This window comes from Pseudonaja textilis, chromosome 1 (assembly GCF_049901715.1).
Source record: "Pseudonaja textilis isolate UNSWEBS1 chromosome 1, rPseTex1.2, whole genome shotgun sequence".
Taxonomy (NCBI): Eukaryota; Metazoa; Chordata; class Lepidosauria; order Squamata; family Elapidae; genus Pseudonaja; species Pseudonaja textilis.
The window spans coordinates 24,656,810-24,800,988 of NC_141990.1; the positions used below are offsets into that span (position 1 = coordinate 24,656,810).

The 144,179-nt window shown below is 40.2% G+C and overlaps 4 protein-coding genes across 9 annotated transcripts in view; 3 read left to right on the forward strand and 1 right to left on the reverse strand.

The window, feature by feature from the left end:
* Positions 1-1,705: 1,705 nt before the first annotated feature.
* CLU (clusterin) lies at positions 1,706-25,342 on the forward strand. Of its 4 annotated transcripts, none has more exons than XM_087929355.1 (10): positions 1,816-1,844; positions 5,289-5,366; positions 12,114-12,228; positions 16,407-16,555; positions 17,913-18,080; positions 19,873-20,326; positions 21,054-21,167; positions 22,351-22,574; positions 23,395-23,570; positions 25,098-25,342. In XM_087929355.1, the coding sequence occupies exons 3-10, from the start codon at positions 12,141-12,143 to the stop codon at positions 25,102-25,104; spliced, it is 1,380 nt and encodes a 459-aa protein (XP_087785481.1). In that variant the 5' UTR covers positions 1,816-1,844; positions 5,289-5,366; positions 12,114-12,140; the 3' UTR covers positions 25,105-25,342. The 4 variants fall into 4 exon arrangements, with proteins under 4 accessions (XP_026564351.1, XP_026564352.1, XP_087785481.1 ...); XM_087929364.1 differs by having other exon boundaries at positions 1,820-1,844; positions 5,289-5,400; XM_026708566.2 differs by lacking the exon at positions 5,289-5,366 and having other exon boundaries at positions 1,706-1,860.
* A 5,269-nt stretch (positions 25,343-30,611) lies between these two features.
* Positions 30,612-47,371, reverse strand: SLC35F6 (solute carrier family 35 member F6). Its single transcript, XM_026708580.2, has 6 exons — positions 47,220-47,371; positions 37,621-37,693; positions 36,001-36,172; positions 34,788-35,000; positions 33,709-33,819; positions 30,612-32,953 (listed from the first exon to the last, which is right to left on the reverse strand). The coding sequence occupies exons 1-6, from the start codon at positions 47,294-47,296 to the stop codon at positions 32,472-32,474; spliced, it is 1,128 nt and encodes a 375-aa protein (XP_026564365.1). The 5' UTR covers positions 47,297-47,371; the 3' UTR covers positions 30,612-32,471.
* A 23,108-nt stretch (positions 47,372-70,479) lies between these two features.
* Positions 70,480-86,142, forward strand: STMN4 (stathmin 4). Of its 2 annotated transcripts, none has more exons than XM_087929327.1 (6): positions 70,480-70,586; positions 76,737-76,834; positions 79,537-79,632; positions 80,129-80,337; positions 84,363-84,554; positions 85,393-86,142. In XM_087929327.1, the coding sequence occupies exons 2-6, from the start codon at positions 76,822-76,824 to the stop codon at positions 85,450-85,452; spliced, it is 570 nt and encodes a 189-aa protein (XP_087785453.1). In that variant the 5' UTR covers positions 70,480-70,586; positions 76,737-76,821; the 3' UTR covers positions 85,453-86,142. The 2 variants fall into 2 exon arrangements, with proteins under 2 accessions (XP_087785453.1, XP_026564340.1); XM_026708555.2 differs by having other exon boundaries at positions 80,132-80,337.
* Positions 86,143-138,816: 52,674 nt separating this feature from the next.
* POMC (proopiomelanocortin) overlaps positions 138,817-144,179 on the forward strand; it is a 7,790-nt gene continuing 2,427 nt past the window's right edge. The window contains exons 1-2 of one of the 2 annotated variants that reach the window (XM_087929387.1): positions 138,817-138,958; positions 142,859-143,003. In XM_087929387.1, coding sequence (XP_087785513.1) covers positions 142,884-143,003 — 120 coding nt within the window. In that variant the 5' untranslated portion in view covers positions 138,817-138,958; positions 142,859-142,883. The remainder of the gene's footprint in view (positions 138,959-142,858; positions 143,004-144,179) is intronic. The other variant, XM_087929379.1, reaches the window with a different exon arrangement.

The window sequence follows — 144,179 nt, forward strand, 5'->3', positions numbered from 1 at the left end:
ATGAACAGACGAGTACCTAACATGAAGAAGGACACTGGACCCACACCCATGAGAGCCACACAAGATGCCACCACCACACTTCCATGTAGAAAACAGACTCCCACCCATTCAGAAAATGAGAAGCGACCATGGACCAGAAGCTGCACTGCAGCTGCATCACTACCCACTTCAAACCCCTCTGAGCCATACATGAAGCAAACCAACACCCACTATGAAGATGCAGCAGGACCACGAACTAGAAGCCAAACAGCAAGATCACAACTCTCCAGCTCAAATCCCCAGCAACTAAAACTAACCTGAACACAACCAAGCCCCCTCCTGAACAGAACACGCCTCCAACCAATCAGAACACGGCTAACCCCCAACCAATCAGAACACAGCCAAACCCCCTACCAATGAGAACACCCCCACCCAATCAGAACACAGCCAAGCCCCCACCCAATCAAGTTCCACCCCACTGGCAGTTAAAAGGAGGAAGCAGCTGCAATCTCCATTACTCTGAGAAGCACAGAGCTGGAGACAGAAGCCTGAAGATGATGAATGAGACTTCATCGAAACGTTGCCTAGATACTTCAAATCTTACGCGGAGAAAACCCGAACAACCAAAGATCTACATATATATATATATATATATATATATATATATATATATATATGATTCAGTCAATCCCAACTGCCCACTCATATGGACTGTATACCATGCAGCTTTTTCACCACATCAGCATACTTTGATGCCATCCAAAGGTTCCATTTTTAAAGAGACAAAGGTGAAATGATTTACTATGGCAGCAAGCAAACCTTTCTCAAGATTGCAAATAAGTGCCTGCGGGTATCCAAGGTGGAAGTGGTAAGCAGGATAGGTGTTTTGTCCTCCCTAGTCACTGCTTTCCCTCTGCACAATCCCCAACTACAGCAATTCCTTTTCTTTTTAAAATAATTTTTATTAAACATATTTTATCATTTTGTTTCACATTTACAATCTTTGCAGCGCTCCAGCATCGCTGATATTCATACACACACATATCAGTTACATTCCTATTTCTTTCTTTAACTATATACATTATCATTCCGTTTAGTATACCTCCTAAATTACCTTTATATTTATTCTTTATTTCTATTTTCTATCCATTTATACCATCTGTTTCAGACCAAATAATATTCCGTTTCCCCTTTTTCTTTTAATTCCAATGTTAGCCTGTCCATCTCTGCACAATCTAACACCTTTAAAAAAAAATCACCATCCCTTTTCTTACATGCCTGGGAAACCAGACTTCGGTTGGGGAAAGGACTGAGCTGCACTATTGCGGTCGTGGCGTTTGCACGTGTTTCTCCACGGCTGATATCATTAAGACCACCATTAAATTACAGCTGCAAAGTCGATCATTTCGGCTTCAACGTTCTGATCCCAGAGCCTCAGCGGATCAGGAGGCAGTTTTGCCAGGGACCGAGTCGCCGGTCCGGGGCTAAATTCTTCGCAGCAAGAAACAGCGTGCCAAAACCTCCTTCTCCGGCAGCGCAGACCGCTTCCTTCCCGCTCGGCCTCTCGCAGGACCCGGGCTGCCCTGCAATCGGAGGAAAAAGCGCGGCGCTTCTTTTTCCGCAGCGGTGGAGCGCGGGCGTCGCTTGGCGGCGGCTGTGCGAGATTGCACTTTGGCGGCGGGTTTCTCAGTCCGGTCGTGGGGAGGGGACGCGGAGGGCGGCGGGGCTGGGGGGGGGTGGGGGTGAAGCGGGCTAGTGTCTGCCGGTGATGAGCTCAGGACCGGTGGGAGGGGCCGGTGGCCTATATAAGACCTCGGCGGCCACCGCGCCATAGCCTGTCCGGAGCGAACTGCGGCAGAATCAAGGTGGGGGAAGTTGGAGGTAATCTGAACGCCGGGCTCGTGGGTGGGGGAACTGGTCCAGGCTGAGTAGGTACCATCGCACACGGGCTGCAGGACCGGTAGGACCTTGCGTCCCATCGCTTAGGGAAACTGAAGCCCAGCGCCTGCTTGAAATCTCTCAATGCCAAGATGGGCGAGCGGATCCAGTTTGGGAAAGGAAATCCTCCTTCCGTTCGATATCGAGAGGTTTTCAAGGCGAGCTGCTCCCGGGGCGCAAAAGGGAAAAAAGGGCCAAACGGCCGGCGGGAGGGAAGCGAAGAGTGACGCAGCTCTCCTACTCTCTGCTTTCAGGCTGGTACAGTCTCGAAGGTGGGGACCGGAGACCTACTTCGCCTGGAGGAAGGATGACTTGAGGGCGATGCGGGTTTCTCCTCCCCTCCTTTTGGAGGATGGAGAAAAGCAGTCGCCCTCTTTCTTGGCGGATGCAAATGTCACTTGGGAACGATAGAAACGCCAAGGGCAGAAACGGGCATCTCTTGGCCGTGCTGGGGAGAGAGCTACGGGAGGAACGATAGCGGACTGGGAGAAGTAGCCGGTTTGTACTGCACGTGCCTGAAAAACGGGAGGCGGGCAGGTTGTGTGAGGGGCACCGGTTGGGGAGGGTCTGATGCTCTGGGCTTGGGAGAAACTTAGAACAGGAGGGCCTGGCTCCTAGTATAGTGTGCACCTGCTGTGTGCACACACAATTCATGCCCAGCATTTCCGCATAAAAGTGAAAAAGAACTGAGCTTGGCAACAAGCTCAACTTGGCAAACCATATACTAAATGCTTTGCCAAGACTTTCCTCCCCGTTTTTTTTTTTAAAAAGAACCTCTTCCATCTTGAAGTCCTGAGATTTCCTGGGAATGTCCCCATTTGAGCGCTTAGTGAGTCTCACCCAGCTGAGTTTTGTGGTGATCGGCCCAGGTTAGCTTGGGGGTGCCACTTAGCTGTAGGACAGAGTGGGAATTTAGGCTTGGCAGTAGGGGCTGCAGCTCTTTGTTCTTATTGATATTTTATTCAGTTTACATGTGGGGGTGTTTCTTGGTAAGTTGTAGGGCATTTGGTGTTTTAACCTCAATGAGCAGGGCAAACTTTTTATTGTATTTATTTGAAATATTTTTCTGGCCACCCAACTCAACCAATGGGACTCTAGGCAGCATACAAGATCAGGGGATGGAAAATATTGCTTAATAGTGAAAGCCCGGCTCTGTGTTGGGTCTTAGCACCTTCCAATTCATGTTGCTTTACACAATGGGTGTGTCCCATTGCACAAGACTCAAAGTGTGGTATTAAGGAAGAGCAACCAAGCAAAGACTCCAACTTTCGGAACTGCAGCCTAGATGAGGAAAAGAACGTGTCCAGGGTCTGCATTTTTAAATGGAGGCATTGTGTTCCTGGATATTGCAAAGAATTTAGCTTCAAGAAGGAGACCCAAAGGTGCTTTTTCAAGAGGCAACTGGACTTTCAGAAGATCCAGTTGCCTCTTGAAAAAACACCTTTGGGACAACCATGACCTGGATGACTAAGAATCTCCACAGACATTGAAGAAGGAGAGTTCTTCTGTCATGCCCCACTCACTGTTAATGTAAGCCCTAACAGCGGCTTTGTAGTCCTTCTGCTACTGTATTGATTTATTGCCACTTGTGGTGCTCATCAGAGTACAAAGTGAAATGCTTCTGCCTCTAGCTTGAAGTCTAACATTGGATGCTGGAGAAATGGAGCCACGATAAAATGTGCCTGGTCATGTTCAGTCCCAGCCAAGGTTAAAGAGTGAATCACTGTCCATTTGCTTTTTGCTCTACTGAGCTGTTCCTGAACTATTGTCATTTTCTTTTTCCCCATGTGCCATCTTGGCCAGTTTTTCTACTGAAGCAGCATCTAGGTCAACAGAACTGACAGCTTTATTTCTTCCACCCCACCCTTGCCCCCCTTTTGCTTATAGTAGTGCATGCCAGTGTTTTGTTTTTTAAAAAATAAATATTAGACCTGAAAAAAAATGGGGATTAACACTAACCAGAAACAATTTCCTAGGATCCTAAAGGATCAAACTTCTTCTGCCACTTGGGGACTGGGAAGCATAGAGTTTTGAAAACCTGGCAGATCTCCAACATCATCTGATTTGCTGGATTTGGCAGGCGCATAAGCCTTGCAGGCTCTTCCCCACCTCCCCTTTTTCTGCCCCAGTTATTCATGGGCAGCTTTTGAAGTTTATCCCTCAGATGCTGGAAAAAGTCTTCCAGGTTTTTAGCTACTGGGGCAAGTTGTTCCTTAAATGTAAATGATGGGACTGGAACTGCCCGTTCTCTGATAATTATCTTTGTGTTTGTTCTAAAATAGGATGAAATCAGATAAGTGTGCTGGAATATTAAAAAAAAAAACAAGAGGCAAATCATGTTGAACATTATCCTGGGAACATGACAGAATGTGAGATGATTGCTGTATTTACTAACTTAAACAAATATACACCTGGAAAGAGGTGTTTCTAGATGGCTGCCATTGAACCTGAGACAAATGGTCTCATCTTTGAGTTTGCTACTGTAGTTATTTTATGTTTGCAGAAACTGTCACATTCATTATTATCTTTCTATTCATGAGATTAGGCTCTGTCATCTTTTCTACGTGTTCAGAATACTGGCATGTTATAAGCATATAATGTAAAATAATTGCATGTTTGCTTGTTGCCCTCAGCTTTATTGGGCATTGACAGATTTCTGTGATGCCTGGTTACCACTCAGCTCTAAGATTTGGTGCCCAATTATGTTTTTATTTTTTAAAAAGCAGCCTGTAGGAACACTTTGGTGTCATTGTACTTTTCTTGCCATCTCAGCTGGCACCACAGCAGAAGTTACATAGGAACAGAGTTTTGAAATGTAGAGAAAGTAGGTCTTGAGTCAGGAATCAGCTCTGCAAAATATAAAGAATGCCTCTGAGTATATGCAGAGAGCATTTTGTTTCATCCTGAAATAGCTGTAGCTTAGCTCGACATCTCAACTTGTCTAAAAGGCCTTTCAGTTTAAAGCAGGGGTGTCAAACTCAAGGCCTGGGGACCAGATCTGGCCTGCGGGATACGTAGATCTGGCCCACGGGGCCACCCTGGAAACAGCAAAGGACCTTCCCATAGTGCTTCTGCCATCGAAAATGGAGCTCGGGAAGGCCTCATGCAGCCCTCTGGAGCTCCTTTTCAATGGCAAAGAGTTTTAGGAGGCATGGCAGCCAAAAATAGAGTTCAGGAGTCCATTTTTGCTGGCAGAGTGCTTGGCTCTCCATAGGCGCCCCCGACACAAGTACTGTCAAACTGGCCACATCCCCCCTGGTCCCCCCCGGAGGTCAAACACAACCCTGATGTGGCCCTCAATGAAATTGAGTTTCATTGGATTAAAGGGTAGTTTTTCAAGGTCCAACTGTTCTTTTTTTTAAAATTTAGAGGAGGTCCACATATGTCTTGGTTAAAAAACAGAGATCCAGAACTAAAACCTGATTTGGATCTCTCCAGTCAAAACCCTGGTGAGTCAAGAAATACCGGAGTCAGGCAATCCAGGTACATAGACATCCCTGGGGAGACAACATCAATGACACTCTTGCATAAATTTGTGTCCTGGTGTAAAATATGTAATTTTCATCAGGTGGGTGGATGTGGCTGGGTTGTTTGTTTTGAACTTTATTCCCATAATACTGTCACATAAGCCGTGGTTTCCTGTTCACAATGGCTGTATTTACATGCCAAATCAGACAATCCACATTAAGAACTGGCTCCAATGTGTAATCTGGCCAAGATGGACTTTGGAAGAATACAGTGTGTATGAAGGGGGAGGATGTGAGCATTTCTCAAAGCAGGAATTATAGATGCTTTTCACACCCATGGGCTCATTTCAGCCTCCCCTGTCTGGCATCTTATCTCTAGAGAAGCTTATCTTGTGCCAGAATTTCCCTGCATGTTTGTTTTCTTGTCTAGGCAGAACCGACATGTCCAGCTTTATTGGTTTCTACAATCTCCTTTCTGTGCTTTTAGTTTCTGTTTAGTCAGATGATGGCTTAAGTGATGAGGAAGGAAAAGGCAGGGAAAAGGATGACAACCAAGGCCTCTGTGGTCAGGAAGGTATTTTCTGAAAGGACCAAAAACATCTATCCTTATAACTTCCCTGTTAGGCATCCCATTTTTGATGTGTAGTGGTTCTGGCTTTACTCATACAACTAGTATTTATCTTTCAATGTTGTTGTTCTGCTGATAAAGATTCCCATGGTCAAGGACAGCTATAGGGAAGGGAATCAAACAACGATCTTGCCCAGGATCTAGCAAGTCTGGCCTGCATTCTTTGCAGGATCCGGAAGAAAAATATTCTCTTTTACATAAAAGGTGATATTTAAATAAAGTAACAACCAGTTTTCCTTCTCCTTTCCTTGTTTGACAAGTATCTCAGTATTACCTAAGTATGTGTGTACTCACTCCCATGTACACATCTCTTTAAATTATTCTTTTTGACTTATCCACCCCTGCCTGGAGAGCATCCTTGAGGCCAGGAAAATAGCAACTATTTTAAGGAGTTGCCATAGGCACACTTTGAAGCATGGCTTTACCTTGAAATCTAACTGCTGCAACAGCAGCACTCTTCACACATTCTGTTGATTTCTATTAATTCTCCACTTAGACCCCCCCCCCAACTATCTGTAGTCAAGCCCCAAATCTCTCTAAAGGCCATTCAGACTCTTTGTGCAAATAAGTACTAGAATCATGAGAAAAGGCTCATCTAATGCAAAATTCTTAGCGGGGAGAGACGTGCCTGCAAAGCTAACCAACTAGGTCAGTTCCTTGGTTCATGTCAACCAGCATTGTCTATGCTGACCGTTCATAGTGCTCTAGAGTCTAGAATGTCAGGCAGAGAAATCTTAACTGATCCTTTTAGATTAAATTCAGTGATTGAATTTGGGGCCTTCTGTATGCACAACAGATGCCTTGACCCTGCTACTTGAGAGCCTTTAACCACGGATCTCGATCTCCTTCTGTAGACAAAGCCAGTGTGCTGTTTTTCACTGAGTGGTGGCTGTTCCCCTTGGCAATGAGATCAGGGTCCTGTTTGCTGCTGCTCATTTCCCACGCCACTAAGCTCTGCGGAGCCAAGGGCTTCGTCAGATCCTTTCTCCTTTATGCAACAGGAACTAATTTATTGAAAGGATTAAAGCACACTCTTTCCCCCTTAAGTAGCAGCCTTGAAGGGGGCAAATACTGTAGGAAATCTGTCTAGGAAAATTGATTCATACTCCCTACAGGGCTCTTTTTTCAAGACTTCTATTGGAAGGGACCCCATAGCTTTTAAGAAGTCCCTCTTCATAAGCAACGCACTGCACTCTTTTAAAAAATAGCTATTTTATTTGATTTAAAAAAGTTCTTGTGACCTATTGTATTAAGGGGAGTTGAACACTAGCAAGGTCAAACTCTCCTCCAATTCCCTGTCACTGGGGGCGGGGAGGGCAATGTAAAGATTTATATTTTCTAATGTACAACTTTGTCAGTACAATATCAACTCAGAACTAAGTCTTCAAAGTTTTGTGTGGCTTACTGTGTCAGGAGACTGTTACAGACTGTTATCCTTAGGGAGAAAACAGGGATATAGATGCAAAAATAAAAACAGATGTTAGGAATAATGGCCTTCATAAATTATTTTTAAAAGAGGCTTTTATTTGAACTGCCAAAGAGGCATTTGTAGAGAAGGTACATGCGGCTGTGGTTTGTTAGGGTGCTACCAGTTTGAAAATGCATGGATGTTATCTAAAAACCAAGCCTGCAGTTAATCTTTGTGGGACAAAGCTAGGTTAATGATCAAAAGAACTCTAGTAAGGATCAAAACAAAGACTACAGGTAGTTCTTGACTTACAACTATTCATTTAGTGACTGTTTGAAGTTACAAGGGCACTGGAAGCAGTGACTTATGACTGTTTTTCACATTTCCAACCCTTGCTGCATCCCTGTGATCACATGATCAAAACCTGGATGTTTGCAACTGGCATGTATTGATGACAGTTGCAGTACCCCAGGGTCATGTGATCACCTTCTGTGACCTTCTGACAAGCAAAGCCAATGTGGAAGCCAAATTAACTTAATAACCATATTACTAAATTAACAGTGGAAATTATTCCCTTAACAACTATGGCAAGAAAGGTTGTGAAATGGAGCAAAACTCACCTAACGGCTCTCTTGCTTAGCAACAGAATTTTTTGAGCTCAGTTGTGGTTGTAATTCGAGGACTACCTGTACCTCATACCCATTGAAAAAGGCCCACTGCATTCTATATGTTGGGGTTCTGCTACTCAGAAATTCATGGAAAGCCTTTACCAATACCATTTTAATTTTATATAACAGCAGAATATGCTATATCTCCTGAAACAAGGCAGTCCCCTCCCTCTCTTTAATCAGAGGTGGTATTCAGCAGGTTCTGACCATTTCTGGAGAACCGGTAGTGGAAATTGTGAGTAGTTTGGACAGCCAACAAATACCACCTCTGACTGGAGATTTTATACTGTAGTATCCTTCCCCTGCCACGGCCACCAGGCCATGCCCACAGAACCGGTAGTAAATTTTTTTGAATCCCACCACTGTCTTCAACCCATGCAAATTATCACTAATATTGGGTGAGTTGTTACCATATCTGTCCAATTAACATTATTGGGTTTGGTTTTTTTAAAAAAAAAGTTCTGAGGAAAAGAAACCACTCTCTGTTATTTCTGTTCTGCTGAGGTTTGTCTGCTTGCTTTGCTTGGAGACGGCATCATAAAATGGTAGGTGCTTTACTGGGGCCTCCTCTTCCTTCACTCCTCCATGACAAAGTGAGGCCACAGAGCCTGCTTTGGTAATCTCCCGGCCATCAACACGGCCCGCCTTTTGTAGTTCTCCATGAGAACCATCTGTCCTCTAGCTAGCCTTGAATACAAGTGAGATGGCTCTTATGCAACTTTTCTTTAATTGGGCACAATAGAGGAGTTATCTGGAAAGCAGATATATTGGGACAATTTGCTCCTCTCGTCTGGAGAATCTAGCTGGCTATTGAAGTTGGGAAGGCTGGCCAGGTTTCCTATCCTTTGTTATGTCATGTGTCCATCTGGGAGAACTGACATTGGGATGAGTCAAAGTGTGCATTGTTCTGTGTCTTTGTGAATCTTGGCAATTTGGTAGTTGTTTGGCTTTTTGTGGGCTCTCTCATTGGCCTTGGGCAATGCGATAATGTAATCTGCTTAGCAATTTCCCTGATAGTTTTTTTTCCCCCATCTGCAAATGTGGCTTTTTTTGTTTTTCTGCCTTGGTGCTCTCTGATTTTGGTTGTTTGCTTGTAGATGTTTTGCCTGGATGGGTAACAAATGTCTGCAAGCGAACAACCAATGTCAGAGAGTTCCAAAAACTCCACAGTTCAGCCTTGAGCTATAGATAATTTCTACTGATACTTGAGAATCTCTCTTGATTTTTTTCCCTCAGTGATCTCTGACCTACCTCTTGTTCAGGGTGGCAGAGAATGCTCCTCTGGGTGCAACTGTTTTCTCTTACAAATTTTCCCAACACTCTGTAGCCTCCCTGTTTGCCTGAAATCTGAAAACTGTGTGTGGGAGGAATTCCCTTGTTATGTATTCCTCGAGATTTAATGGTAGCTGTGGAAAATCCAAGAAGATGCAGACCAGTAGAAATGGCACAGTGAAAGACAGAACATTCACACATACATCTTTTACTCTGCTCTAGCTAATAGCACTAGCTATAGCACTTAGACTTATATACTGCTTCACAGTGCTTTACAGCCCTCTTTAAGCAGTTTACAGAGTTAGCATGTTGCCCCCAACAATCTGGGTCCTCATTTTACCCACCTCAGAAGGATGGAAGGCTGAGTCAACCTAACCAAGACAAGACTTTAAGATTTTATCCAGACAGATTGCATTACTTGAGCAATTAAATGAGAATGTAGGAAAAATACAGTTATATGTTTTGGCAAATAAGGTGCATATTTTAACACAGTGTTTTTCAAACTTTGTAATTTTTAGATGTCCAAACGTCCCCAGTCACCATGCTGGGGAATTCTGGCAGTTGAAACCCAAGATTGCTAAGTTTGAAAAACACTGTGTTCTAATTTGTACTTCTTTTTTGTTTAGTGTAAAATGCTGTTTACCCTCATTGAAATATAATCTCTGTTTTTGGTGAAATTTGCTTCTTGACTATTGGAGCACTGCATTTTTTAAAAGCCTGACCTATTTCCATTTTATGTTAATTGAAGTCAGAGGTATGGAGATAATTATAGGTGGATTTGAGTTTCAGTTGCTCAAAGAGTTTCAGTTGTTCAAAGAGAAATCTTCAGCTTTCACTACTATTGAATCTCTTCTTTTTAATAAATGGGTGAGGGGGTGAGGTGGGGAGTAGAGAAAAGAGAAAAAAGGAAGAAAATGAATACTCATATTTTGGGCAATAATATTTTCCTCCTCTATATACATTAAAAACTGAATGGCTGTGTCATATACCCCTTTTAGCCAAGGTACAGATGTACAGCAGTGGCTGAATGCATATCATCACTTCAAAGTTTGATTAAATTTAACTTTTTTTTTTCTGCATTGCATAACATGTTGGGTGAACTCAACCCATGTGGTTAGGCAATGATTCAGCATATAGAATAAGCCCAGAAAATTCATTAATTTAATACCTTGGCTAAGCAGGCTGTGAAGTCAGTCATGGGATAGGAAACCACATTGGATTATAGAGTCCAGGTGGTTGCAAAGAAGAGCTCAAATGAATTCCGTATTGTGCTTCCTCAAACACTTCTCAGCAGCATCTTCATGCCATATCATGGAATTACAAATATTGTATAATTTCATCAGGTTTCAGGACATATTTAAACTAAGAAATCATGACAATCATTCTTGGTAATGCAGGCAATGCTCATGGGATAAGAGATGCATCACTTTGCTTTCCCCTTTTCCAAGTGAACTTCTGGATGTTTTGCTAAGGCACATCACCATGGCTCCGACTGTGTTTGTAACAGGCAGTCTAAGAGCACCAATTTCCTACTGTGAGGTGTCTTCTTCAAATAACAGAAAAATCACAGTGTTTGGACTTCCTGGAGCAGAACACAGACTCTGTGCTAGGATGAAAACACGACGGATCTCCAAGAAGCACTTTGGAAGAGATAGAATATGACACTTTCCAAGAATGCCTTGATCTGGGTTGAGCCAGTTGTGTGGTTCTTGGGAGAAATTTGCAGTCATTGGATAGAGAGTAAGGACTCTTAGAAGGGAGCATGGTGTTTGGATCCTGTGCCCAGGCTGGCCAAGCAGAGGGAGAAAGTTTGGCCTCCCTCAAATTTATTTGTGAATCTCCCAGGAGATTACAACCCACAGTCTAAGAAACCTTTGATTTATTGGATCATGTCTATGCTGACATTGACCTGCTGCTCTGAAGATATTCTTGTCCAAAATGGTCACTATTGCCAGTTGGCTTGCCTGAGCTGCCTGTTGGTTCATTTTAGGGACTGTCTTGTCAACTGGAAGCCTGGGGAACAGAAATATGTTAAATTGGCTTTGTTGCTGGAAACTAAAGAATTACTAAAGTAATTTTGTATGGACCAAGTCTTCCTGTTTTGGCCTTCATTCTTACCCACGAAGTAGTAAAGAACAGCATTGTATCAGTCAGTACACCATGCATGTATTGATTTCTGCTCCATTATTTGCTAAGAACTCAAAGCATAAAATAAAACTCTTAATAAAAAAACTGCTAATCCTGCTCAATACATTGGACAGCATTTCCAGAGAGCAAAGTGAACATTCAAACAAGCTTTCTGGCAGAGTTTCAAACGGAAACCACCAGATTCCATTCAATTAAAAACACTTCTCTAAAAGGGGTATGGACTCTGTGGTCCAAAAACTCTGCTCAGTTTTTGATAGCTTAATCCAGTGTGGCTAATAGTCAGGAATGAAACTTTGGGAAGATCTAAGGTTCTGCATGCTGTTCTAGCCAATCATTGGAATGAGAAGTTGCCAGCACTTGTTTGATGACGATTAACAAAAAGCTGTGTTGGCAAGGAGCTCCAGAGTCTCTGCATTGCAAATAAAACATTCTGTATCTATTACATACGCTACATAGCTTTTAATTTTAATTTCTCCAGAGGAAACAAAGGATTTTCAATTTCGTTTCTAATATTTAAAGAAAAATCAATGAGATATATTGTCTGGTCGCAGTTATTTAGTACACTAATATGGCTCTTCTATTTTCCTTTCTTTTTCTGTTTGCAGGAATCTGGATTTCCTTCTATTGAGAAAATGATTCCCACTCTGTTGCTCTCATTGTTGGGAATCTTGGTTTCTTCACAAGGGGGCCATTGTCTTGTTCCTCCTAATGAGCTTCAGAGTGAGTACATGCCTGTTAATTAGAAATGATGGCTTTTTTCCCTGGTTGGGAAAGAATTTGTGGATTTGAACTGCAGCCAGTTATGAGCTTTTGAGAAACCCCAGGTGGGCTGGAGTGAATTAGTGGATGTGCTGGACCAGGTTCTTGTCCACTGGGCATGATTTCTGCAACTGCAAAAGATGCTAAAACATTGCCTTGTGAACCACAGGAGCCCACACTGGCAAAAAGAGAAAAATTGCTGGCAGTGCTTATAAAAGACACTATTACAGAACTAGCCATTTGGGTCATGAAGTCACTTCCCAGAAGTGTGACTCACATCAGTTTGAAGCTAGTTTGGGCAAAATTAAAGCTGCCTTGTCATTTGTTTTGACTTTGTTGCCAAATTTATGCAAGAGGCTTGCAATCAAGTCTATTTCCCCGAGCGAAGGCAAGGAAATGTTTATAATACCTTTTGAAAAGGTCAAAGGATTGTTTAGGAGAAGCAGATGGAAGAAGCGGAGGTGGCTTTGACTTAATGAACTTGAATGGTTTATTTTATTTAAGTAACATGCATTACCATGAATTATAAGGGGGAAAAAAATTATAAGGGCTGCAGTCAAGGCAGTAGCAATTTTATATCTATATCTAAGGCCACACTCTCAGAAATTGGGAGCTATTTGGCTACATTTGGATAATATTAATTATTACATTTATATGCTGCCAACTTCTTGCAACTCGGAAGGGAGATATGTGTAATGGGGAGGAGATATAAACTTAACTTGAATGGAAAGGCCTAATCTCTATCTAACTTACTCTGTTAAATGTTCTGATATTCTCTTCTGTGGACTCTTCATAACCACACACTCCCCTCCCCCTGGCCCAGTCCCTTAAAACAATTTTGTAAAATAGCTGGTGATGGAAGAGACGGAGACAGATCTTTGACTTCAACTCTTTATTTGAACAAATACAACCCAGCAAACTCTCCATCCGACAGCTCCCCTTTACAACTATTTTCCCGCCTAAACTGCGAGTCAAAGTGAAGCCTATTTCTTTGGCTTCACTCCTTCCTTGAATATTCAACAAATTTGATGATGATCTGCTGTGGGATTCACTTTGGCCAACCTTGCAATGCGAAAACAGGAATACCAGTCATAATCCTGCCCTGTGTTGTGTATCCCAGAAGAACACACATGTTCTCATTTCTGCTCCATGAAAAATAAAGGGGAAGGGAAAAGAAATGACTTGCATGCTTCTGGCTCAGGTCCACTTCCTTATTGTAGAGCATGCCAGTGTCTGTTGTGGGCGAAAAAAAAAAAGTTAAAATAAAAATCCCAGCACTTTGAATGGGAGGTGCTAAATGAAATATAAAGCCATTTTTCAAGCCAGGCACTGGGTGGGGTTGATGAATTTTGGACAAACTATATTTTTCTACATTTTTAAATATACAGGTAGTCCTCAACTTACACAGTTCATTTAGTGACCATTCAAAGTTACGATGACACTGAAAAAAGTGACTTGTGACCATTTCTCACATGACTTTTGCATGGTCACGTGGCAACTGACTTGTACTTATGACGATTGCAGTGTCCCAGGATCACATGATCACCTTTTGCGGCCTTTTGACGAACAAAATCAATGGGGAAGCCAGATTCACTAAAGAACCGTGTTACTAGCAACTGCAATGATTCACTTAACAACTGTGGCAAGAAAAAGGCCATAAAATGGGGCAAAATTCACTTAACAAATGTCTCACTTAGCAACAGAAATGTTGAGCTCAATTGTAGTCGTAAGTCGAGGATTATCTATACCTGTGTCCTAGTGGAGAATAATTGTGCTTAGCCTTTAAATGCTGCTATCTTATGGGAAGTAGAAATCCAGAATTGTTTTTAAAAAAATATCATGGATTTCTTATGTAACAGTCCATCATCCATAGCTGTTGCTGGGATGACGGAAGCTATAGTCTGATGTATCTGGAAGGTACAGTACCAGGTTGAGGAAGGCTGATGTGGATTATCAACCTTTTAGAAAATCCATAAACAAATCCCTGCTTAAATATTTGGCATTTGTGGGCCTCTCTCTTTATAAGCTGATCAGTATAAAACAGTTGAAACAATTTAAGTAATGCTGGTGTTTGTAAAAAGTTATGCTTGTTTCTCATTTTACAGCATTTAATGTTCCCATTTATTCAAACTTATTTATTATGTATATTCTTATACCTGTTTATACTTACATGTTTATATATTATGTTCATACTTATACTTGTTTTCTCATACATGCTTGACAAACTAAACTTTAAAAAAAAGTATTTAATGAATTTCTAAGCCACCCCTCTCACTGATACAACAACTTCTATATTCCTTGAAGTGTGGATCAAGAAAGTAGGCACAGAAATAATGCATTTATTGAAACTCACAGAATCCTGTAAGAATGAGAAAAAGGGAAGAAGAAACATGCATCAACACAGTCTAATCATTTTCCAGATGAGCAACTGGAAATTCATGTCACACTTTTCTATGTTTCTTACACTTCTACTTTCTCCTCTTGTTACATTTGTTTTGAGGCCTGCTTAATGCTGCTGCTAGAAAGCTGTCCCATGCCACTTGTAACCTGGTGGTTAGCCAGGGTTGTCCAAGAATTGGATGGTCCTCTAGTCCTACTCTGATGGGTCTCTCAAAACCTCACCCATTTCTCTGTAAACTCTTCATTTGAAATGTTCTCCTTTTTTCTCATTTTCTTGCTGCATCATCTGTCAGGATTGCCTAGGGAAGATCTGGGCTTCATTTGGTATTCTTGGATGAACAGAAGATTGTTCACTTGTCTTTTATTTCTTATTGTTGGGCAATTTAAAAAAAAAACAGAAGCAATACATTTTCCAATAATAATGCTGCATGATTTAATTCCTAAGTGCTGTTGTGATGGGAAGTCTGCTCAGTGCAGGAATCTGTTCTCAAACAACAAGTGAAAGAGATCCACCACATCCTGAAGCTGACATTTCCATGGTTGAACATATCTACCATTAGGTTTCTTTTTTCCTGATGTGCATGCAAAGTTTGTTTCCATATTTTTAAATTCATTGTTCTTGCCACGTTTTTCTGGAAAATATCTGAAAGATTCTTCCCTGTCTTCTTTGTGATAAAAGTTGCTGCAGATCATTGTTTCTCAACCGTGGCAACTTTTAAGATTAGCTGGCTGGGGAATTCTGGAAGTTCAAGTTCATCTTAAAGTTGCACAAAGCTATGCTTGTTTCTTATCTTAAAATGACCAAGGTTGAAAAACAATGCTGCAGGAACTGTACTTTATGGAAACCTATCTTAACTCATACAGTCTTTGCTTAATTATATCCAGTACCTTCAACCATACTTCCATACATTTAAGCTTCCAGGACTGTTTATTAATTAGATTGTTGTTGTCCTTTGGCTGCACTCCAGTTTGTCAGAGCCCCTCCTAAAATGAGTTGCCTGGAACTAGACCCGGTATTCCAAGTGCAGTCTGACCAATGCAGAATAGAAAGGAACAATGACTTCTCTTGATCTTGGCACTGTAACAAGTGTTTGTCTGATCGATGCAGAGTTGAAGGGAGAGAAGCAAAGAAGAACAATAGCTCTTGATCCTACTTGCTGCTGATTCCTGGACTTGCCATGCTAGTGGATCTGAAGGGCACTGCTTTGGGGAGGGCTAGCTCCAGCTATATAGTATTTATGGAATGAGTTTTTAATATAGTTTCCCAAAGCAATATTTGATTTGCAAAAACTCAAAATATGACAGATCCCTATCGATGGCTTTCAGTAACGTGTATCCGAACAATGTATTGGCCTCCCTCATCTGTCTCTATAGTAGAAATACCGCAGAACTTACCTCTGACTCTTTGCATATATGGATGGCTCTGGCTTGTGTCATTACATTTTAATATGGAGTATGCTAATACTACATGAATCATATCAGTGTAATACAAAATATCACAGGTTGCATATGTAAATTGTTGAGTAATATATATTAAACCTTACAGGTCAGTTTGAAAGTCCAATCACCCAGGAACTAAGTGCTGTAAAGTAATCGCTTCTCTTGTTATGTTCTTGCTTTCTATTTTATTTTATAGTACCTGAAAAATTCCATCTGTCTGTTAGTTAATATTGTGCACTGGGAAATAGCGTATCAGAATTACGCTGATGTGGCCTTTCCCCCCCATTTTCCTCTCACAGGAATGTCTGAAAAAGGAAGTCGGTACATTGACGGAGAGCTGGAAAACGCTATCAATGGTGTCCGCCAGATGAAGTTATTGATGGAACAGACAAGCAGTGACCACCAGGAGATCTTGAGTAGCTTGGAAGACACAAAGAAGAAGAAGGAGGTCTGTTGGCATCAGACTTTCTGAGATGTTGTGATTGTTTCCCTCAGCTAGTTCGAAAGTCTTATTTCTTTGCCATTCAAAAAAGGGGCAAGGGAGTTCTGTCCCCAGCCTAACCTAGATCCTCAAGTTCTTCTCCATGACCTACCAGTTTGCAACTCTCACAGGCTTTAGATACATTTTCAGTGGGGAGTAGAACTATTGCTATGAAATGACTAGCTCAGCTTTCTTCAGGAGATGATTGCAATTTAAGTTGCAACTGCAGTTGCTGTCATTATCTGGTGGGCACCAAGCTGCGAAAGACTCGACAACTATCTTGTGGCATGTTTATAAGGAAAAATAGTCAGAGGGAGGCTATGCAGCTAGTCCCGCTCTCTGACATGGTGTGCACCAAGTAGTTTCTTTCCCTTTATTTGGGCATTAAGTATGCATGTCAGCAGGAAGAGGTTGTTTTTTAATTTTATTAACTTGCATTGGCTGTTCTATCCTTATCATGACACATTTAACTTGAATTAACCCATTTCCTGGGTTTGCATATTAAAATGAAAAGTCAACTAACAACATGAGCTAGGTTCACATGGCATGCTAATCCATTAAAAAGGTAACCAAGTGTAGCATGTTACCTTAAAATAATTGAAAAGTCTTTCAACAACCTTGTTAAGCACATTGATGAACCCAGGCTCTGTATGGACGTCAGGGCTACCTTATTCCATGGTTTTCTTTTACTGGTCGTGGCTTGCTTCTGTCAAGACAGCCTCTTCTCCCAGCTGTTTGTCCTGGAATCTCATCACTTCACTGCAGATGTTCCCCAATCCTTTTCCTGGCTCATTGCTCATTGATCCTCTTCGTCTGCTGCTGATCCAGTTGCTACTTTCACCATCATAATCTCCTTTGGATGTGAGACACCCCCCCCCCCTCCCTGCTGCCTATTGGCTCTTATATCGTGTGTTTCCAAAAAGCAGGGTGCAAATGCTCCAAGGAATTAGGATTTTTTTTTCCTAATCCCCTTGAGTCTTGCGCCTAATTGTTGAAACTGAATGTCTGAGATTCTCAGTCATCCAGGTCATGGTTGTCTCAAAGGTGCTTTTTCAAGAGGCAACTGGACTTTCTACTTTTTCTTTGAAGAAGCTCCTTGGATGAGAAGCGAAACATCTTCAAAGAAAAACCAGAAAGTCCAGTTGCCTCTTGAAAAAGCATCTTTGAGACACGTTGAAACTGAAGGAAACTCACCTACTCCTTCCATTTGCTCTTAATGTCTTGGTCTTTCTTCCTTTTCCACTGCCTTCCGTTCCAGTTCTAGTTCCTCTCATTTTATTGCTGGCCCTTTAGGAAAGTCCTAATTCCTCTGTTTCTTCTGCAGGAGGCTATCCTCCTTGCAAAGGATATGGAGAAGGAACTGAATGAACAGGAAGTGTGCAATGACACTATGCTGGCCCTCTGGGAAGAATGCAAGCCATGCCTGAAGCACACCTGCATGAAGTTCTATACTCGGACATGCCATAGCGGTGCTGGCCTGGTTGGCAGGCAGGTGAGTGAGCCATGTGATGTTGCTTGTTTGGCCCTGGACTTTTGGATAACCACAGTTTTGGGGATTCAGGGGACTCTTGAAACCCTCAAGGTATCATCTGGGCTGAGCCTTATGGCTGAGTGTCACGGGATACAAAATTAAAATCTGGATAAGCCTCACTGAAATGTGTGCACCTTCTCTTGACTGAAGGATCCACATTCAAGAGCACACTCCAAATTAGGCAAAGATTAAATATGTTTGAAAAGTTGGGAGCTCAGGATTTTTAATGAAACACCTGCCTTAAATGATCTCAGATCACCCAAACTTTGGCACCACCTGCTCAATCATACAAGCAGGTCTACAGGCAGCTGTATAGGAAAGTGAAACCCTGTACATCAAATAAATTGTTTCCCTTCTCAAATAATGGCATAAGCTCAATTTCTTGGCTCTTCAAATTCTCCTAAATGAACTTAATCACATTCTGAAGTAGCTGGAAACCCTTTATTCTTCATTCTCCTTTGTTGGAAGTGGGTTACAGATCAGATCATCGGGTGTTGAGCTGAATGCTCAGGATGGAAGAGAGATCTCTTAAAAGTATTTGAGTTAAGCTTTTTCCAACCTGATCCTGTTTGAGGTCTGCATCACAACTCCCACTAACTCTACTGCTTGGGGATAATAGAACTTGTCCAGTACATCTGGCCACCAATTTAAGGAAAGTTGATCTAGAATTTAAAAACTTAAATTGATTCTTCAAATGAATGGATAGGGTGAAATTATGGATGACTCTGGGCTTTTTAAATGTGCAGATGATACAACAGTGGTGGGACTCATCTCCGGGGGGGGGATGAGTCTGCCTATGGAGATGAGGTGGACCGGTTGCTTTCGTGGTGTGGAGACAGTAACTTGGTCCTCAACACCAATAAGACCAAGGAGCTTATAGTGGACTATAGAAGGAACAGTTCAGACACCCAGCCCTTGCTTATCAGTGGAGACTGAGTAGACCAAGTGGCCAGTTTTAAGTTTCTGGGTGTTACCATAAAAGAGGACCTGACCTGGGGTGCTCACATTGCAGCACTGGTCAAAAGGGCCAAGCAGAGATTATACTATCTGAGACTTCTCAGAAAACAACTGAATGAAAAACTGTTGGTGACCTACCGCTGCACCATAGAGAGTATCTTAACTTACTGCACCTTGGCATGGTTTGCCAAATGCACAGTGGAAGATAGGAAAGCACTCCAGAGGGTTAACGTCATTGCCCAGAAGATCATTGGTTGCCCTCTCCCCTCTTTGGAAGAGCTTTATAGGTCCCGGTGCCTTAAGAAAGTTCAAAACATCCTCAAAGATCCATCTCATCTGGGCACCCTTTTTTTGAACTATTACCATCTGGCAGATGGTACAGAATAACAAAAACAAGGACAAATAGGCTGAAAAACAGCTTCTATGCCAGGGCAGTAGCTCTTTTGAATTCTGCTGTATAGTGCAGCGTTGGTGTGGTCGCGGGTTTCCGTTTCAATGTGCGGAGCATGAAGGATGTGTGTTTGTGTTTATTTTCATGGTCATGATGTGCACTGAAGATGGTGTTTGATTTTGTTGTACGAGGTGCAATGACAATAAAGTAAACTAAACTAAACTTAAGGGCATGTCGTTATGACCTATGGAAGTTTTACAGACAGTTCTGATAGTGCCTCTCTTGGTTAGCTTGCGAATTCTTACCATATTCCTTTTTGGGGCAGTTAATTGTTTATTTTCTAATTACAATAGCCAGCAGGCTTCCAATGGGAGGGATCTCAAGTTTTCATATTTTTTCCTTCAGCTGGAAGAGTTCCTGAACCGCTCTTCTCCCTTCTCCATTTGGGTGAATGGGGAACGCATTGACTCCTTGATGGATGTAGATGAAGAACAGGGCCGGAAGTTGGATGATCTTGAGGAGCGCTACGGTCTAGTGGAAGATGGCGTGGATGACCTCTTCCAAGAGAGCAGTCAGGTCTATGGGCAATTCTCCCCCTTCTTGCAGTGGCCATTCGGTGGTTTCCAGGATAGCTTCCACAGCATCCGTATCCCATTCACCCATTCCCGTGTAGCCAGGAATACGCGCCCTTTCTCTCAGTTCTTCAGCAATTACCGCCCCCATCAAGGTTTCTACCAGATTTTCCAGCCCTTCTATGAGATGAGCCAGCATTTCTTTGAAGATGCTCAGAAAGCCATGGAGTGGGACCAGCCGGGTCTAGGAGGAATCCCTGGGTTTTCTTTTGATCAAATCCCAACAGGTAAGGTGAAATCCTGGGCTGCAGAGTGAGCCTGGCCACCGGAGCTCTTTCAAACACTTATATTTGCCTGCCTACTCCCTCCAGTTATACCAGCCCGCCCCCCGCCCCCCAAACGTGGCAACTTTAAGACTTGTGGACTTCAACTCCCAGAATTCTTCAGCCAGCATAGAGATTTCTGGGAGTTGAAGTCCACAAGTCTTAAAGTTGCCAAGTTTGGAGACCTCTGAGTTATACAAACAAGCTTTACTGGGCGTAAAAGGGAGATCTAGTTTTTGGTACCTAGCGTATTCCTAAGGATTGGGGAAATACTTGCTTGGTTCATATTCACAGTAAGCCCCTTGTTCACCTCCAAACTTAGGTTTAGTTTTTTTGACTTGTCATAGGACAAACTCATTTGGCAATTTGATGGTAATGATTAGCAAGGAGCTCGGTTCCCCCCCACCCCCCACATTCCTCCCTCCCCAATTTCCAACATGGAAAGGTAAGCCTCTCTAATGTTGCCACTGTGCTTTGCTGCTCAGGCTGTCAAGAACAGTTTGATTGTCTTCATTATGTCAACTCCAAATCGTGTCCAAAGGGTATATTTTAGAAGGTGAATGTTGTGATGCAGCTTCCAGATTTCTGGTCTCAAGTAATTCTTGGCTTTATTAACAATGCTGGCTTGTGACTTAATACCGCTTGCAGAACTGGGATCTGTTGTGATGTCTGCTATCATTCTTTTTGTTAGCCACTCCAGGTCACAATGACAACCGGATGGTGTGCCGTGAGATCCGTCGCAATTCTGCTGGCTGCCTGAAAATGAAGGAAAAGTGTGACAAATGCCAGGCAATCCTGGCTGTAGGTAAGTGGAAGATGGTGAAATGGAAGATGGAAACCTTTATTTGCAGCATGGTTTGATGGGATCATTTATTAAAATGATTTATTAAAAGATCCGTGGTGGCACAGTAGTTAGAATGCAGTAATGCAGGCTGACTCAGCCCACAGTCTGAGTTTGATCCCGACCGGTTCAAGGTTGACTTGGCCTTCCATCTTTCCAAGCTTGGTAAAAGGACTCAGATTGTTGAAGACAATATGCTGACTCTGTAAAGCTCTTGGAGAGGGCTATAAAAGCACTATAAAACAGTATATAAGTCTAAATGCTATTGCTATTAAAGGCAATATGTTGTGCATTTAGTGCTTAACACCCATTCGTTTAGTGATCATTTGAAGTAACACTGGCCATTGAAAAAACTGACTTATGACTGATCCTCATACTTACAACTTTCATAACATTCCCACAATCCCAAGATCAAAACTTGGGTGCTTGGCAACCAGCATGTACAGATAGTCCTCAATTTAGATTGTGTGTAACTCCTTTTGCCAACATGACTTTTGGGTTGTGTTCATGGAACTCTCTTGTTCTAATTACTGAATTAATTCATACCCTACATTAATTATAAATCAATCTAATGGAGCTGGATTCACATAATGCCCTAAATGTCCTAAACACTTAAAATGAACAAAATTTAATATGCTGCATGAATGCAGCTACCTGTAACTGTAGCTGATTTAGTTAAACATAGAATGTGAATAGAACTGTTGTGTTATGATGATGCTATTTTTAACATATATCCAACTTTTCAAATCATTGACTGAGATGGGTCGCTGTAGAAATTGAATGCATGAATGAAATAGATTTCTAGTTGTAGTTGAAAATACAATTACGGTGACTTCAATTACGGTATTTTGCAAGTGTCACAGTATTTGCAAGTGTCACAGCAGGAGAAGCTCATAACCAACCAGCCTTGACCAACCTGAAGAAGCTAGGCCAGATCAGGCCTTCTTTGTCCTTGAATGGTAGATCACCTGAAGATCCCAGAACTGAGAAGTCAACAAAACATCCTGGAAGAAGGCAGTGGCAAAACCAATCCTGTACCATTTCTGAGACCACCTGTATGGCCTGTCCCTACAGTCACATTAGGAAGTCTTCACTTTTTTCTTTTCTGGATCTCTTTTCTCTCTCTATCTTCTTCAAATCCATACAGATTGCTCCCAGACAGATCGAGATCAGAGAAAAATTAAGGAACGCTTTGAAGATGCTCTGCGATTGGCTGAACGATTTAGCCGGAGATATGATGAAATCCTCAAGGCTTTCCAGGAAGAAATGCTCAACACCACAGCCATCCTGGATCAGCTGAACCAACAATTTGGTTGGGTATCCCAGCTAGCCAATCGCACTCGGAATGACAAGCTTCTGAAGGTTATCACGGTAGGCTATCAACTGCATTTCTCTCACTTGCTTAATTTGATTGCTGACTTAGCCCCTTCACTGGTTTTGTGAAGTCCATTAAGTTATAAAGTAGGCAAATGGCTGGGTGCACACAAACTAAGCTACAAACATTTTAACTAACATTAACGTGTGAATCTAGCCATCAAGTCTTCAATTTGCATCTTTAAGCATATTTGTTTACATACATTAGTATGTAATTTGTTTATTTGCCAATTCTAGTTAGCTTCCAATTGCATTGTAAAAACATCAGTAAGTTAGTATCATACAGCATCCCAACTCTTTTCCTTCTGATAAGTTGCCTCCTATTAGATGATAGCTTCTTCTACTTGGAAGGTTTGCTGGAAGAGAGTACAGCACCAAAATGGCAGCAGGAAGGAGGTGGCCATCCTAATATCAGAGATGGAAGACAGGGTATTCCAGAATGGGAACTACTACTGAGAAAGCTTGCTCCTGAGCATCCTTCCTTTTAACTCTTGGGGGTATTTTCAGTATATACCCTTGCACAAGGTGTAGCAATTGGGCAGCTTATACCTGCTTGGATATATTATTTCATTGGTGTAGAGAGGTACATCTTGGATTGCAAGACTGTTTTTAAGAACTGATTTATCCAAAGAAGCTTAGGAATTCTGCTTGAATAAAAAGAGAGGAACTGGATTTATATCTCTCTCTACTTGTTCTGTTTCATGCTCATAGGCTGGTGTGGGTGAGTGGTGGACAACAAAACTTTTTCTCTCCATTAGAAACAACTATCTTTTTGATAGGTTCAGACACTGGTAATGTTTAGTCCTCCTCTTTTAAGGTGAAATCTTCCAGTCCAGAAGACACATCCCAAACTACTGACACTCAAGTGACTGTCCAGGTCTTTGATTCTGAGCCCTTCTCCTTGACCGTGCCAGGAAGTGTTCCTTTGGATGATGACACATTCATGGATATAGTGGCCAGGGACGCCCTACGTGATTTCAAGGACAATAAAGTGTAAGTGTGGAGCTGGGGAGATGCAGTCAGAGTTGGGGTAGTCTCTTGAGCTCAGCTATATGGAAAATGATCACATCCATTTAAGATCATTGATCTAGTATAATTTCCTCTATGGCTGGCCTTATATAAAGTGGGCTGTACCACTTCAGACTGCAGGAGATGATCTCAGTGGCTTATTTTCTTGAGAGAACTATGTTGGGATAGTTAGTAGAAATACTTGGAAATATGACTGAAAAGAAGTGCCACCAGTTGCTCCAAAAAACATTCTTCTAATGCTTTATCATATCTTTATCTCTAAGAAGTAATTAAAGGCCAGACACATTTTCTGTGAGGGACAAATGGAAGCAAGAAAATTGAAATCTCCCATAGTTGCTTTTGTCCATAAAGGACGTTAAAATTTTATTTAAATATCTATGGAGAACCTCAGTCATCCAGGTCATGGTTGTCCCCAAGGTACTTTTTCAAGAGGCAACTGGACTTTCTGGTTTTTCTTCGATGATGTTTCGCTTCTCATCTGAGAAGCTTCTTGGATGAGAATTGAAATGTCTTTTGAAAAAAGTCCAGTTGCCTCTTGAAAAAGCACCTTTGGGACATTTTATTTAAATACCTGCCATCAGTGGCCAATTTAGAATTGGAGCCCTGATAGATCTTGAGGTCTTAAGGACACGAAAATCTATAGTATCCTAAAATATCATTAATTTGAAGGAAATCCATAGGAAGCGCATGGGAACCTTTTTGGATAAGGATGTTTTTAAGAAAACAAAATTAGAATCTATAAGAACAAAAGATCAGTCCTAGCCTCCTCTTTTTCAATGTTCAACTTGCAGACTTCATGTTCAATGAGATATATACGCTTACTTTTTATCCAGGAAGACTAAATACGTGTGCATTTGGGATGAGACAAAGTAATAATATTTCTAGATCTCCAAATTGATGATTGTTTGGGACGGAGACTCTGGATGTGTACAAAATGGCAGCTATTCTCCTGTGCTATACAGATAGTCCTCAGTTAACAACTACAATTGGGATGGATATTTCATGGCACACAATTTTTAAATGAATCATGTGATTGCACTGGACTTACAACGTCAGTTCTTCTGTGGTTGTTAAACAAATTACCTGCGATCATTAAGCATAACATCCTGGTGACTGCAGCTTGCACTTTGCTACTGGTTTCTCCATCGACTTGTTGGAAGTCGTCTATGAAGCTCATAAATATTGATCTGCAGGGATGTTACAACAACCGCAACCTTGAAGACAAATGGTATAATTATTGTTTCGGTGCCATCATAAGTTTGAATAATCACTAGACAGGGCAGCCATTAACTGAGGACTACTTGTATAGGATAAGTGTTGAACCTATCAGTAACTGTGGGGGTGCCATTTTACACACATTTTACACAAACACATTTAATTCTTACAAGTCTCCATACTTTGTCTCACGTTGTTACTCGATGGTCTGTCCTAGCATTAGGAAATTCCTTTTGGTTCTGGAATCATACACTCTTTCTTTCTTTTATCCAACAGAGAATAACCCTGCCTGCATTCTGGATCTCAGGCCATGACAAGGGAGAGCAAGAGGAGCCATAGCCCTTTTGGCCTCCACGCCTTTCCGCCTCAGTTCTCTCACAGCGCCACAAGGGAGCTTCGCCCACCAAGCCCAACCTATCCGCCTTTGTAGTTTACACTGTATTCCCTGCCCTATTTTTGCTGCTGGGTCATTACAGATGCACAAAATGAAATAAAAGGTTCTAGGCCCAATGCTTGAAAAAGTGCTCTGTGGATTGAGTGAGAGAAGAAATGAGATTTGGAGTTGGGGAGAAGGGCTGGATGATGGCATAAAGAAGTTTCATGCACCTGGGGCAATGGGTTCCAGGCGTGAACTGTATAAATGGTTGGTCAGGATATCTGAGACAAAAGCCCATTGTCTGCTAATCCCCTACCCCATCTTGTCCATTTGAGAGAAAAACACCGTGACACAATGCAGAGCTTTGTATTCCTTCTTTCTCCTTGCTAATTATCCTAGTACTGCCTTCAAAACACACAGGCTAGCTTAATCATGGCCATACAGTTCAAACCTCTGCAGCATTACAAGGTCTTTGAGGAATTTTCTAGCACAAATTCACGATTGCAAGAATGCCTCAAATAATTTCGGGGGAGCCTTGGGGAACTCCGGTTTCATCTGTTCCTGGAACACGAATGATGCTCATCGTATATCCCTAAGAATGGTTGGATGATTAGGGGTCAACAGCAATAATGTCAACATGATATAGATATTGTGACTTCACACAAAAGTCACAATTATGAAATGACAATGGAACTTCTGCAAGCACACAAGTTGCATCATGTGTGTCATGACACATGTGTCTTTTTTCCTGGATGTTCATGCAGCCAGTGTTCAGTGATTAGATGTAGGCGGATCTGTAAATAGGTTCTAGAAAAAGCTGTTTACGTTGAGTGGTTTGTACTAAGGATTTTTGTGAAAAACAAATTGTCAAAAAGTATTTACCACTGAGCTACAGTTAATGAGGTTTGGATGAGTCAGATTTTTTTTTCTTTTGTTCCAACTTGGAAGTGGTAATTGTCTCACCCAGAATGTTTATTGTCCACAGGCGTGGACATTGCAAGCAACTTAAAATGCTACTGTCCTGTACTTTCTGTATTTATTATTCCTCACATCCTTCCCTTCAATCACGTAGGAAGCTCTGTGCTCATGTACTCTGTACATCTCACCCAATAGATGAAATAGGATATAGTTTGCTGAAGTATAAATCTAATGGGTTTAAAGAATTGTGTACTGGAGAGAATTGCTCCAGGTTCTCTATAATTGGATTAAAACTCATTCGCAAGTCAAGTGTTCATAAATCCCCAAAAAGATGTTATATTGCCTGCTATGCAATAGAAAAGGATGGTGATGAGCTCTTTAAAGCCAAAGGGCAGCTTGAATTCATACCGTTCTCTTGCTGCAAATACTCTGGTTTAGTTCAGGGCCGCTTCATGTGTTAACTCCTTATGTGAACTATAGTCTATGAAGGGCAACCAGTTTGGTGTAGTGGATAAGGCACCAGCTAGAAACTGGAGGGCATGAGTTCTAGTCCCTTATTAAGCATAAGGGCAATTGGCGACTCTAGGCCAGCCACTCTCTCTCAGCCCTAGTGAGGGGGCAACAGCAAACCACTTCCAAAGAAAACGGCTGGGACTAATCCAAGCAGCTGGCAGAAATCTGACTGACTTGAAGGCAGATACACACAGGGAGAAGGAGAGGGAGAAGGGGAGTGAGTGAGTGAGTGAGTAAGAGAGAAATATTACTTACAATGCTACAGTGCAGAAAAGGTTCACAAAATACTATAATTGCCCTTGTCCCTGTCTTTCAAGGCCACTTATTTTGGGGTGCAAAATTTCTCCTTGATTTCCAAAAGTTGACTTTGGGGCAGAAGAAGGATGACGGCCCTCAGAAGTGGGACACAAATGTCAGCTAAGAAAAATACTAAGCCCATCATACTTAAGGTATTTCAGCTGTCAAGGGGTCAGGAAAATCCCTGTAACAAAAGTCGCTGTTAGGTTGACTGTAGATGAGAGCTAGAGCTGTGCTGCAACACATCCTGATGAAAGGGAAAGTGACCTTACCTGTTGAAGCACCCCACTCCCAAATACTCTCAGGGGGAACTGGGGCATTTGTGTCCAATTCTCAGTGTTTTAAACTCCCACAAAGTCACACTTTTTGACATTTTGCTTAGGAAAAATCCTTTTTCCATACATGTTTAAAAGATCAAAAAGAAAACGAGCGCACTCTCTTAATTCAAAAATCTTTGTGACGCTTCAAAAGGCACATTCCAGTCTTGTTTTCATTGCTCGGATATGGGGAGCAACATTAAAGAGAGATTTCTGAGAAGTCAAGTCAAAGCTTCTTTGAATTGCACTCAACTTCTGGGTTGTCTTAGCTACAACACAGAAATGATTTTTCTTGCATGATTCTTTTTGAATTACCAGTGGAGGTGATAGCATTGGGATTTTCTGCTAGTCTCCTATCCAAATATTAACCAGGTCTAGCACTGCATAGGTTTGGAGCCCAAACACAACTTTGCCACTACAGAAATCAGGAAAACTTCCCTTTTTGGAGCAGGAAAAACTGCAGGATAAGCCTTAGGAGACAGTATGATTAAATAACAGTATACAATCTTTGTAGAGGATCTTCCCAAAGAAACATTAGTATATATTTTCTTCTATATCTTTTGCCCTATATGGATGGCTGGGCAACAATTCTCCAGAAATAACATGATTTTTGCGTGCAGTCACTGCAGAAATATTTCTAAAATATGTTTACTTTTAAAGAAAAGAAGTCTTTTGGCAAATAAGCCCAAATCACCGATTTATAAAAAGAAAGAATAACAGGAAATAGAAACATAAATGCCACTTCTTTTTAAGAATCTCTCCCACGTATCTGGAAATTACCCTGTTTTCCTTGCTCCATTGTAAAAGGTCAGAAATGATTCTTTCTTCCAAAATAAATTAGAGATACTGGCTGGCTAAGGCAATTAAGGTTTCTAAGCCTTCTTTTTCTGCCTCCGGCACCACAATCTGACTATGATTACTGAATTCTGCTATCAATTTGAATTGAAAAGCTTCTCCAGGCTGTAGTATAGGTAGTCCTTGACTTACAACCACATCTGAGCTTTAAATTTCTGTTACGTGAGTTTTGCCCCATTTTATGACCTTTCTTGCCACAGTTGTTAAGTGAATCATTGTTCATAAATTAGTAACACAATTGTTAAGTGAATCTAAATTTCCCCATTGATTTTGCTTGTTAAAATGTTGCAAAAGATGATCACATGATCTTGGGACATAGCAACAGTTAGAAGTCTGAACCATTAATTTTGATCACATGATAATGGAGATGCTACAAGGGTCATGTGAAAAATGATCAGAAATCATTTTTAAGGCCATTGTAAACTTTGAAAGGTTGCCAAATGAACCATTGTAAGTCGAGGACTATCTATCTATATATCTTAAAACTCAGGAAAAAAGAAGCAATAGTCATTTCAGTTGCCTTCTATATAAAAATCCTGAATCCTGGTTCATGCAACCCTCAGAAATATAGAAGGTTGCAAAAAATTAATTAGTTATGTCCAGGCTGACACAAAAGCTTTACAATTTCAGACCGTTATAGTCAGGGATTTGCTCCTGCAGAAAATAACCAGGACAATGATTCTGCCATCTCAGCAGGTTGACAACAGTCTTGCAAAGATTTAGTGATTTACAAATAGCAATAGCACTTAGCTATATACCGTTTCATAGTGCTTTACAGCCCTCTCTAAGCGGTTTAAAGAGTCAGCATATTTCCCACAACAATCTGGGTCCTTATTTTACCCACCTTGGAAGGATGAAAGGCTGAGTCAACCTTGAGCTGGTGAGACCCGAACTGCCAAATTGCGGGCAGCCAGTGATCAGCAGAAGTAGCCTGCAGTACTGCATTCTAACCACTGTGCCACCGCAGCTCTTTCCAAATACATTGGAATATGCCCCATAGATGATTGGAGAAAGGAGTTTCCTTGTTTGGTTGTTTAGGCCAATCTTCCTTTGACTCAGATTGTAGCTACAATCACTACCTTCTCCAACCATATTCGGAGAGTAATTAATGGCCAAGAGCCATGAAGAATGTAATTCATCCTGTTTGAAAGGCATCAAATCAGGGAAGGTGAACTTGTATATTACAACCCTCCTGCCAAATGAAAACTTCAATAAATGAAAGTAATATAACCATCTGTTGGCTTGCTTAATGGGAGACACTGCACTTCATAAACAGAGTCCCTTGTCAATGAGATGGGTAGCATACAAATTTAATAAATAAAATAAATTTGTCAAACAGGCCAATCGTAAGAGTATGTTTTTTCTTGAATGCTCTTCTAAGTTTAGTGGTTGGCTACCAGGTTAACAGGTTCTGGAATAACACATAAAGTAAGTATGCATATATTTGAATAAAGCATTAGTTGTAGTCACCCGATTTTCCTAGAATGCTCTTTGTGAAATAGAGAAATTATGGTAAATTAGAATTATACTGTCATTGGTGTTTTGCTTTGCAGTATAGTATCTTCCTTTGTAAGTATCTTTAACATATCAGACAGGTACCAACATCAATATTTCCCTCTAGAATCATTGGCCCACTTCATCTTTGCAGCTTGGCTAAATAGTTCATTGTATCTCTGCGCCTAATTTATGGTTATATTATTTTCCATTTATTGAAATTTTCATTTGGAGGATAGTTGTAATACACACATTCAGTCTTCCCTGATCTGATGCTTCTTACATCGCCAGGAACTCAAGCAAGCCGCAGTTCTGCACTTTCCCAGGATTAAGTTATCTAGTGCTCATCAGAAGGAGGTCTACACCCTCAGAATTAAATGTTTAGCAACAGACTTACCTAAAGGCCAGATTATGAAAATATGTATGTGCAAAGCTACAGATCTATCAGTCTGAATTTTAAAGAGGAAGTAAGACATAAATAAGACTGTCAGTAAGTCTAACCCATGAAAAATCAAATATATTTTTTAAACATGGACTTAAATCTTTTTTTTTTAAACTAAACAATCCATCAAGAACCATAAAGGTGCTTTTTTCAAGAGGCAACTGGACTTTCTGATTTTTCTTTGAAGATGTTCGCTTCTCATCCCAGAAGCTTCTTCAGCTGAGCTGAAGATGCTTCTGGGATGAGAAGCAAAACGTCATTGAAGAAAAACCAGAAAGTCCAGTTGCCTCTTGAAAAAAAGCACCTTTGGGACAACCCATCAGGAACTTGTGTACCAACACTTTATGCTGGCTTACATCCAAACCCTATTGCATGTGAACATGTCCATGTATTGCCATTTGATTATTGCTGTCTGATGCCTAGTTACCTTTTCATATCACAGTTTTCTTTATTTAGGTACCGCTCTGAGACCCATCCCCAGCCATTCCTGGAGAGACTTCAGGACAGCTGTGCTGATAAAACATTATTTTAAAACCCCACGTAAAAATAAATTTCAACTTAAACAGACATAAAAGCACTTCTGATCAGAAAGTATTTTATTGGTTACAAAACTGCATTCTTGTTTAGTATCTCCCAACCAGGAGAAATCCAACTGTTATCTCCATTCCATGTCCCAATCGCTTAACAGTGTCATCGAGGGCACATGGGCAAGATCTGCTAAGCACTTAGGGAAGCTGTCAAGCAGAGAGGGGTTGCTGATACCTGGACAATTGATCTCAAGTACCTAGGGTGTCCTTTAAAAGAAGGCACTTTCTGTGCACTCCTAAAATCCATCAACAGGCCACAGTTGATCAGGATGCATGGGCTTTCTTTCAGATGGCAGGCCAGTAGCATCTCTGGAAATAGCAATAGTCTGGAAATGAGTCACTGTTTTTCTAAAAGTCCCTATTTCCTTATTGTTGCTCAGACATGTGTGGATAAGTATACAGATATTAAAGAGTACACCAACTGTGCCAACTGCTGGCCCGTTTCACAAAAAAACAAAAACAAAACAAAACTCGGCACTTGGTCTTTAAACTCTAGGCCTTTTCAGTACAAATAGCAAAAAATGGCACATATAAGTAACTCAACTGGTGCTCCCTTTTTCCAAACTCTGTAACTGCATGATCTAGGACCAGCTATTCTCTTTAGCAGCCAGAACAGCTTTACTAAATCCCAGATCCTGGGTATCATACGGCAAAATATGCTGGACTGTAATCCCAGATTATAAACTGTTGCACACCATGTCCTTGATCTGAGGCTGCTCAATAAAGCAGCTCCCATCTTACTACTCAACAGCCAGCTTTGACCCAGGTCAGCAGTAAACTTCTCACATGACGAAAGGGAAACAGAAAGCACTTCATTAGACCTCACTAGAGCAGCTCTTTCTTAAAAGGTCAAGAAAGAGGCAAGGTATACAGTATACAGGCAGATGAGGGCAACCTTTTCTAGTTTGCTGTTCCCTTTTGCATGTGTTGAATTGCCCCTCTTGCCCATCATCTGGTTGGGGAAGGCCACTTTGGAGAAAGGAGCCGGAGGCAAATATTCGTGTCCCAGGATCCAATCTGAGTTGGTCACCTGGACCACAGGTTTCGTCTTCCAAGCTTTCGGACTCAAAGGGAGACTCACAGGGAGGAACTCAGAAGTTTCCTGAGGATGGAGTCCATCTTCAGGGAACTTCTCTCTTTCCAGAATGGGCTCCAGGAGGAGTCCAAAAGTTTGGAAGACGAAGCCTCTGGTGACCAACTGAGATTGGATCCTGCAGAGGAATGAGAATGAGAAATGATGAAAATGGCTTATCAGGGAAAGATGGTCACTTGCACTTGTCTTTTTAAAATGGAGTAGACAAGATCCTATTTGGCAGAAGCATGAGAGTATCCTTTATGCAGGCTGGACTACTGGGGATAAGCAAAGGTCCTCCTCCAATTGCTTTGTGATGTTATTTTAACAGAAGATAAACAATAAAGAGACAGGTACCCACAAGGCAGATGGTACAGCCGAAGAACTATAAGGTTCCCAGAAAATCTTTCCAATTACGTCCACTGTCCCCATCCCAAAATGCTGATGAAGCAAGATGGAGCAAGGCTTTAGATGGCTTCCAAGCAACCCCAGGAGAGAGCCCATAACCACTTCAGGGCTGCTTAGCAGCAGCAGATCTCCACTCTGTGGTTGCTAGAGAAAGGGTAACACCCCGCCACCGCACTTCCTTCAGTAAAAGGCAGAAGAATGAAATAATGAAGAGCCATCCAGATGTTTAAAGTTAAGCAAAGCATCCCCAAAGCTACAAAGCAGATCTTGAAACCAGTTGAGTGTTTTTAGCCCGATCTCCCAGCAATACAGGCCAATTCATTCAATAAAAGGTCCTAAGTGGTGGTGCAGAAGTAAAAGTTCCATTGCCATCAACTGTCTCCATTAATGGAAAGCTCGTCTGTGGCCAGCAGACCTTCTCTATCAGCATCTCTCGCTGCAACCCCTGCTGGTGGCCTCCTCCAGGGCAGGCGAGCAAGGAGGGGCTGGTGCAGTTCATTATAAAGGGCAGCTCCAACGAGAAGGATGAGGAAACCCAGGATCTGCAGTCCATGAAAGACCTCCCAGCCAATGGCCAGGCTGACAACCCAGATGACAATGGTGCGCAGGCTATCAAGTACCATCCGGGTGGTGGCGCTGATCTCTTTTGTGACACTGATGCCAGCAAAGTTGAAGAAGGCAATGCTGCTCATATTGCCCAGCAGGGCTACAGCAATAAGTGGCAGATGGCCAATCTGGCAGAAGGCATCTATAGCATCTTCCAGTACCTGCCGTGGGCTACCGCTGAAACTGCCCCCAGGTATGAAGTACATGGGCACCAGGATGATGGAGAGTATGACGAACCCAAAGAAACCTGTTAAAAAGGAAGAAGAAATGAATATGATTGAAACCCAGGAGGATCATAAGTCTATCTCATCCAACTGGTTCTGTCAAAAAGGCAAAAGACAGCTTTGAGTTGTGCTCAAGACCTAGTGATCACATTGACGTAGTCTTGGCAAGAGTAAAAACACTGCTTGCCATTGCCTTCTTCAGGCTGTTTTGCTAATGTCCCAATCTGGATTTACCTCTGGACGTTCCCTCTAGTCTCCCACCAGTACCTTACTTGACTTCCAAGCCCAGGCAAGATTAGTCAGATACTGCTATCTGCTGAATTTCCAGGAGACATTCTATGTAAAATTCTTCCCATAGTTACAAAGCTGCCTTCTCCAACCTGCCAGTTTGTAGATATGTTGAGTCTATTACCCTCGGTATTCTCAGCTTTGCTGTCTGCTTATTCTGGAAGCTGTAGCCCTTATGCAGCTGTTATAAAACCTCAAAAAAAGTGACTGCTAAAAGAAGGGGATATTTTCCCCAAGTAAGAAAGGAAGAAAATTGGTCACTTTAGGAACTGTAGAATTATGCCATGCCTTGTACCATGAGGAAATACAAATAATCTTTTGGGGGACATTGTTTCAGCCATTAATTCACGGCAGTTCATGATGGTCTTCAAAGAACATAGAAGCTACCCAACTGTAGCAGAAAATTATTTATAAATCATATTTCCATTTGATCAGAGATGGTAGCTGTTGATCCATGTGAACCCAGAACATTACGAGACTGCTTACATACCTTCAGTGCCAACAGCCTGCAGAGGGTGAACATTGTGCTTGTAGATAAACTTCTCCTCCAGCACCATCTGAATGGCCACAATAACTTGGGCCATAATGATGAGAAGGTCACCTATGGAGAAGCAAGAAGCTGAGCATTCCATAAGGAAGACACTCCCTCAATCACTTATTTACTCTGTCAAAGCTTGAAAGGAAAAATGTGTGAAATAGCCACCTATTTTAATACATATGGAGATAGATGCCCTATGCCTCTTTTTCTCTGTAAACCATTTTTTTTATTACATTGTAGATCAGTTTTATGAAAGCCACTTAATTTAATAGAAATGCATATTATAAAATAATAAACCAGACACTTAGATTCCATTTATTCCATTTATTTATAATAGCCATTATGCTATTACTTGTTTAATATAAATAATCTAAGCCAGTTTCAATAACGGGTGACATAGAATGCTCTAACTATGAATTGAAGGAAGAAATTGTTCCTTAGCTCCTTGCTGGTCCATGTGCTTTCTGTTTTAGATTTCATCACTGATTTGTTGTGGGAATCCATTCCCCAGAATTTCCAACCTATGGGATAACTAACTGAGAGCTACCAGTGTTCTTACCTAGCAAATCTGGAGAGCTGTTTGGGGGATATACCATATATGTTGTAAATAGCATTCCAAAAATAAACCTCTTACTATTTGAATTTATATATTAGGAAACAATAAAATCAATACCTTTTCCAGTATGTTATTAATCATTAACTACAAATGGTCTGTCTGGAGCAGGGGTGTTAAACTCGATTTCATTGAGGGCCGCACCAATCAGAGCGATGAAATCTAAATCAGAAAGCACGGGGACACTGCTTTCTGAACCAAGATCTTTGGGGTTGGAAGAGAAGAGAAATGTTTTAAAGCTAAGCATCGCAATGCGACAGGAAGAAGAGCATGGTCAGAAAGCATATCTGGATATCAGGGACATCCAAGTCAGCCTGAGATCTCTGTCTGAAGGTAAAGAGCATGAACTGCCAAGGAAACCACTCTCCAGGATCCCCCTGTGGAGCCACTGGCTTTAGAATACCCCCTCCTTACATACCTGTGATGATCTCACTGAGTTTGTGGCTTTCATCATGACTGCTCAGCAAATCTGCCAGGCCAACCACCACCAGGCCTACAATGGTGATCAGGATGCCCAGCCATTGGCTCAGTACCAGCTTCCTCCCCAGGAAAGCTACGGAGAGCAGGCCCGTAAAGATGACCACAGCTCCACGCAACATCTGAAAGCTAGAAGCGCTGGTCATGTTCAGAGCTGGAATTGCAAAAATGGGTAGTGGGGGAAGAAGGAAGAATGATGAGTAGAGAAAAACTGGGACGAGGAGAGACAAAGAGCAATGAGAATTTGGGCTACGGTGGTAGGAACCGAAGCTTAAAATAGAAGAGCTTAGGTTGTCCCCCATTCCTTCCAGATGTTTCCCCCCCCTCCAGAAGCGAGAAGAAAAAGGACGACAAAGGATTGCATAATTGAGAATAAAGAGTGCTTCCATGAGTGAAATATTTTTATTCGGTCTCCCCCAACTTGGTAAGTGGTTATATCAACAGTTGTTATTTGGCACTCTTTACATACTCTGTTTCATCAGATGTAAACTATTTACTTATTCTGAATGACTGTTCTTTTCTTATTGCGTTAAAAACAGCTGTTTCTGAATGGAAATACTGTATGGTTGCATTTTTAAAACAGACGGAGGGAGAGGAATGTGTTTCTCAGCCCTTTCAGAAAGGCAAGCAGCAAAGAACAGAAACTTTAGAGATTTTACTTTATTTTTGTAGGTGATAATAAACAAACCTTGAAAATCTGTACACTTGCCTCCTGACCCTTCTTAAGCATGAGGTCAAGGCAGGGTCATTCTCAGCCTTTTTCTCAGGCTTTCTACTTTCCCAGGGCTGATCAATCGTTTTTCCTCTCCCTCCTTTTTCTCAAGGCCAGAGCTAAACTCCTCCAACGTTTCGTATTCTTAGCAAAACTCCCTCTCTCCTACTCTTTTACTGGATTTTTTGTTTTACTAGAGTCATGGTGGGCACAGAGGTTAGAATGCAGTATTGCAGGCTAACTCTGCCCACAGCCAGAAGTTCGATCCTGACTGGCTCAAGGTAGATTCAGCCTTCTATCCTTCCAAGGTCGGTAAAATGAAGACCCAGACTGTTGGGGCCAATATGCTTTGTAAATTGCTAAGAGCGTGCTGTAAAGCTATGGAGCGGTTTATAAGTCTGCACTATCACTATGGCTATTTTAGCCATTTGTAGACACTTACCCACATACATGAGGCTAGTCCCTGTCATATCACATAGTGCTGGAGGCAAGAAAAGCAATCGGTTAAAGGGCTGAGGAGCTGTCATGGTGGGTTCTGGCCTCCTCCGGTCAGTGCAGAGCAGGAGGTAGAAGACAGCCAGGCAGGAAAATTCCCCCAGAAACATGCCCACTGCCTGAAATGTAAACCAAAAGGTTGACAAAGTTCTGGACTGACATGGATAGCAAATCCCCAATAAAAGCCACCAACTTCTCTCAACCTCCTGGCAGAACTTGGACAAATTGCCACGTTGGTTTGAATCAAGGGTTCTGATATTTCATCGTATATTCATCACCGTTTCAACTGTGTTTTTTTCTGAAAGCCTCAATAGACGGTAGCCTCTCTTCAGTCCCAATTGGCTTTGGAAGCTAAGCAGGATTAGACCTGGTTATAAGATGGATGGGAGACCAGTAGGAAATCCCAGGACTGTAGATGACTTAAAGAATATCTAAGAAGACAATGGTCCACCATTTGTACTGTTGCTGGGAAAACTGTATTGATGTGCTGAAATAGTTAGGAGAACGAACTCAACTCAGTATGATGTTTTATTCCTCCCCCCCCCCCCCAATGGTGGAAATGCACAGGGAAACCTACACTAAGAGTGTGAGATATACTGCACCTATCAAAATACTCTTTATCTGACTTGATTATACTCCTATGTTCTGTCAACTTGAGAAATACTGGCATGACTATCACCCAGGATTGAAAGTAAGGGAAGACCAGCTGGGTTACTTAAGAGCAGCAGTACCCACAGGAATGGTCCCTGGCATACAGCTTAGCTTAAAAAAAGGGAAGGGCTTCAATTGCCAGATAGGTCGGTCATTTTGAACTGGTGCTTTGGCTGCCAATCTCCCTGCTAAAGTCGTGGTGATAGATGAAAGGAGTTCTTGACCACCAGATGTTTTGATGAGTGTTGGATTAAAAATGGGTTTTCTTGTTTTATTAAATGCGAGCACTATAAAGAATTTTGCAGATTTGGCACAAAAGGGGAAAAGCAAAGCAAAGAGGAAATTTCAATATAGGTAGTCCCCAACATATGACCAAAATTTCTGTTGTTAAGTGAGGGATTTGTTAAGTGAGTTTTGCCTCATTTTGCGACCTGTTTGGCCACAGTTGTTAAGTGAATCATGCAGTTGATAAGTTAGTAACATGGTTGTTAAGTAAAACTTGTTTCCCCATTGACTTTGCTTATCAGATGGTTGCAAAAGGAGATCACATGACCCCAGGACATGTGACCGTCATAAATACGGGTCAGTTGCCAAACACCTGAATTTGGATCACGTGATCATGGGGATGCTGCAATCATTGTAAGTGTGAAAAATGGCCAAAAGTCACTTTTTCAGTGCTGTTGTAACTTTGAACTGTAACTAAATGAACTGTTGTAAGTCAAGGACTACCTGTAGGCAGATTTTGTGAGTCTGAAGAACCTATGTTCTTAACATCATAGAAATGAGTTTGGCCCAGTGTTTCTTAACCTCAGCAATATTACATTGTGTGGAATTCAATTCCCAGAATTCCCCAGTCATCACTTGAGATGGTTTAGCTATAATGAAACAAAGTAGTGCAGAATCTTGCCAATGTTACCTGTAGAAAGGGATGCTGGAAATAGTGTGGTTCTGTCCCATGGCAGCCTGGTGCCTTCAGCTTGTCAGCCCACCTGAAAGGAAGGGGTGAGGCGTCAGTTAGAAAATGGGTCCCCAAGCTTTGGATTTACATCTTTTGGCATTTGGGGATGTGAAACATTATTACAAAAGCTTGTGCAAAATGGTAATGGAGGCTAGTTCATTCATCCCATGGTGAACACAATCTGCTAGAAATATCAGATTTCTACCTGTCACTCTGGTCATCCACCCTTCTTGTAGGATAATTTATTTTTGTTTTATTTTCCCAAATTTTGTTTTATTGTACTTTACTAAGTTATTTGATTCTGTTAGTTTTCATTGTTTTTTTATTTTTATTTTTTGTTTTAAATATGGTTTTACATTGTATAAGCCGCCTCAAGTTGCCATGGGTGAATTGGCAGCTAAATAAATAAATAAATAAATAAACAAATAAATAAATAACCCCCTACCAATGGAAGCCCCACTGGGAATCTGAGACTTTAAACATGCAAATACCTGTGCTACAGCTGAGTATCTCATGTAAGCAAGGTCTTAGAAGAAGCCAACTTGGAAGTGGAGATCTAACAAACAATATTTGCCAAAAATTTTCCATAATATTGCTTGGATGCCTCTCAGCTTCTGAAAAAGCAATTTGAGAATGCCCCTCTCTTCCTCGCTTCAAGCCAAAACTGCCTTTTTAATAGATGAGATGGTGGCAGTTGGAAATAGTCGGTCCACTGAGAAGCTGAAGAAGATACATACTCTGCTAGTAAGGCCAAGTTGAAAGACAAGAGAAGAACTATTCCTTAAACCCACATTAGCGCAGCAAACATCCTTCTCCAACTACAACTCAACACATCTGAAGAAAAAGACTGGGGAAAACAACCATAAATTAAGCATAGTTAGTTTATTGGCTTTGCACATCTTCTAAGGAGAAAAACTGCCCTGTGACACATTCCTTTGCCTGAACATGTCCCCAGCTTAGATACCTAACTGCAAACAAAAACTGCAAAGAGTTTATTTGCTGACACCAGGCCAAATCTCTCTGGAGCTGCTGTAATTAGAAACTCTGATATAGCAGAAAAAGTAACACACGAACAGATCTTTCACAGCTCAGGTGTCAAGGCTGCTATTCCACTATGCCAAAAGTAATATTTGGTGGAAAAAAAGACACCCAATAATTATATATATAGTAAGTACAGAGTCACTATTGCTAAACGTATATTTTTTACATTGCAACGTTTCAGCAATGCCGATGGAAGGTAGGGTTCAATTAAAATATGTTTTTTTTCTCTTTTGATAGGGATATGTTTTTAAATCTTTTTGCCAAAAATGAGTGAGAAACAGGGCTGCCACTATTAGGATGCTTGTAAAATATACCAACAGGATCTTGTTAAGCTATAGATGCCCCAAAAGGAATCAAAATGCAAAGAGTCCTCTTCCTGCAGTCTTGGTGCAATATTATTAATTAATAACCCAAGACAAAGTTGATGGGATAAAGAATGCTACACTACAACAGAGTGGGTGATGGGTCAGCCATTAACTGTGCAGTTGCAACCAAAACCACCTCTGAAAATAGTATTTGTGGCATGCTGAGATTAGAAAGTCTTCATATCAGACGTAGTAGCTCTAAGAACCTTTAGTTCCCAACAGAAAAACTAGATCAGAGGAAAGAGCATAGCTTAGTAGATAGCTACTCTGCATGTAAAATAAATCCTCAGAAGCTCCAGGATGAGTAGGTAAAATTTTACGCCTGGAAATGTGAAAAGCTTCTCTGTCAGTCAGCACCAACAACATTAATTTAGATAGTTCTAGATTCAATATAAGGCAGATTCGTGGAAACATTTGTGCAACAATGCATTGATCAGGTTTTTCCATTAACACTGGGCACAGAGAAAGGGACTGGCATATATTGTGGGGTACACATCCCATGAATCCTTATGACTGACCGTGTTGATGGGACTTACCGTGTATCACATCTGGAGGCCTAAGGTTCCTCTCATTGGTAGAGAGGCCTGCCTCAATTTTATTGGGAATACAGTTGGCTTCCCCCTAATCCTTCAAATTCCAGAAACACCAATATTTCTCCTTTCTCTTTCAATCACCGTTGGCAGAGCACGGTCATTTCAGCACAGATTATGACTCTAAAATGAGTTATGAGGATCCAATTCTATTTTTCACTGAAATCAGAAATCATCTTTAGGAAAATGGAAAGGGGCAATTTCAAAGTAAAAAAACAAAAGATAAAGAATGACTACCAAAAGGATAAGAACAGCTATGATCAAGCCCTTAAAAATGTAGGTGTAACACCCACCTATCCAAATGTTGTTGGAAAAATAATTTATGCTTTAACAGTCTTGGAATAAAAATGCAGGAAGAAAACATGTTGATTAAGCCACTCAAATGCTGCAGAGCTACTGAAAGGCAAGAGTGATTCAAATTGTGTCATTCAGTCCAACGAATCAGTGGTTGAAGTAAAAGTCTTTATAAAGCAGCACCGAATCTGGTGCCCTCCAGGTTGTTGAGTAATTCCCCAAATCCATGCTGTTGGGGATGCCGGATTCACAGTGCTACAGATATGGTGAGCACCAGTTTTAAACATCTGGACAGCTTCAAGAATTTAGTTTTCTGAAGGTGGTGTGTTCCAATTACCAAACTAGCTTTTAATTTGAAGCAAGTTTTTTATTTTTTATTTATTAAACAAATTTATATGGCCACCCAAGTCACACATAGTTGACTCGAGGTGGTTTGCAACATTTAAAAATCCACAACATAAAAACCCCTTATTACACCGTCCCCTCATGGTAGCAGCAACACAATCAAATCAACTGCTTGACTGGCTCAATCTCCAATTGTGGTCCTCAGGCCTCCTGACAAAACCATGCTTTTAGGTCATTTTAGAAACACTACAGGGTGAGTCCCAAAGAGTTTTTTCATGGACAATCATGACCTGGATGACTGAGAATCTCCATAGACAACAGGGTGAGGATCAACCATATCTTGCGTGGAATTATGTTCCATAAAGAAGAGATCACCGCCAAGGCGGCTCTTTTTGTGGTCAGACTGAAGCAAGCAGAAGGTGTGTGTGTGGAGGGGGGTAAGATTCACCCATTTTATTTTTCTCCCTCAGGGAGCAGGAAATCCAGAATGGAAAGATAGAACATACCAGAGGGACTCATGATGTTAGTCGGAAGGTCTTAGATAGTTAAATCTAGTTTGGCTCACAAAACTCAATGGGAAATTTGTGATTCAGTGTGCTGTGGAATCATTGCCCTTTTTTTAGTTTATTGTGTGAATTAGACCATAGTATTAAGCAAAATGGCTGGATTTCTGTGGCACCATTTCAAACTTCTTCTGAATTGGGACTTTAAGGGTGAGGAAGGGATCAAATTGCATTCACTCAACCTAATACCCCCTTCCCACAGAAGTTCAAAAAGCTCTGATGAGATCACCAGAAAGGGACTTAATAGCTGAGCAAAACCTTGAAAGTTACCCATTCCTTTATCAACCACAATATGGCTAGCTTAAGCATTTCAACGTGTAGAAGACAATAAAATGAGATACAAAATGCAGTGATATGAGAATTAAGAAATGATGGCAAAGGCTACATCCTGAACTTTATTATGAGGAGGGACCTGAAAAAGTTGGGAGTAAGGGCCAATACAATGATTGTTGGGAACTGCTGAAGTTTTGAGAACTTGCAAATGCAAAGTCTGTGAACCGTCAGCTCTTTCTATCTTGCCAGTATGTACAGCATGCTGATGGAGTACAGACAAAACCAGATTTAGCCAAATATTTATTATTGATTACAGATTTATATGCCATCCATTTCCCAATTCACCCACATTCAGATATAATTGTCCCGCTCTTCCTACTACCACTTCTATCTAAGCCTCTTAATAATGCTTGGAAAAGGCTATGTAATCATTCAAAAATCATATGAGATCGAGGTACTATAACACAACATGTGCAAACAAGTTTAAAGCAACTACACCTACAGGTTTTTTTTCAGTAAACTAGGAAAATTTCAGAGTACAGGTAAGCTCCCCCAAAATGTCATGACTTGTCATCTTTCAAGATGTTTGCTTACTCAGCAACTAGAATTTGCAAAAGGACAAAAAAAAAATCATGTGGCAGAGATTTAGCTGATGAGATTTGTAAGAATCAGGAATATAGCTACAACTTCTAAAAGTTTCTTCAAACCATCAGAGGAAACCTATAGATAGAAGAAATGCAACCAGGTATTATGAGGTAGACTTAAGAAGAACAGAAGACTCAGACTCAAAAGAATCTTTTCCAAACAGATGTCTCCAAGCAGCTAGATTTGGCTGGTTTACACAAATTTAAACCCCATTTGGAAGACACTAGGTTAGGGAATCCAGCTACATAGTATGTTGGTCCCAAGCTGAGATTAATAGGGAGATCTGGAGAAAACCTTATGATCAGAGGTGGTATTCAGCAGGTTCTGACCAGTTCTGGAGAACCGGTAGCAGAAATTTTGAGTAGTTCAGAGAACTACTACCTCTGACTGGAGATTTTACAGTATCCTTCCCTGCCACACCCACCAAGCCACGCCCACAGAACCGGTAGTAAAAAAAATTGAATCCCACCACTGCTTACTATGTACCCTAATGTTTATGGAAAAGTTGTCAAAGAAAAGTTCAGAAATGGTACAGTATTAGAAACCATTTTTGCCTGGTACTCCCAGGCTACTTGGGAAAAAGAAGAAGGATAACAATGTACTATGAGCAATCTAGGAAATTATAATGCAGAAAGGGAAATTTTTGAACACTGAAAGACTATGACAAAAGGAACCACTTACACTGGAAGAAACTGAACAGAATTGATATGTGGAATGTCTCAAACATGAACTATGAAAAGCTAAATACCAAGAAAGAAATGATAATGACCAAATAGGCATTCCTGGCATCACTGGGATCATTTTTGCTCAGATGAGTTTATGCAGTACTGTTCTGGAAGTGACACCATGAGAAGGAATGCAGTAGCACTAATAACAAATGAAAATCACCAATCAGTTGACAGCTTCCAAGCACTAAATGCAAAAATAACGGCTGATCAAATCCAAGCTAAATCTCTGAATGTCTCATTTGTTGAAATGTATGCACCAACAACAGAAGTATCTGAAGAACAGCTCCATGCTGACATTCAAGTAGTGTTATAAAAAAGTTCAAAAGAGATAAAATATATTTTATGGGAGATTTAAATACCAAAATTGGAAGCAATTAAGAAGCAGAAATTGTTGGCAGATATTTTTTAATAGAAACTGGCCGAGGATTACCAATGCAAAATTTATTCAACCCATATCCTACTTGTATACCTGAACATTCCAAATACATTGTATTGCAATAAAATCTATTATATGCTTTTCAGCCAATGACGGAAAAACAGTTAGCTCTGTTCAAACTTTACCTGTTGCAGACTATGATTTGGATTATCAACTACTTGTAGTCAAAAATGATTTTAACTGAAATTCTGTAACACAAAAAAAGATATGGTACTAACCTAGGAACGTGATAGTGACAAGATTTCATCTTTATACAATACGTAGTTGAAATAAAAAAGAGTTAATTAACCATGGAAAAACAATCTAATAAACTATGGAAAGAAACAACAATAAAAAAATCCCATTTCAAATAAACAGCTCAGAAACATGTCCCATACCAAAATCTAACAAAGATAAGCAAACGGCTTTCTGTGGAAATCATCCAAAGAAAAGGTAAAGGCATAGTTAACAAAGCAAGATAAACGAGTACTTACAACTTATAACTAGAAAAGAATGACAAATACTAGGATGAGCATTGTACACAATGAAAGACAGAAATAAAAAGGATTACTTTTTGCCTTAAGAAAACTCAGACACCATTCACTACAGACAAAGAAAAAATAAGGGGCAGAAATGGTGGTGGGGGGACAAATGATAAGAAGCAAATAAAATATAAATAGAAGGAATACACTGTATTATGGCATTGGATAAAGTAATAATGTTACTTTACTCATAACACAACAGAAATTTGAAGGGAGATCAGATATATTGTTCTTGTGAGCAGCCCAGAGTTGTCTCTTAAGATGGATGGCCATACAAAAAATATTAAAAATAGTTTTAAAAATATTAATAGATATTAATATTTATTAATATATTGCTATTAATAAATATTTAATTAATACATAAATTTTTTATTATTAAAAATACAGTAATAAAATAAAATAAATTATTGGAACTCAAGATATCATGAGCCCTGAAGCAGTTATCCAGAGAGACCCTGGAAGTGACATTTTATCAAAACTGCTTAAAAGCAACAACAGCAGCAATTACATTAAATAAAAATATATGGGATGCCAGTGAATGGGTGAAAGACTGGAAAAGGTCAAGTTCATCGCAATCCCCTCAAAAGGATGACACTCACAACTGCTATTCAAAAGCCTTGAATAGCAAAAATTTGTTGAAAATCTTATAACTGGGTCAAACCATGAAAAGAGCTGTCCAACACATAGAAGAGGAAGTAGTACTTGAGATCACAATGCAAATGCTAGAACAAGCATGCATATTTCAAAAGGATATATATTTATTCTTCATTGACGATACTGATCTTTTCAATTACACGAAAATTTTATCCAAGTATCTGTGAGAAATGAATGCTTCAGGATGATTGATTAAATCAATAAAACCATTACGCAACAACAAAGAAGGCACTGTCAGAACACGGACTAGTTCAAGACTATAAAAGACGTCTGGCAGGGCTGTATTCTATCCCCTTTGATATATACATAGAGGCAGTTTTAACTAAGATAAATCAGAATTGGAAGAAAGATTAGTGGCAGGAATATTAACATTTAAGAGATGCAGGTGACACGATATTACTGGCAGAAAATGCTACAGAACAAATGATTCTAAATACCAAGAAGTTTAAGTTTATAAAAACAGTTGGAAATTGTGATATCAATACAAAAATTGACTGAATCAGCCCAGGACTTTATTAGTTTGGTTCCAAAAATGACTGAAGATGTCTAAACCAGAATTAAATGTAGAATACCATTAGCCCTGCTACACTGAGTGGAAGAGAGATCCACAAAGCCATGCATCTTAATGCGAAGTGCAGAATAGTAAATATGATTGCTTTTCTATAACTTCTTAGGATGATGAAAACTAGACATTAAAAAAGTGGATAAGCTCCTTTAATGTATGTGTTTGAAAATGTCTACTGTGCATATTTTGGACAAAAAATAACAAACACAGATATTTTAGATTGCATCATTCCAGGAATAACACTGGAAGCTAAGATTGCCTAGCTAAGGCCATCTTATTTTGACCATATCATGTGATCAAATTCCTTAGAAAAATCAATTATGTTGAGAATAGTTGAAGGCACTGATAAATGAGGCTGGTGAAAAAAAATGCAGAACTGATATTATCAAGCAAGGTACTGGTTTAAAGCTTCAAACTTAATAAGATATTGGAAAGAATGGAGATAACTGATCTTAAAGGGTCTGAAAGTTGGATGAGACTGAATACAGGTAGTCCTCGACATACAACAGTTCATTTAGTGACCGTTCAAAGTTACAATGGCACTGAAAAAAGTGACTTAGAACCATTTTTCACACGACCACTGTAGCATCTCCAAAATTCAGATGCTTGGCAAGTGGTTCATATTTGTACGATCAGTGTCCCGGGATCATGTGATCAACTTTTACAACCTTCTGACAAGCAAAGTCAATGGGGAATCCAGATTCACTTAATAACCATGTTACTAACTTAACAAATACAACGATTCACTTAACAACTATGGCAAGAATAGTCATAAAATGTGGCAAACTCAACAATGTTTTACTTAGCAACATAAATTTTAGACTCAATTGTGGTCGTAACTCAAAGACTACCTGTAGATAAAGGGTTGGGTTGGGAAAGGCTACCTAAACCCTCACTTGTCAGGCACAGTTAGCATGCTTTCTCTCTTCTTGATAATAAGGTGCAGAAATATATATTCATTTCCATTCAGAATTCACAATATTGGTGGATCTCTAAATAAATAAGGCTTCACTACATCCTTCTTCATTCAAAGAAGTGTTAATTCAGTGTATTCTTCTTTTTCTACTGCAATTCTGATAACAAACCTGAAGGACTATAAGCAAGTGATAAGAATGGTCATTGATCAAGAGCTGGCTACCTTCTCAGTCCTGAGAGCTGCTCTCTCAACTTTCTTATCTGCAGCAGCAGTCCCTTTGTTTACCAGAAAATCAAGTTTCAGACAGAATAGTTAAAGCAAAGAGAAAAATAAGTGATGAAGTTGAAAGAGAAATCCTTTCAGGAAACTGGAGACCCTTAACATGTGGAGCAGCTTTTTATCTCCAGGATATTTCCCTCGTGTCCAATGGAAACAGAAAGATGAAAATGGGTATCTCCACAAACTGATTTTTCCCCTTTCTCCTATTTGCACGCACACTGACATCCCTAGTTTATGTAGTTATTATTTGCATCTGCTAAAATCTCCTTTGGCCAGTTAAAACAGATACCACAGTAAATTTAGGTAGAAGGGCTTATTTATCACCTTGAATTGGCTTTATTTGCTTCTAGACTGATATATAATCCCAGCAATTCTGATTTGTAAATCAAAGTGTCCATCAAAGCATGCTGTGTGAACCCAGCTGGTGTGGATTGTTCCATTAGCTGTGGTAAAAGAGGCCTGACTTTAGCACAATGTGTAAAATGTGTCTCCAGACAACTTCACTATGTGACAGGACCCTCAGAAGAACTGCAGGATCAAAATCCTTCTTGTTTCACATTCACAATGAGCAAAAACTATCTCTCAGAAGCTGTTAAACATGATGTCAGTTCTGAAGCTTGATTTTATTTATTTATTCATCAGATTTTTACATGCCCACCTAATGATTCTGGGCAGTTTACAATAAAACGGTTTTCTGTTGATATTTCCCAGCAACTGGGAACAAACTGGCTCAGTTCACATATTGGCCTATAAAGTAATGGGGTTGAGTATAACTATAGTTCAGTAAGAATCCATACAGTCCCAGTATGGTAACCATCACATTAAGCCATAACATAATTTATTTTGGGGGTGTATCAAGTAGATGAACCTAGCAACTAGAGGTTTATAATCTGGATTAATCGGAACCTACCTCAACTCTGAAAATGGCAATTCATGTCTAGCTAACCTGCCCAACAGACCCCAATCATTCTGAAACGAATGGCATTCAAGCAAGTACACAAGGCCATGGCAAGAGACCCTTAAAAGAACATTTATAGCTCAGGATTAAAATGAGGGGTCCTCAGTTTTCTGTGCCCTTCGTTGTTTTATTGCAGACTTTCCATTACTCAAACTAGGTAACCTCATCAGATGGAAGATCTTGGTGATCTCATCACAAACTATGTCCCCCTCCCCCCAATTCTTTACACTCCTTTCCCAAGCCTCGGTCGATCTCTGCCCCACTTGCTCTTAACGGCAGTTGCTCTTCCCAAACCCCATCTCACCCCATTCCCACCCCGAGTTAACGCGGGCAGAGCGGACGAGACGCTGTCGGGGCTGCCTTCCCACGTCCCCGCCGACTTACTTCGCGGAAAGCGTGTTGATGGAGCCGGTGATCAGCATCAACGCCGCCAGGCAGAGCTGGTACTTTGTCCAGGCCATCGCTGCTCTTTGCCGCTCTCAGTATGCAGCCGGCCCCAACTGTCCCTCTCAGTGGTTCGGGTGCATTTCCTCCTCGGCACGTCACATGACTGCCGTCGATCAGCTGACATCGGCTGCGCTGGCAAAGGCGCCCACGGTCTGCGGGACGCTTTCTCAGCAGCAGCAGCGACTGTGGGGGAGAAGCGGAGGCTATACGCTTTAACCGAAAGCAGGCAGGAGTTCAGCCGGTGAAGCTTCCTCTGCTGTTCAGTTTGTTAATGCCAAGAGGGGTTTTGTCCTTAATTGCTGGCCTCCCTAACGATCGCGGTGTGCAATGTTTGAGCTGCAATCTTAAGGAGTGATGGTTGAAAAAAATGCTTACTTTGAGCCAAGCATTTTAGGGAAAGACACAGATTTTGCTGCTTCGGCGAAGTGACGAATAGCAGAGCTGGGCAGAAATTAGGTTTGCTAGTACAGATTACAGATACGGAATTGAAAGTGCAGGGAAGAAGGAAGTGTTTCTGCTTATCCCATTCTGCTTATTTAAGATTGCTCATCTTTAAAAAAATAAATAGAATTAGGCATGGTTAATACTTGGGTGGGGTACTACTAAGATATTCCGTTCCTGAAGGCCAAACTGAAAAGTGGAAAAAACATTTTGAAAGAAAGCATTGGCACACTATAGCAATACTATGGCAAAGAAAATTCCACGCATACACCCAAATAATCTGGACAAATCCAACACAATTTGTCTTTTCTTTACTTGACATGCCATGCTTCCTGATAGTGAGATCAAATCTCTGATTTACCTCAGACTGGAGATTCTAATTCTGATTTTTTTAAAATTGGCAGAACAATTACACCATGAATGAGAGCAAAAAGTAAAATTAATAGCTTTTTTGAGGTTGGTTGATCATCAAGAGGCTTACATTTTTGAATGTACAAGGAGATGGTCCAGGAAAGTGTTCAAATAAATTATTTGGATTCAAAAATCTGGTAAATTATCTAAAATTTTGTGAATAATTACTATCTATATGCCATCATCTTTGGCTACTCTCCTACATTTAATTTCACCAATCATCTCCTTTTACTATTTTCTCCTCTGCTCCAACAAATCTGACACAGCAGTGTATTCTCTTGCAAGGATAATGCTGCACAAATTTAAATGAAGTGATTCAAATGTAGCCAATTTTAATGTTGATATTTATTTTAATATTTTAATGTTTTATCTTGTCTTACTTGGTTGTAAGCCACAGAAGAGTTGCCTCTTGATGAGATGGACGGATACATATTTAACAAATATAAATTTGTATTCCAAGAAAAACTATGTTAAACCACTGTTATTTTAACAAATGTCCCAAGACTTTTTATTGTTTTCACTGTTTAGACAATTAATTTGTTTAGTTTAATTATGTTGAATTTAGGCAGGCACACAAGGCCAGTAATAAGTTCTGGAATGCCATATTTTGGAACAATAGCAAGGCAAGTGTGTAATGTTTTACCACACTTCAATGTGCTGAGCCCATGTAGTTGGGTGTGACTTGGGACTTCACACTTTCTAGAAATCTACCACAAATATTTCCAGGCACTTGCTTTGCTACTGTTGCAAAGCACATTGCTATGTTATACAAAGTCAAAATGTGACCCTCACTTTTGTTTACATTTGCACTCAGGCTAGAACTAAAAAAACCCCTAAGAGTTGACAACATCTGAAACGGCCATCTTATCCCTCTTAGCAGAAATTGCTGTTTTGATTAATATCCTGAATATAGTTGGTTTGCTTGCAGAGCTGCGAGAATCTCGACATGTTTTCTGTTCTGCAGGGTCCAAAGAAAGATAGTGGCAATAAAGTGGTGAAGACAAAGCAAAAAAGTCAATTGGAAGCCTAAGTTAGCAATGCCTGACTAAATATATGGTTTTTTCAGTAGATAATATCTATCAAGCATGACGAAAAAGAAGTGGAAAAATAAAATCCAACAGAATAACAGTGTCTCAGCCCAATTTGCTTCATAGCTTGGTGAAAATACATCCATTGGTATATACAAGATTTAAAGAAGTGCCTCCATTCTTAAAAACATTACATGTGTAAATTTAGATTTTTATTATATTATAGTTATTTGCATATACAAACATTGAAAGCTCTTTTAGTCTGTTGAGCTTGATGGTTCATCTTGAAATTAAAAAAGCTTTTGAAGCATATACCTAGTTTCCCTAAGAGATTTACTGTGCCCAAGACAACATAACAACCACAACTAACATTCCTCCTGACATTTTGAATTATGTCTCATTAGGCAACTGATGAATTTGGCTGTATGGTTGACTGACCACATTTTCTTGAGTTGAGAACCAAATTCAATACCTGACAACTTTATTGTTAAAAGTGAAGAAGCTATTATTAGCTTATTATTCCTGAGTGATAGAGCTGCTTTGCCTGGAATACATGCTGTGCATTAAATCTACTGAAACCTCCATTTTCCTGCTGCAGTATACAGCAGTGATGGTTAACCTTTCCATCCTTGCGTTCCAAAAGTGTACACACATGCATGTGCATGTGCGCACTTGTGCCAGTAACCATATTGCACAACACGCATCTCTGTGCATGCGTACACGTCTCCTGAGCGGCAGCTACCTGATGATCAGCTGGTGAGCAGGTGGTGCACAAGCACCTGTGCAGTGGACCTGCTCAGGGGCAATGGCTCACATGCCGGCAGAGATGGCTCTGCATGCCACTTCTGGCCACACATGCTATAGGTTCGCCATCATGGGTATACAGTATACAATGTACCATGTGGGAGCACCATCACTTGAGACTTTAAAGAAGAGATTGGACTCCCATCTGTCAGAAATGATGTAGGGTCTCTTGCTTGGGTAGGGGGTTGAACTAGATGACTTACAAGGTCCCTTCCAACTCTGATTATCTGTTATCTGTACTATATACAGATTAATGCCCTCTACTTTTTGGGTTTAATTTTTTTTTTTAGTAACCATAGCACTATTTCTGAAATCTCATATAATGTAAGATTTTTGGCTTGATGTTAAATTTTGGACTGTGCTCTAAAATTACCTGGGCAGCAGAATAGGCCAAAGTTCTTATATTGTTCTGTTGTGGAAAGCAATTTTCAGAGCTGTCTTCACAGCTGACCAGTCTAAATGCAAGCTAGCTGGGATAGGTTTCCAACAGTATCTGACATGGACTTCATCACATATTGAATCAAATCCTCCAACCTTTCTCTGCCACAGAGAGGAAGGTTTTGAGAGACTGCAAGCAAATCTCTGAGAAAATGGAGGCAAGGAATAACTGCTGACCAAGGAAGGAAGAACTGAGTTTTAAGAGGTAAAGGGGAACTAGAGGCAATGCTTATTTTCAGGACTCTTGTTTATTTCTGTAGAACTAGGTAAGCATTTAGGTAAGACTTTGCTATTAGCATTTTGATTTGATATGAATATGCTAGCTAAATCTTTATTGTAAATTTGTGTTTATGTCTCTAAATAAAATGATTCATATATAATTCCCATAGTTGTCATGTATTTTGGATTGTGTTCGAGAATCTAGCTTTATAGGCTTTAAATGATCAGTTTTCTTTCAAAAGCAGGAGTTATATAAATCTGCAGCTGCACATGGATAGAAGATAATATTTGTAGCTCAGGATTGAACCCTGGAATCCTTGGGGCTCTCTGAACTTAGTTGTTTTCTTGCAAATGTTTCATTACCAAACACTGCCTGATGTTATTTAGTTTGGTAAGAAAATAACCAAACTCAGCACTTGCAGCTGAACAGTAAAGTGCTCAATCCCACCACATAGTCTTGATGGGAGCAATGGTCTTGTTTCCCATGAAATTTGGCAGCTATGTAAGTTGTCTTGTTTGTCAGAACTGTTAATATTTAAAGTTTAAAAGGGCTACTCCATTAGAGTTTATTTTTCTTTTCTTTTAAATAAAGTTTCATTTTGTCTATACCCCATGAGATTGGTTTATCTCCAAGGACAGAAAGGTTAAACATCTGGTCACTTGGGTGGCAGATGCCCAGGAGTTTATGTTATAGCAATCCTTAAAAAATAACCTTTCACCTAGTAATTGTCACATAGTCATACAAGATAAAGAAGCTCTATATTTCTCATATGCCAAGGTTAAGGGGAAGAATAGCAAATGAGGCATTGTTCAGAAAATAGTTTGTGGCAATGAGAACTAATCCAGGATAGGAAGCCAGGTCTGGGAGTAAAGAATCAAAGAGCTTTTAGGCTGGGAGCTTCTGTCTAGGAGTTCTGTTGAGTTGCTACAGTGTCGCAAAATATGTATTTGGTTTTAGATTAGCTTGTTGTATGATCCCAGCAGCAGTAATTGAGTTCATACAACATTAGGTCAACTGAGAACGTAGCAACTGCACTAGCCAAAACATGCTAGACTTGTTAGGTTTATTCGGTTTTTAGTGGCATGTTATATTGTGCAAATTCAGCCTGCTTGATCAGCTTGAAGGCTCAGTGTAGAATGGAATGAGAAATATTGACTGATTTAGTAACCAAGATAAGTGGGTTGTGTTGTATAAAATCTATTATGGTTTAAAATGTTCTGTGAATTAAGCAAGTACTTCCAAACATGAAGAAGCAAGAATTGTTTCTTCTTTTTATTCCCATAAAACTTTTTGAGGCTTTTGCCTCAGTCTAAGATTACCTCTTCATTTTCTACTGTATATATCTAAGAACTCTTTTTCATACCAAGAAACTTGATCAGGCATTGATGAAACAGCTACATTTCCCCTCTTGTCATCCCTTCCCATTTCACCTTTATGGTTGAATTATTTTATCTACAGTACGTAGAGTTCTTGCACCAATTATCAATTTTATACCAATTATAAATGTTATAATTGGCTGGTGTTGCTTCAGCATGGATTTTGATCTTTTCTTAATATGAACAGGTCTACTTTCCCCTAACCCCACCCCCCCAGTGCTGTGTCTGTCTAATCTTCTTAGAACTCCTAATTTAGTCTTGGGTGAGGAGTGGAACCTTATTAGAATTGCTGGCAGGCAGCAATATCTTGACTCTTGCCATATTTTGAAAGGCCAAATGATAGAATATGAGAATTAAATGCAAAACTGCCAGAGGATCTGAGTTGTACCAAGTAATGTGTTTAGCTGATATTTGTTCTTCAAGTAGCCTGGTCCAAAACATGTAGAACTTTGAATCAATGAATCAGAATAAGGGACCTTGGAGGTCTTCTAGTCCAGCCCCCAACTCAAGCAGGAGGTCCTATACCATGTCATACAAATGACTGTCCAGTCTCTTCTTAAAAACTTCCAGTGATAAAGCACCCACAACGTCTGAAGGCATCCACAACATCTGAACATTCCATTGGTTAATTGTCCTCACTGTTAGAAAGTTTCTCCTCAATTCCAGGTTTATTCATTATGGCTCAGTGTCAGAATGGTGAACTGGAGTAGAGATAATTCTTGACTTACATGAAATACAGGTAGTCCTTGACTTACAACAGTTCATTTAGTGACCATTCAAGGTTACAACGGCACTGAAAAAAGTGACTTTTGACTGTTTCTCACATTTACAACTACTGCAACATCCGTGTGGTCACGTGATCAAAATTCATTTACTTGGCAACTGGTTCATATGTATCCAGGGGTATGATCCACCTTTGGCAACCAGCAAAATCAATGGGGGAAGCCAGCTTCACTTAACAGCCATGTTACTAACTTAACAATTGCAATGATCCGCTTAACAACTACGGCAAGAAACAGCATAAAATGAGGCAAATGTCTCACTTAGCAATATAAATTTGGGGGTCAATTGTAGTTGTAAGTCAAGGACTATTGTACATTGACAGTCACTAATGTTGCAGAATGCAGCATTTTGATCCCTGGTTCCTACCAATTCATATGGTTGCATTCTGTCACAGATACCTAACTGATCCTTGATTTAGCAATTTACAGATGTCCATGACAGCATCAACTGAGATACGTCAGATGCCTTGTAGCTGCACTATAGGAGAGCTATAGAAAAAATGGAAAGGAGGGAGATGGAAGTGAAGGGCTGGGGCGGAGTTGGGAGGGAGGACAGCTAGAGGCTTTCTTCATGTAATCATCTAGTAGAAGAATTCCTCCTTCTCTCTAAAATAGCAGAAAAGATATAGCAATTAAACTCCCATTACCAACTCATCTCCTCCTCCTGATGCACCAGCACAGAAAGATATTTATGGGGCTAGAAATAGACTCAGTAGTTCTCATTGGCTCTGATCAGAGACTATTATGTCATCATTACCCAGTCAGGATAGTTCACCTTCCTATCGGACAGATGTCGAAGGCTAGCCGAGAATTAATTCCTTTGTGCTCCCGGAACTTGCTTTGGGTATTTCAAAATGTGTAGTTCAATATCTTATGCAAAACTAGAAAATTGAAAATTCAATAATCAAATTAAGGATCTTGTATAATTGAACTCTTTTTCTGACACTACTGATGGAAATTTTTTTTTTGGAACGTTGAATTTGGGAAAACAAAGAATTATTCTTTAATAAGGTCTCCTTTGTGTACTGATTTTAGTCTTTGTGGTGTTCTATATCCCCTTCCTCCTTCCAGGAGTTTCGTTTTCTGATTTATGGCTATGCAATCATTAAATATAGTTCCATCTAAGTTCTCCATTTCAATTAAATTGTCTAACTACCCCTCCTTTTAATGCCTTTTTCTCTCTTTCTTTCCTGAAAAGAGGTTGAACCATATTGGTTCCTGCAGTGGCACTGCCTGTGCTCTTTACTGACACCTCGGCTTTGTGATATAAATCGCAACAAAGGAAAACCGAACACGTGTTATGGGCTTGCGGTTTTAACTGCACAAGGTCCTAATCTAAATTCTAACAATGCAGAAATCTTGGGTCCTGTTGTGAACAAACATCCATCCATTTTCAATTACATTTCAAATATTTTTATTGTCTGGTGATACTTGAATTCTCAGATATGTGAAAGGTAACTAAGAAATATGAAATGAATGAAATCTTCATCTAAATCCTCATTGAAAGCTAAAATCTGTGACAGATTGATCAAAGGTCTTTCTCAATCAATCTTCCATTCCCACGCTGTCAGCTGTACCAATGGGAAATTCCCAAAGAGCAAATGAGAACCAGTGAGGTATAATAGTAAATAGTTGAACTGGGACAGGAGAATCTAAAGATCAATTTTATCCTCAGTTATGAAAACTGGCTGAATTTAGACCAGTCACTAATATACAACCCAATCTACCTTATAGGATTCTTGTGACAAAACGTGAGAGGAGGGAGTGGACCCCTTAAGATCATGAAGGAAAGACAGGATATGCTGTAATGTAAGACAAATGATTAATGACAATAATAGTGACCTCATACCTCAATAAGATTGGCCTCATGTCTTCTGCTCTCCAATAATCAGAACTGAGAGAAAATATTCAGCCATTGATATCCTTAGTTTATAAATTTGTGTAATTTTTGGGTTACACAAACCAACAGCTTCTATCATTATTCCTTCTTGGCTGCTGCTAAAGAAAAGTGCATGTGATTTATACAATTGGAGAAAATCATGTGGGGATTTTCCATTGGTTCTGTGAAATTGGATAGTTATGAAATCACTAAAATTGGATTATCTTTGGGACAATGTCCCAATGTAGAGGGCAGAGGGAATGAGCCTGAAGACAGAAAAAAGAGCTACTGCCAACACATGGTGTCAGATAATAGGGGCTTGAGCTCGGATCAAGAGAGAAACAGACACGCTCCTTGTCAGCTTCCCGAGGTAGTCCAGAAAAAAAAAGCAGAAACCATGGATACTAAGACTACTTTCATTGTGAGGCTACAGTAACAGAATCCTGCAAGTCTGAAAGTATTTCTCCCACCCTTTACTTTTACTTTCTAGAAAATTAGGGAGAGTCCCTTCTGAGGCACTTTCACATATCCTCCTATTTTTGCATGATCTTGTCTAGTCTCTTCCTTCTGTCTCCCAAGGTTATTCCTACATAGCATCGCAAAGATAAAGTGAGGCACTGGGAAGCACATTCAGACTTGAAAGTTACTATAAAAAAGGTAAAGTTTTCCCCTGCTCAGTCATGTCTGACCCTATGGGGCAGTGCTTATTTCAGTTTCTTAGCCAAGGGAGCCAGCGTTGTCTGTGGTCATGTGGCTGGCATATACAAAGTAGTACATATTTATCTACTTGGCATTTGCAAGCTGTCGAACTGCTAGGTTGGCAGGAGCCGGAGCGAGTAATGGGAATCTACCCCCTTCCAATTTTCCAATCAACAAGTCTTAACTGCTAGGCCACCATACTCTATTATGTTACTATAGCTATTAACAATAAAAGTATTTCCAACCTACATGGCATCAGTTTCTAAGTCAGGCCTACCTTGTTTGGCTGACGCCCAGTGGTGTTCGCAGGGAGGTGTGAAAGTTGGCCATATGGTGGATGGAGAATCACAATGCCTTTTCGGATACGTGCTGACATTATGTGCATGTCCAAAAAAGCTGTGGTTTTCAATGCAATGTTCCATGACTTGAAATAAATCCCCATTCCTTCTTGTGTACCCTTCATATACAGTTGACATTCCATCTCTCCTTAGGAACAATCTCTTTGTAAAGTTGACTTGGTGTCAAAAGCCACATGGAAATTTTTCCAAGAGGAAATTTCTGACACTTACAAAGGCTTGTCAAACTGAGCATCTATTTGCATCTACTGTATATTCTCCATGAACTATTAGGGAGGGGCTATCTTCACCCTTTTTCTCTGACACATAATATCCAGACTAAGTTTTTGGAATGCACCCCTCCCTCCTGGGAATCCATCTCCTCATTCCATTCCATTGCATCTAGCAAAGTGCTGAAGTGCTACACATTTGATTTATTTTTTTAAAAAAAACACAGAAAAATAATTCCTTTCTTAACCAGCAGTTCTTCAGGAATGGTCAGAAATGCTTCTCTTCCTCTGAAGAGCTGCTGGTTTAGAAGTCAATTATTTTTCTATGTTTTCTTAAAAATACATCAAATGTGTGGAAATGAACGTGAATCGTGGCCTTGGTTCAAAACCAGCCCACATTCACAAAGGGAATCTGGGATTCCTGGAATCCCATTTACCAAAGGATGTGAGCCTTCTTCCGATTTAGTCCTTACTCTCCTCTTGAATATCTCAAAAAAGTGTTGAACTTTTTGACCCCACCAAAAAGAAGACAATATACGATAGGGAGAAACATTGCTTTAGGGGTAAAAGTTCACAAAAAAGAAAACAAAGGAAAGCATATTGTACAGCTAGGACAAATACTAAGGTTTAAAAATACTCATAACTCCCGGTATGATATCTAAAGTGAATAGATGAAATATCTTATTAGGGCCTTTCTTGATCAATAAAAATACAAAAGCAAACATCGCATTATCAATAGAGTCAAAATATAGTATAAAAGTAGTTCATAATAAGCACATATATTTTATAATAAATCTAAAATTGATACCCCTAAAGGAAATCCACCTTGACATCCTTTGGAAGAACAAATGCTGAAGATGAAACTCAAATATTCTGACCACCAAATGAGAAGAGGATTCATTGGAAAATACTTGAATGTTGGGAAAGATTGAAAACAAAAGGGGAAGGAGGGGCAATGAACATGAATTTGGGCAACTCCAGGAGACACTGGAGGACAGGGGGTCCTGTCATGCTGTGGTCCATGGGGTCATGAAGAATTGGACACAATTTAACAACTGAACAACAACAAAAATGATACACGTTGTTTTTCTTTTTATATCCAAATCTTTATAGCAATAGCAATATCACTATTATACCGCTTTACAGTGCTTTACAGCCCTCGCTAAACAGTTTACAGAGTCAACCTATTGCCCCCAACAATCTGGGTCCTCATTTTACTCAAGGACGGAAGGTTGAGTCAGTCTTGAGCCTGGTGAGATTTGAACTGCCAAATTGCAGTCAGCCAGCAGTCAGCAGAAGTAGCCTGCAGTACTGCACTCGAACCACTGCGCCACCACAGCTCATATAATATAATGTGCCCATTTATAAATAAAAAAAATAACTAGAAACCTTGATCTCTAATCATGCTGGAATGGTATTAGTTTTTGTGCACATAATGAAAAAATAACCGGTTAGTTTTATTAGTGTTTCTTAGGTTGTATTAGGTTGTATTTCTTGGGCAGAAAATTATATGTTTTTAAAAGGAAAAAATGTCTATGGAGATTCTCAGTCATCCAGGTCATGGTTGTCCCAAAGGTGCTTTTTTCAAGAGCCAAGTGGACTTCTTCAACTTCTTCTTCAGAAAAAAGCACCTTTGGGACAAAAGGAAAAAAATGGCCCTCATAGAAGATATGGTATTAAGACCTATCTAATGTTTATTTTAGTTTTAATATTGCGATAGAAGAAAGATAAATATTTGAATAAATTATTAATACAAGAAAAAATGTAATGGCAGAAGGCTTTCTAGATTAATCACACGAGAGGTCACAGTTAACAGTAATCAATCCAGTAATGAGCAGCTATACTGTTAAAAACCACAATTGCTCAGCAGATCTGATAATTTATACTAAAACATGCAAGAATATAATTTATTAATTTATGATGAGGCCAATAAAACAATGCACAAAAAAGCAGGATACAGGGGATTAGTAATAAATCTCTAAAGATATAAAAATAGAATAACATAAAAATAATTAAAAAGACAAATAAAAAGTAGATTTGAAAGTTCAAGGTGCCCTTAATCTGCATAAGAATGAAATGCATTGCAACTGAGCAAAGCTTTGCCTCATTCCTGGGAACTGCAGTAGAGAAGTCAGCAGGTAAAAAGTAAATAACTTTTAATTTCACATCAGCTTGATCTCTTCACACTGAGCACAACACAGAAAGCAGTGAAGTAAAACATAGCTTACTGATTTGTTATTGCAGAGTTGGAAGACATGCAGAAACATGGTGCATTGGGCATGTTGTGTTGTATCTCCCATCTGCATTTGGAGTAAAGCAGGGGTGTCAAATTCAATTTCATTGAGGGCTGCATCAGGGTTGTGTTTGACCTCCGGGGGCTGGGGTGGGTGTGGCCAGGGTGGGTGTGGCCAGGGTGGGCATGACCAGCTTGATGTCACTCATGTCGGGGGCACCTATGGTGGCCCGAGTGCTCTGCTTGCAAAAATGGGCTCCTGAGCTCCGTTTTTGGCTGCCATGGCCTCCTGCAATCCTATGCCATTGAAAACAGGCTCTCAAGCTGCGTTTTTGCTGGCAGAAGCACTGTGGGCCAGTCCTTCTCTGTTTTCAGGGTGGCCCTGTGGGCCAGATCTAAGTACCCTGTGGGCTTGATCTGAGTTTGACATCCCTGGAGTAAAACATTAAACTTTGCTAATGTGAATGCTCTTCTCTGAGTAGCAGAAATATAGCGGTAATTGGGGTGTGTGAAAGTAGTATGAAAGAGGTCCCTGAGACAGTAGGGTGGACTTTCAGATCTGCCTTTATCTAGTTCAAGGATGCTTTACTCAAGTTTTTGCATGGATTTGTCTTTTCCAAATTGTAGTAGGACCAGAGCAGAAAAGCCACAGAAGGACAGAATTGTTCGCAATAATCTTCCATGTGGAAGTATCCTTATTTATCAAAATCAGTCAGGCAGCAATTCACCCCAAAGAGTCTGTTTTAACCAGTATTTCAGATGACAGGTCCTCATTTGAGGTGCTAGAAAGCGGCATCAATGTTTCATTAAAAAAAATAATCATATTCTGATTGGCTTGAGAGACCCACAATAAACTTCTGATGAGTTTAGATCAGATGGCGACAACAGCTGATGCCATTTGACAGCTCCTTTTATAGCTGGCTGTCAAATGGCATCAGCCAATGGGAGCGATCGGCGCTCCCACCCGAACTGCGGACCTGGTTGGGGACTTCAGTCAGTTCAGTGGACACAACAGGTAATATCCAGGAAGGTACACATTGTTGGCTTAAAGGTTGGATGAGAACAAGGTAGTTATGCCCTCCAGGAGTGCCCTTCTTCAAGTTACAGGAAGTGAGAGGGAATAAAATGATTCAAATTCACTAATTTTTGCTTCTATATTTCCTGAAGAAAAAAAAAACCCATGCTGCTGGCTGTTGAAACTGACTATATTCCAGTTTGACAGTACAAGTAATCCTTGACTTATGACTGTAACGAAACCTTGCCCATCATAGTCATAAGTCATGAAGTTGTAAAATGGATCAATCATGTGACCAACCCTGTTTCGTGGCAGTCATTAAAGCAAACCAGTGGTTCTGGGGGAACCATCATAAAACATGGCCACATGACCATGGGATACTGTAAACAGTCATAAATATGGGCTGGTTGCCTAGCACCTGACATGCAGTCACGTGACCTTGGGGGTGGGGGTTGGGGCAGCCTTTAGAACTTAAAAACAGGGCCTTAAGTACTCCCAGGGAGGTCCATCATAACTATAAATGATTGCTAAGTGATTGGTAATAAATTGAGGTCTATCTATACAGTGTGATCAGGAACTGGTTGAGAGGATTTGACAAAAGGTAGATTATTTAGACATGAGGAAATTATATTTGAGTCCTATCTCATGCTGATATGCTTGAGCTAGAAAACTTGGAATGGACTTCTTGCGGTATAATTAAAGGAAGCATTCCCAACTGAATTGCTGCTGAACTGTGGCCCAAAGCAGCTGGTGGAGTAGCAGCTAATACTCTTCACATTTTTGCAGATGAAATGTGAGGTTTGTTGGTCAGTGGCTCCTGTGTCCAGTGGGGATGCACGGTCAGGCAAAATAGGAGAAGAATGAAGTAGAGGTACAAGTGTGAATGTTGGCAGATAGGAATTTCGCAAGCAATTCAACACCAGTTTTTACAGTAATAGAACTTATATTAAGTCATCTACTCATGAAAGAGCGGGGGTGCGATGACTCAGCAGTTAAAGATGCTGAGCTTGTCAGCTGGAAAGTTGATAGCCCTTGTTCGAGTCCTGAGTGCTGCTCAATGGGGTGAGTTCCCAGTTCCTGCCCCACTAGGAGTTTGAAAGCATTCAAATGTGAGTAAATTAACATGTACCCCTTTGGTGGGAAGGTAATAGTGTTCCATGCACTTTTGGCATATAGCCATGAGCTGGTCCCATGACCATGGAAAATGTCTTCAGACAACATTGGCTCACTCAGCCAAGAAACGGAATTGGACATAACTGGACAGAGAACCTTAGTCTTAAAGGAGAATTCGTTTGGTAGCTGGGTAACTTTGCAAGGTTTCTTTGGGGAGGACACTGGAGCTGAGAGTTAAATGGTCCTTGAGCAAGTCACAGTATCTGTGTTCAAGGTTAGCTTATCTTCTGGTTGATATTTTGGAAAGTAATTGTGTTTGAATAAGAGATTTGGCACGGCACCTTTGTTTTATGTTAGATAGTCAAACTTTGATGTTCTCGTCACAAAAAACATGTTTCAGATAGGTTTAAAAGGACTCCAGATATTTTGAGGAGCAGGAGTAGGATAATTGAAGTTTTGAATTTAATTAAAATTTTGCAGTTAGAATTTAGAATTTCTTTCTGAATCTCTATGGAGACTAGTGCTCATAGCAACTGGCACAAAGCATGAATGGCAGACTATCAGCGTCGGTTGCTAAAGTTGTTTCTAATAAGAAGTTTGATCTGAGTTGGTTGTAGAGAAATTACAATAGATGAAATATCAGACAGGATGGAGTAAGTGTATTCCGTTGTGATCTGGGGTCACTTTACTTTCTCCAAGGAGCAATAAATTTCCCTTTCCCCATCTATAAAAATAACCATTCAGTTATGCAGCAGTCAGAAGAGTGGCTTAAAAGGTTGTATATAGCATCATTATTTTTTGTCAATGGCTATAAGATTCAGATTGAAAATATAGTGTCAGCTTTTTTAAAAAAAAACACTATTTTGCAGCAATTCAGGTTGAGTGGCTGTGAAATTCTTGATAAAATCTTTTGTGATGGAGCTGTTCAGTAGGTTATTTGACAAAGGGTCTATTTTCCAAGGAGAGGGCTTATTTTTTTTATAGCTCTATAGGTCTTCAGGTTCATTTCCTGTTAAACTTAAAAGGACAGGTGGGTTATTTGGGGTGAATAAATCATCCCCACATACTCAGATTCAATCTACAGTCAGTATTTACTTGTTATTCTTATAGCAGTTGTTTAGAAGTTTTCCTGGGATTTTTAGTATTTTAGTATTTATTTGATTTGTCAATCGCTTACAAGAAACAGGTATAAGAATACACATTTGTGAATACATGAGATAGATACTTATAAGAAAAATAAAAAACAATAGGACAGGGACGGTAGGCACGATTTGTGCACTTATGCATGCCCCCTGTGGATTTGGGTGGCTGGAATTTGTTCAAACTGTTTCTCCTTTAAAAACTCAAGAGATTTTTAAGAGATTAGTTTCCGAGGATAAAGATAATTCTAAAAAAATGGGATGAAGGAAAAATAAATAAATTAAATGAAATTAAATGAAGCTTATTGATGAGAATAATTAGGGGGGATATAAAGGAGTAGAATAAGAGCTATTCCATAAAAACGATATTAAAAGAAGGGAAGAACAGAGAGAACAAAAGCAGCTGTATAGTTCCTGTGCCATCATAAAAAATGAAATATAAATATAAACATCCTTCCTCCATGAGTAGAAATGAAACTAATTACAGTCAACCATCAACAGCTAATAGTTGCTGTTGTATTTTATTCTGACCAAAGAGCTAAATATCACTAACAATTCAAGGTATATTTTAGAATCTGAAGAGCAGCACCTGGTTGGTTAATTTCTCCAAATAACTGTAACCCCAAATGCTGATTAATAAGCATTGTAGGAATTATCCTGTAACAATTTTCATGTTATTGGGGTGTAATCTACAGTATGTTAACTTGTGCAGCTATTTTTGCAACTTTTAAGAGTTTTGGGATGAAAATGCAGCAAAGAAACTGATATTATAAAATTTACATCAGAGATGGAATTGAAACATATGCAGTAAATGTTAGTGTGGAATGTTTCTTGAAAATGGTGAAAAATGGTGAAGCTCCAATACAGCTACAATATTAATTGGGTAAGTGTTAACACAGGGCTGTGGATGGATTGACTATGTGATTTCAAAGTCTGTATGAAGATTGAATCTGTGTATTATTCCTTTATAACAGTGTTTCCCAACCCTGAAAAATTTAAGATGCGTGTCAGACTTGCCACAACTTAAACCTCTAAATAAAAATGACCTTTGGCTCTATTTGTTGAAAAAGGTATATTAGGAAAAAAAAAAGGTATTTGTTGAAAAAGGTACATTAGAGGTCGTGTATTACACTACTTTCTCAACAAATGGAGACAAGAGTCATTTTTATTTAGCAATCGCAATAGCATTTAGACATATACTTCACAGTGCTTTATAGCCCCTTCAAAGCAATTTACAGAGTCAGCATATTGCCCCCAACAATCTGGCTCTTCATTTTACAGACCTTGGAAGGATGGAAGGCTTGAGCCAGTCAGGATCAAACTGCTGAACTGCTGGCAGCTAGCAGTTAACAGAAGTAGCTTGCAGTATTGCATTTTAACCGCTGCACCACCACAGCTCGTTAGTGTTTTAAGTTGTGGTAGATCTGTCAATATATGGACTTCAATTCCCAGAATTCCCCAGCCAGTACACTGAGAAACAGTGTCCTATATAAATGCTATAAGAACGATGCAAAAAACACAGGATGATCACTTTGCTCCTGAGAATGTATTTGACAGATTTCTGATTGAAATAATGCAAAATTTAAAAATGAACAAGCCTTGAGAAGCACAGGGCAACTTTAAGCTGCGTTGGTTGCTGTAATTTGAAAAAAAATAACCATATAAGTCAATATTTAATCCAATTTGAAGGCCTTGACTTTTCACAACAAGCCGGCAAAAATACCTTTGGACAAAGGGCTTTACACAGGAAATCCCATTGTCTTGGGACCCATACAGAAAAGCACCCATCCCATATTTACTGAAGGTGAGGAAGATACACTGAGATGATCTCAACAGCTAATGTTTGCATAATACCGGTAGTGACTCATATGATAGTGGCACTTGTTTTTTTTCTCATTTTAAAGGCACCCTCCCCCAAACTCTCTTAATTCCTTCCAGCAAGAAATGATGTAATCAGTGCAGTAACCTCAACACTGCATTTACAGTCAGATCCCGAAAGTACCCTAACATCTCATTCTAGATCAGTTGTTAATTCTCTTTGAAATAACCTTTTGTATGAAAGCAACCAAGGTATAAAAATGTAATTTGCTCCCCAGTATCTTAAAAAAAGCATATGACTCTATATCAATCAGTTGCAAAAACTAACAATAAGAATCTAAGAGAGTTTTTCAACGAGCACTTAGAGGCTTTCTCCATTGGTGAGTTGAAGTGGTATCCACCCAATTTTGTGTTGGCAGATAACTGGATTGGCAGAAAAATGGTGCTTCTTCCTGCCACTGATCCTTATTCTGCCTCTATTGTATCTATTCCAAATCACTGCCACTCCTTTAGTTCCCCTCCAAGTAGTGGCATCTAAAGGGAGGAATTAAAGTCAGGACTTGAATCATTACTCTTTCTGTCAGCCCTTTGAAGTAGTCTAGACAAGAAGCACCAATCACGAGTACTAACACTACCTTTATTGTAAGCTTGCGGTAACAATCTTGCAACTCTGAAAGTCCCTCTTCCCTCCCTTACTTTGACACTCCTGAAAATTAAAGGGGATCCCTTCTGAGATGCTTTCTTTACTCCTAACCCTTTTTCAAACTCAAATCTTGCTTATTAGACCAGTGTCCCCAGTTGTGGGGTTCAACTGATGTAACAACTGGTTTGGTGAGTATGCGCGCTAAATGTGTGCTTTGTGCACGCGCGCAGCATATGGAAATCAGCCATTTTCAGCTCTAAAACATATCTTGGACTGCAGCCCCAGTGAGTAAAACAGCTGAGGTGCGGCAATCCGCTATGCCACATGAATCAGCTGGGCTGCAAAACATGGAAATATAGGACAGACTAGGGCAGGGGCAGGTGGGCTGGGCCAACCGATCACCCGAACTAAGGGTTCACCCAAACTGGTCTGAACTGAGTATCCCTGAATATCCCTCAATCTTTTCAGCAACAGGGACTTATCTTGTGGAGAGAGGCTTTTCCGTGAGACCAGACGGGCTATGATTTTGCATGTTGTCCACAGATGGGGCTTTGCTTGTTTGCATGGTCTGATTTCTGGCATGCCGTGGCCTGGTGCCGGTCCATGGACTGGGGGTTAGACAATGCAAGGGCTCCTTCATCCTCCCTCCCAAGGTCCTTCCCACATACCATTGCATCATCTGCTAACTTGCTGAATTGACACCACTTGCTGAAGGGTGCCACCCTTCACACTGCTGGGATAGGTGAACAACTTAACAAATTTTACCCATCTCGAGACTGCCTTGAGTGTTAGAATAAGAGGAGAAATGCTATTTTAACACAGGTGTGGTTAAGGATGATTTATGTCTTATTTGTGGGATGGAGTGGAGGCAATTATGGGACTACCGCAAAGACAAAGATATTGCCAGGGCCTTGGAATGTTGTGGTTAAATACAGGAAAAGAAAGGTCTGAAAAATTATAAGCCAAAAGATCTTGGCAGCATTCCATTATTTCCTTGCTATCGGCTTTTCTGTATCAGGAAAAGCACAGCAAAAGGTGGGTGGAAGCAGAAGGTTGTAAAAGAAAGACAACATAATAAGGTTTCTCTATAGCAGGGATCTCCAACTTTGGTAACTTTAAGTCTGGAGGACTTCAACTTCCAGAATTCCCCAGACAGCAAAGCTTAAAGTTGCCAAAATGGGAGACCCCTGCTCTATAAGAGGGTTTGGCGGTGGCTGACAGGCTGGGAGATGCAGCTCAGCCTCCGAACTTTCCAAGGCTGGTTTTTCATCTTTTTTTCATCATCATCTTCCTCTTCTTCTCCTCAGCTTTTAGCTGCCAGGATACATCAAGTGACAGTTACACAATCTGGATCTTTTGGCAGAACATTTGTGAAAAAAAAAAAAAGTCTATTAAGGGAAAGGACTTCTGCTCCGAATGTCTAGTTTCTTGCTGTAGGAGGGATATTGAATAATATAACGTACAATGTCAAAGTGATACGTTTGGCACAGAGAGGCTGAGTTCACACTCTACACAGTACACTTATAGTCTGCTTAGTCTGTTTAGCTCCGACTTAGCTCTTAGCTAAGCTCAGGCAGTTTTGATGCATTCAATAAAACATCCTTAAAAAACCATGGCTTAAAGCAGTTTAGTGGAATGGGGAGGGAATGGAGATTTTTACAGTATCCTTCCCCTGCCATGCCTACCAAGCCATGCCACGCCCACCAAGCCACGCCACGCTCACAGAACCGGTACCACAGAACCACAGATTTTACAGTATCCTTCCTCTGCCACACCCACCAAGCCATGCCATGCGAAGCCCACCAAGCCACGAACACAGAACCGGTAGTAACATTTTTTGAATCCCACCACTGTCTTCAAAGTAGCTTTTCAGTACAGGCTGATAATCAAAACAACTTCACAAAATGTTCTTAATGATCAGAAGTGTTTTGATGAACAGACAGATCTACTGGCAGTGCAGCTGCTCTAAGATAAATTAAAAAAAAAAAGAATGGCTCCCCACTTGGTGTTATGTATTGCATCTTGTATACAGACCTAGGGGAAACAGGGATGCATACCATATCCTTGTGTGTAAAATAGGGGTAGTTATGGTAGTTAAAAACTGCATGAACTTTGCTAGATGAGTAGATCCATCTAGTAGTTCCTTGCTCCATTTCCAGTAACAGCCCTTTAAATAGTTTTGAAAAGTGAAATAGAGCATGAAGGAAGTAATCCTCTTCTATGCTTTTAATCTGGTCCTCTGCCTTTGAACATGAACATTCCAATTACTCTAGAAGGCAATTTTGACCTAAGCTAAGAAGGGGAAAAAATGAGTGAGGTCAAAGAAGAATTGAAACAGCATACCTTTTTGTCCAAATCTCACAAAAGTTCTCACTGTTCTTACAGAGAATCTCTAAATAACTGACTAGAGATGGCTGAAGTTGCTGATAGGTTTCATTTCTAAAGTTGTTGGCAATAAATTTCTTCTGTCCAATTATGTCCAGTTCTTGGAGATTGCTTGGACAAGTCCTTACAATTTTCTTGGCAAATTTTTTCAGAAATGTTTAGGCATTGCCTCCTTCTTAGGGCTGAAAAAAAGTGACTGGCCCAAGATCACCCAGCTGGCTTTGTGCCTAAAGTGGAACTAGAACTTGCAGTTTCCCAGTTTCTACCCTTACCCACTACACCAAACTGGCTGTTACGATTAAGGTATTCTGCAATATGTATTGCCTCTATGGATTGGATTTAGAATTTCATTTGCATAAAGGTACTGGTTGGCCACTGCCCCAAAGGGCAGACATGACAATTTGGATACACTTGAATAGTATACATATTCGGAAGATGCATGTCTATGGCTATATATGAAAAAAAAAAGATTTTTTTTATTTTTTTGAATGTGCAAAAATGTACAGGCAGGAAAGTTCACCAGCTTGCATCCTTTTGGTAAACTAGAATATTATGCATGTTTGTAGAAACTGCGCAAGTTGAGGTAATAGCTGATTATTTCAGTTATATTATCATGGGCACAATTGTACTAATTTCATGGAAAAATCAGTAGACTGCATGGGGCATCTAAATCACACCACTTGTCGGGTTGAAACTTGTGAGTTTATCAAGAACACTCTGGTCTGATTTATCAGCTGGTAAATGTATTTTACAAAAGAAAAGGACCAGAATGTCCCTTAAATACTTAGGCCTATAAATTTTGTCTTCCTTAGATAGCATAGCCAGAGAATTCTTTCTAAAGAAATAAAGGAATTGTTGTCCAAAACCTCTGGAAGGCACCAAATGACTTAATTTTGATTTTTATTTTACAACCAATAAATATGATTGGTTGTAAAATATGGTTATGAGCTTAGGCTGAATTTTTTGGATTGTGGAAAGGCAGAAGGGAAGGAAAAATTTGATCATTTATAAAAATCATGTTTAATATTTACCAATAAAAGCCATCTTTTCTGAGACTGACAAATACCATGTTTTCAGAATTTTGACATTTTGTACCAGTGATCTATATTTTTCACACTTAGTTCTGAAATAATAAGAACTAACAAAAAACATGCATATCCCCCAAATATCTGTTTTATATAATGGTACCGGCTGCAAATATGGAATGTGAGATCAGGATGGGATAATGTGCTAATACTTGCTCTCCTCAATCTTTCAGAAGCTTTTGATGCCATCACCTATCCTATCCTTCTGGATCAATTCTGGGGCTTAGGAGAACAGTATTATGCTGATTTTTTTTCCCTTCCTCTGGGCTCTATTTGAGTCAGTGTTGGATGTGGGCAGGGAGATCTGTCCCAAAGCCCCTCTTATTTGAGATGCCACAGGGTTTAACTTTCCCCACTTATGTTTAACATCTACATGAAATGAGTGATGAGATGTTATTCCCAGCTGTATATTCTGTCCCATTTGACCAGGTAATGGTGTGGAAGCTCAGTGTATGGAGCATATGGGGGACTGGATGGAGAACAACAGGCTTCAGCTCAGCCCTAGCAAGGAGGAGTAACTTTATGATGGATCTGGAATGGGGTGGAAGTGAGGACTTTGCACTTCCACCCCACCCAAGAGCAAAGATAATGCAAAATCCTCATTTTCACCCCATTCCAGATTCATCATAATGCAAAATCCTCACTTCCACCCCATTCCAGAACACCCACAATTCCCTCACTAACTTGCTTTCCAGCTCTGTTCTCCTGTGTGCAGGGCAACAAAAGAAGACCATGTGATTACCAGTTTAAAAAAAGTTCAGTCAGACCTTCCAACTTCTTGGAGAAAAAAAGATCTCGCGAAGTTGTAAGGTCTGACTGAACTGACTGATTGGCCTCCCAGATTGCAACTGCTGGTCCCTTGCTGCCTCCCAGCTGATCAGCATGGATCCCAGTCATGCAGCCTCCCCATCTTGAATGGCAACCCAGTGGGCAGGGCAGAGCAGGTGGGCGGGGCGATGGGCGACCTGGGCCAGTCATTTTTCCTCCCAGTTTGGTGAACCAATCAAAATTTTTCTCTTCATGGACGCAAGAACTAGTCTGAACCCACTGAATACCACCCCTATTTGGATGTTAGAACTTCCTGGATCTGGGAATTTTTCCACCCTTAGCTCTGGATGGTGTTGCACTACCCCAGACAGCATTGGTGTGCAATTTGTGGGTCCTTCTGGATTCAAAACTCTTGTCCTTTGCATAATTTTATTTTGTATACCAATTGTGCCCTTTCTTGGAGCAGGAAGCATTGTGCTCTATCATTCGTGTTTGGTCATCTGCCAAGTGGATCACTACATTGCACTCTACATGGGGCTGTTCTTGAAGAACACCCAGAAGATTCATTTGCTCTAGAGTGCAGTGACACAGGCAGTTATGGGGCTGTTTCACTTTGCCCTTGGACAATCCAGAGTGCTCCATAAGCTGCACTGGATGTGATTCAAATAACGGGTCAACTTTGAACCGAAGCTAGCAGAAGCCATTTTACTGTTCCTCAGTAGGGGGAAGGGAGGAAGGAGGTTGGAACGAGTTACTAGACAAAACAGAGAGCTTTCTCATGGGAATCAAGGTCATCTCCATTGGTAACAGATAAGGTTGGGAAAGGAGTGACTGGAGAGCCCGCCAATTAACCTAATTGGCCAATGTGACCTGTGACACTTGGAGATGGGGTTATTTCCTATTTTAATTACTGTATACTGAAATTGCGGGAGTTATTTAGAGTTTGTTTTCCTTTAATCTGTGACAATATGATGGACTCAATAAAGAAGTTCCTTGAGGTGGATTCAAGTCTCAGAGTTCTGATTTGCTTGGATTCATTAGTTGGAGCCTTGACAGACTGATGGATACTTTTAAAGCCCTACATAGCATGAGGCCAGAGTATCTGAGGGACCACCTTATTCCCATGACTTCTACTCTTCCCATTAATCTGGGCAGGAGGGGCATGCACTGAATCTCATTTATTAGTAATTGTCATCTAATGGGACCCAGGAGGTGTACCTTTTCTGTAGCTGCTCCTGCTGTCTGGAACACCATATCACCCGAGGTTCACCTGGCCCTGACTCTGCTCACCTTTTGATAAACCTGGAAGACTTAGTTGTTTTCCCTGGCAGGGTGGGCAAGAAGAGTAATTGAGTCTACCCTATTGGTGAATGTTAGGTTCAGGGCTCATTTTGTGCTAGCTTGCTGGAACAGTATTTTTTATTTCTTTAGTATACTGTGTATTTTTATTGTGTTTTAATTCCTGTTAGCTGTCCAGAATCACATTGGTGAATTGGGCAGTGATATAAATTGATATGTGATAAATAAATAACCATACTTAGCAGGTATGCAAATCATGTTACAGAAACTCATATACTATATGTAGCAATTCTGACAAATGCTCTTAAAATAGACCTGTTGTAGAGCTGTGATTACTGAGAATATCCTTCACCCAGAAGTTCCCATGGTCTTATCCTTCATAGCATGTAACTGCAGTACATATAATGGTACATACATACTAGGGCTGGGTGGGTTCACACACACAAAATTAAAAGCCTAACTCAACTTAATTTATATGGCTGATTTGGTTTGGCTCATACAACTTGCTAAAACAAAGGATGGATTTCCACAAGATGCTGAATAGTTAACTATCCAAGCCCATTTTATTTGCTCCTTAATACAGCATCGGGGGTGAACTCCAGATACATTTTTTTAAAAAAATCTCCACTTCCACTTCAGCCAACTTCCCCCTAAATTGTAAAATAAAATTCATTTTTCCTCCAAACATCCTCAGCCTTGATTTTGTAGAGATTCTTCCTGTATAAAAGATGTAGATATGCAAATTTCTGGTCCAAGCTTCACTCCCCCTCCCTTGTAATCAGCTTGGATAACAATAGCTAGGTTGCCATAGAGGATGCAGGCTTGTCTTCTTGACAGCCGTGGTGTGGGTGGCTTAGATTTTCTATGATGCATCCTTCTGAAGCAGGACTACTGCGTTTCCTTCTTCATCTGAAGAAAATCACATCTTTTGTGTGACATCATCCTCAACCCACCTGGCTCATCAAGAGATTACTCAGGCAGTTCCTTCTTCCCAAGAAGATGCTGCCCAATCAGCTGCCTCCTTGTCTTAGCCAATCAGCTGGCTCAGAGGTGATGTCATGGTGTGAACTTGGCAGCCTGGTGGATGCTAAGTGGATCTTTTAGCATCACTCCCTGAACGAGAAGCTGGGAGCGGCTGAACCAAGGACTGGACTTAAAAAGAGGTAAGTGCAGCAGGATTTAAGAAAGGGTCCCATCGGGAACTGGGGGTTGAGCAAATGGAGGAAAGAATAAATGTTCTACCAGCTGGATTTTCAAAATAAGGAATGCCAGTAGGTACAGACAAGACTGATGGGCAGGATCCACGAATATTACTCTTGGCTTTTGGAAACCAGCACTTAAGACTCTGGTTTCTTTTGGTCTTTCCATCCTATTCAGATCTTCAATTGCCTCTTTGCATATCTGACATATTAATGTCTGTTTTAGTACTTTCATAAACACATTCTGTCTCTGTATCTTGCTTTCCTTTTATTGGTGACCTCATTCTTCCAACTCTGAATATTTAGTACTTTTTTCTTTTTCTTTCTGTGCTGATACTGAATGTATTATCAAAACAGATTTGTTTTCTTTTTTCTCCCCTGTCTGCAAAGTCCCTTATCCCTCCTCTTCCTTCTTAACACTTTCTTGTTTTATATCATTGCATTTTTAACCATTGCCATACCAAGAAATAGCTGCTTCCTATTACTTGTTGTAATATGTGTAATACACTTCACATAACCTGCTTAGTGTCCTGTGATGCAATCTAAAATCTGAAGCCCTTGGGATGTTGGGCAGAGAGAGAACAGTAATTTTAGAGCAGCAACATTGTGGAAAACAGCTTCCAGACAGTAATAGTAAAGTCTGGTAACATGTTGAAGACAAACATTTATATGACAGCAGCTTTCATGAAATATAGTTCATTTAGAGACAATGCCCCCATTCTGTGTGAGGTTATATTTTAATCTTAAATACCACAAATTTTCCCTCAAAAGGAGAACATGGGTATTATCACAGGGGCAAGTAGGGTTGCTTTGGAGATCTGGATGTGGGGGGCCAGTGGATAGTTACAGACATTTCTTTCTTCCCCTTCACAGTTGTTTCTTCTCTTGCAAATTTGCAATGAACTCATCATGATCCAGACAAACTAACAACGGGCAAGGCTGCTTTTATGGCAAAATGCTTTCAGAAGGCAGGAAAGAATAGGCCAATTAATTGGATGTGGAATTCAGATTCCTGAAACATCCTGGCTTTCTCTCTTTATTATTTCTTTGTTGATAGAAAGTTTCTTGTGTTCAACCTGGGCTGCTTATTGCTGAAACCTCAGAAACCAGAGGAATGGCTGCATAAATTTACTGTGGTCAAAGGGAGGGTTGCTTTAGTAGTTTTCTAAAGCCATTCTTACCCAGAAAATCCAAGATTAACTCTCACCACCATTCCCACCCCCACAAGAGAGAACAGCATCTGGACTTCTTCATGTCTGTAAAAAGAAATAGATTTTAAAAGTAGGAGTGGTCAAATTTGGTTTTCTTGGTAGACAAGCTAGCAAATCCCTCCCCTCAAAGGGAAAGTTGTGGAGTTTTTATAGTCTTTTAATATTGGCATAAAGTTAGCTCTATTAATTTGGAAATGCTCTTTCTGTGACTTGTATAATGATTACGTTCACCCATCGCCCCAACCCTGGTTTCCTTAGGCTAAATGTTACTATTCACTGGCTAAATCTTTCTACAGCAGTTCTTCTCCATATTTAGTTTTTTTTTTTCCTCCACCTACTGCCCCCAATCCCCCAAAATACCTCCAACTGCCTAGGGACATCAATAGACTATTCCAAAGTCTTTTGATTCCATTTCTGGCTGAAACTTTCTCAATTCATGATATGATCCTCTTTTCACCCCAGATTTCACTGATGCCAATCAGCCCGCTTCCACTTTATGCTTTTTGTATCTTGAAGGTACTCTGATTTAAAATAAAAGATGAGGGAGCCTCAGGGCTTATATCAGTCAACCATCAGAGAGGTTTTCTTCCCAAGGACTCTGTTTTAATCACCACCAGACAACCTTGGCAAATGTGAAGCATTACAGTGATAAAGAAGCTGGGATCATGTGCAGAGTCCTTTCCAAATAGCTCCAGGGCAGAAAAGAATGATTGGAAATGACAAGTGCACACATGGAATGCTTTGATTGGTTATGGGTTTCCCAACGAGTCACATGTTATCAAATGCAGGTGGACAGCAAATGTAATCTTTCCTGTCTGCTCTGAAATTCCTCCCATGTAGGTAAAAGCAGTAAAATCAGATTTCTGTGGCATGAAGTAATTAAGCACAGCATGTTCAGCTCCAACCCTTTGCTCTCTTCTCCTTTCCTTTATATTTGCAGATAATGTCTTTGCTGTGGGTTATCTCATGGCAGGAGAGCCACGAGGCTTCCTTCCCTCACTGCTTCTTTCCTTTTAGTGATATCTGAAAGAAGGCCAGCACTCCATCTTTTCTCCCTCCTAGTCAGTTCTTAAAATGCCTGAACAAAACCTGCAATTATTTGTCAGGGGTGGTCAGAGTCTTGCCTGGGAAAGGGAGAGATGCCAAGTTATTGGTAAAAATAAAAATGGAAATGTTTAAAGGAGAGAAAGCAAGCATTCACACCTATGTGATGAACCTGTGATATACATTAGTAATGGTGGGTTTTATTTTATATATATTTTTAGAAAAATAGGAATCAGCATGTGACCTTTTCTTTCTTCCCCCTCACCCCCCACATCTGGAGATGAAGGCTGAGAGGCTTCTCCCACTTCCATGGCATTTATCTCAAATGGGTGTGGGATGGAATAGTTACTGAAGGGGGAGGAACAGCTGTTTTCTCTTTAATATTTTTTAAAAATATTTTTGTGTGGAAATCGATTCCCCTCTTTATAACCTAACCCCATGTTCCAGCCACCACACCTCTTGAGTAGTTTTGTACAACCACCAAATAAAAGAACAAAGTCAAAGATAAAAGAAAAGGCACAGAGCAAGATCAAAATAAAGACAAAGTAAAGGGAGTGTGCAGTGTAAAGATCTAAAAAGCACGAATTTCAGGTTGTTGGGTTAAAAAAAAAAGAAATCTAAAAGAACACCAAAGGGAAGAAATAGATAAGATTTCACTTGACATTAAAAATGGCACAGCGGAGATAACAGGGTCCTTCTGGGTTATGGCTGTGTGTTTGGAAACATATGAGCACTTAGTTTCAGGAGAGTGAAAGGTGTCCGATAGTTAATGAAATAAGCCCATTTTGTACAGATGCAAAATGTCTGCAAGTTCTCCAGCTTGTCCTTTATGAACGAGGCTGCAGTGTCAGGTCTTTATCAGCCCTCCTCTTTCTCCTCCCTGCCTGCCTGCTTTCAGTTGCTGTGAGCTCATCCCACATTATACAGTACAGTGCTGTGGCTTCTACCTCCCTCCTTCCCTCCCCCCTCCCCTCTCTTATCGACCAAGCGCCACACAGCATGCCTGGTGGAGCCATTGGAAAGACAGCAGCATTTCTCTTTCCAAGCCTAGGGCTCCCTCCATGGGTTCGCCTCCCAGCCACCCCCACACCTCCCGAGCCGGCTTCTTGAGTGCTTTCCCAGGAACCAAAGCCAGGGGTGGGTGGGCTTAGCAATAAAGGAATAATGGTGACGAGAGGTGGTGGGCAGATCTCAGCCAGTCCCCAGAGCTGCCGGTGAAAGTGTTGAGCGCATGATCTCCTAACAAAGGAAAGGAGAGCTGTGGATCTTGGGGACTGAATGATGTCCCTCCTCTCCTTTCCTTTCATTCCTTGGATGAAAAAGAAGGGGGCTGCGGTGACCAAGCAACACTTTTAGAAACATATTTCCTTTACATGAAGGAAGAAGAGCTTTCTAAGACTACTAGGTGGGCAGAAAGAGGTGGGGACAGCAACAGGGAGACTGGCGATGCTCTGAGAGGAATGAAGTTTTGCATGCAGAGAGTGTCTTCCAAGTGGAGCAGCAGGGATTTTTCTGAAATTGTGTGCAAACCCCAGTCAAATTCTAGAGGCTTAACATTTAACAAGAGGACTTTGGGGTGTTTTATTTGTTAGCTGTTGTTAATTCAAGCAGGTAAATACAAAAAATACATTCATTTTTAAACTAACATCAATCCTAAGAGGCACCTTTGTCTTTCTCAGTGTCATGACCCACTCCTGGGAAGTTATCATGGGGAGAGGGGGAAGTGATTCGGAACATGTGGTTCCTCGCAGGAACAATTCTCATTTGGTTTTGGGAAATAAATACAGTATTGTTCCTATACTCAGGTCTAAAACTGATTTACAGGATGTTTTTTGGGAGCAAGCAAGCAGCCCTGGAAATACATCCCCACTCCAGTTTAGCAGATTTGACTTTCTGAATTGAGCTAAAATCTAACTACCCTTTTTGGATCTCTAGTTCTGTACTCCACTGTTCTTTTGTACTTGCCTGCTGCAAATATTCTGTGCTCAATTGACAGTGGCCCCCAACCTTTTGGGCACCAAGGACCGGTTCCATGGAGAGAAGTTTTTTCGTGGACCGGAAGGGGTGTGGTTTCACATACTGCCTACATCCCATGGATTTTGTGCAGCCTGGTCTCTTGCACACCACGGACCATAGGTTGGGGATCCCGGCTCAAAGAGACGTAACTGAGAATTCCAGGCAAATGGAATTCTTTCACAAATGGGATTAATAATGATTTTTTTTTTAAAGATTGAGAATTACATATCTCCAGATGGTTGAGAAAAAGCCATCTAATAATAAGTAATGTTAAGTTTTTATTGTAGTTCTAGTTTTATTGTAGCCTTGTAGTTCAAAGTCCAATTTATGTATCGCTTACAGAAATGGCTTAAGAGTTCATTTTCTAACGTACACTCCCTGAAAACTCGGAAGTTTCTTTTTCACTGCTGTAACCTATTGGGTCTTTTAATTAGTAAGTAGGATGATCCTTATGATTGCACAAAAGCTGGGTAAAATCAAATGAACAAAGAATGAATGTATGGATCACTGCTTTTTCCAAGCGTTTCTTGTAGTAACATCTGGAAGTATCCATGCATATACATCAAGATGGTCATTGCTAAAGCAAGGTATTAGCCTACATTATATGAAGGGAACTGAATCTAGAACATCTCTTGTGTTCCACCTGTGTGTCATGTTCACACAGAACTGAATGATTCTTTCAGCTGGAAATTTACTCCCCTATCTTAAATTGGCTTGACTATAAAAGAATTGTGTTTCCAATTTTCTTGTTATTCTTCCTCCCCGTTGCATTATGATCTGATTCATGTAATCATGGTTTGATGAATAAATTACTGTCATCTGAATTTGCACATATGCTAGGCCTGAGCTTTATGGCTGAACACAATACCTGTACCCAGTGGGCTCTGTTTGCCAGCCCTTTTTCAAGATCTCGACAGATTTCTTTTTTTTTTTAAACAAGTTTTATTGATTTTACAAACAAACAAACAAGACAAAACATCATTAAACATTAAAGACATAAAACCTCTTTCCATTGTAGATCCTTACAAGGCAGGTAACATATTGCTTTATATCACATACTTATAATTTATCCCATTTCCATATAAACACGTAAATTCCCTCGACAGATTTCTTAAAAGGCAAGGACCTAAATTGCTTCTGGGTGGAGCAGTTCCATCTTGCTATTTCTTCTATTGAAAAAGTCCTATTGTGTGAGCTGCATTCTCTCTCCCTGTCTGTGAGAGCTGTGTTCATGCACTCAAGTCACCCCAGACTCAGTGCCAATGTGTTCCAAGACTGATTCAAACTCTCAAATGGCCTTGACTCTGCATTGCTTAGTGTGCTTCTTCGACTTTTATCTATGCTTAAATGGAACATAGGAAAATTGGGGAGATAAAACAGAGCTGGACTGAATCTAATGCCCGCTGGAAGGACCGTGAAGCTGCTGGGGTAAACAGCTTGAGATCTTTGTGGGAAATTCACTTTTTAAAAAAAAAAAATTTTTTTTATTGGTTTTTAAAACAAACATAAACAAACAAAACATAAAAACATCAAGCCACCTTCCATATATACACATATCCACATATATACTTTTGAGCATGTGACTTTTAGTGTCTTGAATATTGCATCCTCTTGCAAATCCCACTCCTTGTTTCCTTAAAACAGAGGTCTCCGAGTGTGGTAACTTTAAGACTCATGGACTTCAACTCTTAGAATTCTCCAGCTAGCATAGCTGGCTGAGGAATTCTGGGAGTTGAAGTCTACAAGTCTTAAAGTTGCCAAGTTTGGCGACCCCTGCCTTAAAAGGACAGAAGCAAATTGAAATTCACCCATGTGTTGCTTTGTCTTTTGCTTGTCTCCTCAGGTTGCAGGTAGGCTCTTCTCCGTCAGTTGTGATCTTCCCCTCTGACAGCCACCAAAGCAGCAGGATACTAAGAACAGCAGAAACCATGACCCTGGCAGGTATGGAAATGCTTCCCTCTCTGGGCTTTCTTCCATTGGCCTTTGAACGTAGTATAAACATCCCCTGATAACATCTTATATATCCTTATGATGTTATCATATGTCACTCTTAACAGATAATCAGAGTTGGAAGGGACCTTGTAGGTCATCTAGTCCAACCCCCCGCCCAAGCGGGAGACCCTACACCATTTCTGCTAAATGGGAGTCCAATCTTTTCTTGAAAGTCTCAAGGGATGGCGCTCCCACAACTTCTGAGGGCAAGCTGGTCCATGGGTTGATTGTTCTCACTGTCAGAAAGTTCTTAGTTCTGCAGGGGTTACAGTAGCATTACTTTTTAGTAGGATAACCCTTTAGACCAGGGGTGTCAAACTCCCATCGTCATGTCGTTGTCATGTGATGTATTGGGATTTCCCCCCCACCCCTTTGTTGAACCGGGTGTGGGCGTGGTCAGCACATGATGTATCAGGTCCGTGCTCCAGGAGTTCGACAGCCCCGCTTTAGACTGAAACTTCACTGCCCATGCTTTTAGTGGTACAGGAAAATGGGGTCAGCTTAGTGCTCATTGGCCAATTCAGGCTTGTTTTGGCACCACTCTTCCATCTCTGATTTTTCTCCTATATTATCATTTTCTTCCTTTTCCCTGTAGGAATAGCTGGGGATTGTGATTATTGGGCTTTCGGAGGTTTGCATGACTATTGGCCAGTGCAAAAGGCAGACCGAGACATTTTTCTAAGCCTACTGAACATTTTTCTAAGCCATTCAGCAGTCTTACCAGATCAGCAAGGAGAACCAATCTTTTTGGCTTTATCAGGCTAAACTCTGCACTGTATAACAGGGAAAGTTTCTACCCCTTCAACCTCATGACCATCCCTATCTCTGCATCGTTTATGGGATTGGAGGAAGGTTTCCCACTGGATGGTGCCATTTGGAAATGGAGAAGGCACAGAGCCTAATATAAGGGCAGCAGATTTCCCATGGATGCAGTTTTCTCTTATCAGATAACACCTACATTTGGCAGTTGGGAAATTTAAGAAAAACACACATGAGGGAAAATGGCTCTGTTTACACACTGTACCCACACAAAGGACCATTAATCTATGGTGATTTGAATTTGGCAACTTTAAGGTGCCTGGACTTCAATTCCCCAAATTTCCCAGCCAGCCGCTGCACTATATTAATCAGAGAGCAATCAGATCAACCCTAGTTGGCAGCAAAGAATTCTACTTTTCGGTATCTTTCTTTCTTTTTACTTTCATTGAGAAATTGTCTCCATAGAGAAATTCTCCAATGTCTCCTGCCAGTTCTTATTTAATTTGATGCTGGCTGGCACATTTGCTTCTGCAAATCCTTTCAAAGGAAAAGAGAATCCTAGTGACATTCTCACAGCTGGACTATAGTGCACATCCACTGGTTTAGTTGTAAAGTGGCCAAAAAAGGAGACAGCATGTGTGAGGGTCCTGTCTTTCACTCTTCCATACTCACATCAGAGATCCACTGTGATGACCCAGGGTGTGGCACAAAGGCAACACAGTCAGATAATCAGTAGGAGTCCCTTTATTAGCTCCAACTTTGCCCCCAATGTCCTGGTTACCTTCTGGTCTGAAGAAAAACTCTCCCAGGAACAGCCTTTGGCTGCAGAGAATCAAGTCCAAAACATGGTCAACAAAAACTGTAACTATAAGTCCAATCAAGGCAAAATTAGGTATTTATTCTTGCAGGGCAAGAGAAGGAATTCCAGATATGAAGGAACGGTAGTTATTCAATGCCGTTGGGAGGTTGCCAGGAATGTAGATAAACCAAGTTAACACAAGATAAACTCACATTTGTTCCCCACAGATGCCGCACTCAGCATGCATCTCTTTTAAACTCTCTTCCCAGCTATGGCTAATGAAGGGAATCAGGGCCCTTTCCTCCCCTGTGAGTCACGTAACCCATATTGCTCTCTTCTCTGTTCCTCCCTGCGTGCCCTAGGATGAAGAGGAAGTGGGCCTGGGTCTTCCTCTGAACTCCCTCTCCCTTGTTCTACCTCTCCCCCTTCCCCAGTTTTCTCCACAGCAGAACCCCACTCTACTCCCTGTCAGCTGTTTGTTTTCCGCCTCAGATTCAGACTCTGATAGGGGCATGACATCTGCTGTCTCCCTGGCTTCCCATGGTTTAGTTAAATTCCCAAGGAAGATATCAAGAGTATATTTTCCCCCATGGGCATGTTTTAGCAGTAATGAAATAAGCATAGCTCAGGGGAAATGAAGAAATCATTGAGATATTTCCCCCCCTCTCATGCGTAGAGGAATTCGGATCAATCATCTATTTAATTTCTCTCCTTGCAAATTTGCTGGAAAACTTCTAAAGACCATGGGACACCAAATTAACTAATTGATTTGTCTACTGTCTATAGGGGTGCCTGTTTCCTCTCTTTCCCAGTGCCAGAACTTCCTTTTGAAATGCAGTCACCAGATCTGGACACACAGCATTCCAAATGCAACTGTATCATGGATCTGTATAAACGATTAGCGGAACTCAGCATCTGAAAATGAAGCCAATAGCAGCTCTTTGTCTCTTCCTCCTCCTCCATTCCTTTCCATATCTGCTATGAGATGAGCAAGAAAGTGGGGGGGAATCCGAGAGCAAGAACAAATGCCAGGGAAATTGCTAATAAAACTTCCTCTTTTGTAATTGTGTTTTAATTTGCTTGTTTCACACAGCCTACAAAGAAAAAATGAAAGAGCTCCCTCTGGTGTCCCTCTTCTGTTCCTGCTTTCTCTCAGATCCTTTAAATAAACCGTCATATAAATATGAAGGTAAACGGAAACTAATATTATCTTGCCAAGAAAGCAAGATGTTTGTTTGTTTGTTTCTTTTCTTTCTTTCTTTTTTCAAAAACAGCTAAGCTAACCAACTTTCATGTTGCCCGAGTGCAGCTGCTAGATTTCTAGCTGAGCCAATAAAATGAGCTGTGTGAATTTAGCCTTTAAGAAGAAATATATTGCTGCTTCGTTTTTATCTCTGGCCCAATGTTCATTTGCCAGCATGATGGAAGAATAGGCATCAAAGAAGGGATTTTGCAGACACTGATTTCCAAACTTGGAAACCCTTTCCTTTCATGCCTACTTCTTTGCTGATGAATCCCATCATGTCTGCACCAAAAGATCTCAGTGTTGCAGGGGAAACTTCAGATCCTCCGAGAGATACAGATTTCCAGTAGTTTTCCCTGTGGCCTAGAGTAAATATGCCCCTTGGTGGTTTAACTGCTTCTTGGCATACTGATTCTTCAGCTTTTCTCCCCCTTTTGTTTAGTAGACACTGTAGATCTGACCTGGTGTGTCATATCTGACATGGAGGTAATTGAACTCAACAAGCGCACCTCAGGACAATCCTTTGAGGTTATCCTTAAGCCACCGTCCTTCGATGGAATCCCTGAATTCAATGCCTCTCTGCCTCGACGGCGTGACCCTTCATTGGAGGAGATCCAGAAGAAGCTAGAAGCTGCTGAAGAACGACGTAAGGTGAGAAATAGTTTGTATCTGCATGATATCCACAGAGCAGTTAAGAAATTTAATAGGTTTATGGTAACAGCAAGCCACCTCTTGGGATAATAAAGCATATTATTCATTCATCCATTGAGCTAACCATGCTGTTTTGAGAAGTCTCCCCATCATTCTGCAAAATAAGGGCTTTGCCTTCCCCAATGGCACCAACCTTGGTAAATAGTTTAGACATTGTAGGGAATAATTTGATTGTGTGAATAAATCAACAGGGAATGTGCTTGCTCTTTTTAATGCCAGGAAAAGTATGAAGTGTTGTTCTAGAAAAATAGATTGTTCTCAGGATTCCAGCAAATTACTCCAGAAAAACAACTCCCTTGTTTGGATGCCTCCAGAATTATGGATATCAACTTCTAGCATTCTCCACAGAGCCATGCTGGTTGAGCATTGTGGAACTAAGCCCAATATCTGGAAGGGTCCCAAGTTGGGGAAGTCTGCTCTAAAAGACAATACATAGTTGCTAATTTCCTGTGTTCTAACTAAACTTTACAATGAATTTGAAAAACTGATAATTTTGCACTGCCTTGCTGAGTTCACTCAATGTACTAGCTGTATCAGGTAACGGCTTAGTGCTTAGTCCATTTATAGAATATGCAAAAACTAATTTTAATCTTGGTTACAGGATTTTTTTTTGCATAAAGTGTTGTATAAACCCAGCTTCTTTGGTCTAGTTTAGGGTTCAATATATTTGTCCCCCTGTGAAGGAGATGGGCAATTCCAAAATGTGAAAAATAAATGATGCAAACTGGATTAAGTATATTGTACAAACTCAGCCTCTCTCTTAATTGATATTATTCATATACATGTTTTATTACAGTTGAGATATTTAAGCATTTGTTTAATCTAACCATTGAAAAGTTACCCTGTGGTAGGCTGGGCTAAGAAAGAGTGATTGCCCTAAAAGCATCCAGTAAGGCCTGTGGTTGATTATGGACTTGACTCTAGATTTCTCTTCTCCTAGTTCAGCGCCTTAAGCTGTCCAGTTCAGCACTACAGCACCTTAGCTTTCCAATATTACCATTTGGCAAAATTTCCCCACTGAGTGGGGAAATACGCTCTTAAAGCACACTTGCCTTGTTTTATTAACATTCAATATTTACTAAAATAATAAAACAACAGAAGAAAATAATGTCTAATTCAAATGAATGTAATTCATGGGTGAAATGTAGAAGAAATGATTCCATTTGTTGATAACATGAAATATAATAGTCTTGTAAATAAGCATAATAATTGAAGTCTTAGGCATGTGCTTTACATAAATGTATATAGAAGGAAGCCATTTTTACCTTCTCCTGTGAACAATGAGGAGGAAAGGAATTCAAGCAAAATGTTAGCTAGCTCTTCAACTGCTTACAAAGCAGTTCTAGGGAACGGGCTGATCTCAGGAAGAAAGAAATTGGCGATGCTTTCCTCCTTACAAATTATTGATAATTATTGATAAAGGAGGCATTTATTCATTCATCCTTGTTCCTGCCTGACCTTGATAGGTAATCATGAATAGCTTCTGGACTACAACTATGGGGGAAAGAAATGAACGAATTCCTTTTCTTGACTCAGCTTAGATCCCTGGTTAACTCTTTCCCTGTCCCCTTGATCTTAAGACGTGATCTTATCCACTCCTTTCTTCTTGGAAATACTTTAGAAAATATTTTTTTACAGCCCTGGGTTCTTTGTTTGCTTCCAATATATCTACTATTTAGGCTGGAAATTACATCCAGGTTAACACATTTAAAGTTTGAAGTGATTTCCCAAGAGAGCGGCTTTTCTATGGTAGCTTTTGTTAAGTCACAGGAGGCTTCTCAGTTTACTGTCAACAATTATACAAGCCTTTTTGATAACTCCACTTTCAACAAAGCTTATGCATAATGTAAGGTTCCTCTGTAAAGACAGGCCTTGGCTCTCCCCTTGTTTGGATCATCATGCATGAAACCAGAGGTGATCAAGCCAACCTCCTGAAAATCGAGTAGAAAAATCAATTTGCACAAAGGAAAAATTGCTAAAATAAATTAAAGTATTCATTATCTGAGTGTCTTTGACTGATAACCCCCTCTGTATCTCTGTGTTACCCATGTTCATTCATGTGGTCAGTATGTTCAGATAGCAATAAACAAACCTCTCTTTTGCCAGTATCTTAAGTGTAGCTTTATTTGGCAAGACATAAGCAAATAATACCTTTAAGTATCTTTCCCTGACCTTCACTTGAAAACTTTTGCAAGATTACATAAGCATAGAATTTATAAGGAAAAGGACAAGAACAGGAAAAGTTTCAAGTATGTAAGGCAGGAATATAAATATGTAAGGGAATTGTAGACCCATGACAAATTAAAGTTAGGATTTCAGAGCGGAATCAAATATAGGGCCAAACTTAACCCACGTCACCAACTTTGCAATGGCTTCCTCAATGAGGTACCTTTTATGCCATCTTTGCTCTATTTTTGACACCGGCCAAAGGAATTCTCTTTCTTCTTCCAGGCTTTTAATCATCATGGTGGCCATCAAGGTATGATCAAAGCCCTCCTTATTTTATATGCATTGAAGCTGGGGCTTAGATCATGGATGCCATCTTAACTTTTTTGACCATGCCTTATAGAGATGCTTGATAGGGCTTTAAAGTAGGTTTCTGTTTGAATTGTATTGTAAACCATTTTGAGATTTGTTTTAAACCTGTACAAATTAAACCTGCAGATATTTTATGTAAATGAATCAGGTGCCACTGATTTCTAGTAGAAGCTGAAAGAAATGACCTAGCTTTCACATAGACTTGCTATATTGACAGAAGCAGAAAACAAAGCTGGGCAAATTCTCTTTAAAAACAACAACTAGGGAAAGTAATCCATCCCACATAAGTGTTATCACGAGGCCATGAACAATATTTTGTAAAATGCTATGCTGCAATCAATAGGTTACTTGTTTTTGCACTACATGATCTTTGAAAGGTCATATGTGATCCATCTAATTACAGTTACTTGGCATTTTACAAATTAAAACCCAAGCTAGTCTGTCTGAGCTGTTGGTTAATAGTATTCTATAAAGTAGTCCTTAGGATACATAGAAGGAAGTGAGATCCTGACTGCAAGGGAAAGTGGTATAAGTTAAATTGAAAGACTTTGTCCCAACAGTGTTAGTTTGACCAGAGAGAAGAAGGCTGGAGATATAAAAAAATCTGCACACATGACACTGAACAGGGTTTCCTTGCTGTATTTAAGCATTCAACAGATGAAAGAAGACCCAAATGTATCTTGATGAACATAGATTACAAAAAAGAAATGTGGTTGGAAAATTGAGATTGACAAATCTCAAAATCCCTATGAGGCAATTGGAAATCTGTCTTCTTAACTATTCATCAATTTAGCTATGCACAGTTGGACTGATTCAACAGTGTTCACATAAACCTAAGCCACCCATAGTCAGGTTGGACAAAAGATTTTAGAAAAGGAAAAGAAGGAAATAGCGATATAACATTTGGGAACGCCATCTCCATTGCCGTCTATCCCCATTTCTATTTTAAATCAAGTAAAATAGAAAGCTTCTTATAAAAGGAATAATGCATATATTCACACATATATATTGAATAATTCACACACATATATTGATATTTGTGCCATGACATTTTCCAGCAGTGTTCATCTATTGTTGCAAAGCGCTTAGCAATAAATATCCCCAATTTTGTTTTTGGGCCAGGGTAGCAGGCAAGAGTTAGAAATTAGCCAACTCTGACATACACAGGAAACAGATTACTCAAGCCCTGTACTGATTTTTGACTTTTTAACAGATTGTCTTTGTATCATCAGTCATTTAGGTGTTGGAATTTCTTTCTTATCAAGTTGTCAGGTCTAATCTTGTTATCAATGTAAATTAGCCCAGTAAAGCATAGATTGTATTAGCTGAGATTTATTTGGAGCCTCCTGTATCTAACCTAGGATCTGCTGCATTGCCTTCAGTTAATGCACCCTATATATGTACCTGATTCTCGTATTATTCTATAGTACCAGGAAGCAGAACTCCTGAAGCATTTGGCAGGAAAACGGGAGCATGAACGGGAGGTCATCCAGAAAGCCATCGAGGAGAACAACAATTTCATCAAAACTGCCAAAGAGAGGCTGATACAGAAAATGGAGTCCAACAAGGAGAACCGAGAGGCACATTTAGCTGCTATGTTGGAACGTCTTCAGGAGAAGGTGAGGGGTCAACACTAATAAGGATGGAGATGGAAAGTGTGGGTTGCACTGAATCAAGACATATGTGCTAGCCCACAATGCGTGTGAAGAAAAACAGGATCACTCCTTTTACAGGATTTTTATCTTCAGCTCAAATGGTTATTGATATCGAGAGATGTCCAGCTTCTCAAGAAGATTAATGGAAGCCATGGGAGTCCTATACATGAGCAGCATGGTGGCCTAAAGGTGGAGTTCTCACCTCACAATCAGGAGGCTGTGAATTTGATCCTAGCAGCAGATATTCCTCTTTCTGAGGGCTAAAGAGGAAATATCTGCTGTGAGATCTGCATAGGTGTCAGGAAGGGCATCCGACCAGCTCCATTCAGTCACCCAGACTCCACCCCAATGCAAGGGATTACAGGGTAGTTAAAAGGAGAAAAAAAGGCAAGTCCTATGCGTGAATTTGCCTATCCCACTAAATTGATGACTCTAGCCCGGGGGTGTCAAACACAAGGCCTGTGGGCCGCAACAGGCTGCGATGTGGTCGGATCCAGCCCTTGGGGCCATCCTGGAAAATGAAAGGGGCCAGCCCACATGGCTTTGGCCTGGTCTACCCAGTGCAACGAGGAAACATTGAGCCAGTCTGGCTTCGGCCCAATCTACCCAGTACGAAGAGGAAACATGTCAGCAGTTTGGGTGTCAAGCTAGCCATGCCCACCCAGTTGGCCACACCACCCAGTTGGTCATGCCCACCTTGCTCCCCGAGGTCAACCACAGCCCTGATGCGGCCTTCAGTGATATTGAGTTTGACACCCCTGTTCTAGACACAACTTGTGACGTCTTTTTTTTTATTTTTTAGGATAAGCATGCTGAGGAGGTCCGGAAGAACAAGGAATTAAAGGAAGAGGCCTCAAGGTAAAGAGGCCCTCAAACAGATAACAATTTGGACTGACAGCTCCAAGGAAAGATGGCAGCAGGCCGCAGTACATGGTGGAGGCTGCCTTAATGCAAAGTGTTGACTGAGGAACTGGGATTGTCCTCTGCTTTCGTTGTTTGTGAATGTAAAGAATTGATGGGAGAAGCCATCTCGTGTGTTTCAGGGAGGGAGGGGGACATGAGGGGAAAAGGAAGTTGTGAAGAAGAAATGTTCGTATCTGGGGAGGGAAGAGGGTGGGCATGGATGAGAAGACACCCCCCAAACAATGAGGTGATTTTGTTTTCTGTTCCCACATGGGTCCTTCTGAAGATGGAATCCAAATACTGGAGGGGTGGTAAGAATACCAATTTTGGAGGGAAGTATCCAAGAAGGGGTGGGGGTGGGCTGGGGTGATGGAAAGTAATCTAATTTGGTGATGAGCCCAGAGCAAGCAGAGGAAGTAAAATAACCTCTGGGATGAATATTGTCTTGTGTGTTTTGCCATTGTTAGTCCCCCGTGTGATAAAAACAGTCCTTATTTCTGTGTTCCTTTGTAACTTTCCATCGTGTCTCTTAACTCCAAGGTATTATAAGTCTGGTACTGCTTAACTAAAAGTGGCTGGGGTGCTGATTTTGACCCCACAGGCCTCTGTTTTAAAAATAACTGTAACAATAAATGCCTTTTGCCAGAGATTCACCATGGTCAGCTATGTATATAATTTCCCTTGCTTTTCCATTCCGACCTGTAGTGGAGAACCAAGTTCTTTGAAGGATTATGAGTTTAGGACAATTGAAATATTATTTCCTTGGGATAGTAATAACAAAAGAATGTTTCTATGGATACCTTCTCAAGTAGAAGCTATGAAACTATGTGATAAGACAAGCAGAAGCGTGATTTAAACACACACACACACACACACACACACATACACACACACACACACCTCTGACTTCAGAACATAAGCTTATAGATCTTTATACTGCTAAGAATCTGAGGAGTTTATTCTTAAAATAAGTCTTTGAGATTTCAGAATTCTTTCTTAAATTTCCCTCGCATCTACATATTGGTTAACATTTTCTTCAGCTTTACAACATTCCCCTTTAAGAAGCTTGTTTGATAAACTGCTTTTAGAAAGAAAAGCCATATCTTGAAGAACATGTTGCATTTGATAATGTAATATTTAGCATCATTTTTAAGGAATACATTAATAAGGCAGGTTTGATAAGGCACTAAGTTTAAAGCCATACAGGTGATTTGGTTGTGGGAAAACGATGTTAAAAGAGAGCAATATATGAATGACCAAATGGTAGGACTAAATAAGGTATTTAATTTCTTACTGCTTTTCAGTGAAGAGTTAAACATCCTATCTGTACTCCCCATTTTAAAGAAATTCTAGAGATATATTTATTAGATTAATGTGTTGCTATACTATTGTTTCTCAACCTGGGCGATTTTAAGATGTCTGGACTTCAACTCCTGGAATTCCCCAGTCAGCCTTGTCTGCACATCTGAAGTCACCAAGGTTGAGGAGGCATGGCGGCCCAGTGGTTTAACGATGCTGGAGATGGTCTTTGCTTTAGCAGTTCAAGTCCTAGCACTGAGTGATGGGGTGAGCTCCCATCACTCACCTCAGCTTCTGTTCACCTGACAGTTGGAAAGCATGTTCTATGCAAGTAGATAAATAAGTCCCATTTGGTAGGGAGACAAATTGGCGCACTATGCAGGCAGTCAGATTTCTGCCAACTTTGAACCTTCCTTGTTGCAGCGCCTGTTTATGAGGAGGGTCCGGGGAAGGGAGAGGGCCTAGGATGACACTTCAGGAAGAGCCACTCATCTTTCTTTCTGGGGCAAAGGCAGCTCACCCTCCTCTGGCACATCTTGGGAAGCACATGAGCATGTCCTACAACACAGCTGGTAAATTGGCAGCCAAACTACTATTCTCCAATAGCATTGTGGTCTCTTGGCTAATATAACAATACCACATGCTAACAACAACAACAACAGCAAAAACAACCAGGATTGAGAAACACTATGCTTAGTGGCAGGATTCAATTTTTTTTTACTACCGGTTCTGTGGGTGTGGCTTGGTGGGCATGGCTTGGTGGGCATGGCAGGGGAAGGACACTGCAAAGTCTCCATTCCCACTCCTGGGAGAAGGTACTGCAAAATTCCCATTCCCTCCCTGCTCCTGAGGGAAGATTATTGCAAAATGTCACTCCCTCCCCACCCCACTAACCTGCTTTCCAGCTCTGTTCTCCTTTGCAGGACAACAAAAAAAGGCCCAGCCGATCAGCTCGGACTCAGCAACAAAAGAAGACCCAGCCAATCAGCTGGGACTCAGGAGGCAGAGAATGGATGGGGGCAGGACTAGTCTGTTCTGACCCAAGCTTTGTTCAAATTAAACAAACACAGACTGTATATAAAAGCAAGCCTTTTTTAATGCGGTGCTGGGAATTCAGTGCATTCCCAACCAAGAGACATTTAAACCTAATTGTCCGACATCAAAAGCAAGCCCTTTCAAGGTTGCAAAAGGCTGCCAAGAACAGAAGACTAATTACTGATTAAATATCCACCGACAGAAGTTTCAAAAACAAACCGGGGTAAGCAGGGCTTCAACAAGGACTCTGAGTGCAAAGAACTTTCATTGCTTCCTGCAAAGTACACATCCCCGAGGGCTGGTTTTTATCACTTATGGGAAGGGCCATCACCTTCCAGCCTTACTCCTGAGTCGCCCTTGCTGCTTCAGCTGCTCTTTCCTTCGAGCAGCCCTGCACACTGGGCACAGGCTCCCTGGGGTCCTCTGTGTCACTGCTGCCAGACTCTACAAGCTCCAAAGGCAGCACCCCACTCTCCCATAATCCTGGCCCCATCCCTGCATCACAAGCAGGCCCTTCATCTGAGTCCTTGCTATCAGAGACCTCTGCCATCCGCACCTGCTGCTGGTGAACCTCAACACAGTCAGAGGTGGCATTTGCCGGTTCTCCAAACTACTCAAAATTTCCGCTACCAGTTCTCCAGAATTGGTCAAAACCTGCTGAATACCACCTCTGACTATGCTATATATTTCCCCCAAATGGTACTCTAGTCTTTGGAATAGTGTTGAGGTGTTCCTATTTGTGAGATGCTGTGTTCCTGCACATTCTGAAGCACAATTTCTGGATAACATCTGAAATGTGCACAATCCTAATATTTTATACTACAGTATAGGCTCCCAGTTTTTGTGGTCCTCAAACAAGAGAACCAGAGTACAAATAAATAAGCGATGAAGCTAAGTTGGTGAAGGTAATGCTTATGTTTTCTCTAAATTTTCAAGTAGAAAGGATGATTTTGTACAACATAAGTTGGCTAAAATATTGTCTGATTTGTATCTCAAACAAGTGTAGTCACGTTTGTCTTTCCTAATGTAAATATAGTACACAATGTATAGATAATAGCAACCAAACGGATTAGGTTGTGCAAATGCAACAGCTAAAATGTAAACTGACCTCCTCAAGCATGTTGTGTGAACCCACATAATTGGATTATTTTATTAAACCATAATTCAGTGAAGTCAATATGTTGTGCAAACACAGCCATAGAGGTTTTTTACAGCAGCTCCCTTCTGGGATGTTGTATACAAACCATTTATATTTGCAATGTTTGCTGAGTTAAAGACTGTATTTTGGGCTGAGTGCCCTGTTAATTTCATTCATTGACATATCAGTTAATTAAAATGTAATCTATTTAATGTGATTAGTTGGCAGTCCTTCAACCCTTTCATCGTTAGGACACATTTAAAATTATAATCTGATAAAACCTTTTAAAAGTCTTGGGAGGAAAACACACCAAAAAGCATTTGGGAAGCACATGGAACCCTCTGTGCACATTTCCAGCCTTCCAGCCCCCTTGGTCTGATCAAACTTGTCTCCAGAATTTGTGAATGTTCCAATGCTAGAAGTTTTAAAGAAGAGATTAGATAACCATTTGTCTGAAATGCCTGAGCAGAGGGTTGGACTAGAAGACCTCAAAGATCCCTTTCAACTCTGATTTGATTCTCTCTTCTCTTCTCTTCTCTTCTCTTCTCTTCTCTTCTCTTCTCTTCTCTTCTCTTCTCTTCTCTTCTCTTCTCTTCCCTCCCCTCCCCTCCCCTCCCCTCCCCTCCTCTCCTCTCCTCTTCTCTTCTCTTCATCCAGTCATCTGCCCGCCTGCCTGCCATTCCTCTCCCCTGTGAAGCAATTCCCTTTGCTTGGCAGCAGATGGCACTGTAAGCAAGCCAGATCTGTATTTGCATTTTTTTTTTCTTAAGGCAGATGAATTATTTTTTTCCCTAGCTCTCTGACAAGGCCTAGCCTTCTTCCCATAGTGGGTTAGGCTAACTTCCTCTAACTTTGGGTTGACTGTCTCCCCAGCGTGTGAATGCTTACTTCAATCTAACAACAGACAGCACTGGATGTAATAATTGCCTAGAAATTTCAACACCCATTGTACCATTGATAGTGTTCTTCTTGACTCTAGGCCACCATAACCTGCAATCATACAACCTTCAATTACCTCGGCTAGTGAGACTAGCTTTGCTAATAAGACAACAATAAAATAAAACAATAACCCCTACCTTAGAAGCTGCCACCTCCGCAGATGTCTATAAGAAGCCACAATTTCATTGCATACATCATTACACTATGGATGTACATTATGTACATTATGGATGTACAGTCATCGAAGGTTCTTAGGGACACCTATGATGAACATGGCTAACAGTGATGGCCACATCTCAATAGGGAGAGACTGTAGTTGTAGCCATTTGATGCTGGAATTTGTCATCTACCGGTAGTTGTAATGAGATGAGGAAATCCCAGTTTCTTCAATAGAAGTGGTTGGAAATGTGAGGTAGATTTTCTGGAGGCTGTAAGGATTCCTACCTTTCCAGGTATATGAAACTATTCCATCACATCTCGTGATGTTAGAGTTCTTAAGATAATACCAGCCATTCTGTGACTATCACTGAAAAAAGAGAGATTGGGGGAAAATGTACTTCTCCTTAGAGGCCTTGTCCAAAGCACGGATTTGACTAGTATGCCATGATGGTTGAGGACTGACTAAAGTTGAGTTCTTATACTAAATCTGGTTAATGAATTTTCTGGCCAACTGAACCATAAATTAAACAAATAGGTTGTGTTTGCGCAATATGCTACGACACAAAAATCTAAAGTAAACATAAACTAAATTAGTTGAGTTGGATGAACATAGGAGGAACAGACAAAATCTCCATCTTCTCCTAGATCTCATGGGCGAACACTGGTCAATGCATAGCACTGACTCTAAACTACAGTATATCCAGGGTGAAAGTGGCACGGTGCATACTTTTTTCGTGGAAGATTCCTGATTTAATCATGCAAGAACAGTTGTGATGCTCTGATCTTGTGATTAAATGCTTCTGATAGTGGGAAACTAGGCAAAAGGGAAAAAAAGAAACAAAAGAAAATAGTAGAATCTAAGAATAGCATTTTCAGGAGAAAATATAAATTAGGGGAATTAATTTAAGAGGGATATAATCTCCAGTCAAATCTGGCTATCCTGGATCTGTAGTACTTCATGGTACAGGTGGCTTGAGTAGACCTTAGTCTTACGTAACTAGCCCTTGCCTCCATGGCCACCAGGATATCAAATGGAGCAGCATTTAGGGAATTTGTGGGCACTTCCAAGATGACTCTTGTTAGGGAAAATGACTGAAGTTATGATGGACCCCTCCAAAAAGTAGTTATAACCCAGGTCCCTGATTACATGTTCATATTTTGGTCACTTGACAACTCCCCTGGATTTACAACTATTTGCAAGACCCCATGGTTATGTGACCATGATTTATGTATTTGTATCCCACCTTTACTATTTTTACAAATAGCTCAAGGCAGAGAACATATCCAATATACCTTCTTCCTCCTATTTTCCCATAAAAACCATCCTGTGAGGTAGATTGAGCTGAGAGGGAGTGACTGCCTCAAGGGCTTTCATGGCTAAGACAGAACTAGAACTTATTGGTTTCCTGGTTTCTAGCCTACTGCCTTAACCCCAAGACCAAACTGGCTCTTTAAATGACGTTTTCTGCCAGAAACCAGTGTTTACTTCCCATTTTTGAGGAAAAAATATGCCCATGCACTTTACAACTGTGATGTTTGCTTTATGGCCCTGCCGTTCACTATATGAGCATTACAAAAAAGGATGTAAAATTGGGTGTGGTCAGATGATTACTTGCTTAACAACTGGCATACTGATGGCTCTAATTCCGGGCTCAATTATAGTCATAAGTCAAGGACTACCAGATCACCACTATCAGTGGAAAGTAGGAACATCCAAATCCCATTTATTTTGGGGGTCTAGTGTGGCAGAATGAAGCCAGGTGAAGGTTTATGCTCAGATTTATAACTGGCAATTCAGAGATCGGTGGTGTTTTTATGCTTGGATAGAAGCAACTGCTTTTACGCAGATGAAGGATGCAAATTGCAGAGTTATGCATCCAGATAGACTCTCTAAACAAATTTTGAATTCTACTGTCTGGCAAAGATCTATGAGCTTAATAACCAACAATATTGGTTCTTTTTAAAGAAACATTCATCATCATATTGATATAGTTGCCTTTTCCTCTCCTCCATTTGAGGGGCGGTTTCTATTTTAGTACTCTCAAGTCACCTATAAATGAAACCTGCCTGCCTTCCTTTGTAAACAAATTAAAGGAGAGCTATTTTTCATTTATAGTTGAATTAGGAAAAGATGATTGAGTTGTTAAGAGGTAATTGCAATTAGTGAGGTTAAGCACGTGTTTTGGGTTTTTGAAAAAGGTGTTTGAGCTTTTGACTATGGAAATATCACTCAGTGCAACTGACTAATTGACCAATACCATTTACTTATTTGATTCATTAATATTTACAAATTTTCACGCCACTTAATTCCAAATGTCTGGGGTAGAGATACATACTGATACATTGCATACATTAAAAACCACACAATCAGCAGGCTAAACAATTTGAAAACCTTTAACAGCCATGAATAAAGATTTATTCCACTGAGAAGGCCACATAATAGAAAAAGTCAGATTTCACTGGCGTAGGAATCTCTATGGGTTTTACTCCACTATTTGTTGCTGACTGTCGGGGTAAATGGTGTTCATCTCCATTTCATTAACTGTGGTTGGATCTTCAAAAAGCAGAGAGTGTAAGATATAATCTCTAGGGTTAGGTTATTCTGCAGATAATTTGGACCTAAGTCAAGGTATCCATAGGTGAGATAAAAATAACCAAGATGGCAACTGCAACGTGTAATTAAGGCTCTTCTGAATTTCATGTGTGATTCCCCCGTCTTTCTTGTTCCAGTCCCCCATTTCTTTTACTTTCTGCTCCTCAAATCCAATCCAGCTTCAATGACTATGGAAGCATCACCAGAGCCTTCAGATTTTGGATATTCTAGCTAATATTCTTTGATTTCTGCAAGCCAAGCCTAATGAAACTCTCCCCATGCTCCAGGCAAGACTGCTGACCAGGGCTATTGACAGTCAGGAACGCAAAAATAGTAAGAGAACACGTGTCTGATCTTGATGAACACAAATCACCAGGGCCTTATGGATTAAATCCCAGAGTTTTAAAGGAGCTGGCAGAGGTCATCTCAGAACCACTGCACCATATCTTTCAAAAGTCCTGGAGCACCGGGAAAATACCAGAGGACTGGAAAAAAGCTGATGTGGTTCCTATTAAGTATGGGAAATAAGAGGCTGAACCAGGGCTTAGTGCAACAAGGTTTATTTACAAGGACTGAACGTGCTTGCTCAGCCTGGAACTGGCTCGCAGCGAACAGCGAAAGGGCTGGACCCAGCAGCCTGCTTTTATAGCAGGCTGCTGGGGAAACCCAGCCAATGAGGAGGGGCAGCCGCCCCTGCAGCGAGGACGGACCTGGGTGGGAACTTCTTCAAGGTCCAGGGACATAACACCCCTTCCCCCAGATGCGAACACGCATAGTCCTTGAGGTATACGGGAGGTTTGTGCTGGCGTCCAGAGCGGCGCAACTCTGGTGTGCTGTTTGGTGGATCAGAGTCCGTCGGTGACTGTTGGCTCGATGATGAGTCCTGAGTACCACCCTCGGTCGGAGCAGGTCCGGGGCTAGAAGGGCTGGACGCTGGGAGTGTCCTCACGCCGTCTGGCTCGGATGGGTTGGACGCTAGGTCGCCGCAGTCAGCATTTGGATTCTCTGGTCCGGCTGAAGGTGTTAGCAGGTCATCGGGGTAGATGTTGCTGTGTGGTAGTTGCAGCGGACTCTCACCAGTCTGTGCCCACAGTCGCGGCTGACGAGGGTGCCCTGGCGTCTCCGAAGCTGGTCCAGATGTCGTCTCCAGACCCGGCCATCTTCCAGCTTAACCGGTATGATCTGGGTCCTGTGATGGCTACGATTTCTCCCGGGATCCACAATGGGTCGCCAGCGAAGTTTCTCGCGAACACGGGTTCCTGCAAGACAAAATGCCTACTCCCGATGTGGAAGCGAGAGGAGAGTCAGGGCAGTAATGTGGGTGAAGCCTGTCCAATACAGTTCGCAGGCGTCTGCCCATCAGAAGCTCGGCCGGGGACTTGTTGGTTACCGTGCAAGGGGTTGAATGCTGGCTTAACAGGAAACAGGATAGTCTGTGGTGCCAGTCATCCTTGTTGAACCTGGCCAGGGCTTCTTTAGTGGTCCTAACGGCTCTCTCTGCCAGCCCGTTACTGGCAGGATGAAAGGGGCCGTGAAGATGTGACGAATGCCCAGGTTGGCCATAAAGCGACTGAATTCGGTTGACGTGAATTGGGGACCATTGTCGGAAACAATGGAGTCTGGTAGACCGTGCGTAACGAACAGGCGAGTCAATGCCTTGATGACTGCTTGTGAAGTGGTCGTGGATAGTTGTGCCGCATCAATCCACTTTGAGTAAGAGTCTACGACCACGAGGAACATTTGCCATGCAATGGGCCTGCGAGATCGATGTGAATCCTGGACCAGGGTGCGTTGGCACTTTCCCACTTGGTGGGGGTGGCAATTGGAGGATGGACGGGAAACCTGGCAGGGATGGCAGGAGCTTACCCATTTGTTGATGTCCTCGTCGAGGCCGGGCCACCAAATGTAGCTTGCGCCAACGCCTTCATTCTGACGATGCCGGGTGGCCCTCGTGCAGCGCCTCCAGCACTCGGTGCGCAGAGATGTCGGGATGACCACTCGAGTGCCCCACAGCAGGCAGCCCTGTAAGCTCGATAGTTCCTGTAAGCGGGTCTTAAATGGAGTGAATTTAGCTTCAATGTCACTGCCCGGCCACCCCTCCTCACCCAGTCCAGTACCTGGGCGATCGTTTTGTCCGCTTTGGATTTATTGGCAATATCAAGGGCAGTGATTGGGAGGTCCAGTTGGGTGACTTCAAAAATGGCGTTGACCGGGGCAGGGTCTTCAGCTGGGGCAGGCAGGGGGCAGCGGCTGAGGGCGTCTGCGTGGGACAATGTTTTACCTGGGCGGTGCGAGTCTATCTGAGTATGCTGCTAGGAAAAGGGTCCATCTGGTCATTCTGGGGGACAGAATTTGAGGGTCTGCTTGTCACCTGCTAGTAACCCTAAGAGCGGTTTGTGGTCCGTGACTAGCTCGAAAAAGTGGCCAAAGAGAAATTCGTGAAATTTCTTCACCGCTGCAACAGCTGCCAAGGCTTCTTTATCGATCTGACTGTAATTGCGCTCTGTTGCAGAGAGCGTCCTGGAAAAAAAAGCGATAGGGGCCTCGGGCCGTTGGGGAGCCTGTGGCTTAAGACTGCCCCAATTCCGAAGGGAGATGCGTCTGCTGCCAGTACTAATGGAAGGTTGGGGTCAAACTGGATAAGCACTGCCTCTGATGTGAGTAGCGACTTGACTGCGCGGAAGCGGAGTCTTCTTTGTGTCCCCAATGCCAAACCGTTTTTATCCAGAAGTCTGTGGAGGGGTTCTGCCACAGAGGCTTTATGGGGCAGGAACGCGCGTAAAAGTTCAAGAGCCCCAAAAAGGCCTGCAGTTCCGCTTTGGAGGTTGGAGTGGGTGCCTCGTGTATTGCCTTAACCTTGGACTCCAGGGGGTGAATGCCTGAGGCGTCAATTTTATAACCCAGAAAGTCCACCTGTCTAGTGGCAATGGCACATTTTTCTTTTTTTAACTTGAGGCCATGCTGCCTGAACCTCTCTAGGACTGCTCGAACTCTCTGGAAGAGTTGGGGTCTGTTCCTGGCCGAGACTAAGATGTCATCGAAGTAGGGTACTACTCCAGGAAGGCCCTGTAAAATCCGCTCCATGAGGATTGAAAAATGCCTGGGGCAACACTTACGCCAAACTGGAGGCGCTTGCACGGAAGGCACCCCTGTGGGTGACAATGGTCTGAAGTTCTGCCGTTTGGTCATCAACAGGGAACTGTTGATATGCTTGAGACATGTCCAATTTGGCAAAGATGGTGCCAGGTTCAAAAGTATGTAATAAATGCTGAATGACAGGTACTGGATAAGCGCTAACTTGCAAGAATTTATTGATTGTGGTCTTGTAGTCTGAGCAAATTCTCAGGCTACCATCTTTTTGAGGGTGTGACGATGGGCGTCTCCCATTTGGCGAAGTCTGTAGGCTCCAGGATCCCTTGTTTTAGTAATTTATCTAATTCAAGGTCTAATTTAGGCCGAATGGCGAATGGAACTCTGCGAGGTTTTAACCGAATTGGGACTGCCTGGGGATCGACTGAAAATGAGATAGGGGTGCCGTTATAACACCCTAACTCATCACTGAATACGTCTGAGTAATCAGCAAACAGGGAGTCCGTGTCAGAGGTTGAGGTAGCATGGACTCCTGTTAGCCCTAAACCGAGGTGGGGAAACCAATCAAGTCCCAAAAGTGTAGGGAGGTTGCCGCTCACTACCACTAGAGGTAGGTGGCCCTTAAAGGTTTTAAAATTAACAAAAAACTTGCCTCTGCCGATTACAGGAATGGTCTTCCCCTGGTAGTCCTTTAGGCTAAGCTGGCACTTCTGGAGTCGGTTTCTTGATAGGCTGGGTTGAAGCTCCTTGAGGGTGTTCCAGGAAATAATGGAGAGCGCTGACCCGTGTCAACCTCCATGTTGCAAGGTTTACCTTCTAGTAAGACGGAAAGAGAGATTTTACTAATAGAATAGCAAGTGTGATTAGCGCAGAGGTGTGTGCGACAGTTTAATACTTGCCTTTGGGGCCCGGCATGTGCGAATGAAGATGCCCTTTGTGCTACGTTGTGTGAGGCTTGGCATACTCTTGCAATGTGCCCCTTCTTATGGCAGTTGTTGCAAGTGGCTCCTTTGAATTTGCATGTGGTCCTCAGGTGAGGTCCACCACAGGAAAGGCACAGGGTGATGTGCTTGGATGGCCCGGTGTTATCTTGTCTGGTTCCTGCCTGCGGGCGCCTGGCGTTTGTGAGGCGGTGAATGTCGGCCTCGTCACTTGGGTCTTCCTCGTTGACCACCTCTTCTGAGTGGACGGGAACTGCTGTTTGCTTGGTGACAGGACCTTGGATCTCGGTGGCTGAATGAGATGCCATCTCCTCTGCCAGGGCTACCTCGATGGCTTGAGCGAGGTTAAGGTCTTTTTGGCGAGCAGCCGTCTTTGTAGGTGCAGGTCCTTGACCCCGCAGACCAGCTGGTCTAGGAGCATGTCATCAAGGTAGCTGCCAAACCCACAATGGAGTGCTGCAGTCCTGAGAGCAGCCATGTACTGATTGATGCTCTCTTTGTCCCCTGCTTCCTCATTCTGAAGGTGAAGCGTCTGGCAATCTGTGAAGGTCTAGGAGAATAGTGGTTAGTAAGGATTTCTAACAGTTCTGTCCAGGGGACATTCTTTAACTCACGTGGAGCCACAAGAGCTGTGGCTGTATCGAAACGATGGCTCCACAGTAGGTCAGGAAATGTGCTTTCTTTCGGTGTTCCCCTGCCTCAGCCAATCCGATGGCGTCGATGTAATAATTAAATCGATTCTTGTATGATTCCCACTTCTCCTCATCTGGCTTGAACGCTGGGAAGGCTGGATTGGAGTTCATGTTGTGGGTCTACTGGTTAACCTGTTGGATAAAATGCTTTCTCTCTGGGTAGCAGTAGAGGTTTAGTGCCTGTGCTAGGCAAGTGCTCTCTCTCTCTCTGGGGTAGCAGTAGAGGTTTAGTGCCTGTGCTAGGCAAGTGACTTCAGCTCTGGGGAAATTTCGCAATTCCCTTCTCTCTCTCTGGGGATCAGAAGGTGTTTAGACTGCAACGGTCATTGGCAGCGTCTTTTGAAATTCGCGCCTGTGTGGGCGTTAGCGATTTCCCAATACAACGCTGTGTTGCATTTGAATGTGCTTCAGCTGACAGCTGTTTGAATTTCGCGCCAAAACGGCACGAGCGGCTGCGGCTCGCAGCGCTACACTTCCTCTGTAGCTTATGCTAACAAGCGGCTACAGGCGCTTCTCACTTTCACTAGCTTGTTTGCTGATCGCTTTCTCTCTGGGTTGCGATCAGCGTTTTAGTGATTCAGCGTTCGTTCTCATTTCGGGCTGATCGCTCTCTCTGGGTTGCGGTCAGCGTTTGCCCTTATTTTGGCTGATCGCTCTCTCTCTGGGCTGCGGATCAGCGTTTTAGTGATTCAGCGTTGCAGCTTGCCTCTGGTAGCCGATCCCATCCTCGTCGCCAGTATTAAGTATGGGAAATAAGAGGCTGAACCAGGGCTTAGTGCAACAAGGTTTATTTACAAGGACTGAACGTGCTTGCTCAGCCTGGAACTGGCTCGCAGCGAACAGCGAAAGGGCTGGACCCAGCAGCCTGCTTTTATAGCAGGCTGCTGGGGAAACCCAGCCAATGAGGAGGGGCAGCCGCCCCTGCAGCGAGGACGGACCTGGGTGGGAACTTCTTCAAGGTCCAGGGACATAACAGTTCCCATCTTCAAAAAAGGAAAAAAAAACCCCAGACTTTCAAGAAGAGATTGGACTGCCATTTGTCAGAAATGGTGTAGGGTCTCCCACTTGGATGGGGGATTGGACTAGATGACTTATAAGGTCCCTTCCAACTCCGATTATCTATTATCTGTTATAATATTATCCAACATCTGGGTGACCACTAGAAAGCAGCAAAGCAATAAAAATAGTATTGTGGGGGTTTTGTTTTGCCACAATAGAAACCTTTCTTACCTGCTTCTCTGGCATGAGAATCTATGCCTAGAGCAGTGTGTTTCATCCTTAATAGGCAACCACATCTTGTAGATTTTCCTGTTGTGTGTGAGGATATTGGAAACAAAACAAAACAAAACAGAAGGATCCTTTAGAGAATATTTATTTTGGTCTCAGTGCACAATAAGGATATAATTTTATTGGGAACATTTTACCTGCCCATCATGTAAATCCATGAAACTTCTGCGTACATTGAAATGGATAGTTTGACCTACACGTAAGTCATCAGGGGAATTTACATAGCCCTATCTTTGGTCTGTAATATCTCAGCTGGCCCAGGAATAAGAGCCGGCCTAATGAACAGGTGTTTTTAGAATCCCTCTTCACCATCACATTGCTTTACTTAAAAGTCATGCAAAATTTCTGTAATAATTGTACTGATTGTAGTATTTGTAGCCAGATCATATCTCTGGAAAGTATTGCAGAGTCTGATTTCTACTACTCACTATGAGTGATACATTGTGATAATGATCAGTTATTCAATCCTTGTCAAATCATTTCCAATCTGCAACATGTGAACAATGTTTTATATTTGCTTTGCATTAATATAATTATTTTGTAATATATTTCCTACTTAAAGATTTCTGTCAGAAAAAACTGGAATATTCTCTTGGCAGAAACTTTATGAGATGAGCACTATTAAATTATTGAACTACTTCATTGAGTTATATGGGGCACACTCATGCACATCGTGATTTATTTCCTTCCTTCCTTCCTTCCTTCCTTCCTTCCTTCCTTCCTTCCTTCCTTCCTTCCTTCCTTCCTTCCTTCCTTCCTTCCTTGAAATGAGGCAGGCCAAGGCTTGCTGATGTCTACTGTCTTGTCTAATACCATTGCTATCAGCTGTTAGAGATTTCTTCAGCAAATGGCAATTCAGTTAACCCATGAAAATAAGGGTTTGGATCACTATCCTGCTTGGGGGAGAGTGGGGGAGGGGAGGAAGGGAGGGAGAGAGGGAGAGAGAGAGAGAGAGAGAGCTTCTTGGTGCATAAAGGGGAACAAGTTAAGTCAGAGTTCCTCCTTCAGATGAATGAGAGGATCTTTCTCCAACCTTTAGGAAGTATGTTCTCTGTCCGTAGACTACTAGGTAAAACATCCTTGGAGGCATATTTGCAGTTTGTGGCCTGCCCTGCCTAGGAACATCTCCAGAAAACAAGGAGACAGACTGGTTATATTTGATTCCATACAAAGATGATTCCTGAAAAGAACAAGACAGCCAATTCTACCAGTCTCTTGGCTTCCTTAAGTGAAAAGAAGTTGTTGGAAAAGGTAGGCTGATTCAAAGAAATATGAGGGGCTCATTGCGCTTGATAGCACTATGTGAGAAAAGCTCTTTGAGGTATATTGAGACAAAAAATGGAGACCACTGGAGGCTCAGCTTAATTTTCTGGAATTTTAGCAGCAGAGAGAAGATTATGCTGGCTGGATTAAGCGGTTCCTCTTTTCCAAGCAGGAAAGCAGCGCCACATTTGTCAAACAAGCCAACCTTTTTCTTCTTTGCTCTTAATTTTGTTTAGCTTCAAGGTCAGTTCCACAATTTTATTACTTTATTATTAAATTCCAGTTCCACAATTTTATTACTTTATTATTAAACTTATTATGTAGCTGACTATCAAGTGAAAACATGCTCATGAAAACCTTTGATCTCTGTTTCTGCTATGTCTCGTCTCAGAAGGAGGAATAGAAAGCTGGAAAGATGTTGGAAAAGACAAACTAGTGGGATATCATGAGAAAAAGTGCACATCAAAAATGGTATTTTCTGATGTGTGCTGACATAGGCAGTGTTGTTTGGTTCACTTGTGCCTTATTTCACTTTAGGCTCTTTTGCAGAGTGGTCAACGCCCCATCTCTTCTTCAGTGATTGATTGATGCCCTTCATGGTCATTTTGCCCTGAGCTACTGAGCAGTCCTCTTCGGAGAATTTACAACTAGGAATCTCTGCATTTCACTGGTGGCTGAGCTTTTCATATTTTTTTTTACAGATACACAGAAGACAGAAGCGAGACAGAAGACTTCATTTTCTTTACTTGTGTATAATTGATAATAGATCTGCCACTTCCCCTTCCAACTTAAGTGCCTAGAACAAGCATAAAACTGCAAAACTTCTCCTTCCCTTTGAAGATAATTTCACGAGTGTAATGCTGAAAGGATAAAACCAGGGGTGGGATTCTACCGGTTCTGTCCACCTCTGTAGAATGGTAGCTCTGAAGAGCAGCAGACAGAGAGCATACATAGAACCAGTTCTATGTCTGCTTCTTTTTGGCCCATCCACCCGCCTGGGCTCTTGCGGCACAGCTGTGGTTGAAAAAGCAGGAAAAAAGTGCTTTTTCAAATGCTGCGCACTCATGTGCAGCGCTGCTCAGCTGTCCAGGCAGCAAGCTGACAATGATATACATGTGTGCACAGCGTGTGTCAGGCGAATCACTGAACCGGTAGTTACACTGGTCGGATCCCACCCCTGGATAAGACTGTGTTTTTTCTTAACTAAGTTATATTGGTAAAGAGTTCAGATGGTTTTCCCTTCAGCTCTTCTTTTTAACTGGTTTACCCAGGGATCTACCTGAAGAGAAGGTGCCAAGTACAAGAGGGAATCAAGACTGGGCAGGAGGATCTTACAAAAAGGTCTATCAGTAGAAACTATATGTTCCCAAAGTTGCTGCCTCCAAAAAAAAAGGCAGTTGGGACTTAGTTTCTTGGTGACCAAGTAAAGAAGTAAGAGATTCCACCAATGGAAGGGAGAGGACAGGTCAGTGGTGGGATTCAAATTTTTTTTACTACTGGTTCTGTGGGCATGGCATGGCTTTGTAGGTGTGGCAAGGGAAGGATACTGTAAAATCTCCATTCCTACCCCACCCCACTAACCTGCTTTCCAGCTTCATTCTCCTGTGCAGGGCAACAAAAATAGACCCAGCCAATCAGCTGGGACTCGGGAGGCAGAGAATTGGGGGGGGGGGGCGCAGTCAGAGGTGGTACTTGCCAGTTCTCTGAACTACTCAACTACTACTTCTGCTACTGGTTTTCCAGAACTGGTCAGAACCTGCTGAATACCACCTCTGGGACAGGTGCTACAGTAAAGGTGTGCTGGATGGAACACCAAGTTATCCTGGTGGACAAAGCAGAGGAAAGGAATTAAACCTGGAAAGACATCCCTGATGTTTTCTTCATTTCTATCCAGTTGGGAATCAAGCTGCTTAAGGCTGCAGTTCTGAAAAGACATTGTCCTACTGGAGTCTTTTAAAACAATTAAATACGTGGCACACAGAACACCAACTGCCAGTATCATGTTTACTTTCAACAATGCCTTTGAACCTACAAAGGTCTCACTGGGATGTTAGAGAGTATCCTGTGGTACTAATGCATCTTCTGATAAATGGGAATTATATAATGGGAAGCGAAATGTCTTAAATGAAAAACAAAGCTGCCTCTTGAAAAAAGCCACCTCTGGGACAACCATGACCTGGATGACTGAGAATCTCCGTAGACATACAGTATATGATCACTTATATGTATATATACTGGCTTTCATTTAGTAAATAGAAAAGTCTGGCACAGAACAGTGTAGGGAGATTTATATGCATGCAAAGAAGGTCCTATAAAGAACATATTTATGTACATGAGCCACTGACTGCCAAATGAGGAACACTTAGAGTGCTACTGCCTTGAGGAATTCAACACTTCTTTTCCTTTTTGAACGTATACTTTTATTAATTTTTTCAACACTAAAACCACTACAAATTTTGAAAGAAAAGTAAGGGGGAAAAGTAATAAATAATTGAAGAAAGATAAAAGAAAAGAAAAGCAGCTTCTGAGTTTCTGAACAGCAGTTACACGTATACTTTTATTTTACCCTCTTGAATGTTACAACATATTTTCCTTCTTTCCATTGTCTACCTTCCTACTCTTTTTAATTGTCAGAGCCATATATCACAAGTTTATTTTCTTCTTTTTTTCAGCAAAAATTCCATAATTTTTTTTTACACTTCTTTTCCCAGCATTCAACTTTGCTCAATTGAATTTGAATTCACCAACTGACCCATCGGCTAGATGCTAGATACAACCTCTGTTCTCTATCCTTTCTATGTGATAAGTGTGGGGTGGATTTTCCAAGTTGATTTTCTGACTAAGCAAACAACAATACAGTTGCAACATCATATTATGTTATAAATAACTTAAATGTAAAATTAACTACTGAGTTTTTCTCCTAGCAACTACATTCATACAGTTTTCATGGCAATGATACAGAAGCCATTGTCTTCTTCCAAGATGGTTTTTTGGGGAGGGATTTTTTTTGTTTGTTTTCAATCTAGCTTGCAGGCCCATCTAAGTTTGACCCTATTTTGACTCTGGCTTTATGCAAAAACAGCCAAGGTTTCTTAAGTTCTATCATCTGCTGTTTAAAGGGCTTACTGGTACCTGATATGATCCAAATGTTCTTGAAAAATGCACAGTAAGGTGTGCACAAGATTGTAAGCAAAAAAAAGTTGCATTATGATTTGATATGATTAAGCTTAAATATTGTTTGTCTTCCCTCTGCAGCTGCTGGTGGCTTTCATATCAGTGCATCTTTCTTTCTAAAACAGGAATTCATTTTGGATATTTTTATTTGGAGGTTTTGATGGTTCTGCCTTTCCCCTTTGTCATTGCTGCTTCCTGAGGAGACATGCAACAAGTAAATTACCTGTTTGAATGTAAAGGTCATCACATTCGTCTTCTGAGAATGAATCAGACACTGTTGGTCCAGGCTGAGTGAGTCAAGACTCACGTGGAAAGAGGTCTATAACCAGTACATTCAAAGAGATTTGATGCAAGCTACAGGAGTGATGAAGATCTCCCCCAACCTCTAATATGTTGGAATGTAATTTCCAACCATCATCACTTCTAGCAATTGTGATATATGTTACTACATTTTAAAGAAACCGGATATACTCCTTTTTTAAAATTTGAGGCTCAGCTGGCACTCAGAATCGAGCGGTTAGAATATAGTTCTTTGTTTTGCTGATATATTAATAAAATCCGCCTATAGTCATTTTGGAGTTGGGTAGTACCTAAACCGAATACATCAAATTAAAATATTTTATGGTCTACCCATCTGCAGTTTGGAAAGGTTCCTGATCTAAGGATCTGCATTACAAGGTCAGAGAAACCATGACAGTCATGATATGAGGCCATGGGAATTGTAGTATGGCACATTGAAAGAGTACCCAGCTGAAGTGAAGACATCTCCTTTACTATCTAAGCCAGGGGTGTCAAACTCAATTTCATTGAGGGTTGCATCAGAGTTGTGTTTGACCTCGAGGGGCTGGGTGGGCATAGCCAGGATGGGCATGGCCAGCTTAACGTCACTCATGTCAGGGGCCCTTGTGGTAGCCTGAACTCTTGCGATTCTCCTGAGCTCCGTTTTCGCTGACAGAGCTTTGCAGGAGGCCGTCGCAGCCCAAAATGGAATGTTTTCAAATTTCTACATTTGAAGATTTTTTTTTTTCATCAGACAAGGTGAATAAAATTCTGAGAAGAAAGAGATCTAGAGGGAGAAAAAAAAGTCATGAGGAAAATATGGATAAACTTGGCTAGTAGCAGATCAAATTGAGTAAAGGAGAGTCTACAGGTAGTCCTTGACTTACAATAGTTCATTTAGTGACTGTTCAAAGTTACAACAGCACTGAAAAAAAGTGACTTCTAGCAGTTTTTCACACTTATGACTGTTTCACCATCCCCATGGTCATGTGATCAAAATCCAGCTGCTTGGCAAATGACTCATATTTATGATGCTTGCAGTGTCTCAGGGTCATGTGAGCATGTGATCAGGGTCATGTGATCACCTTTTTTGACCTTTTGACAAGCAAAGTCCATGGGGAAGCCACATTTAAGAATTGTGTTACTAACTTAACAACTGCAGCGATCCATTTAACAAGAAATGTTGTAAAATGGGGCAAACCCTACCTAACAACTGTCTCATCTAGCCCTAGAATTTTTGGGCTCAATTGTAGTTGTAAGTCAAGGATTACTGTATTCATATATCCAGAAAGAAAAGGTTTAGGAAACTTAGAAGTTGGGAACTATTGTGTAAGTCTCCAGTATGTTTAATAAAGTTAATGCTGCAATATGATTTTGATCTTTGAGTGGTTTTGTTTAGAGTTTCTTTGTTGTATTTCTGTTGTATTGCTTTCTGTTGTCTGGCTCTTCTCTAATGGGAAGCTGAGTTACTCTAAGGCCTGCATTAAAACTTTAGAAGGGCACATGCATATACGTAGAGAGCTAGTTGGTCATCTCTGTGATTCAGCTATTTTTCTAAGTCTTAGCGTCACAGACTTCTGCTCTTTACAGTGCAATTTACTTTCCTTCACACCCCTCTGAAAAATCATTTCTTCTTTCATGTCTTTATTGTTATTCAATCATTTCCAACTATTCGTGATAATGGAAAATCACCTTGGCAGGATTTTCTATCAAAAATGCATTCTTTGAGTTCTTATAAGCTCCTGCTTAAGTAAACAGTGATAGATCCAAGCATCAGTGCCTTCTCATTATATCTAAAATTTTTGAGATCTAGCTTAATGATTATTGTTTCCACTGAACAGTCTGGTTTTATTCCACTTAGTACTGAATTATTTGTTTTTCTTGATGCTCAAAACACTTCATCTTTCAGGATCATGTTGATGTCTTGACTGGGAATGCCTATAGTATTTGGTTGTCTTGGTGGGCTGTTGGAATGGTTACCATTTCCACCTCTGGGGGAAGGACAAGAGAATATGTGATTTGAACTTTTAGGTATAACTTGTTGCATTTGCGTTTCTGACAACGAGCATTTCTAATGGTATAGCTCATAGCATCACTAGGATGCACAAGCCACTTCATCAGTACAAGATCACAATCCACAAAATAGGAAGCCTTCGTTACAGAACTTGAATTCCAGTGCTCCAAATCTGTATCCAAGCAGTTGGCCTATTTGAAATAAAACACATGCATATTCTTTCCCTCTTTACAACAACTACTTTCCCCCTTTACTGTTTTCTTTTGAAATGAATTTTATAGTATGATGTTGCTTAAAATGAAAGGGAGCAGTGTGATGGATATACATACATACATATATACATACACACACACACATATACACATACACACATACTTGTGTGTATAAGTGTGATAACTATTATTTACATATTGCTTTCCTCAGTTTTATTTGGAATGCTCAGAATCCTCTTGAACACAGACTATTTTCCATGAAATATTTAAACATCTGCCACGTCCAGCATTATATCCCAAGATAGTATTTTAGAGAATTAATTACATCTGACATATTTCACTTTAAATGTATTACTTAGAGAGACACACATGCATGCACAGACAGTAAGTTTGGCAGCCCTTAAGCAGTGCGGGAGTTCCAAAGCTGCCTCCTTTTTATGATTAATGATCAGCCTCCATTAATTGCAATTGGGTTAAATTTCCCCCCTTATAAAATCCATTGCCATTGCCTTTTTCTTAAAATGAAGAACTGTATCTCCAGTCTTTCAAAGGAGCTAATTTATGTCCTTTCCCAAGACATTTGTCGTATTGTTCTTAGGCTTCAAAATAAATTTGGACTCCAACTTTCCTGATTTTTAGCCTGTGTTTCTCCAGCTTTCATAGTTTACCTTTAAACTAATGAAATCTAATGGTTGTTGTGTAGCACAAACAGGCCATGAGAATCAGAAAAGCTCTTAGTCCAGCAATTTCTTCCTGCTTTTAATTAATAACTCACAATGCAATGTTGAGATCAAGGTCCTTCGTCTACATCCACACTGGTAACTATCCACTTCAGGTAAATTAAGCTGGTCATTCTATCTCTCAAGGGAAACAGAAATGGATATTTCTCCATCCTTCATCTGTGCTTTGAGTTGTTTGTGCAGCATTCAGGAGAAAAGGAAAATAAGTGAAATCAATGTAATGGCTCTTTGAGAATTTTAGTCAAATGGAAAAATTCTTGGGAAAGGTCAAGGACCAGACGTTGTCTCTTTTATCTACTCACCATCTTACTTAATTGCCTAAATCATCACTAATGGCCACTCTAGTATTTTGGAATCAGATTTTGCAAGTGTGTGGCACAAAGCAAGTTGTAATAGATTAAAGTCAGGCAAGATTGTAGTCTTCATGGTATTAGAGAGGAATATAAACGTGTAGATGGTTCAGAACAGAAGTGGGCAACCCACAAAACAAGGGCCACAAGTGGTCCTATTGAACCCCTTGTTTTTGCAGTCTTACCCTACAAAACATTTCAGTGTCAAACATCGGAGGCATTTCCACGGAGAAACAAAAGAAAAAAGTAGCACATGCAAGCTTTCCAACATGCTTGAGGCACCAGAAAAAAGTGGGAAAAAAATGTTGGCTTTGCTAACTTGTATGGCATCTTAATATTGTTGCCGTACCCCTTTGTAGTCCTTGGAAATTATGATATTTGTGCATGTCTATGTGTGTGGTATGTGTATAATGCCTCTGGTTGACTGTCCAAAGGATTTCCAATCGTCAAATTAGTTGAAAAGTAAAATAAACAAGATGGAAAATTTGTGGTGATACTCGTTATAACCTCTAGAACCAATTAGCTGCAGAGCTAATCAGGAGCTGAAGTCTTCAAGGCAACTGTCCATGAAAGGTAGTATCAGTTAAGGAGATTAAGAAGATCCATACAAATGGCCACATGCAATCCATTTCCTAGAATAGTTCCATTCTACTTTCAAGCCTGGTCCTAAGAGGCATGTGAACCATTAAATTGGAAGCAAGATATAATCAGAATTTATTTATTTATGTATTTCAGCTGCTTTTCTGCTGCTTCAGTTGTGCCCCTTGAAGCAGCTTACATCAAAAGCACAAATTGCCAAACTTCTCAATAAACCTTATTAACAGAAATTCAACATAAATCAAAGGGTTATAAGAAAACATGACCGCTTCTAACATGAGGCACTCTGATCCATCCTAAATCAGGTGTACCTCCCACTCTTATCTTACTCTCTAAAGCCAACTTGGAAAAGCCATGTTTTAAAAGTTTCCCCGCCAAAATAATGAGAGTAAGATTCTTATTAGTACTGGGCAGGTTGGTAGGAGATTAGTGGGAGATCAGAAATAGCCCCGAAAAGTGTATTTCACTCTTCTGTTAAGATTCTTTTTTCTGGTTATCAAGAGAAAAACTATCAGTAGCAAAATTCAGTCTGGTGGTCTCACTGTGAGCTTCTGTATTGAGAAGTGGACACCAGTGGCAGCATTGTCATGAGCGCAACCAAAGGACAGTGGTAAACAGCTTCAGATCTTGCAGAAAAAAATCCAGTTAAGGGAGTTTTTCTGTCTTCTTACTTACCATCTGAATCAGAAGTGGTATTCAGTAGGTTCTGACCAGTTCTGGAGAACCAGTAGCGGAAATGTTGAGTTGTTTGGAGAACTGGCAAATACTACTTCTGACTGGCCCTGCTCCCATCTATTCTCTGCCTCCCGAGTCCCAGCTGATTGGCTGCGTCTTCTTTTGTTGCCCTGAACAGGAGAATGGAGCTGGAAAGCAGGTTACTAGGGTGGGGAGGGAGTAGGGATTTTGCAGTAACCTTCCCCCAGGAGTGGGGTGGGAATAGAGATTTTGCAGTATCCTTTGCCTGCCACGCCCACCAAGCCACACCACGCCCACCAAGCGATACCGACAGAACCGGTAGTAAACATTTTTGAATCCCACCACTGCTCTAAATGCTTGAAGTCCTATATGAAGTACATAGTATAAACCAGAATGAAAAAAATAAAAATGATTATATCACTAAAAATAATTTAATCTTATTTTTTTGTCCTTCCAACTGAAAATGCCAGAGCTTATTTTCAATACTGGAAAGGAAATGTAAGTGGGAATATTTGGATACAGAATGCTCTGGCTGTTTGCATCTAAGTTTGTATGTGTCAAGCCCAACCAAAGTGATATTTTGCCAAGCTCATTAAACACTTGTTTTTCCAGCTAGATGTAAGCTTAGAAGAGATATATAAAAAAAGTTTTAATTCAACAACCTTTTCATTGTTGATGTTCTCCTGGACTTATGCCCAAGTGTTTGTTTAAGCTCCTTCTGTTTTTTTATGTGTCACATTGCATTTTTGGAAAAAGAAGAGCTGATGCTTCATATTATCATAACATCATAATAAACAGGCAAACAAGGACATTTATCTCTTTAAAAAGTCAAAAAACTACAGATGCTCTTGAGGCAAGCTTGACTTTGGGTGACTACATGAATGCAACCATTCCATGTTCTTGGCAACAGTGCCCGAAGTATTTTGCCATTCTCTTCCCTGCCATTGAATACTGGTAGTCTTTGACTTAGGACCACATCTGAGCCCAACATTTCTGTTGCTAATTGAGATGGTTATTAAGTGAATCACTGCAGTTGTTAAGTGAATCTGTCTTCCCTGTTGACTTTGCCTGTCAGAATGTCATTAAAAGGAGATCACATGACCCTGAGACACTGCAACCATCATAAATTTGAATCAGTTACCAAGTGTCTGAATTTTGATCATGTGACCGTGGAGATACTGCAATGGTCATAAGTGTGAAAAACAGTCATAAATCACCTTTTTTTAGTGCCATAATTTTGAACAGTCACCAAATGAATTGTAAGTTGAGGACTACTTATATTATTCAGTATGTGCAGATCCTCGTATTAGATCCCTTGATCTAATATTCTCTTCCAGGAACTTACTGAATAAGCCAGAAGGCTAACTAGGTCATGCTACCTGCCAAATCCCTTGGAAAAGAAATAATAGCTAAAGTTTATTCACTTCAAAGGAAGGTAGGAGAAGCACCAGAATCAGTTTAAAATTTTTTATGATAAAGGGAGTTATTGTGCCTGCATATATTGTATGCAGATTTTAATGCTTTAATTCTGAATATAATAAAATAACTTGCTATATTGATTTTACAAAATATTAATTAGTTTATTTTATATTTTATATGTATGTGCATTTTAGGTACTTGATTACATGAAATGAAATATTGACTAGGAATGAAATATTGTTGACTAGCAAAACTTGAAAAAAATACAACATAAAAGTAAAATCAAATAGATGAGATAAAATGCTAGCATGACAAATATAAAATAACAGATAAAAATGAAACCTACGCTACTATAATGGTATGTTAATCGCCTGTGCAAGTGTAAATCTAAAAAATTGCAATCTATAAAATAAATATATATACATTCTAAAACATGATAGCTATCATATTAAATCTAAAATTATGAATAAAACAGAAGTGGTTATTTCTGTGACCAGTTATACCTTATTTTCATTATGGCCACACAGAATTTGGCTACTGGAGATGATCTGAGCATCTTCCTTGGATTTTGAAGCCATCAGATATGAAGATTATTGTGGGCCATTTTCATGAAATGTTGGTGGTATAGGAGTGTCCTTCATACAATAGTGGGGAAGAGCTATAATTGTCTGAAAAAAAATAAAAATTATCTGGTGGGACATATTTTTTTAAAAAGAGAAAATAGCTTTAAGAAAATGAGTTTGAGTGTGTGTTGAATTTTCTATGAGAAATGTAGGCAGGATGGGCTTCAAAAATTTTAGCAAAGGGTTCTCTGCCCAATTGCTGGGTGGGTGTGGCCTAGTCGGCTTTCTGCACCATCTCGGGGGGTGCCTCCCTGGGCTCCAGAGGCTTCCCTCGAGCCCCTGGGAGGGAGAAAATGGCCTCCCCAGGCTCTGGAGGCTCTCTGGAAGCCGGAAACAGGCCCGTTTCTGGCCTTCCCAAACTTCCAGGAGGCCCATTTTCACCCTCCCTGAGCCTCTGTACATGCCCTGCACTTATCTGCATCCAAATTGGGCCACTTGGGGACTCCTGAGACGGATGGGGTGGGGTGGGCAGGGCCAGCCAGAAGTGGGATTTGGGGGTTTTCTGAACTGCACAGAATCTTAGCTAAGGGCTCTCCCAAATCCCTGCAAATCCCCAGCAGCCCACCCCTGGATCAGTGGTGGTATTCAGCAGGTTCTGACCAGTTCTAGAGAACCGGTAGTGGAAATGTTGAGTAGTTCAGAGAACCGGCAAATACCACCTCTGATTGGAGATTTTACAGTATCCTTCCCCTGCCATGCCCACCAAGCCACGTCCACAGAACCGGTAGTAAAAAATATTGAATCCCACCACTGCCCTGGATGTAGGCATCCAACTGATGAGATAGAACACCCATATAGCTGTTTCCTAATTCGTATCATTCTGTTCTGCTTCATCTGATAAACATTTTGCCCCGTTGGTAAGTGTTATTTTTTTAGTCACAACTCCATTTTGGGGAACCCTCTATGATACGACAACTTTACGAAAGACTTTGCTTTCATTATATAATCCAAATCTGGAGCCAGAAACTTTTGGGAGAAATGAGTCTAGAGCGAATTGGGCTGTCATTCCCTGCAGCTACCAACCAAGGCCATTTGAGCATCTTCCAAATGAGACAAATTATAAATCCATGCTCTTTATAGATTTCTTCTTATGTTGCCTTTCCTAAAAACATGTCCAAAGCAATAATAGCCTACATAGTATAACGACAGATTATATCAAGTAATATTCAGTAGCTACAAATAGAATTTCAATTTCCTGAAGCAATCCATGAACAGCTTAGTTTGGAATATGCTCATAAACATGAATATACCCAGAAACAAATCTTTTGAGGTAATTTCTTGTTAATCAATTTCACATCTTTGTACATTAAGAACAGCAGTACACTAACTACTGTTTTAAAGATGAGTTCTAAAAACTTCTAACCAGGCAGAATTTACAATGAATTACAAATCTGGCAACCCAGACTAAATCATGATAGCAAGGAAAGCAGTGTGAAGCCCATTTTTACATTTCCATCTTCCGAAGTAGTAACACAAAATGTGATGCTCTTCTTCAGAGAAGACCATGGGCAACTTTCCAATCTAGTTCCATCTGGGCCCCCACTAACTCATGCACCAACAACTGGATTAATTTAAAGCCATGCTTCCATAAACCTTTAAATGTTAGAGATCAGACCTCTAATGTGTTTGCTACTATTTTTAAGTGTCATTTGTATCGCGTCTCTTTTTTTAATGCAGCTTACAGAAAGGTATTATAATCGAGATGTTGCAATCATATGTTGCTGTATATATAGTTAAATATCTGCAAAAACAAATGGAATGGAAAAAAGGGCTGTAATACAGGAGTCTTCAAACTTGACAGCTTTAAGACGTGGATTTCAACTCCCAGAATTCCTCCTCCAGTCATGTTAGCTCAGGAATTCTAGGAGTTGAAGTCCACAAGTCCTAAACTTGCCAGGTTTGAAGACCCTTGCTCTAATGGGGGGAAAATCAGTGATAGCAGCAACGATTAGGTCAAATAGAACCTTACTATATCTAATTCCTTAAATGGATATAGCTATACATATTCTGCATGTATTGAAGAATTTGTGGTATGTGTATGGGAAGGAATAGATTCCAGGCTAAACAATTTGAATGGACATATAGTCAATTTATCATTCTATTTATTTAAGAGTGAGCATCATAGTCCAAATTTTAGCAGGGAAGATGAAGAACCTGGAAACTTAATACATATTATCAGCCAACTTTCTGGTACATGGAAAAGGAGTGGAAAGAGAAAAATGTAAACACTGCAGAAGAATGGCCATTGAAATGGTGGCAACAGGGGTGGTTAGTATGGGAGGCTGGGGCCAGTGGTTACCTGGATGATGAATGGCTGATATTGGATAGCTGCCTTTCACACAATTAGGAATAATGTATATGATTGAACTATATGGTGAAATTAAACTTGATAGAAACACAGCCAAGGAATGTCTGTTGATCTTGGATGTATTCAAATTTTTGGGAACTGTAAACTGGAGAAACTTGCTCAATCTCTGTTGTCTAAGAAATTTTCTTATGGTTGTGGGTTCCATTGTCAAACTGCTTCTACTGTAAGGACATTTTTTCCTAATATTCATCTAGACTCTGCCTTCCTGATACTTAGGACCACAATTTTGCACTATAATTTTTGGCATAATAGAAATAGAATACATGCCATAGCCTTCTTATGTGTGCTACTCCTTCAGGTAAATGTCTATGGAGAATCTCAGTGGTCAGAGCTGAAGAAGCTGCTTGGATGAGAAGCAAAACGTCTTCAAAGAAATACCAGAAAGTCCAGTTGCCTCATGGAAAAGCAGCTTTGGGATGCCTTCAGGTATTTGACAACTCAGTCTGATATGACTTCCCTTTTACAAATCAGTGATGACTTATAGTAATTACTGCTTTGTTTTCAAGATGCTTATAGATCAATGGCTTTATTATCTCTCAGTATTAGGCTGGTAGCTTCTGATCCACTTTCCCCCCTTTTTGAAGATAGCAACAACATTTGCCCTTCTCCATCCATTGATACTTCACTCATTCTCAAAGGATTCTCTGAAAAGAGATAGTCTGTCTTGATTAGGCTCAATTGCAGTCTATTATATTGAATCCAGATCTTGAAACTGTGGCCAGATTTGAACAAAATATTGACAACCTTTCTTGCACGGTCCAGGGTAATCATGTATAATTATATAATTATACATATAATTGAATACTACAGTATCATATTGTCATAATACTGATGATATTATATCCTGAACTGCAGATAACCTCCTGTAGCAACTTCATGCAGATGTTAAAAAGCGGGGGAGAAGGAACTGGAGCAGAGGTGGTATCCAGCAGGTTCTGACCAGTTTTGGAGAACCGGTAGTGGAAATTTTAAGTAGTTTGGAGAACCAGCAAATATCATCTTTGGCTGGCTCCGCCCCCATCTATTCTCTGCCTCCTGAGTCCAAGCTGATCGGCTGGGTCTTCTTTTATTACCCTGCACAGGAGAATGGAGCTGGAAAGCAGGTTAGTGGGGTGAGGAGGGAATGGAGATTTACAGTATCCTTCCCTTGCCACACCCACCAAGCATGCCCATCAAGCCACACCCATAGAACCAGTAGTAAATTTTTTTGAATCCTACCACTGAACTGGAGTCATCATTCTACAAGAAGGCTACTGCTTCGCTAATCTCTCTTTCCTATCTCACTGACTGCAACTCTGCTGTGGAAGGAGGGAAAGCATTTCAGAACAGTATCTCTGACCTTCAAGTCCCACAGATAGTCCAGAAAAATTCAGTGGTTGATGGTCATAATGCAAACTCCATCACTTGTCTTCCAACATTGGCACATATCAAAGGGTAACACATAATCATGCATTATCATTTTCTTGTCATTTGTGTGTGTGTATGTGTGCCTTTGAGTCATGGCTGATTCCTGATCACTGCTTGGCTAATCCTTGAAATTTTCTTGGCAAGATTTTGAAAATGGTTTGCCATTTCCTCTTTCCTAGGGCTGTGAGAGAGAATGACTGGCCCAAGGTCACTTGGTTGGCTTTATGCCTATGGCTGGGCTGGAATTCATGGTCACCCATTTTCTAGCCTGCCTTCTCTGGGCCGAAGTGGATACCAGCAAATGTCTACAATTCCAAGTTTATTGTTTGAACATTTTTATTTTCACTGATTATAGAAAGCATGCCGATCTATTCTATAGGTTACAGGCTATACTTGGAACAATTACAATTATTATTGCATTCCTTTTACCATTATTATGGAAGCAATATTATATCCAAATACAAGGGACACTAAAAATGATTCGATATAAAGAATTGGTAGATGAACAGGGGAATTAAAAACCCTGGATAAACTAAAAGAACATGGGATAATATTAGACTGGTGGGTATATTTGCAAATTCAAACTAAATTTAAGAAATATGTAAAGGAGCTAGGGATAGATAAAGATTTACAACAATTGGACCAAATCTTGACAGGCAAGGATATAAAATTTATAATAAGAACATATAATTATTTACTGGAGGTAGAACTAGAGGAGGAAATAGTTAAGGGACCAATGATTGCCTGGGCAAGAAATGTGGGTCATAACATAAATTTGGATGAGTGGGAAAAGACTTGGACCGAGAACTGGAAGCTGACTTTGTCAACGGCATTCAAAGAAAATCAATATAAAATGTTTTGTAGATGGCACTTAGCGCTGGCACGACTGGCAAAAATGTATCCAACCTTGAAATCAGAATGCTGGAAGTGCAAACAAAAGAAAGGAACATTTTTCCATATGTGGTGGCAATGTATAGAGGTCAAAAAATACTGGAAGAAAATACAGAGATGACTTTTTGAGATTACAAAATATAAATTGAATTTGGAACCCAAAACATTTTTATTAGGTATGATCAAAGGGAATATGAGTAAAGATAAAAGATACCTTATTGTACACATCTTAACTGCAGCAAGAATCACGTTAGCACAAAATTGGAAGAGTGATAAAATACCACCAGATGAAGTTTTGATTCAAAAAATAATGGATTGTGCTGAACTAGATAAATTCACTATGGAACTGAAAGGCAAAGAGGATCGAGAATACTTTGCGAAATGGGAGAGGTGGTACGAATGGGTGAAGGATAAGGATAAAAATAATTTATAGTCACAAAACAAGAAACATGTATATACAATGATATAATAACTGTTAAAGGAAATGAGATTTTTGTATTTTTTGTTTTTAAAGAATAAACATTAAAAAATAATAATGTTAAATTAACAATTTCTTTTAAACATTGTTTTAGATTCTGCTTTTATACATTATGCTTGATCTTGCTTTGTCTTTTATTGTAAATTGTTTTGAAGAGCTGTCTGGAAAATAAGAATAGAAATCCACTGATATACATACATCACAAGGCCAGATACTAGACTCGGAAGCTGATGGAAAACCACTTTCATACTGTCAAGAAAATTACATCAATTTTGCCAGATTATCAGCAGGAACCAAGCTCAATGTGAAAAAGTTTGTTCTGTATGTATATATAGACACACATCATATATTCACACATCATATATTGAATCCAAATAATTAATTAGAACAAGTAATTATTAGAGGGTTTCCTTTCCCTCCCTCTCCCCTCCCTTCCCCTTCCCCTTCTCCCTCCCCTCCCCTTTTTAGTATAGCAAAAATTATATATTTTTTATTCTTCTGCCCACCACAGACCATATAAATCAGAACACAGCAGCCAGTTTTAATTACAGGAATCCTGACTGGATTGAAGCATAAAAACAGAACATATTCATTTATCTTGTTATAACATACAATAATGTATGCTTTACTCTGTACTGACCTGGCTTTCAACATCAATATCAGCTGTCCTGAGGCAAGAAACCAGTTAACTAACTTCTGGATGGGGGAGGGGAATGGGAATCAGAAGAAGCAATAGGCATAAAATGTTTATTCCCACTTTACTTTACCTGTCCAGTTGACTCTCCAATTTTATATCTTCCCCTACCTTTGGCTATAGTGGTAGGGGAACTCATGTCCTTCCTCATATTTCCCAGCTACATAATTAAAATATGATCTCACAGAGTTTATGAGACTGAGGGGCTGACCCTGCTAGCCTTGAAGAATTAGCAGAAGATGGACTTTGTAACACTATCACTTCAAATGAAGATATTGTGATGTGATGCTTTGTAAAGATTTAGTTTGCCTTAAGATGCTTTGAAAGCTTACAAAACCTATTTTTCCTCCTGGAAAGATCCTGAGAACAATATTGTGCCATCTTGTAGCACAGCTTTCACAACCTGGTGCTGAATCTTCAGGTGGGTTAGAAGATAAAATACTTTATTTTGGGGGAAATGCTAGAAGAAAAAAAATTAAAAACTTCAGCCTCTCTTGCAAACAACTATTCTCTTCCTAGTAAATATTTATAATTATTCTCCCGGCCTAGTAACTCCTTAGCATTTGGGAGAGGAGTTTTCTAAATTTCACAAGGATTCTTTTCACCACCAAGCTCAGTTGAATGCAAGAAAATGTTGAAAGAAATATTCAACAAATTTCTAATGGCTTTAATTTCTATCTGCTTTCTGTTTCTCAGTATCTGTACCTAGACAGTTTTTAGGATCTTATCCTTTTTAATTTATGCATTTATCTATAAAATGTATTACTCTGTATATAACTGATAGGGCCTTTATAAAAAACAAAATCAATATTGATAAAATATTAATAAAATCACAACATGAGCAAACAGCAGATTAACAATTAAAAGCAGTGGAGATAAAATAAGCTCTTTAAGAAAATCTAAAATGCTGTTTTTAAAAATACCCTTGCAACACATATCAGATTAATTTTAAAAACCTAGTGATTAAACTTCATTTCCCTCCATGCTAGGATTTGTGACATTACCTGTAATTAGAAGAATATTTTTATCTTTATAAAAAAAAAAAATTTGCAAGGATTTTTTAAAAATGTCTCTTTTAGGTTGGCCTTTCCAGACATTTCCTTCTCCTTCCCCATTTTTTTTAAAAACAAATTTTATTAGTTTTTACAAAACAATACACAAACAAACAAAGCATAGAATATAATAACATAAAGGATCTTTTCTGAAAAAAACAATAGAACATCTTATTTAGAAACAGAATAATTCCAAGTTATCACATTTCCATACAAACACAATTTAATATATATATTTAAATTATTTGTTCAACTTCATATCTTATCCCAACTTCTCTTTATTTCTCCCTTTCATTCTATTATTTAAATTATATTTCTTGCTAATAAATTTTTTATTGTTTTTCAAGGACAATACACAAACAAACAAAACATAAAACATAAAAACATAAAACATCTTTTCTGAAAGTTGCTTGATCCCGAGTTAAAACTCTTCGTACAGACACAAATTCAAAAATCATATTCATTTTATATACCATTCCATATCTTATTACCATTTTCAATTTTCTATATAGCTCTTCCCTCTTTTAACTTTCTTAGTTTTATTTTATTTATCTCATCTCAGTTCAAATCATAATACTTATCATTCTTTGTCTGTTCTATTTCCAGCTATCCATTTATCTTTTCTCTTTGAGCAAAACTCCTCCTGTACACTGATTGGAGTATGACGCCTTTAACTCTTTCCCCTAACTTAATAATACTTAATATAACACATAACTTGTATTGGGATTCTGTTTAGTACATTCTAAAATTACACAATGTATTTTATAAGAAAGAAAAACAACAACAACAAAGGAACAAATTTATAGGTATATAATGTAGCTAAGACCACTATCAATGCCATTAAAAAATTAATCATACATATTAATACTCATTTATATCTAAAGCATTTTATTCTAAATACATATATAAAAACACAATCTAATGTACCTTACAGAATCCCTTTTTCAATTAAATTTACCCATTGTCTCTAAATGAATTTTGTTTCTTTAAATCTTGCTTCCCACCATTGAGGCTTCTCATCCCTTCCTTTCTCCCTTGCTTATTCTTCTCCTTACCCTTTTTACCCCTTTGTCTCTCCACCTCCCTTTTCTTCTTCTGCTTTCCCCCTTTCTGTTGTTTTCTAACCTTGTATCCACCTTTCAACTCATTTTTCTCTTTTTTGGTTGTTTTTTCAAGTCTTAAAGTCCCCTTTTTCTTTTCCTCTTTCTCCTCCTCCCCAAATAGAATCACTTGTTCATCAAAGATGGCTTCTTCTTTATCCCAATCGTCTTGCTGCGCAGTCAATTTTTCATAAGTACATACCGCCATTTCTAGAAATTGAAAAAGAGTGCCCAAAGTATCTTTCCCTTCTTGTTCTTCTTTTTTGTATTTTTGATATTCAATTTTTAATTCATCCACAAGCGATGCCATGGTAAAGAGAAATTTTTTTTTTCCAAAACAACCACCCAAGTGCTTTTAATCAAGAATAATTCCCAAGGGTTCCAAAGTCACCAAACAATCCAAATAAGCTATTTCTTTTAGCACTTTTTTCTTTCTTCCATTTCTCTTTCTGGGGTTGCTGTTTAATCACAAAGTTCCAATTAAGATATATCTTTTTGAAGTCTTATTAATGTTCAATAGCTCTTTAAAATTCTAGGCAGTCTCCTCCTTGTTTTCAAATTCTACTCCAATTTTTTCCCTATTTTATGATGATTGCAAACTGATGACAAAAAGTAGCATATAAATACTATAGATAATAATGAGGTATTAACATCTTTGACAAACTTCTCCTTACCATAAATCCTTTAGCTGTGGGTTAAAAATCAATGGGAAATTGTGCTACAGTAATTTCATGGATTGCCAGTGTTTTGCTCTGCAATGTTGGGAGAATTCCATGGGTTTCCATAATGGGGTTCTTCCCCTTCAACCCTCAATGATTATGTCCCGCAGAGAGGTACCGTCATTATAATGGCTTATTCCTATTCTTTTGGTTGTGATTTGTGGCTGCCAGATGTTTCGTGGTATGAGAAATAGCAGGATAAGGCTCCATAAATCATGATCTGGAGACAAGACAAGGCGACTTTCATGGAGACGGGGCACAATTTGGGTTGCCAGGGCATTCCAAGGATGCTTAAGTGATTAAAGAAGGAAGACTTTAAATGAAGTCTAAAGTCAATTAAATCCTTTTTAGCTTTTCTCCTGGCCATGCCAACTTTTCTTTTTCCTGGTCCCTCTAAATATTGAAGTGAAATTTATGACACATTACTCAAGGCACAAAAGACAGTAATGTACTGTATTTTGGCTTTAGATAGTAACCGGCAGGTGCAGAGGCGTCTTTGCGAAGGAGATCTGAATCTGGAAGAATGGTGGTGGTGTTGTTGTTGTTGCAACCAAAGTCCCACTCCTTTTACATATGCATGCACAACCTGATCACAGAGATACACACTCACGCATAATGTGAAACTCCTTCATTGTTTGTACCTTATAATAACAGAGCAATTCTAATAAGTGAGAGATGGAGGAAGAGTGAAGAGAATTTAAATGTGGATCGAAGACAAGGTATTAGTTCCTTGCTTGGAGAGCAGGAAAGAAGAAGGAACCCTACATCCTGGGCTGGAAGTCAAGGCAGGCAAACGGGAGAGAGGCAGGAAACTGAGTTAGTGACCCAGGATTGTGGAGAAGAACATGGCAACTGGATTCAGGCAGTAGAGAGAGATATGGGGCAGAAATAACAGAAGAATAACAGAATAACGGAATTGGAAGGGACTTTGGAGGTCTTTTAATCCAAGGGTTCCCAAACTCTGGGCTTTGGCCCACTATTCAGAATCAGGCCATGCAAGTGGCTGGCTGGAGCATGCGCACACAGCAGCCCAGTTCCCCTTTCCCCCACAGCTGGGCCACCAAATCACAAAGGTTGGGGACCACTGTTCTTTCTCCCTACTGTCAATTACTTCCTTGCCATCTTCTTTCTTTAGTGGATTTACTGTTTCATTGAGTTTTTTGTGGTTATTAATATATTGAAATAAACGTTTTGAATTATCTTTGACTTTTGTAGCAAAGTTCGTTTTGAGCCTTTGTCTTCCTGACTTCATCTTTGTATGTTCTGGCTATCTGCTGATAATTCCTCTTTCCATTTTTTGTGCTTGTCCTTTTTGTCTTTCAGTTTGTCAGAGAGATCTTTGTGCAGCCATGCTGGTTTCTTCTTGAATGTCTTGTTTTTCTGTTTCAGTGGCATTGTGTTGGACTGGGCTTTTATAATTTTCAGAGTTTCCCATGTTTCTTGAGTTGTTTTCCCCTTTAGGATTTTCATCCATGGAATCTTTCTTATGCTCTCTCTGAATTTGTTAAAATCAGCTCTGTTAAAGTTTAAGACACTGGTTGGATTATTTTCTATTGCTTGTGTTTGCATATTGAATTCCATTACGACTTGGTCACTTTCACCCCAAATTCTGGCAACTTCTACTCCCTCTATCATTTCTCTATTAGTAAGAATTAGGTCCAGTATGGCTTTACTTCTAGTTCCCTTCTCTACCTTTTGAATGAATAAAATTGTTGGCTAGGTTGTTTAGGAATTTGTTTGATCTCTCATTCACTGCAGAGTTGGTCTCCCAGTTGATATCTGGATAGTTAAAGTCTCCCATTACTACTGTGGTATGCTTCCTATATATATTTGTTAACTGGTTGGTAAAAAGTTCATCTATTTCTTCAGATTGGTTGGGTGGCCTGTAATGTACACCTATGCAAATGTCATCCCCCCTTTTAAATTGATCCATATACATCCTGGAGGGGTTTTATCTTTGATCATGTGCATTTCTATACATATGTAGTGATCTCTCACATATAGTGCAACTCCACCTCCTCTTTTTGTTCATCTTTTTCTTTTGAACAATTTGTATCCATCCATCAGTACATTCCAGTCATGGGTTTTGTCCCACCAGGTTTCTGTAATAACAACTATGTCATATCTATCCTCATATACTATTGCTTCTTGTTCACTCTGTTTGTTCTCCAAGCTTCGAACATTTGTATATAAATATTTAAGACTTTTAAGTCTGCCCATGGGTATGTTTCCTGCATCTCCTAATTGTTGTTTGACTTTTTCTTTTTTTCCCATCACCCCCTACCTCATTGTTTGATTTGTTTTCTTGGGATTTATGATTGGTTTTGTATTCTAGAGATTTTAAAGACTGGTCACCCTCCTCCCTCAATTTTAGTTTAAAGCCTTTCTGATGAATTGGGCCAGTCTCTTTCTGAGTATATTTTCCCCTGCTTTTGTGAGGTGCAGCCCATTCCATGCTAAGAGTCCTTCTTTTAAGTAATGCAGTCCATGGTCCAGGAAACCAAAGTTTTGTTTGTGACACCAACCCTTTAGCCAGTGGTTTATTTCTAGATATGATTTCTAGTCCTGCTCAAGCTGGAGACCTTAGAAGAACTTCAGACAAACGGTTTTCCAGACTTTTTAAAAAAGCTTCCAACTTCTCAAGGCAAGCGATTCCACTGGTTTATTGTTCTGTCAGAAATTGCTCCTTAGATCTAGGAGAACTAATTATTAATTAATTAGACCACAAGACAAGAATCAATAGATGGAAACTAATCAAAGACAGGAGCAGCCTAGAACTAAGGAGAAATTTCCTAACGGTGAGAACAATCAACCAGCGGAATGCCTTGCCTTCATAAGTTGTGGGTGCCCCACTGCTGGAGGTTTTCAAGAAGAGACTAGACAGCCACTTGTCCGAAATGGTGTAAGCTCTCTGCTTGAGCAGGGAGTTGGACTAGATGATCTCCAAGTTCCTTTTCAACTCTTCTATTCTATGTTCTATTAATAATTAGCAGGGAGAAGCAGGCCCATGGGAGTAGCTGAGAGAGAATGGCAGAATCTCATGTGGACAAATAAAGGTTGAAAATGGAAGGTTCCAGCCTTTTAAAAAAGACAAACCAATATGGAATCCTGTAGATTTACAATCTTTTTAGATTCCAGCCTGGATAAACTGTTAATAGACTGACAGAAAGATTTTTCTAGCTCATAACAGCTATAACAGTAACTCTTATTATTACCACATATTTGGGAGCCTTAGGTTATCAATGGTGTAAACAATCTTTCCCCCCTCATTATTCTTGTTTTCTCTTGAGATATTCTGCGTCTGCTAGAGTTGAACTGAATGCATGAAGTTCAAGTGGATTGTGGAGTTTATTTACATCCAATGCCTGTCTCTTAAATTAATGTTGCCCTTCTCCCAAATGCCATCGAGTGCATGTCTGAGTAATCCAATATCCCCATTACTTTTACAGCACTACTATGTCAACAACGTGTGGCCTTTACCCAGACACCCTGTTTTCCTTACCAGCTTCAACATTTGTAGTATCTTAGCTAAGAGAAAATGGTTAACTTGTAAGTTAGAAGGCTTTATGATTTTGTGCCACATTCAACCCAATAATAAAAATAAAGATCTTTTATGGCTATCAGATTTGGCATGCAAACATCCAGAGAATAGAACTCAGTGTAAGCGTGTTCATGTTTTTTCTGTATCTCTATAAGAGAATAGCAGAGTTGAAAGGGACCTTGGAGGTCTTCTAGTCCAGCCCTCTGCTCAAGCATGAAACTCAATACCATTTCAGAGAAATGGTTGTCCAATCTCTTCTTAAAATCCTCCATGTCGGAGCACCCACAACTTACAGAGGCAAGTTGTTCTGCTGATTTTTTTAAAAAATAAACTTTATTCATTTCCAACAAAAAAAAATTAAAAAAACACAATTGCATCAATGTTGAAGACATCATTTACATTTTTAACCATATTCTTGTACTTAATTTTTTATTCCATTGAAATTATTACATATTATTTTCCTATTCATTCTCTTTTCCTTACTCCTTGCTTATACCATTTATTACATAGTACATTTTCTGTTAATTTTATGTTCAGTATATATAACATCAAATCCTTTAATTAATTACAGTATTACTTTTCTTTCTATTCTCAAACCATATATACCAGGTGTCTCAGACTGAATAATATATCGATTCATCTCTATCCTTTATCTCTAAAGTCAGCCTACCTATTTCTGCGCATAGTATTTTCCTTATCACTGCTCCCTCTTGTGGTATATCTCCCTGTTTCCAGTGCTGTGTGTTTGTAATCTTAGCATCAGTTGTTATATGTAAAATAATATATCTGTCAGTCTTGCTACATTTTCCCTTAATTATGCCTAATAGAAACAGTTCTGATCAAAATTTAATTTTTTGCTTTGTTATTTCTTCTAACCATTTTCGAATCTGATTCCAATACCATTTCAGAGAAATAGTTGTCCAATCTCTTCTTAAAAACCTCCATGTTGGAGCACGCACAACTTACGGAGGCAAGTCGTTCTGCTGATTAACTGTTCTAACTGTCAGGAAATTTCCTCTTAGTTCTAAATTGGATCTCTCCTAGATTAGTTTCCGTCCGTTGCTTCTTGTCCTGCCTTCAGGTGCTTTGGAGACTAAGTTGACCCCCTCTTGTTTGTGGCAGCCCCTCAGATATTGGAACACTGCTATCATGTCACTCCTAGTTCTTTTTGTTAAAGTAGACATGCCCAATTCCTGCAACTGTTCTTCATATGTTTTAGCCTGCAGTCCCCTAATCATCTTTATTGCTCTTCTCTGTCTCTTTCTAGAGTCTCAATATCGTTTTTATATTGTAATGACCAAAACTGGGTGCAATGTTCCAAGTGCAGTTTTACCAAGATATTATAAAGTGGTATTAACATTTCATGTGATTCTATCAGTCTGTTAATGCAACTTAGGAGTGTGTTGTTGCTGTTTTGGCAACTGCAGCACACTGCTGTCTCATATTTAAGTAATGGACCATTAAGCCTTCAAGATCCCTCACACAGTTACTAATATTGAGCCAGGTACCACCTATTCTATACCTGTCCATTTGGTTTTTCTTGCCTAAATGTAGAATCTTATCTTTCTTTTAGCAGCTCTGTGAGTCATCTGAATTTTTTGCAGCCTATCTCTCAAACCTCTGTTGGAGGAGAGGGGCTCTGTAATATGAGACTGCTCTATATTGCTTAAAACAGCATTATTCCAAGTACTAGCATTAGAGCAAGTTACAACTGTTATATATGGAAAAGATTAGAGGAGTTTGGCCTGGTAACAGCTCTTATCTATGAAATAGTATTTTCAAACCCCATGCTGCTGTCAGACATAAAAATAAAAGGGGAAAAAAGAGAAAAGAATGTTTATAATGAAGCTGGCCTTGTGGCTTACGATCTGTACTAGAGGATTCAGCCATTTCTTGCTGATAAACCAATCTCATATGAGATAAAGAAAAATAAACTTTGTTGTTTTAAAAACAAACTATAAAACTTTTTAAATTTTATGTATTCAAAATGCAGGTGTTCAACAGAAAAATTGTTCAGTTACAGATTGTAGGTAAATAATAATTTTATTTTTGAAAAAATACAATATTTCTGGCAGAAGATCTGCTTGCAGTTTCAAATTAACACAAGTCACTGAAAATAAAAAGGGGAATATTCTCATGCACACTCTGAGATACTTTGAAAGGCAGATGTAGATTACAATTTGCTAATTTGTAAGAAAAATAAAGAACTGTCAACTAAAGGCACATAACACCAGAAATTAAAAACCTAATGCAATATTCCTGGTTCAACAGTTTATTCAATTTTTGCAGAAATAGAAGACTTCCTGAAATAAAACTATCCTTTCTTTCAAGGTTTTTTGATTGTTCCAGCTTGGGGTTGTAAACTTTTTTCAGAGGCAATTGGGGAGATAAGAGCCTTTATTTCATATCCAATCTTGTCCCTTAGCTTCTCTAGCTTTGGTTTAAAAATCAAATATATTTTGTATTTTCAGCAGCATTAAAGAGTATAAGTATTTACCTTCATAATAGCCCCCTACTCCAGTAGCTAGATTGATTGGGTTATTTTTCTAGGCAACATGGATTTAAGAATAAATAATACAGAAGGACATGTTAGTGCCAGGTTTAAGGTGCTGAATATGCCTATCCTGAACTTTATTTAAGCATTCAATCATGAAAGTAATAGTTCAAATTCTTAATTTATTTATTATCCAGCATTGAATAATATCCTGTTTTACTATGAAATGTATCAGTACCCAAAACAATGGTTTGTTTTAAGCATGTTTTCTGGTACAAACCAGAGTAATTTTTGTAGACAAGTAATCCTGATTTTGATCCATTCATCTTTGTTTTAGCTGAAGACAGTTCTGGTCAGCCATTAACAAACCATAGCTGTGAATTGATTACTGATGTTAAACAACTACTGCATTATATTAAAAACAAACAAAGCACATTGTAGTTTAACATATTACGTGACAGAGATAATATATATTTTCAGATGAAGAAATGAAGGATAAAAGTTTTTCAAATGTTAACTAAATTGTGGAGTCCCTCGTGCTGCCTGAGCTTGGTTGTTTGCTTTCAGAGTTCAGTTATCCAATTGGGAACATCATCAATAATATGACAATTGTAGCTCAGGCATCAGAAAAATAAGCAGTAAGGAATAAGAAGTGAGACTAAGGAGGAAAATCTGCCTGGTCTTTTCTGCTCAAACTTTAAAAATAGAAGCAATCAAGTAGAAGGATGGCAGACAAAGCTAAATAAAGAGAAAAGCAGGAGGGCAGGAACCCAATTTGCACAGAGGCTGTCAAAGTGGTTAAACGTGCTTCTCTATCTCTGCATTCCATATCCAAATTCTTTATTGCTTTGAATGTCCTCCCTTTGAAACTTGAAATTTGTAACTACCAGTGAGACACCCTAACTACTTTCTGTTGAGATGTGCAAAGGCGAAATTCAAGACAGCAGCTTGGACTTTGATTGGGCCCGTTTTGACTACCCAAATAGCCCTCCATCAAAACATAATGTTTCCCAGGATAGTTCAGGCTGCTAAAATTGAAAGCCCCCAATGCTGGCAGTGAATCTTCCACTAGCATGAATTCCCTACTGAGAGCTTCTGTAGGGAATAGTCTCAAGCAGTCAGCCATCTATCTCTGAAAATCAGTGTCGGTTAAACAAAATTTTCATTTCATTCTAAAATTTCAACTTATCTCCAGGGTTATGGGATTTTATTTTATTTTTTGTGTAGGATAGCAGTTATAATAACCTGCGAGAGTGTCAAGAATCTAGAAAGTATCCATGATATCTATCACTCCAAGATGTTATCTCTCCAATTGATTTATTAGGAACAGGTCTGGCATGTTCAAAAGCAATTTCCCAAGTGAAAGTTTTTTGGCACGTTACACAGAACCCCCTTCTCTCCTCCCTTCTCTCCTCCCACTTCTAATATGACACACAGAATAACCTTGAACTTTTCAACTCCTCTAACTCTCTAAAAAAAGTGGCAGCTGAATTTGAAAGCTGACAGGCGCCCCCCCCCTTGAAAACTCCTCCTTCTAAAAGAAAAGAAAAAACCACACATATAGGGGTTAATACATTGTCCTTAACCCCCTCTCCCCCCCATGAGGACCCTTCGGTTTGTGGGGAAAATCCTCATGGAATTGGTTAACCAATTGATCAGCATGAACATCCCAACTCTTTACCCAACTAGCATCTGAGACGGGGTATCCTTTCCATAAGACCAAATATTGCAATTGGCCACGGTGTAATCTAGAATTGAGAATTTTTTGAATCTCATAATGTGTTTCCCCATGTACCGTCAACGGTTTTGGGAGAGTGAGTGGTAGTGATCTTATCATTGATGTAGTAGCTGGTTTTAGTAAACTACAATGGAACACTGGATGAATTTTCCCCAATAGTCGAGGAAGACTTAATTGGACAGTGACCAGATTGATTACCTTTGAAATTGGGAATGGACCCAAGAATTTTGGACCCAGCTTCTTACTGGGCAGTTTCAACCTAAGATACTTGGTCAATAAATATACTTTGTCCCCTATTTTAAAAGGTGGTTGAAGGGATCTATGTTTATCCACCTGTTTTTTAGAAATTTTTGCAGCTTCATTCAAAGCTTTTTTTGTATCTTCCCAACCTTTCTTTAACGAGTTCATCCATTCTGTCAGGGACATGGATGAGGGAGGTTGTCTAGGTAACTCTGGCATTGGGACAAAATCCATTCCAGTGTTGATCCAAGCCAGGGGTTGACTTGGCTTTGGCTTGGTGGGTTACAGGCCCATTTTTAATAGCTCTGTCAACAGGAGGGCAACTTCAGCAAAGGACAGAATGAATTATCTATAGAAGTTGGCAAACCCCAAGAAACTTTGAAGTTATTTTTGGGTTCTGGGGAGTTGCCAGTCCAGCACTGCTTTCACCTTTCCAGGGTCCATTTCAAACCCCAGGTTGGATATTCAGTAGCCTAGGTAGTCTAGCAACTCTTTGTGGAATTTGCATTTTGAGAGTTTCACATATAATTTGGTGGCTAGAAGTTTTTGTAGAACCTGTCAGACCAATTGAACATGTTCTTCCATGGTTTCACTGAAGATAAGGATGTCACCCATGTACACGAGCACCCCCCGGTAAAGGTGCAGGTGTAACAACTCATTGATGAGCTGCATAAACACTGCAGGAGCTCCCTCAAGTCCGAAAGGCATGACTTTGAATTGGAAGGTACCCAGAGGGCAGTTAAAAGCAGTTTTCCATTGATCTCCCTCTTTGATGCAGACCTAGTAGTGAGCTTCCCTGAGATCTAGCTTGGTGAATACTTTGCCCTTCGACAGGTGATTCAATAAGTCCTTCATAAGAAGGAGAGGATACATGTTTTTGACGCATACTGCATTCATGCCTCTAAAGTCAACACACAATCTCAACCTGCCATCTTTCTTCTCCTTGAACAACAGGGGGCAGCTAATCTTGATTTGGCAGGCTCAATAAAACCTCGTTTCAAATTGCTGTCAATGTATTTCCTTAATTCAGCTATTTCAGCAGGCGTCATGGAATACATCTTTGGTTTTGGTAATTTCGCTCCGGGTTCTAATTCTATGGTGCAATCAGTAGCTCAATGGGGAGGTAAAACATTACACTCTTTCGTTTTTTGAAAGTTTTATTTGGGTTTTCACAAAAACAAAATACAAATAAAACATCTTTTTTGAAAATAGCATGGTCCCAGGTTATCACTTCTTCATACAGACACCAAACTCAATTTCATGCTCATTTTTATATTCTATTCCATATCTTATTACCGTTTTATATTTTCCCCTCTTTTAATTTAGTTTTTCCCCTCTTTTAATTTTCTCAACTTTATTTTAATTATCTCATCTCAGTCAAATCATTATATTTATACTTTTGTCTGTCTGTTTCAATTTCATATTATTTTTTTCTTGTTAAACAAACTTTTCCCTGTAGTTACCAATTGGAGTATGACACCTTTATATCTTTTAATTTTACCCATTCAAACTCTTATTTAAGCTTCAATGAATACCTTTACGATTATAGCATTCAATATAATACATAACTTCCAATCGAATTCTGCTTGGTACAATCTTAAAATACACACTATATTCTTAAAAAGAAAAATATATATGTGTAAATAAAGCACACATTCCATTCCAATTCAATTCTATCATTAATATTCATTAAAATCTTAACATATTTAACATTTCTTTTCAATTAAATATCATACTTCCTTGGGAACACTTATAACTTTCCATAGTTAATTTTTTTCCCCATATTTCTCACTTATATTTTTTATAAATCATTACTAATAATTAAAAATGTCCCCATTTAATTCTCTCAATCATTTTAATTCATTTATTTATTACCAAACATTCAACTACATTACAGTAAATATTTTATCCATCATTTTAATCATATTTCTAAAATTATTTCTGTTTATAATATAACAATGCTATCTTATGTACCTTTGCAGAATCCCTTTTGCAATTAAATTTTCACCCATTATCTCTAAACAAGCTTATGGTTACACTCCTTATATCTTTTCCCTGTTTCTCCATTTCTTGTTTGTATCTTTTACAACTTCTTTTCCTTGCCTTCTTCCCCCTCTTCTTCTCCCTCCCCCTTTTACCCCCTCGTCTCTCTACTTCTAACTCTCTCATCTGTAATCCCCTCTTCTGTTGCTTTCTAATATTATACTCATCTTTCAAATTATTCTTCTTCTTTTTGGTTGTTTTTTCTAGTCTTAAACCTTTCACGCTCTTTCCCCCTTTTCTTCCCCCCCCCACTTAAAATTATTTGATCATTAAAGATGGCTTCTTCTTTGTCCCAATCTTCTTGTTCTGCAAGCATTTCTTGTTGTTTCTCATAGTTCCAGATCTCCATTTCTAAGAATTGAAATACGAAGCCAAAAGAACCTCTCCCTTCTTGTGCATCTTCTTTCCATTTTTTAAGTTCCATTTTCAGTTCTTCTAAGAGTGATACCATTTTAAAGACTTTTAAACAACCACTGATTAATTTTAGTCATCCAGATGCAAAAACCAAAAATCACCAAGTAATCCAAATAATCCAAAACTGTTTCTTTCTGCTACTTTTTTCCACTTTCTCTTCCTGGGGTTCTATTATTTTGTTACCAAGTTTCAATTAAGATGTATCTTTGAGGAATCTTATTGAAATTTCACTGTAAGTTCCTTTTAGTTACAGTTCCGTTCCATTCCAAACACCATCCAGAAACCAGACCACGGCTGCATCACCAGCTGCCACAAACCCCGACCCCCAAATCAAACAAATGGACACACGCCATGAACACATATCCAGGCCTCAAACTCAGAGCCAAACCAAAACTCAGAACATCACATCACAGCTACCTGCTCAGGATATCATATCACAGAACTCAGGAGGGTACACCACAAAACCTCAGGATGTTGCAACACAGCCAACAACCCAGGAGATTACAACACAAGACCCAGGATGTCAAAACAATAGAACTCAGAAGGTCATCACACAGCCCATTACCCAGGTCATTACAACACAGGAGGCTGAAAGACACACGTCCAATACCTCAGCCACACATGTTCTTAAGAAAAAGCCAGCCAATCTGCAAATATCAACTCCATCAACCAATCAAGAAATGACAACATAGCTAACCTCCCCACCAGTATATATAGGGAGACGGCAGCTCCGATCACGCTTTGTTCGCACAAGCATGAAGCCGAAAGCACCAGCCTGAAGATGGTGAGTGGGACCTTGTCAAAATGTTGCTAACATACTCTCAATCTTACATGGGAAAAGACACGAACATGCCAAGACCTGTGCATATATATCTATATCTATCTATCTATCTATCTATCTATCTATCTATCTATCTATCTATCTATATATCATCTCCAGAACAAAATGCTTAGCCGATGAACAACACCAAAAAACCGAACTACACACTCTCACCAACGTACTTACAGCCAATGGATTCCAAAGAAAGAAGATTACCCACCTAATCCAAAAAGAAACCCCAACCAAAATCCAAGACAGAGAACAAGAAAACGGCAAAGCCCTCCTCCCATATATAAAAGGCACTACAGACAAAATTAGCAAGATCCTCCAAAAACACAACATCAAAACAGCATTCTGCACAAACAGAAAAATATCCACCATCCTAAGAAACCCCAAAGACAAAATCGAATTAGAAAACCAAGGAGTATACGAAATCCCCTGCACTGCCTGCCCTACCACATACATTGGACAAACTAACAGAAGAATAAGTGCACGCACTGAAGAACATAAGAACTCAATCAAAAAAGAAGAAACGACCTCTTCCCTGGTCCAACACCTCAAAGCCACAGGACATGAAATTGATTTTAAAAATACCAGAACCATCGCCAAAACCGAACACTTCAACAGCAGAATAATCAGAGAAGCCATAGAGATAGAAAAACGCCCACACAGCATGAACAAACGAGATGACACCTCCCGCCTTCCAGCCATTTGGAAACCCGCCCTCATGAACAGACGAGTACCTAACATGAAGAAGGACACCAGACCCACACCCATGAGAGCCACACAAGATGCCACCACCACACTTCCATGTAGAAAACAGACTCACACCCACTCAGAAGATGAGACACGACCATGGACCAGAAGCTGCACTGCAGCTGCATCACTACCCACTTCAAACCCCTCCGAGCCATACATGAAGCAAACCGACACCCACTATGAAGATGCAGCACGACCACGAACTAGAAGCCAAACAGCAAGATTACAACTCACCAGCTCAAATCCCCCAGCAATTAAGACTAACCTGAACACAACCAAGCCCCCACCTGAACAGAACACGCCTCCAACCAATCAGAACACGGCTAACCCCCCAACCAATCAGAACACAGCCAAACCCCCTACCAATGAGAACACACCCCCACCCAATCAGAACACAGCCAAGCCCCCACCCAATCAAGTCCCACCCACACTGGCAGTTAAAAGGAGGAAGCAGCTGCAATCTCACATTACTCTGAGAAGCACAGAGCCGGAGACAGAAGCCTGAAGATGATGAATGAGACTTCATCGAAACGTTGCCTAGATACTTGAATCTTACGCGGAGAAAACCCGAACAACCAAAGATCCACATATAAATACCCGAGAACCTCAGAAAACAAATATTGCACCTCTACGGGAGGAAACCCACCATCTGACCAGGACTTATGAAAAACTTGAAGTCCAAAGAGCCTCCATTTTATGTGACCTTCCATTCCTATGCAACTGCCGAGATCAAAATTTAATTCCCACAAGCTTCCAATTGAAATTCCACACCAACACAGCAGCCACCAAACGCATCCTTAAAAGAACAGAACTGGCCCTAATTAGAAATGAACTTCACACAAAAAGGTTTCTCCTAGACCAAATCAACAAAGATCTCCTCACACTCCACCTCAGACTCAGCAACAAGATTCACCTTCTACTTTGGGACAAATCCAAACAACTCGCTGTCTGGAGAGCCGAAACACAGACCACCCTCAAGACAGACACACACACCAACAAACTCAGGAAACTACAACAACGCCAGAAACCAACTCCTCCCCCCACAGCCACACATGAAACAAACATTGCACAACATCTCAGACAAGATCCTCACTGAAGCTGAAACCAAGGTCCTTTCAAAAGGATTCAACTTTGCTGTCGCTCCCAAACACATCCCCACAGAAACCATCATATGCGGAGTTGAAACCAGCCTGACCAAAACCAACCCTGATGATGCTAACAAAATCAGACTCGAAATCACCAACATCCTCTGCACTAGCAAACCACCCAAAAGCAACTTATCCAAAGAAGAACAAACTGCACTACTTAACCTGAAAGAAGACACCAGCATAATAATCCTACCAGCAGACAAGGGCAACGCGACAGTGGTAATGAACACATCTGACTACCAAACCAAGTTAACCAACCTACTCCAAGACCCCACATACAAACCCCTAAAGACAGACCCCACCACCTACCTAGAAAAAACTACCAAATCCAAAATAAAAGCCTCCCCCATCAGTGAAGAAATCCAGCAAGGAATCATACCCAGAGAGAAATCATCCAGATGCCCCAAGCTTTATGGTCTCCCCAAAATACACAAAGAAGGAACCCCACTCAGACCAATAGTCAGCTCCATAGGCTCACCTCTACAAAACCTAGCCAAATTTCTCGCCAAACAACTACAACCCTATGCAGAATCCATCAACTCACACGTAAGAAACTCATTCCAGTTCATCGAGATCATAAAGAAACAAAACTTACAACCTAGCGACCTACTAGTAAGCTTCGATGTCATATCCCTCTTCACCCAAGTGCCAATAAAAGAAGCCTTGACAGCCATCCAAAACAAATACAACCCCCAAGCACATCCTAGATCTAACCAACCACTGCCTATCCAATACATACTTCACCTACAATGGACAAAAATACAAACAAATAGAAGGAGCACCCATGGGATCACTCCTCTCACCTGTCATCGCAAACCTCTACATGGAACACTTTGAAACACAAGCTCTAGAAAAATACGACCACAAACCCAAACTCTGGCTCAGATACGTAGATGACACCTTCATAATCTGGCCACACGGGAAAGAAAAACTGAACAACTTCCTCACACACCTCAACAGCCTACACCCCAAAATACAATTCACCATGGAAACAGAAGCCAACAACCAACTTCCCTTCCTAGATGTCTTGGTATACAAAAGATCCAATGGCTCCCTAGGACACACCATCTACCAGAAGAAAACACATACTAACCGCTATCTACATGCACTCTCACACCACCACCCAGCACAGATCAATTCCGTAGCCAAGACACTCATCTCCAGAACAAAATGCTTAGCCGATGAACAACACCAAAAACCGAACTACACACTCTCACCAACGTACTTACAGCCAATGGATTCCAAAGAAAGAAGATTACCCACCTAATCCAAAAGAAACCCCAACCAAAATCCAAGACAGAGAACAAGAAAACGGCAAAGCCCTCCTCCCATATATAAAAGGCACTACAGACAAAATTAGCAAGATCCTCCAAAAACACAACATCAAAACAGCATTCTGCACAAACAGAAAAATATCCACCATCCTAAGAAACCCCAAAGACAAAATCGAATTAGAAAACCAAGGAGTATACGAAATCCCCTGCACTGCCTGCCATACTACATACATTGGACAAACTAACAGAAGAATAAGTGCACGCATTGAAGAACATAAGAACTCAATCAAAAAAGAAGAAACGACCTCTTCCCTGGTCCAACACCTCAAAGCCACAGGACATGAAATTGATTTTAAAAATACCAGAACCATCGCCAAAACCGAACACTTCAACAGCAGAATAATCAGAGAAGCCATAGAGATAGAAAAACGCCCACACAGCATGAACAAACGAGATGACACCTCCCGCCTTCCAGCCATTTGGAAACCCGCCCTCATGAACAGACAGTACCTAACATGAAGAAGGACACCAGACCCACACCCACGAGAGCCACACAAGATGCCACCACCACACTTCCATGTAGAAAACAGACTCACACCCACTCAGAAGATGAGACACGACCATGGACCAGAAGCTGCACTGCAGCTGCATCACTACCCACTTCAAACCCCTCTGAGCCATACATGAAGCAAACCGACACCCACTATGAAGATGCAGCACGACCACGAACTAGAAGCCAAACAGCAAGATCACAACTCTCCAGCTCAAATCCCCAGCAACTAAGACTAACCTGAGCACAACCAAGCCCCCACCTGAACAGAACACGCCTCCAACCAATCAGAACACGGCTAACCCCCAACCAATCAGAACACAGCCAAACCCCCTACCAATGAGAACACACCCCCACCCAATCAGAACACAGCCAAGCCCCCACCCAATCAAGTCCCACCCCCACTGGCAGTTAAAAGGAGGAAGCAGCTGCAATCTCACATTACTCTGAGAAGCACAGAGCCGGAGACAGAAGCCTGAAGATGATGAATGAGACTTCATTGAAGCGTTGCCTAGATACTTGAATCTTACGCGGGAGAAAACCCGAACAACCAAAGATCCACATATAAATACCCTGAGAACCTCAGAAAACATATATATATATATATATATATATATATATATATATATATATATATATATATATATATACATATATATATATATATATATATAGGCATCTGGATCTTTGATTATTCGGGTTTTCTCCCGTAAGATTGGAAGTATCCAGGCAATGTTTCGATGAAGTCTCATTCATCATCTTCAGGCTTGTGTCTTCGGCTCTGTGCTTCTCAGAGTCTCACTCTCACATCACTCTGAGAAGCACAGAGCCGAAGAAAGAAGCCTGAAGATGATGAATGAGACTTCATCGAAATGTTGCCTAGATACTGTCAATCTTATGAGGGAGAAAACCCGAATAACCAAAGATCCACATACAAATACCCACGAGAACCTCAGAAAACATATATATATATATATATTAGATAGATAGATAGATAGATAGATAGATAGATAGATAGATAGATAGATAGGTAGAGATATAGATATATAGACATAGATATAGATCAGTATATATTCTTTTATATATACTTAGAGTATTTATACCAAGACAAATTTCTTGTGTGTCCAATCACACTTGGCCAATAAAGTATTCTATTCTATTCTATTCTATTCTATTCTATTCTATTCTATTCTATTCTATTCTATTCTATTCTATTCTATTCTATTCTATTCTATTGTTTTGGGCTCTTGTAGCCCTTAAACAGTCATTCTCAACCTGATATCCTCCTGATAAGTTGGAAGAATCTTACAATCCTGCTTCTTTCACACATGCTGGCTGAAAATGTTAGTTGAACTTATCTGGAGGGCATTGGGTTGGGCAAGGCTGCTTTAATCTATAAAAAGGATTGCTAATGTCCAACTTGCACATTATGCCATTAAGACTTCAATAAAAAATTAAGACATTTAATTAGCCTATGATTTAAACCTCCTTCAGGATGAGAGTCTTATAATTATTTTCTGCTCAGTAACTCCCTTCTCTCAGCTCCTGTTTGCTGTGGAGATATTTAATACACCCTCTATGAGTGAATATTGCTTCCAGAAACTACATGTCCTTTGTTGGATGAATTTGAGATTTACCCCTATCCTGCTGCTTTCTTCTGACCAATGTGAGTGACTAGAGAGGATTGAATTCTGAGGGACTTTAATCACACTGAGTCCTTTGTTTTGTTTTAGGTACTCTAATCTTATGCCATTCAGACCTTTTAAAAAATTGAGGACTAAAGACTCAGCTTTCAACTCTCGTCCTTTGGGGGTTGATAAGAACATTTGGAATTCTGAGAACATGTTTTGGGACTCTCAGTTCTGGGATGTCATGGAGATAGTTTATTCACAGAATAGTTGCATGAGCAGTGAGTTTAAACAGTTTATTAGACTTCCACCTGACAGCCTCTTAGATCTCCCTTCCTTCAGGAGGCTGTCTCTACTAGTCTTGCTTATTTTTTACCTTTTTCTGGACAGGTGTGCATCAGTGGTGGTATTCTACCGGTTTGGCCCAGTTCTCTATTAGTTCCATTAATGAAATATTCTTAACTTCCATTAAGTTTCAATTAAATGTATTCTTCCCATCTCCCATCAATGAAGCCTATTTGAGAGTTTGCCCTATGGGGTCATAGTAAACAAATCCCTGTCATCTTCTGTTAATGAATGACCCATTTCATATTTTTCTCTCCCAGTTTACTTTAGATTTCCAAAATGCAACACTTCAAACTTTCTGTCCTTATTCTAGCATACATCTAGTAGTTCTATAGACCCTTTTTCCTTCCTTGTTTCTTCAACATCCTTTTTAATTCACCCCTCTATAAATGGCAGCACTTAAATCTTCTTTTCTTCTATGAGGATCCTCTCATTCTGGAATCTCTGTACTTTCCCATTTCTATTTCCTCAAAGCAACTGGCATCTCCTGTTTTGTCACTAAATTCATCTTTGTAGGGAACACAATATCCCTATTTTGTAAAGTAAATACAATGATAGAAGAGTCATAGAGGGATATACTTCTCCCCCAATGTTTGCCAATATGTCATGTTTAGCAATGCTGGGCAGCAATTTAAAATTAAGTCTACTTTAAATAAAGAACAGTTGAGTACATCATTCTATTGCTAAAATGAAAACAGAAAATACCCCTAGCTTTTGCTAGTGTTTTGCTACTTGAGATAAAATAGAAAGGATATAATTCACAATGGGAAGCCAAATTTTTGGGTTGTGTGGCAAGCCTATGATTACGCACTTAATCCATTAGTATCAAAACCAGGTTGTAAGCCTAACATTATTGTGGTTGGTTGCACAGTCAGCCAGATGTTTAGACTAGAATTGGCATTTTTAGACACTTCTCAAATCCTTTCCAAGGATGTGAAATAGGCAGGTGGTGGGTTTTTGGGGGGATGGTGTTAAAGGTATTGTCACAAGATATAAGATGTTCCAAGTAAAGTTACATCTACAGTTGACTGATGATGATTTTGTCAATGCCAGTGGTGTTCAAGAGGTGCCCCAAATGTTTTGGGATTGAACCCAAGGTGCCAATCACTGTTGGTAATACCTTTGCTTTCTTTTGCTACAGTCATTCTACTTCTATTTGCAGGTCTTTGTTTTTTGTGACTTTTCTCCATTTCTTTCTCTTTTCTTCTGCTGTCTCCTATTATTACAATACCAGATATTTTTGTCTTTCTTATTGACAATTATTAAATCTGGGGTGTTATGTGGAAGGTGCTTGTCTGTTTGAAATCCCAGAGCACGTTGGCTTCTTCATTTTCCATTACTTTACTTATTTTATGGTCCCACCAGTTTTTGCTTGCAGGCAAATGGTATTTCTTACAGATCTTCTAATGCACCATTGTTGCTACTTTGTCATGCTCTTGCTTGTGGTCAGTCTGTGTGACCTTCTTGCAGCAGGTACCTAGGTGATACAGCGCTTCTTTAGCTTCTTTGCAGAGGCAGCATTTACCGTCTGTTTTTGTCTCCTCAATTTTGTCTTTGTTTGCATTTTTTTCTAAAGGATTCATCTTGTGTAGCCAAAATTAGCTCCTTGGCCCCTTTCTTCATTTTTTCTGCTCTTAGCCATTGCCAGGACTCATTATTATTTGTTTTGCCTGTTATTTATGCATGGAACATATAACACTTTGCCTTGCCATCTTTCTTTTCTGTTTTTCATTTGATCTTTCCTGTAGGCCAGTTTGGTTATATTATTATTATTGTTGTTGTTGTTGTTGTTATCTCTTTTATTCATTAAATATGAAACTCAGTCAACTGAACATTTAAAAATGTATCACAAACACCAGTGACTGGTGCTAATGGTTGAAACAGGTTGTTACCAGTGTCATTTACTTTATTCTAATATTAATATGCTAAAATATTTCACAAATATCTGTAAAAAGCAGCAATAGCACATAGACATATATACTGCTTTACAGTTCTCTCTAAGTTAGCATATTGTCCCCAACAATTTAGGTCCTCATTTTATCCACCTTGGAAGGATGGAAGGCTGAGTCAACCTTGAGCCTGGTGAGATTTGAACTGCCAAATTGCAGGCAGCCATCAGGCAGCAGAACTAGCCTGCAGTACTGCACTCTAACCACTGTGCCAAATGGTGGGTTGTCCCATGTCATTCCTTAAATCTCAGTTTAAGCAAGATTTTTGAGATTTGTTTTATCAGTCTTGCCCTGAGTGACCATTCAGCTCATGTGCAAAACCCAGGAGATATTACACTTATAAAAAGTCTTTCATGTGTCTTAAATATCTATAGATGTCTTTCTAAACAAAGCCCCTTCTAATTTGGTTCAAATATAGCTTTTGGTGAAATGCGCTTTTAGATTACTGAGGAAATCTAAAATAAAAGTTGGAAACCCTTAGGTGAAGAGGAAGAGAATTCCACAAAGTTCTTTAGAGCTGACTGCAGTTATAATTTGGGGGACTTTAGAGGGGATTGCTTAAAATGTTGGACTCCGTTAAAGGATGACTGTAGCTGGAGAGGCATGGTACCCTACTGTCATGTCATCTGAAATCTATCTGACCACAGTGGTACACAAATGTTACCATATGGACCACCAGTTGAGGCTCTTTTGTCTTGCCAAGCTGAACAAAAGAACTTCACAGAATGCAATTTGGAAAGGGAGAAAAAAAGGAGAGATAGTATTGAACAGATGTGTACAATATGCATGCAATAATGTGTTAAACCTCCATGAACCAATATGCAATTATTACTAAAGGGTGTCTGGTTTCTAATTAAAAAAATAATAATCACCTGTCTACACCTGATCCGCAGAACCAATTTAAGGGGCTAAAAATGGGGAAATTTTCCTCTGCCTCATCCTGGTAGTCCTCTTCACATTGGGGTGTTAATCCTCTCTTCACCTCCAGCTGCCTTTTGTGATCCTTTCCCCACGTATCTTACGTCGTCTTGGTGGATGCCTGCTAATCTCTCCCATTCTTGTATACCTGGAGCTTTCCTGGACACCTCCCCTTTTATTGTTGCTTCAAAAGGTCTGTCCGGAAGGTTGCTGTAGCACTAAAGACAAGCTTGTGTGGTATAAAAAGGGGCTGGGGTTGCAGCTGAAACCTAGCAGATGTTAAGAAGAAGAAAGGGAGAGAGACCGAGAGAGGAAGTGAGGGAGAGAAGAGGGAGAACTCTTGTTGCAGCAACAGGTAAGTAACACTCTTGCCTTGCCTGTACTTTAATTCTTCAGACACTGGTCCCGTAAGTTTATTTCTGAAAGGATGGCAAGGCTTGCTTTATTCATTTTCTTTCAAGTGTAGGTGAAGAAGCATTGAGTTTAAAATTCTGTGGTGCAAATCTCAGCTGACAAATATCAAGAAGGGAAAAACTCAGACCAGGGCATGGCAGGAGGTAGCTTTGAAGGCAATGAAGCAAGTTGCCATCCATGGCATGTCCAGTTTCTAAGTTTCTATCATATTGCAGATAGCAATATTTACAGGGGATCTAATCCGTTTTTATTTGCTTCTTTCCCAGCCAAGTGAAGAGTGGTAGGCAAGAGCTTATTTCACATGCATAGTTTTGCTTGCTCTTTTTGTAGACAACTTCTTCTCTCTGCTTAATTGTTCAGGAGTTCTGCCTGCATAGACAGTTGCGAAGGGAATATCCTAAGCGGGTTGAATAATTAGAGGACAGGGCAGAAACTAAAGCCTTCTGAGAAAGAGGACTTTGTAGTTATGACATTCTTCAAGAATATTTTGTGTCTTTCCTTAAGAGTTTTTCTTTACCCATCCTTTCTCCTAGCTTCAAATCCATATTCAGTAATGTATAAGTTCTGGGGATGACAGTTCTTCTAAAATACAATTCATTTTTGATAGATTAAAAAAACTATACACACACACACACACATACACAAACACACGCAAAAGCTTGCTTTTTGCCACTAGGAGAAATAACAGTTGAATTTTGCTATGGGGAAATAGTTATTCCCTAAAACACATGTGGAGGAAAATATGAGAATGTAAGCTATATTAAAGGAGATCTAATTCACTGAGGAAAGAAAATGCACAATTTTGACATTGATGATGAGTAATTCTTCCATGGAGCTACTATGCAAATCAAAAGCAATTCCATTATTTTGGAGATATAAAAAATCCAATTTTGTTATTACATGGAGGAAATGTATAAGACCCTTGCATGTAAGAGCCTGAATGTGGGAACATTATGTAATGGTATGGGAAGAAGAGGGAAATTCAATTTCTAGTAGAATTCACTTGAAATTTGGTGGTGTCTAACCATTCTTCTCCTAAATACCATGGACACAATCTCCTGCGGAATTTTTCTGTATGAGTCACATTGAAATCAGTGAAAGCTGCCTAAGGAGGCTATTGAAGTCCAGCCTAGATCCTATTCACTAAGGTTTCCTTGAGGAATCATATCCTTGGATCCAATGAGCTGTCTACTCTTCACAAGAGACTTGGTCCTCTATCTGTGGCCTTTTCTTTTACTCTATTACAGTTTCACTGTGGAAGAGGAATGTCCTAAGTCAGACTGTGTTGGACTTGCCAAACTCTTCACTTTAAAAATATTTAATTAAATTTATATGCCACCCATCTCACTGTTGAAGCAACTATAACCTTCTATATACATTTCCATTTCTTTTTCTCCCTTCTCGTTTTCTGCTTTTTGTGTTCTGATTCATTTTTTAATTATTAAGTTTCAAGCCGGTATCTCCTTCAATTGCTAAGATCCTTACGTCTCATGAATGAAGGCAAATATACATGTCCCAGGATAATGTTGCAGGATCCAATCTGAGTCAGTCTTAGGCAGCTCTTAATCTTCCAAGTTTTCGGGCTCATGCTGGAGCCCATCCTCAGGGAATTTCTCTCTCACTAGATTGCGTTCTGGTGAGAACACTTTCTGGTGTGAGAGAAGTTCCCCGAGGAACTCCAGCAAAAGTCCAAAAACTCAGAAGACTAAATATTTGGTCCCAGTGATCAACCCAGATTGGATCCTGCATGCTTAAGTTTCTCCCACAGCTTCTTCACAAATTTAGAGTTACGTGCATGCACTAAGAACGGCTCATGAAAAGACACTTCCTTCCAGAATACAATGAAGTTCCTCAGATTTCATCTTTTAACTGGCATGCTGGTATTGTAATATTAATCTTCTATCTAGATGGACTAGCAAACTAACTTGGTAGTAGAAGGATAGACATTCCTGGAGAGCAGCCTAGTCATTTTCTGTTTGGAGCCACATGGGTTTGCGAAAGTTTCAGCAGACCTTGAAATAATAGAGGGGGAAAGTTGAAATGTAAATGTTAAAATGAGAGAGGGGAAAAAAAATCAAAATCACTTTTCCCCTGCAACATATGTGTTTATTTATAGGAACATTCTTGAAAATACCTGCTAAGAATAATGACACAGTCTTGCCCAACATCTGGAGGAGATTTGTAATAATTTTAATGTACATAGAAATGTACATAGAAAATAGGCTTATTTGTGCAGAGACTTGTAGAAAGTGACAGGGTGGTGGTGGAATAGTACAAGTAGTCTAGTGAAGGTCTTAGTCTACCATTAAAGAAGTTTAGCTTCACCCCTTTTTCTTTTGCAATAAACTTCATTCCTGTATTTCTGTGGGATTAGCAGCTGTAACTAGGCATGGTTTAGTGGGGGTTTGGGTACTGGACATAGTTACTCCATCATAAACCACAGTAATAGTTAATTTCAGCCATAGGGACTCAGGATTTTTGGATAAAATAACATACCATCTTCTTTCTTTCTTTCTTTCTTTCTTTCTTTCTTTCTTTCTTTCTTTCTTTCTTTCTTTCTTTCTTTCTTTCTTTTTCCTTCCTTCCTTCCTTCCTTCCTTCCTTCCTTCCTTCCTTCCTTCCTTCCTTCCTTCCCTCCTTCCTTTCATGAAGGTTGTACTTCTGCCTTCTTGGCAAGGCAGCAAATACATGAAGAATATTCTAGGAAACCCATTAGCACCACCATCTCTAGCTAGTTTCACACATTATTACTCTAAGGAATGGTTTCTTTTAACAATTGCTTATTGAACAAATCATGATAGGCTGTGTTGCTATACTTCCACGATGGTTGCCAAACATAGTGGCTGGACTTGTACAACAGGATAAGGCAGAAGCAAATCAACTTTATTAGGGTTTATCATATATGTGTCAGCATATATGTGTGGGAGAGGTTAAGAAAATTAGTGGGAAAATATGTTAATAAGTTCGGGTTGGCTGTGCTAGAGAATAGGAAATATGCATATCTCTACAAGTGCCAACCACTAATGCTAGAATTGTCTAGCATTTAAAACAGTGGTTCTCTTCCCTTTTAGGACAAATAAAGTAAGCACATCTGGAATTCTGATAGACATTGCCACAAAAATGGTGTCAGGGTGGATATGGTTAACTCTTTTATTATATTTAAACAAAGGACAGGGCTGTTGACTCTGAACCATTTATTTTATTTTTCCAAGAATGTCCCCAGGGTTTATGTGAGTCTGAAGACATTAATGGAAATGTATTATGCTTGAGACTGGATGTTAGAGTTGCAGCCTGCAAACTCTTATTCTTAACTAAAATAAGTAGGCAGGTACCAAAGAATGTGCCAGCAGGACTTTGCTACTTTAGCCAAAAGTTAACATTTTGGGAGAGATTTCTGAAGAGATACTCCTAGAATCCTTGAAAAAAAAATCCTTATTTGATGGCAATTATCCATCAGTAATACAGATAGAAGAAATGAAGTAAACCAGGACTAGGTGTGTAAGCCTAGGATAAATCTGGACCAAATATTTGATAGCCCCATCATTTCATGCTACTTATAACCCATATTATTTTCCTTCCATTCAATTATGTGTGATTCTTATAGATGGTTTGGACAATCCCCTGCAGTTTCCTTGGCAAGGTTTTTTAGAAGTGGTTTGGCATTGCTTCCTTCCTAGGGCTGAGAGAAAGTGACTGGCCCAAACTCACCCAATTGGATTCTAGGGTGGGACAAAGATTCAGTCTCACAGTCTCTAGTGTGATGCTTTAATTGCTACATCAGACTGGCTCTCATTAATCTATATTACTTTGCTTTCTTTGGCGGCCAATGTCTTTGTCTCAGCAGAAACAGTCTTCTTTCTCTGAAGATGCTGAACTCCCAGTGGAGTAGTCTTTGGGCCATCATGGGAGTTCTGCTCATCCATTCAGTGGCAGGAGTGCATAGCCTCTGTCGGTGTTGGGACATAGATACGGAAGTGAAGATGATGGTAAGTGGACTGTTTACCTAGCACCCGCTTTTTCTTAGATGGCTGTATTTGGGAGAGATGGCACAGAACTTAGAACATCCAATGAAAAGGTTGTGAATTAAATTCAGGTAAACCGAAGAAAATGCTTTGTAACGTTTGTATGGAATTTGTTACCCAATGTTATAAGTGAGAGTTACTCACTTATATGGGGATTAAATAGAGATTATTGTCCTTGATGCTTTCTGAGCTTGGCTATTGTCTTGAAGACATTTCATCACCCAAACCAGGTAACTTCAGCAGAGCACTGATTATGTTACCTGGTTTGCATAATGAAACGTCTGCAAGAAAACAACCAAGCTCAGAGAGAACCATGTATGCTAATTTAAAAAAAAATCCAGACGGCAACTGATTGTGGGCACATTACATAATTAAAATCAAACAATAAAATCATACCTTATTATCTATATACTGGTCTAGATTTTCACAGGCAGTATCTGTAGCACAAAGTTGAGCTTCAGAGTTTACTGACTGTGGTTTAGACAACAGATCTCCTGACATTTTGCCAGCAATCTTGAGATTATCCCCCTTTGTCCCCATTCTTAATGCATCTTCTTAGCATTTCCTTGTGTCTTCACTTCTTCTGTCTCTAAAAATGTTGTGAAATTGGGAACTGTGATAATGCAATATGTTTGTTTGGAAAGATCCTTAGCAGCGCAAGCAAGTTTTTTGAAGTCAGAGATCACAATCAATGTCTGTCTGCCTGCCCCCGCTTTTTTCTTCTTCTTCTTCTTCTTCTTCTTCTTCTTCTTCTTCTTCTTCTTCTTCTTCTTCTTCTTCTTCTTCTTCTTCTTCTTCTTCTTCTTCTTCTTCTTCTTCTTCTTCTTCTTCTTCTTCTTCTTCTTCTCTTCTCCTTCTCCTCCTCTGTTTATGTCATCTCTTTCTCTCTCTCTCTCTCTCCCCCCCCTCTCTGCATGAAGTCTGAGAGCGATGTGATACTTCATTAGAGGGAATAAACTTTCCATCTTTTGTTTTCATTTCATTTCTTTTTCTACCTGAGGCAAAATGGTAAGCTGTGCTGGAGTTTAATCCATCTGTTTTAGCGCCACTCTTCCAGAAATCAATGAATTCCCTTTGAATGCCCTTTGTGGAGGGGAATGTAGTGGTCCATGAACTCAGATGGTATAATCCAGCTATAGA

Coding starts and splice junctions, on each gene's coding strand:
- CLU (XM_026708566.2), top strand. CDS start 12,141: ATGATTCCCACTCTGTTGCTCTCATTGTTGGGAATCTTGGTTTCTTCA. Junction 12,229..16,406: donor TCCTCCTAATGAGCTTCAGA/GTGAGTACATGC, acceptor TTCCTCTCACAG/GAATGTCTGAAAAAGGAAGT. Junction 22,575..23,394: donor AGCTTCTGAAGGTTATCACG/GTAGGCTATCAA, acceptor TCCTCTTTTAAG/GTGAAATCTTCCAGTCCAGA.
- SLC35F6 (XM_026708580.2), bottom strand. CDS start 47,296: ATGGCCTGGACAAAGTACCAGCTCTGCCTGGCGGCGTTGATGCTGATC. Junction 35,001..36,000: donor GACTAGCCTCATGTATGTGG/GTAAGTGTCTAC, acceptor TTGCAATTCCAG/CTCTGAACATGACCAGCGCT. Junction 33,820..34,787: donor ACTCAGTGAGATCATCACAG/GTATGTAAGGAG, acceptor GCTTCTCCATAG/GTGACCTTCTCATCATTATG.
- STMN4 (XM_087929327.1), top strand. Junction 80,338..84,362: donor CTGCTGAAGAACGACGTAAG/GTGAGAAATAGT, acceptor ATTATTCTATAG/TACCAGGAAGCAGAACTCCT. Junction 84,555..85,392: donor TGGAACGTCTTCAGGAGAAG/GTGAGGGGTCAA, acceptor TTTATTTTTTAG/GATAAGCATGCTGAGGAGGT.